Consider the following 144,179-nt stretch of genomic DNA (forward strand, 5'->3'; position numbering starts at 1 on the left):
GTTCATGGTACTGGGTCATTGGGTAAAATGTACTTTCCACTTGGAAAGTCAAATGCCACTCAGAATTCTAAATAGTGGAGGGGAAAAATAATGACATAGAAAGTAAGAGCTTGCCGGTAACAAAATACTTCAAAGAAATAAAGGTTAGATCCAAAAATCAAAGATGCATTCTTTTGTTCAGTCAATATTTAATTGCTTAACTTGTGCTGGACCCTGTAGGGGATATATAGAGAAAGGATTTATTTTTTTTAACTTTTTAAAGATTTTATTTATTTATTCATAAGAGACACAGAGAGGCAGAGACATAGGCAGAGGGAGAAGCAGGCGCCCCACTGGGAGCCCGATGCAGGACTCAATCCCGGGATACTGGGATCATGACCTGAGCCGAAGGCAGATGCTCAACCACTGAGCCACCCAGGTGCCCCAGAGAGTGTATTTAAAAGTTACAGTCACAACTAATAATTTCTTTTTCCTTCTATAGAATTGAACTCACTCAACTTAGGAACTGACATTGCTTCTTAGTAGCTAGAAGGTAGGTGTGATGGTTTAATTTTCAATCCAGTTTAATGTCCTAAATCTAACTTAGTCACTTCTGCTTTATTCTGGCATCTCTAATTCAACTCAGCCTATGGGGAAGGAGCCCTTGGGACATACTGTTTGCATTCATGGGAAGGGACTCTAGTTCTCACAGGCACACCTGAATTTGGCTCCACCTGATCTTAGAGGAAAGGCCTCTGCCTTTACTGGCCATGTTGCAGAAGTGTCTCTGGGTGAGGTATATGTAAGTCTCTTCCAGCATTGCTCATGCACAGCGGGATCCTATCCCTGCTGCCCCTGAGATCTGGGTGTGAGCTTACTAAATCCCCATCTTGGAAGGTCAAGGTATTATTTTCAGTTTGGTATGTAGAAGATAGTTGATCCCACTAATGGAAGTGAAGAGGGATTCTAATGGATTTGAGATGCCCATTGGATAACTGGGCAAGATGCCTGCCAGCCTTCCGAAATGTGGGCCTGAGGTTCTAGAGAAAAACTAGGTATAGGAAATGGACATTGGGGAAGTCATCTGTTCAGTGGCAGGACCTGAAGCCATGAGGTCAAGAAAGGTAACCAGTGAAGTGTCAGCAGCTAGGTGGTTGGGTTGATGATCTGCCAAGCTCCATCGGGAAGGGGCTTGCCTCCCACCTGCAGATTCAGCCTCCACAGACTCTGGATTGCATCTCATCAGGAAGAATGGAAGTGATTTCCCCTGCCAGTACATTGTGCAACCCCCTGTTCTTGCTGGGGTGGCATACTGTTCTATACTGGGGTTCCAGTAATCCATTCTCATTCTCACCTGATGTTGTTCTTCATGGGGAGTAGACACCTAAGTGCCCACGGTGACTGAGAACATGGTATCTATGCTACCTGGGAGCAAATACTATTCTAGTATCTAACGAGACTTCTGAGTCTATCATACATGAAACCGTATTCAAGCTCATATCAGACAAGATGGTAGAGGGGAAGCAAAATGTAAATTTGAGAAGGTTCAAAAACATGGAAGCTGACGTGTAGTTGAGAGGTGAGGAGGAGGAGTTGAAAAGTGAGCTCTGCGGTGGTGGTCCTTCATATGCTTTCTGGGTCTCATGGCCTAGATGCATTTGATTCAGAGATTCTTGCTTAAATCCTGGCCTAATTCCTAATCCTATTGCCTAATTCCTTGAACTCCTCCATGTCTGAGTTTTCCTACAGGGGGGCTAGGATCAAAGGTTTGTGATACCTATCGTGATTTTCTGAATTTTAATTTTTGGATTTTTCTGACAATTGCTACCTGCCAGTTTAGATCCTGATCTTAATCTGTTCTCTATGCCCTCACAGCCCCCACTAATGGCTGCTTGGTTCCATCTGTTGGATTCGCATTGACAGTGCCTTGCCTAGGACTAATCTCTGTTTCTGGGACTTCCTTTGGAATGACTTTCCTAGCACTGTGGGTATCTCTGGTCTTCTGGTGTTTGTTATATGATTTTAGACATAATCTTCTGCCCAAAACCTGGGCACTTATCGGCCCAGGGCACCAATCTTCACTGAGAACTACTATGTGTGCCCATTATCTTTCAAACAGCTTTCAGTATAGATGTATAGTTCTTATTTTGCAGGGCACAAAAAAAAAAAAAAGCATGTTGGGATTCAGAAGCTTGCCCAAGGTCACACAGCTAGGAAGTGGTAGGCCTAGGATTAATTGTCATATTGGATTGGTTCCAAAGCTCATCCACTCTTCACAACTATAGGTGGCTTCCAAAGAGGTGTGGGGAAGTTAGAAGGGTGAACAAGACAGTGTCCAAGAAGAGCAGGCCAGGAGTTTCAGATCTTTATGGTACCTCAGAGGAATGGGCTTGCTAATGACTGGAATGGAGAGGAAGGTCACAAATGTGAAGGAAGTGGGGGGAGATTCCACTCCAGGTTTCAGAGGAGGTATCAGCGTTAACACTTATCACAATGAACAAATTATGCTTGTCAGGATTTATTTATTTTTTTAAGATTTTATTTATTTATTCATGAGAAACAGAGAGAGAGAGAGAGAGAGAGAGAGAGGAGAGAGAGAGAAAGGGAGGGAGGGAGAGACACAGGCAGAGGGAGAAGCAGGCTCCATGCAGGGAGCCCAACGTGGGACTCAATCCTCGGTCTCCAGGATCACACCCTGGGCAGAAAACGGCGCTAAACCGCTGAGCCACCTGAGCTGCCCTAGGATTTAAAATCAAGATGAAATACACTATGTCGGGGCACCTGGGTGGCTCAGTGGTTGAGTGTCTGTCTGCCTTAAGCTCAGGTCATGATTCCAGGATCCTGGAATCCCATATCAAGCTCCCCTGCAGGAAGTCTGCTTCTCTCTCTGCCTATGTCTCTGTTTCTCTCTCTGTGTCTCTCATGAATAAATAAATGAAATCTTAAAAAAAAAGAAATGTACTACATCACCTAGATCCTATGAAAGAATGGTAATTGGAATGATGGTTGCAGATTTCATGTGACCTCTAGACACGATCCTGTTATTTCTGGGAGGTCAAGACACACATGCTGTGTACGTTTGTAGCAGATCTGCCTGCATTATTGGGCCAGTAATCTTGACCACCATCTCCAGGAAGTATGAGCTCAACATTTGTGAGAGAAGCACAAATGTTGCATCTCTGGTTCGCTATGAATAGAAACGGCTCCACTTTGCTAGATGTTCCTGATGTAAACGCATCTTTATTCCAAACTATGGCTTTTTTCCTGCCCTAAGTATATGCAGAATAGCTAACATTCTTCCTTTTCCTTTTAGAAGGTGGATTAGTACCACCTGTCTCAGCTAACATTCATGGGATTGAGCAGGAAAAACAGTATTAGGGGAGGAAAGCTCCTTTGAATGCAGTATTTTAGGATTATTTCTTTGGTTGCCAAACTGCTACCTTTGTATTCAAAGGTGATGAGACATTCTCTGGCTGGGAGACAGACATCCCAGAAAGGTGTCAAGTTAAAAGAGGACTGATGAAAAGATTTGAGCCAGAGCCCTTGGAGGAGGGTAAGCGATTGATTGCAGGCGTTGCTTACACTTGCTTCTTACTGTTACAGTTGAGGGAAGGATTGTGGTCATCACCTTGCTGCCCCATCCCACCCCTTCTTCTGTGGAAAGTATTAACCCGGGCTCCCATTCCAACTGGATCTTTGCCATTCAGCCCAGGCTGCTCAATGGTTTCTCTGTACAGGGTAAAAGGGGGAAGGTGCAGTGTGTGGAGGTTCAAAGGGCTGTCTCTGAGCTGGGAGTCCTGAAATCTGTTCTTGGATTTGGCATTCAACAGGGGTAGCATCATGGACTAGGTATTTAACCTTTGGCTGCCTGCATGGTGCCCTTTTCTAAAATGGAGATAATGGAATTCTCTTGCAGGAACATTGGAAAGATTAATGAGTTAATGTTTTGTGAAGTGCTTTGAGATTCTCAGATGAAAGGTGCTACATAATAATTATAATAACACTTTGTTCTTACATAGTGCTTTTCTTCCAGGGAGCTCAAACTGCTTTACCAAAATTATTTCATTAATCCTCACAGCATCCCTCTATGGCAGGTAGCAATTATGATCCCCTTTTCTCATCTCAGGAATCGGGGACACAAAGAAATAAATAGACATGGCCAAGGTCATCCAGCAGATTATTGGTAAAGTTATTGGCTAAATTGGGGTCTGATTCATTCATTCACACATTGGTTCATTCAGTTACTCATCACCGAACATGTACGCACAGTTATATGCCAGACACTAACTATTTGCAAGGGTAGTATGTGATACAAAGTTAAATAAAAATACATTCTTTGCCACTGAATAGATTGAGTTAATTAATAATAATTAATTATTTTTAAGATTTTATTTATTTCACAGAGAGAGAGAGAGAAAGTGAGCACAAGCAGGAGGGAGCGGCAGACAGAGGGAGAGGGAGAAGCAGGCTCCCTGCTTGAGGGACTCCATCCCAGGACTCTGGGATCATGACCTGAGCTGAAGGCAGACACTCAATTGATTCACCCACCCAGGAGACTCTAAATAATTATTTAAAAAATATAGCAAGCATGTCATACGATGGAGTTTACCAGTGGAGAAAAATAAGTTGAAGAAACATGTCCCAGATAAGAGAATAAAAAAGCATGATAAATTTGGGGAGAGAGACTGCCCCTCCCCCCCCCCCCCCCCCCCCCCCCCGCCGGCCCGGCATGATGGGAGCACAGGGTAATTTGGACAGAAGAGTGGGCTAAGAAATTTGAACTTTATGCACAAGGCAATTGAGAAGCTTTGGAGGTTGTTCAAGTAGAAGGAACGAGGTCAGCTTTATATTTAGAAAATTAGCTCTGGTGGCTGAGTATTAAGAGGTTTGGATGCAAAAGAGACCTGAGTCCAAAGACAAGGAAAACAGCTCCCTGATTCCAAGTCCAGACCAGTTACTTGATCATTCTCAATGGCTTTTAAGCTAGAGCTCCAATGTTGTTTTGAAATTCTGCTCATGGTACTTCAAGAAAACAGCCATAACAGCGCTCTTTCATGGCTAGGATGTTTTCTCATTTCAAGAAGCATACAAATGTCTTAAAAAAATCAAATCATTTAGAATACAGCTTTTCATTGATGGTACAGTGAGCAACTGTCACTCTTCAGCTCTGAAATCCATCAGGCAAAATGCTTAAGTCTACATCAATTACTTATTATAATAGAAAGAGAGTCTTTGTTAGGCTATTTGTTAAGTATCTCTCCAAATTAGATACAAGAGAATGATCTTCAATGCAAAAGAGTATTCATTTGATTTCACATGATAAAGCATTCTGTGATTAGACATATTTATTTTTATTTTTGCCCATCATTATAAGCATACAGTCAATTTTAAGAACAGTTTTTGATCACTTGTATTTTTTTTCTCATCAAATGTCTTTTAAGTGTCTGACAATGAAAATGGTAAAGCCATCTTCCCTTCGTTAGAGGCTCTTAAAAGGGTTTTTTCAGGTATGTATGGATTCAGACCCACAAGCTACCCGTGGGAGAGAAGAGGAAGATCTACTTGATACTTAGCTGCTCTGCTTTGGGTCCCTCTGTTGTCACTCTTCATGAATAGTAGTGAGCTGGGTAAAGTCATACACTCAAAAAATTCCTCAAAATTAAAATCCTGACACATGGCTAGTTAAACTACTCAGAACTGCGGGTACATGCAATAAATGCTTGTTGACTAGCTGGCAATGAGCTCATTCAGAATTAATATATTTCTTCGAGCAACACTTGCTTTGTAATGAAGACATCATATCTGCTCTTAAGTTTAATGAGTATAATCAGTTAGGATAAGCACAGTTACACGGCAGTAACAAACATGTCTAAGTATCATGACTTTAACAATAGAGATTTAATTCTGGCTCAAAGTTCATTGCAGATTTACGTGACTCTCCAGGTGACTGCTCTGAATTTTACCTTCCTATCTGCATGCACTTCAGCGATTGCCAGAGGAGAACAAAAGAAAATCCATTTGCTGGCCAAATAAAGGCTTTTTTAAAAAAAGATTCTTATTTATTTATTCATGAGAGACACAGAGAGAGAGAGAGAGAGAGAAAGAGAGAGAGAAAGAGAGAGAGAGAGAGGCAGAGACACAGGCAGAGGGAGAAGCAGGCTCCATGCAGGGACCCCAAAGTGGGACTCTATCCCGGGTCTCCAGGATCATGCCCTGGGCTGAAGGCAGCGCTGAGCCACCCTGGCTGCCCAAATAAAGGCTTTTATTGAGAAGTTCCACTCTTTCCTTCTATTCCTATTACATTGACTAACGCAAAACACATGACTATGCCTAATTTCAGGGGGACAGGGCATTACGATCCTTTCATGTCCCCAGAAGAGGGGAGCTAAATATCAGGGGACAATTTAACATTTGCCATGGGCTTTTCTGATGGTCTTTGAAAATTACTGTTTTCAGAAAAAATCGTCTTTTTTGATTTAATGAACGGGCACCTTAATATTTGAAAACCAAGTTATTTGTTATTTGTGGCATTCCTGGAAGATTTACTGGTATTATTTTTTAAGATTTTATTTATTTTTTTGAGAGAGAGAGTGAGCAAGCACAAGCAGTGGGGGCAGGGGGCAGCAGGCAGAGTAAGAGGGAGAAGCAGGCTCCTCACTGAGCAAGGAGCCTGATGTGGGCTTGATTCCAGGACCCCAGGATCATGACATGAGCTGAAGGCAGATGCTTAACCGACTGAGCCACCCAGACTTACTGTTATTAATGCCATTGCTTAAATATAACCTACAGTAAAAAATATTGGTTAACTTCTCTCAGCTGATGGTAAAATGTTTGAGGGAAGGGACTAAGTCTGATTTTTCTCTGCATTTCCACAACCTGGAGGGTTGGCTGTCACACTCACCACTAAACATCTTCCTATGCCTTGTGACACGGACAATTTGTACTTCATATACACCTGGAAGAAAATATAGGTAAGCTGAATTTTTTTTCTTTAAGGAGAAGATACATCCCCAATTTTTATCATAGTAGGAAGTGTCCAGAAAATTTCTATAGTTGAACTTCTGATGTGTTTTTTAATTATATGTTAAGGCAAGCTAAAGTATCCAAGAAAACTAAATGATTTCTTTTTTAAAAATATTTTATATATTTATTTGAGAGAGAGAGAGAGAATATGGAGTATGCACCAGCACAAACAGGTGGGAGAGAAAGAAGCAGGCTCACCACTCAGCTGTGAGACATGGGGCTCGATCCCAGAACCTTGAGATCATGTCTGAGCCGAAGGCAGATGCTTAACTGACTGAGCCACCCAGATGCCCCAAAACTAAATAATTTCTTGAAGACATTTTTTATCTTTGGATGGGGTGGGGTGGAATTCATTTGTGCTGGATATAGTGAAGAGGTTACCAGGAAATTCTACTTTCTAAATGAATTCAGGTAATGAAATCAAGGAAACCTTACACTTCAAGTAGAGAGGCTTATTCTAATTCATGATAATTTCAGAATCATTAATAAAACTGTCAATATGTGCTTCTCGTGTTTGTTAAATTTACCTTTAACTGTCTTAAATCCATGAAAAGGCTAAACTATTATAAAAATCTTAAGATGTAGCTGACGTGTTTTCTCCTTGAATTTTATTCCCATATGTCTAGCAATTCCTTCCAATATATTTAAAATAATTTGTCTTCCTCATTGGCAAGGATATGCTTTCTAAGGTTTTCAGTATGTCCATCCCTGTTAGCTACGATCTTTGGTATTTATAATCTGTCTTCATGCATCCATTGCCTCATTCCCATAAGTGTCTGGTCACCCATTGATGTATGTATCTGAATCATTTTAATATAGAAACAGCAAGCTGGGGTGCCTGGGTAGCTCAAGTGGTTAAATGTCTGCCTTCGGCTCAGGATGTGGTCCCCGGGGCCTTGGGATTGAGTCCAGCACTGGGATCCCCACGGGGAGTCTGCTTCTCCCTCTGCCTATGTCTCTGCCTCTCTCTGTGTCTGTCATGAATAAATAAATTTAAAAAAGAAGCAGTAAGTCCCATAGTAACATGATGTGGTTTAGTCTTTGTATGAAGCACAAATAACAGAGTTGGATTTTTTCTTACTATTTTGGATCCTCAGCATCTTCAATTCTTTGGATTCACCTATATCTGTATTTCTATTTATTTATTTATTTATTTATTTATTTATTTATTTATTTATTTATTTATAGAACGAGAGAGAGTGAACACACAAGCCAGAGGGTGGGGACAGAGGGAGAGAATTTTAAGCAGGCTTCACATCTAGCGAGGAGCCCAGTGCAGGACTCCATCTTACAACCATGAGATTATGACCTGAGCTAAAATCAAGAGTCCAAAGGACTGAGCCACCCAGGCACCCCCATCTGCATTTTAGATAAATTTCTTTGGATGTCCTGCTGTTTAGAAGGAGCCGTTCTTCTGGATTCCATGCTAGGTCAATGGGTTCCCTTTCAGTATATCTTGCACCAGAAGGGCCAGAAGACCTGAAATGTAAGCCAACAGTTCAGGTTGTTTTCTTGTTTAAACGGTCCTGTCAAAATGACTGGGTAATGTAGAGTGACCAAGATTGTTGGCATGGGAGTAGATACAGAGATGGAAGAGAGAGTGAATTCAGGAAATCACAGGCATTCAGGGATTCTCACCTGAAGACTGAAAGGTTGTCAGATGCTGCCCCATGAGTCTCCTATGTTAGCAACAACTTAGGCAGTGTCATTTTTAGAGTTGTCTCAACTGTTGTTTGGATGGGAAATGTGAAAGTGCGGGAGATACAGAGGCTAAAGGTCAGGGCTTCTAAGTTGTTCTGTGATTTTTTTTTAAAGATGCATTTATTTGTTTTTCCAAATTAGTGTGTATTGGAAAAGTAGTTTCTGGGTGAAGACCTCCAGGGGCAGTTTAATGAGCATACATATATCTCATGTTTGTGTTACGTTATATTTTATCATCATACACATACATTATGTTCTGCCTTTTTTCACTCCACACTGTTTCATATATTCTGCATGTCGATATTATTCATGCAGAAGTCATTTTTAATAGCTATCTGTGCCGTATTTAGTCAAGCTACTACATTTGAGTTGGCTTGCATCTAAATTTTAGAGTTGGTGATCTTTCTGATTCTAAAGACCGTATAAATTTACATAATGTAATGTAAAGTGTTTACATTGGTGTCTAAATTAGATACCGGCTAAAGGTTGCCCTCTTTTTCTTCCTCTTAATTCCCAATTGGATGCAGCCCCCAAACTTTGAGATTTCTGACTCCCAGTGCTCATCTCCAAGACTATCAATCCCGAGAAGGTGATTTTCATGTAATAATTTTCTGCTCATAGTTTTAACCTCTTTTGGTGCATTTCTATTATTTCTTTGTCCTTACTGGTGGTTGCACCAGCTCCCAGTTTAATATCATTTGCACATTTCATTAATATGTGGCTTACTCCCTCTTCGAGATCCTTAATAAAGATGTTAAATTAGATTGTATCTGACATTGACCCCTGGGGCACTGCAATGCTTTAACGATATCTCGTTTTCCTGTCTGCAGTGTATAGAATTCTTGCAGAATGCACGAGGCATAGCTTCAACCTGGGATAAATCTTCAATTTTAATTCTAAAGCAGAAGTCAAGTCATGTGGTTTGGGATAACTTGACATTGCCAGAGAACATACTTGTAGTTGCTAGGAAGTCATATTTTAGCAATTAAGTACAGGTTTGCCAGAATTATATGTCAGATTGCCAATCTGCTGACAATTACAAGAGATAGTCTCTCTAGCCTGCTTAATACATTTCAGTCAAACTGAGAAGGGTCTTGTTTTTCAAAATGAAACTTGGCTTTTTTTTATTTCCAGGCTAGCAATCACCTTTCGCCAGCTTTTAAACAACATGCTTCTTCTGTGTTTCAAAGCAGTCTTATTAAAGAAATGGTTGTACCAATACACCAACCTAGACAGGCTTCAGGGAAGCATACCAGGTGCCCCACTGAGAATCCGGACATGAAATCAACTTTCAAATTTCAAGAATTTACTGGAAGTTCTTCTTCCAAATTGGAAACATTTATTTTTTTAATAGAGAAGGTATAATACCATACGATCTTCTTAGCACAAAATTTAACTCTCTAGTTGTACTTGGTTTAATTAAAGAAATCTCCATATTTATATCAGATAAAAGTTTTTCAAATAAGTTATAAAACAATATCTTAAAAATTGGGTTGTGTAGCCCAAAATGCCTATAAGGTGAAATTGACTATACTTAAATGGAATGTATTCTTTAATCATATCACCATAAAGCCTGCCAAATCACTCCAAATGATCAAATATTTTAAAAGTCCCATGGTAGACATTCTCATCAACTTCTCTCATTATAGTTTATAGTAAACTTCTTTTGTTTTGCAAAGTTTTGTGATCTCATCTTGGCTATCTATATTATACTTGTCTGCTTGGGCTGCCATAGACTGAGTGGCTTGAATAACAGAAATTCATTTTTCACCGTTCTGGGGCTGGGAAGTCTAAGATCAAGGCACCAGGCAATTTGATTCCTTAGTGAGGACTCTTTTCGTGGCTTATATACAGCTGCCCTCTCATTGTGTCCTCACATGGAGGAGAGACAGAGCAAGCCCTCTTTACTGTCACTCCTTATAATGACATCCTATCATGGGGGCTTCACCTTCATGACCTCATCTAAACCTAATTATTTCCCAAAGGTCCCATCTCCAAATACCATCACATGGGACCTGAGACTTAATATGAATTTGGGGGGTGAGGAGGGAACATACTCAGCCTGTAGTACATATTAAGACAATTCTTTAGCTTCAAACAGAAAAAAAAATGATTGAAAGACAAAACACAACAAGAACTTGAAATTGGCTTTGTAAGTAAAATTTTCATATCCATAAGCGCAACTGAAACAATTCAGCACTGATCACTGCTTAAACGGTGACGGAGGGAAGATGCTCTACTCCTGTGGGGGGTTCATACTTTCAAAGAGTTTTTCAAACATGTTATGATTAATTATGTCTTGGAAAGGACACTTTTCACCCACTTAGCTTATTGCATTTGGAAACGTGAATTCCAGAACATCCAAGAGAAATTCTTTTGTCACCTGCTTCCTCCCTCTTTGTCCCACCTGTACCCCATGAAGAAGGATCACTCACCTCACCTACTTTAAGAAGTAGGTAATGATTCAGGCAGCTTAGACCATAAAACAAGACAGGGTAATCAGGTAGTGTCATGGAATATATCATCCAATCCTGCTTGGTTGGTGGGGTTTTGCTGGTAGAATTTAGATAGCTTCTGAAATTCCTGGCTTCTATTTTGGGTGAATGATTGGATATACAGCATTTTGTTATATTCTCCTGGCCTCTAACAGTTTAGCTGGCAAGAGAAGTGTTTTCTACAAGAGGAATTAGAATCATGTGAGATGTAGGGATGCCTGGGTGGCTTAGTCAGTTAAGCATCCAACTCTTGATTTTGGCTCAGGTCATGATCTCAGGGTCCTGGGATTGAGCCTCATGTCGGGCTCCCCACTCAGTGGGGAGTCTGCTTGTCTCCCTCTCTCTATACTCCTCCCCCACTCTGTCTCTCTCTAAAATAAATCTTTTTTTAAGATTTTATTTATTAGAGAGAGAGAGAGAGAACAGGTAGAGGGAATGGCAGGGAGAGGGAGAGGGAGAAGCTGGCAAGAAGCCCGATGTGGGGCTTGATCTCAGGATCCTGGAATCACGACATGAGCTGAAGGCAGATGCTTAATTGACTGAGCCATCCAGGCACTGTAAAATAAACCTTTTAAGAAAAGAATCATGTGAGATGTATAGTTTGATGCTAAATTATGAAAAACAGAGAAGGGTTCAAGCAGGGAGACGGGAGTTAATGTTCCCAAGGGCCTTGCTTTTGGCTCTTGGCTGCTCTTGTATACTCTTTGCTGGCTTCCAAATCTGCATATTTGTCTAGAGTCCTTTCCCTTGACCTCTACATTGTTTCATCCAACTGCCTACGAAACATTACCACGTGAAAACCCAAGATGACGAGAGGACCCAAACTTGATGGTAGGCTTTTCCTTTTTACTCTGTCCTTTGAGATGGGGCTCACACATTCCTTGGGGGGGCGGGGGTGGTGGTGGTAATTTGGCCTTATATAAGCAAACCAGTCTGTCAGCGACTGAATGTGTCTTCCCTCAAATTCGTATCTTAGAACTCTCACCCCCTCTGTGATAGTATTTGGAGGTGGGGACTTTAGTAAGTAATCAGGGTTAGGTTAGGTCATGAGAGTGGTGCCCCCATGGTGGAGTAATGCGTTTATAAAAAGAGAGACAGAATTTCTCTCTGTCTGTGTCTGTCTTTCTCTTTCTCTGCTGTGTGAAGAAACCATAAGAAGCCAGCCCTCTGCAAGCCAGGAAGAAGATCCTCCACAGAACCTGACCATACTGGCGCTCTGATCTTGGACCTCCAAAACCTCTACAATTGTGAGAAGTAAATAAATGCTCATTGTTTTAGTTGCCGAGTCTGTAGTACCTAGTTAGAGCAGCCCAAACTAAGACACAGTCTGCACGCAGATGTGACTGTAAGTGTTAACAGCTTCTGTCTGTGGCATAATCGTTAGCCAATTAATTTGAAGGCTTTTGGTTAAGTTTATAAGACAAAGTCAAAATCGCTGGTTGTTCTACAGCCACTGAAGAGGTTATGATACTCTGCTGCTCTTTTCAATAAGTCCACTTTGCAAAACTGAAATATTCCTGCTGTGACTTCTTTCTTCTTCCTCTTGGGAGGGAGAGATACCAAGTCTGAATGTTTCCCTCTGGTCCCTAGTAATGGGCAGAGTCTCTATATACTAAGTCCTTGGGAAAGAATGTCCAGAGCTGGTCTCTTATCTGGCATATATAGCCAGAGAACAGAGAGAGCTAAAGAAAAGGCAGCAGAGAGAGGCATTCTTCTACTTTAGTATAAATCATGACAGGCTTTCTTCTTTCAAGCGGTATTTGCCCACTAGTCAGAACCAAGCAGAATATCATAAACCCTATTTGTCTTAGATCTTATGTTTATACTACTTCAATGCTAGAAAACCTACTTATAATAATTATTTAGTATATAATAAAGGAGTTATTCTATGTGGAGCTTATGATGTGGCTGTAATATTCTATTTAATTTGCTTTTTAGAATAGATAGCATTGCTACCATTTAAATACCATTCTAGTCCTTGAACTGAAATGTTTCTAAAATTATGCAAAAAATAACGTTATCTGGTAAATTCTTTAGACACCCAATAGACACACATCAAAGAGAAATCCAATGCTAAAAATAGCTTTTATCTTAGATTTTTCTGGTTTACAAACTACCTAACTTGTATCTTCCCACTTGGCATCAAAATGAGATACCCCTGAAAAATAATGAGAAGGATGGCCTTGATTTTGAGTGTGCGCAGTAGTGGACAGAGACCTCTCATGGGTACAGAAACAAGAGAAATCTACACAGGAAGACACACACCATGAGGATGGGCAAGTGAGTATACCAACCACTGGCTGCCCATCCCTCCTTTGGCAAGGAACTCAATCCTAGGGTCGTTCATAGTTTCTACATTTGTTCAAAGAGGTTTATCACACGTACTTTGTCTACTTCATAGAGTGTCCGTGTTGATCATCTATAAAAGCTGCAAGCCAAGTTGTGTCATTCCCTTTGCATTGAGGCTTTCTCTGAGTCTCTTTATGGCTTCCCATAAGGTCTTTGAGCAAAGTGCATATTCTTATCATGACTTCAAGGCTTTGCATGATCTGGGCCTGTTTCCCTTGCCAGGCTCTTCTCTGACGATTCCCCTTGATTATAACGTCGTTTATGCCCTACTGGACTGGCTTTCTTTTAGAACCTTGAATTCACCTTAACATTCCTCTTGAAGGAAGGACCCCTGACATCCCAAGCTAGGTTGCTGTCCCTTCCCCACATCCCATGCTAGGTCCAGCCCCGTCTGACATCAGGTACTAGGTCCACGCCCCCACGCCCCCCCCCGTCAATATCCTGCACTAGGTAAGGGCCCCCTGATATCCTGTGCTAGGTCAGTGACCCCTGCTGTGTGCTTACAGAGCCCCCATGTCCTTTCTTTCAAGGACTCATGTGAGTCCTAAGTACCTTGATCCTTTATCTAAGTTAAATTGTATTAGTATAAAGTTGATCTTTCCCCCAGACTGTCATCTCCATCAGGGCAGGGTCAATACTCCAGAACCAAGCAGAGCAGCAGCATGGTTTCAAGTGAAGGAAGAAGAGAATGAGGTGATGCTGGTGATAATCAATTTGAAACCTCATGTATGTGAACTGATTAATGTATGTACCCTTTTTGAAAACATCTTTGCAAGTAGAGATGGACCCTGTGGGCCACCTAGAAGACTCTCCCAGGCAATATGTTAAAATTATGGCTCAGTTCTCCACAATTTTGTAATGTTTAATGTAAGTGCCTCAGTGTTCTTTCTATCACCAAGGAAACTCAACAATCACAAGTGCCCCAAATGAAAGATATTTTAATGGAAATGAAATTCAGATAATAAGTACACTTGCTATCCAAGTAGTCACCTTTCTTGTTTTGAAACCAAATGCTTTTGTCCAACTCTGTATTTAACATTTAAAAATAATATTTGCATTTTACATTTCAACAGTAGTTAACATCTAAAGGATTAGAGAGGAATTGTTTTAGCTGATAAGCATTGAATTAAACTTGGAGAAACATTTTTTTTTTATCTGATGACCTTCATCATGGTGAATCTGTCTAGGTTTTAGCATGAATCAAATTTTCAAAGTACTATAGAGAGAGGTAAGAAGATATGGCTTTTTAGCTCTGTAATAATTTTTTGGATTATCAAGACTTATTTAAAACTTCCTTGGCATAAATCAGTTTAAAATTCAGTCTTAATTTTGCCTTTAAAAATGAATATTCAGTAAACCATAAGATTTTAAGGCAGAATAAGATTTGTTTAAATTTATGGATGAAAGTTGACTTTATTAAACTGAAGTTTTCTCACGGCTATCTCATTGGAAAACTGATTTAAAAATAACAGTTTCTATCAAATCTATACATACATATGAAGTTGTTTGTTTGCCTATCATGAAAAAAACAACAACAACAAAGCATTCTGAGCTAGAAGTTCAGAATTATCACTTTTAGAGAATTCAGAGCTCCAGTTCAGTGCAATTCTAGAGGGAAGCCATGAGTTTTACAGACAAGATTTTTTTTTTTCTTAATAGGTGGTCAGTTTGTGCAACAAGTAAAGCAGCACTATTTCAGAGGTAAACAGAGAAGATAAGAAAGAGGGTGTCCATGTATTTTTTTTCCCTTCTGTAAAGTTCAGATCATGCATCATCTCTAATGAGCTTGATAAAGCATAGCAAGGCAAATGTGCCATAATTCATCATGTTTCCCATTTCAAAAGTGACAGGCAACCTAAGGGAAGTCTTTATTTTGTAACAATAAAAGAAGGAGGCAAGATAACCACATTTAAAACAATATCTGCAAAGGAATTCTTACAATCCACATCAAATATAGAAAATTATCTTGTTATATTGGGGATTTGTTCAGTTAATGCTGTACCAAAACTTCCAGTAGTGCCTGTAAGCAAAACATTTGATTTTTATATTTAATCCAAATGTAGGAGAAAAAAATGTCTTTAGAAATCTCTTCAAATTTTGAGGAATAATGTACTTGTATTGTAAGAAACAGAAGCAATGTTTGCAATTGTTAGAAAGGTGCCATGAGCTTTTGTGTTAGTTTGTTAAATGGTCCAACATGAAATATTGAAAGATCCAAGTGAAATCCATTCTGTAAAGGAGTAAAATATACTTATATGTTTTCTGAGGCTGTTTGCTTATTTCTAGAACTGGTTCAACAAAATACCATCTCCAAAAATGCATCTCTTTTTGCTTCAACCATTCCTTTTGGAAATCAGTCATATACATAAACATATATATATATATATATGTTATTTTATATACATATGTATATACACATATATATGTATATATAATAACATAGACCTGAACATCTTAGACCGTGTGCACATAGAGAGAGGGGTTGGTAACCAACTAGGTACACGGCACATAATCAATCATATCTCAAATGCCTCAAGTACTCTGTCTTATCTGCAAGTAAGCAAGGGAGGATGAGATGTGGTTTGGTCCCTATAAGAAAATTAAAAGCTCTGGGATGCCTGGGTGGCTCAGCGGTTGAGCATCTGCCTTTGGCTTAGGGTGTGATCCCAGAGTCCCAGGATCGAGTCCCACATCGGGCTCCCTGCATGGAGCCTGCTTCTCCCTCTGCCTGTGTCACTGCCTCTCTCTGTGTCTCTCATGAATAAATAAATAAAATCTTAAAAAGAAAAAAAAAAAAAGCTCCTACTGAAAAGAAATGCTAATTTTTACTGTGTCTCAACACTACAAACCCACATCTAATCACAAAACCTACCACTTTTTATAATGGCTAAAGAAGGCAATTTGTCTTTATTAAGTTTAAGGATCATGTTTAAGTTACTATCTGCAGAGTAATGAGTAAGTAACAGCCATACTATGCAGGAAAAGTAGCTGTTTTTGTTTAGAACATAAGGAGCATATTTACACAAAGATTTGAAATGCAGAAACACATTTGGTTCTAATTCATTACAATTAGTGAAGACCCTGGATCTTCACGTTCATGTGAAGTGCTGAGGGCCAAGGGCTTTAGGGTTAGGATAGAGACTATCTTCTATATCTTTCTTTGCATATAAGAACACATTACATTTGGTAGATTTAAGGGCAAAAAAGTCTTGTGGGAATTACAGTAATTGATTTTATATGGTATGGATAGATGAGTACTTGCAGAGCAAATTGTGTCACTCTTATTATTCTTATCATTGGTCATTCGCTTAATGGCATTCCAGAGGTAAACAGCTGATCTACTTGCCATTGAATATATAATATATAATATAATATAAAATGCCAAGACTTATTTTAAGCAACCTTTGTTTCTTTTGGGACCCAAGAAGAGCTTAGCTTCTCTCCCCTGCCTTTGAGGTTTTTTTTTTAACCAGAGAGAAAATGATAGATACAATTATCTACCTATATCCGGTCAACTCAAATTGATTTTTATATAATGAAACGAGAAATTGAGTTTTCCCCTCATGAGTTTATTCACCTGCGTTGTTGCCCAAAGGCACGTTACTTTCAGGACTGTGACATCCTCCCTGCTCTCTCAAATAGAAGTTGAAACTCCTTCACTGATTCCTGGTCCTGCCTCTCTCGTTATGTTAAGGTTATTCCATGGGATGAAGATGGAAATGATTCTCTAAAACATGGGCTCTTATTGAGACTGATAGGTCTTACCCAGGGAGATCAAAACTTTCCATTATTATAAAACACCTGCCTGACAAGTTTTTAGTACTTGATTCTAAGAAAGACATTTGGGTAACTGTAGTGTCTATACTTGAATTTGCTATGTATATATTTTTTTGCATGTCTCCTTTCCCTTCTGTTCCCCTTTCCTGCCCAGAGGCTGTTATGTTCTTCCTTTTTGGAAAGGAAACCTTTAAATTTCAACCTCTGGTCATCCTTGGATTATTAAATCTTTCTCCTGATGTCCTAAACAATTTCTTTTCTCTATTGATATTTGTATCTTTGCACAAATGCACATCTGGCCATCCCTTCAGTGAACAAAGTCTGAGCGGTTAATCTTTTACCATTCTTCTTAAAGAATCAGCGATTTCAGCCATTACTTCTTCTTAGCTTTATATTTTGTTCTAAGAGGCTTCTAAACCACGTGGAACTGCAAAGTGGTTTTTGATACACACCTCTAGGTCCCCATAGAACTTGAACTAAAATTTTGCAATTCAGGGTTTCAAAAAGAAGGGAAACAACAGTCTGAGTTTTTCACTCTGTTAAATAACATTAAGATTAAAATTAATTTTAACAAACGTCCAGTGGAAAGGAATCAGTGTTCCTGGAGACAGTAGGCTGAAGGGGACTAGCGCTTTATGTACATCTTTCTTTATGGGGCTAGACTGACACAGGAGACAGGGTCTCCATGATTTCAATAAAGACAAATCAGTACTTTTGGGGACATGTGGGAAGGTTGGAGAGGCTCACTTGACAAGGGTGCAATCCACTAGTTAAAGATGCAGTTATCTGGTCTTTCCCCATATAATCACAGCCACTAGACCTTTCTAAAGTGTTTCTGTCTTTTGTTTCTGGTTAACGCTTTCCCAGCCAGATCTGCCAAAGGGTTATTGTCAGCCAGCCAGAGAAAGCTTGTGTCCCAATAAGGATGTCACTGGTGAGGGCTTGGCCAGGGGGCTCCTCAGCAGCCCTGTTAACTTCATCACTCTCTCTGAGGTGTGGTGTGAATGGAGAACATATGGCCCACCAGTCACTGGAGGGCATGTTTCTTCAACTGAAAGTCAGAGGCCTCTGGGCTGAGACTGGCAAGCTTTGGAACATCAAGTTGAGATTTGGTTGGAAAGGAGCCTGTGTGGTCTATATGGTCCATGCTTGCTGATCTCTGAATTGTTCTTGAGTGGAGCCTTCAAGGTTTTCTGGCTCTAATCCTTGCCTGCTTTGATACCAGCAATAGTAAAAAAGTAGAGAGCAAATCATTGTGGCACATCCAAGGAGAAAATGGAAAAAAAGATGACCAAGTGCTATTTCTGGCTTTAAGACTTGGGGAATTACCAAATATTTGTGCTTCTACTAACTTAGGAGATGCAATTAATGATCTAGCAAAAATATTTCTGTTGTTAATCAGAAGACGAATGATCTGGCAAAAATGTACCATTTCCAGGCCAGGCAATAGAGATCCTTTAAACGAACTCAGGAAGGAAGGGAGCCCAGGCAAGACGTTGTGAAATTAAAAAATTTTTTTTTAATTTTCTTGAGTATTAAAAATTATATTAAAGCTGAATTCATTTAATGTTTCTAGACAAAGCACAGGATAACCAAACATCTTGGCCTTCTTGGGTAGAACTGTGGGTGTGATGGGCAAGTAACTGTTTAAAGATGCTTACAAGAGGTGTTTATTTCAATCAGGACATAAACTTCTCTGAATGCCCTCTTCTTTTCTTCCTGGCTTCCGCTGCTACAATGTTCTACCCAGATGGCTATCAAAAAGTGGGATTCAGGTTTGGGCCTGCTGAGCAAGGGGAATACTTGGTCTCCTCGTTTAAAGCAACTGGATTTTTTGCTCTTCGAATGTAGGAAACCTAATTACACCCTGGTAAATTCTCTTCAGTCTACCAAACACAGAAAAAAAACAGTGACAGAATCTGAAAGGCCAGAAAAGAGAAAAGAGTCCCTAAGACCTAATGAATCCAAACTAAACACCTCTCCACAGAAATGTCAAACATTTCTCTTAGTACAAAACAAGGCTTAAAGAATGCCTTGCTTTTGTCTCTGGCCTAATTCCTTAAGCAGAGAGGGGGATTTTCCTCTGGGAGTGTTATTTCACAAAGAACGAAACAGCAAATAAACAAAAGACTCTCAAAGAGAGAGAGAGTATAAATAAAATTCATGACTCTTTAAAGAGTTTACACTGAAAGAATGTGGGGGATTATTTACAATTAAAGCATAGCCTTTGGAATACAGTTATTATTATATATAAAACAAAGACTAGGAGTTCATTTCATTTTATTCACAGGAAAGTGCACCTGGCTACTCGGAGTTTGGAAAAAAATCATGAAACTTCATTTTTTCAAGATCTTTTGCTTGCTATTTTTGTTGTATGTGTGTGTAAGACTTCTCACATGATTAGCAGAGCATTTTTTAATTTATTTATACTTTCCTTTTTAAAATTGCAGGTGATACATATTGCTATTTATTTTATTTTTTATTTAAATTCAATTTGCCAACATATAGTATAACACCCAGTGCTCATCCCATCTACATGTTGCTATTTGATTAGAAAAAAAAAAAAAAAAAAAAGCAGGTAGAAAGACAAAGTTCCAAGAAAAAGTTCTGTTGTGTATGTGTTTAAAAGGAACTTTCCACATTTTAACACTTTGAAAATGAGCGTTTGTGGTGGCAAAATAGTCTTCAGTTGAACAAAGGAAAAGTTGTAAGCCACTGAGGGAAAAAAAGTTGGAATTAACAGAAAAGTAGGAGAAAGAACAGATTTAGGACTATCTGGTTTCCTGGCAAATCATCCGATAACACAATGGAGTAGTTAATGGCAGAAATGGGGGGAAGGGGCAATACGAAACAAATGCAAGATTTCGTTATTAATGTAATAGGCAGACAGAAATAAATGGTTATTAAGATAAGAAGCAGAGGCTAAAGAAACCACTTGATTATAAATTATAGAGCAATTAGTCCTCTTTTCAAGTGTGTGTGTGTGTATTAGGCATTTGAATTCTAGTTTCAGTGTGACTCAAAAAAAAATTAAAATTAAAAAAAAAAAACACCCCAACCACCGCAGATGATAATGTTAAAAGCCATGAAACGAGGTCCCTATGGACAAATGGTGTTTAAAGGTAGAGTTCTAGTAAAAGTATGGTCTTCTTGAAAGCTTCAGTCATGGGCCTGGGAGATGGGGTGAGGATTTAAGCACTTGCAGAGCTTACAGCAAAGTTTAGATTGAGTCTTATCCTGACGTGCCTGTCTCAGTGAAATATCTGAAACATTTGGCCCCACGAGATTAAAAGAACAGTGCTTATATTTAGCATCTGCTCCCCGCCCCCCCCCCCAACTCCAACTTTGCTACTAATAAAATTCAGCTCTATGGAAAAGAATTTGAATTCCAGCTGGGCAGTTTTCAAAATAAGATGAAAAGTTAAGCAGGCAATTGGTGTGTATTTAGGGCTCAAAACACCTTGCCCCCTAGAAGACTTGAAGGAGTTAATCCCTTCTCAAGATAATCCACTAAAGAGCATCCTTCATTATGATGTTAAAAGCAAGGATCAGTGCTGGGGAGTCTAACAATAGGACAGGAGGCTTTTCAGTCCCAGCCACATTCTTCCTAGGTTAGAAACAGAAACTGCTGTGATTCCAGCAGAAAAATAGAGCAAGACTTTTCTCTTATGTTAAATATTCAGATGGGGGGGGGGGCAGGGGGAACTTACCACATGAACTAAATTTCTCATTGGACAGTTTTCCTCAGAGAATTAATATTTCTGATTATTTTAAAAACTACTCTCATGAGAGGAAAACAATAGTTTTTAACTCAACAGTTACACAGTTTGGGAGCGCTGTTGATTTCATGCAAAAGTGCATTTTTGATGAAATCATACTCGATGACTCCCTGTCTCTCCACTCAGGGCACACATATTCCCTCCCCACTATGATACATTCAATGAACACAAAACTCACCATAAACTTTTACCAAAGATGCAAGCTGAAGTTATTTGGTGAAAATTTGATCCTGCAAGGCATTATGTTTTAAATTAATGGCCAGATTTTATTACTCAAAGAGTCTTATTTTCAATAAGTGAGAAGACAAAGTGTGTTTAGTGTTGGTAAGCAAACAAATCTTAAAAACTCGGTTTAAAAATCTTGATTTTACTCTATTTTAGTATGTTTTATATTCTTGGGAATACAGTTTACTGTTTGTCATTCCTTTCAAAATATTGTGTAGGAGGTAGTTTTAGAATTAAAAAGATTCCTAAAAATCTTTAGTATAAACCCAAATCTCACATAAATCAGGATGGCAAAAGTTGGCTATTCCAGGCTATGTTTTTTTTCCTCCTCTCCTTTTTGTGAAGTGTAAATACATTATTTTGTAAGGTGTATTTGTTTTAAGGAATTCCTCCTTACCAAAATGAAAACAAGATAGGGAAAGATTTTTTAAAAAAATATGTTTGAAGTGGGATCAATTGTAACTCATTAATGTGTGTTTGTGTGTTTTGCCTTCCATGATCCCTTTTGTGTCCCTATGGTATTTTGGGCATCTGAACTCTGCAGATTCTGAGCTGTGGCTGCAGCCCTCAATTGGCAGAAGATGGACAAGCTCAGCTCTGGGAGGATGGGGGGTGACTGAGCATGTGTTGGGAGTGGTAGAAATCATCCGAGCTAGAAGAAAAAGAGGGAAGGAAGAGTTGATGAGATGTGGATTTGGTTGGGTTTAAAAAACCATCTATCTGGAAACATGGGGAAGGCAGAGAGTTTGAAAGGGAGAAAGTATAAATGCTAAATAAAGAGGCCCTTGAAACATGGTCAAAGACCTACTGCGATATAGAGAAATACAGAGAGTTAATATTTCAAACAGGATTTGATTAATATTTTATATCCATGAGAAGCATTATGAAAAAAGGACTTTTGAGGTCATGATTGTAGCACTTATCAATGGTGTGACTTGCTTCTCTTCTCTTATTTATATTCAGTGAGAATACCTATGCCTGCCTGAACTATAGATCAGTATGAAGGTTCTCAGAGATAGCATATCAAAACCTATGTTATCATGATACACTGGTGGTAAAAACAAAAACAGAAACAAAAACCAGATGCCTGAAGTTTGGCAGTCTCCATATGTCCTCTATGTGACTTTTTGGCAGGGCCCCTTTGTGTTCCTAGGTCAGAGTTTGTTCATCTATAAAGTGAGAATGGTACTTACTCAAAGGGTCACTAGGAAGGTACAATGATATGGTCTATAAGCAACCCAGTGCCTGGCTTATAAGTCCTTTTTAAAAATTATTTTATTGGGATCCCTGGGTGGCGCAGCGGTTTGGCGCCTGCCTTTGGCCCAGGGCGCGATCCTGGAGACCCGGGATCGAATCCCACATCAGGCTCCCGGTGCATGGAGCCTGCTTCTCCCTCTGCCTATGTCTCTGCCTCTCTCTCTCTCTCTGTGACTATCATAAATAAATTAAAAAAAATTAAAAAAAAAAAGATTTAAAAAAAAATTATTTTATTTACTTATTCACAAGAGACACACAGAGAGAGGCAGAGACATAGGCAGAGGCAAAAGCAGGCTCTCTGTGGGGAGCCCAATGCAGGACTTGAACAGGATCACGACCTCAGCCGAAGGCAAGGCAGACGCTCAACCACTAAGCCTCCTATAATAAGTCCTTAAGTATAAGTTCAGCCAAAACAACAAAAACAATATATTGCAAAATGTCAAACATACAGAAAATGCATTAGAAAACTTAGACTCTTTCTTTCTTGTAAATATATACTTCCATATTTTAAAGTAATATGCATAGGGTTAATTGAAGCTAATGCAACTAAGATTTTGATCTTACAGCTGAAGTTTTTTTCTTAGCCCATCTACCTGCAGCTGAATTTTATTAAAAAGATGTAAAAAATGAATTAATTAATGTGAACTCATCCCTTTATCATATATTGATTGAGCTGCCATTCATTATGCAAATAAAGTAGGATTTATATAATTTATTTTTATCTATTATTATCTCATTTAATCCTCTTGATGTTTATGTAAAATATTAGTCTCAGTTTTTATTTTAATAGATGAAGAAACAGATTAAAATCTGTCCAAGGGCATCGAGCTGAGGAGTATGTGGCAAAGCAGAATTGAAACGTTAAGGCTCCTGGTCTAGATATCTCCATGGAACACGGAGACAGCATTACAGTCTTCTTTCCCTTGGTTCTCCCAAAGCCCGGAATCCATGAGGTCTCAGGAAATGGTGGGGACCTTGGATCCTCTGCTCTCATTAGCTATTTTGTGAATGGATCCTCCTGGCTTCCACCACAGTCTATGATTGACCCTACTTGTACTGTACTCATTGAAACCACACCTACTACTTCACTGTCTAGAGGAAGACTACTATCCTGATAGAACCAAGGGATGCTCTAAGGATCTAAACATTCTGTATGCACACATGGCATAGGACAGAATGTTCTATAGGTGAATGACCTAGACTTTTGCCTTCAGGAGCAAATGGGGCTGGATTGGAAGAAAGCCTTGATATTACTTAGCCAAACTATGTTCCTGGCAAGCAGGCCAAAGACTGAATTTAAGTATTTTTCACCTGCCTAGAGTACCATGCACTGGATAAGTATTCACTACTACTAACTGAATTGAAGTTATTTGACAAAATAAAAGAAAAAAAAAGTATGGGTTAAGAAATGTTCTTAGGTTAATAAGCGATCTTGAATTCACAGCTTAATCAATAATGATTTGCAGATTCATTATTTCCCAACTTTAAGTTGCTGCTGCTGGCTGCTTAGCTATTTTTAAACCTTTACTAGATACATAAACACTTTCCTCTTTAATGAGAATGAAGCTGGGCAGTCTGTGCTTTATCATTAAATTCCATTTTATTCACAAATGTTTTAGTTTGTTGCTAGCCCATTTAAAAAGTCATTAATTTATTGCCCTTTTCCCTTTTTGTCTAAAAAAAAAAGGTGTGTGTGTGGGAAGTATAATGGAAAGAAGCTCTTATTGTTCAGAAGACAGAACACATTTCCACCTCTTGAACCAATAATTCAAGCTGCTGATTATGGCACTTAAGAGCCAATCTGGGGACAGGTGGACAGCCCTGGCCTATACAAGAATGGACTTTCAGCTGTGGTAACCCTAAATCATTGGTGAAATGGGGAAAATATTGTGCAGGTATTAGAAAAGTGGAACATTGATAAAATTGACCACCTAATATGGTTTTTTGTCATATTCCTTTGATGATTGCATGTTTTTGTACATGCATTTGATTTTAATTATTTTTTTTAAGATTTTGTTTATTTATTTATGAGAGACACAGAGAGAGGCAGAGACATAGGCAGAGGGAGAAGCAGACTTCCTGTGGGGACCTTGCTGGGGTACTTGATCCCAGGACACCTGGGATCATGACCTGAGCCAAGGGCAGATGCCCAATCACTGAGCCACTCAGGTGCCTGATTTTGATTATTTTATTTAACTTTTTTTTTTTTTATTGCTGAAGTGTAGTTGACATATAATGTTATATTAGTTTCAGGTGTATGACATCATGATTTAACAATTCTATACAATAAGCAATGTTCATTTTAAATGCATTTTTGAAGGAGATTAATAGAAATATTTTTCAAGTACCATTTATTACCAATAATAGAATCTTTCTATCCCATAATGTCTACTGTTCACATCTATGTTGTGAGGCAAACATAAAGTTAAAAGGCAGCAAGAGTCCTATTTTAAGATTTTTTTATTTTCTAAAAAAATAAATAAGGTAGTTGGTTTATATACACATTGGCAATGTACCAATTAAGATGTTTTAAATTCAATTAAATTTCAAATTATGAAAGCCACAAGGGGCAGCACAAGGATTCTTTTTAACATTTAACAAATGTAAATATTTTTTGATAACTACAGAAATAATCCAAACCAGATCACTTTAAAAAATAATAATTAAAAACAAGATTACTTAAAATGAACTTTTTTTCTATAACTTTGCAGAGCTGAATTTAATATCTCCTATTGTGGCCAGAAATACCTTTTCTATGTAACTACACCTTACCAACATTTCTCAGACCCGCAGTGAGAGGCAGACTTAAGACAGTTCCCAGTCATCCTTGCTTGCTGGTAGTCACACTGTTGCATAATCCCTTCCCCTTGAGTATGGGCCTGTGTCTTATTTCTAACCAATAAGGATAGAATAAAGGTAATGGAATATCTTTTCTGTGATTATATTATGTAATATGATAACTTCTGTCTTGCAAGCCAACTCTTCCTTGCTGGCTTTGATGAAGCAAAGTGTCAGGCTGGATAGATCTTTGTGGCAAAAACAGCTGAGAACAGCTTTTGGCCAACAGCCAGGTAGGAACTAAATCTTTCATCCGAACAACCCAAAAGAAATTGGACTATGCTAACTGACAACCACATAAGTGATCTTTTGAAGTTACTCCTTCCCAATCGAACCTTCAGATGAGATGAATTTTTAGATAATGTGAGATCAAGATGCCAACATCTCAATTGCAGGCTTGTAAGATTTCCTGAAGTAGAGGACTTGGCTAAGCTGTGTCCAGATTTGTAATCCACAGATAAGAGATAGTAAATATGTATTTAAATACATATTTAACTGCTAAATTTGTGGACATTGGTTATGCAGCAATGGGTAACAAATGCAGTCAGACACACCAAATAGACACTATTTGGTTGTTGAAATAGTGTAAGCTTAAGGTGCGCAGCATATTGATTTGATCTATTTTGCAAAAATGATTACCACCATAGTGTTAGCTAACACCTGTGCTACATCACATAATTAATATTTCTTTTTTGTGGTGAGAACATTTAAGGTTTACCATCTTAGCAACTTTCAACTATACTATACAGTATTATTAACTATAATCACTATACTAAATAGTAGATTCCCATAACTTATTTATCCTATAGCTGGAAACTGGTACGCTTTGGCCAACATGCCCATTTTCTACCATTCCCAAGCCCCTGGCAACCATCATTTAAGTATGATTCTATGCATTTGACTTTTTTTAGATTCCACATTTAAACGATATCATACAGTATTTGTCCTTATCTGTCTGACTCATTTCACTTAGCATAACCTCCTCAAGAACCTCTCATGTTGTTGGAAATATCAAGACTTCTTCTTTGAATGTCTTGGCTATTATGAATAATGCTGCAATGAAGATGAGAGTGCATCCCTTCAAATCACTGTTAAATAATGGAAAGCCCAAATATGTATGATCTTTTATATAAATTAACCTATGTACACATATGGTTACTCCATTGATTCATTAATATTTGCTTTCAGTGATGCTCATGCCATCTTGTTCACAATGTTTATCTAGATGGTGAGCAAAACTAGTTAAGCAAATTGGCTACTGCACCAAGGAATACATATAGTTTTAGGAACTATACATATACTTTAAAAATACATGCTATTCAACAAGCCACATAAATGCTGCCCTTTGTAAAGTATCAACTGGTAATCATTGCTTTTGGCTCTAAGGCACATTGATTTAAAAAGTCTGGGAAATGAGTGCATACACTTGAAAAAAACTTCATGACTTTTTCTTTAATCTTCACTTTTACTTTGTTTTCTAGAAGAGTTTCATGTGACCTGTGCCAACATAAGGTATATTCAGAGCCCCTGGCTTTCTGGTTGGCAGAAACAAACATACATGCTGCCAACACAATAGTATATTCACTCCTTTATGAAGTTGAAAGACTCATAGGAAATGGACATGATTAGAAATTACATCATAAAGTAATTATCAAAACATGGTTCACCTTATTAATATTCCATGTATCTCATGATCTAGCTGAGATGGCCTGTGTTTCTTGATCACACCACCCTCCCTCTCTGAGAGTGGGCCACACTTGCCCCCAGTATCTTCTGTGTATTCTTTAGTATCATGGAAGGGCTCAAACACTCCAGCAGAGAAATACTGTTGTGTTTCCCAGGAAAGCCACTTGCATCAGACCACTGGTCACCAGTGAAGGCTTGCCACAGGGCCATCTCACCAACAATTCCATTATACATTCCTGGTCGTGAACAGAATATTTTACCGAAGAGAAGCATCCAGGACACGATGTCTGCACAATAAAGGCTTTCCCCCACTAGCTTCAGAAGTGAGTGACAAGAATTTTATTAGTCAAGGAGAAGTCTATTGAAGCAATGCAACAGTGATTTTATTGCTGCCTAAGTGGGAAGCTTTACTGTGGATGTATTTGTTTGCTTTTAATCATTCTGTGGTACTCAGATGGGTGATATAGAAACGTAAAGATAATGTTTTTGAAAGGTTTATGCTGTTGCTTAAAAACATAAAGGAATAAAACTTAATTAACGAAAATAAGTTTTACTGTTGTGTAGCCTGTCTTGGAAAGCTTGAGGATAAAACGAGATTTTCTTATTAATTATTAATACCAATCATTAGTCATTATATCCTTTAATCTGGAAGGGAAAACAAGAAACCTGACATCCATCACAAACAATTGCTTTTGTTCATGCAAATTTTTATGGAGAAGGTGTATCATGGATTATGAAGGCTGTCTTGTCCTATCTGAATATGTCCTATTACTGCATTTTTGGACAGCAAAGTATCTTCTTGTCTTCAGAATCCCATTGCACAGCCCAGGGAGTCTTGTCCTTTTAAGCACCAAGTGACCAATTGCTTCCCCTACCCCAAATCCACAATACTTGTTAATCAACAACTTTTGAGGCATCTAATTTTATTCCAATTATCTCTCAAAGTCTTCCCAGTGTCTCTTTGGTACCCAGCATACGTATCATTTCAAGTTTCAGTTCTCAAGTCTGATAAAACTAATAAACCCACACTGCCAGAGGTGGCACATTAAGCTGGTAAAATGGTTTTCATCTTAATTGGATATGAGCACTGTTATCGCTAATAACCCCAGGATACTTCTAATTGGACTCTCTCTCTCTCTCTCTCTTTTTATTTTTGAAACAGTAATCGCATTGACCAGCCTAATTTCTTCAGCCCCCACTCTTTGAATCCAAATTTTAAAATGCACCATAGAAATATTATAATTTCAGGAGGTTATTTCAGTATGATTTCTTTGTATTAGGCCAAGAAAAGGTAAACACTTTTGTAAAAAATAAATGGTTTTCTTTTAAGTTTTCAGAAACAAGAAATTGTAGTAAGACTCTGCTATTGGCATTGCAATAATGTCTTTAATGCCGTTTAGTTAGCTGCCAGCTTCACCTAAGGACACTAAATTCTCAATTTTGAGTCATTTTTAAAAGATAATGGTTTCCTCTGTTGAATTATTTATTGTAAGTTTAGCATAAGTTATAGATCAGGGAAAAAAACCACTATTTTAGAAGTTATCACATGCACAAATGTTACACTTTCGTTTCATCTGGATTTTGCACATATATGAAAATTATAGAATTCTAGTCAACAATTTAGTTAAGAGAAAAAAGATGTGCCAAGACTTCTTCCACAGGTAGCTGTAGTTTGGTTGCTGGTAAGCACACACTGAGTGATAGTAACAGCTCCACTATTCCAAGATACCAACTCTAAAGTAAATTTCAACATGCAAAATCAACCCCAATTTTTCTTTGTACGATTCTTTTTAGATTTGGCAGGCACATACTTGGCACCAAAAGAATAAGAAAATAAGTAAAAGTCTTAAGAGGGGTTAAAGGAATGAACAAAAAAAAAATTTCAGATTTCACAAACCAGAAAATTTTGTCTTCAGTAAGTATAAAATGAACACTGCATATGTTTTAATTGTTGAAAAACGTCATGTGAGCTTTTCACTGGCAGAAATAATTCATTTTTAATGGACATAATAATTTTTCTTGAGCAATATATATTTTATCAGCTGAGTGTGGGCCTTTATAATTATTATTACTATTCCTTTATAATTAAAAGCCTTTATGTAGATATCATTAAATAATTATAGATGTGCAAAAGAAATGCTTACCATTTTTCCAAACCATAAAATGAAGATTGGTAAAAGTATTCATTAATTTATATTTACATTTCTGGCAATTAAATTAGCAATACCTGGAGCACAGATGAAGGTGGGTAAAACAGATTTCATAGAATCTATTCCAATATCAAAACTATAGTGATATCACATATGCCTTTTATGTTGACTTACAAAATTATGCATCATTGTGACTATGAAGGATATTCAAATGGACAGTTGTATGTGTGTGTGTGTTTTGTGTGTGTAATATATGTGTATGTCTCATATGTAGGAGTGATATGTATATTATGTACACATATGTCTGTGCTTATATATATGTGGCATAAAAGGTGTATACAGAAAAAAGGATATGCATATTGTATAAAGCAAACATATATACACGCACACATATGCATATGATGGTGATGATAATGATGATGATGATTTTATAGCTGGCAAACATTTTAGTTCCTTTGAGACTCATTCTTGATTTCCTTCAGTTTGAAAGAACAAAATTACATAATTTATCCATGAGAGTTTTGAAACAGTGAAACATATCCAAGTCCCAACTTAAGAGAGGGCACTCCTCCACTTTTCTTGAAGGAAGGCGATAGAGAACCAACTCTCCTGCCCTATTTCTTCCTCTCACAGCGTGGCCTCAGAGGGACTTGCTTACCCTCTATTCATCAGTCAACCAGAATTTACGGAGTGCTGGGGGTCATACTGTAAGACACCCTGCGGGTATCTATGGAAAATAGGCGGATGGTGGATGTGTGAGACATGGGTGCTCTCTCTTTCATATATATATGAAATATATATATATATATACACACACATACACACACATACACACTTTCATATATATATATGTATTCACACACACACACACACACACACATATATATGAGATAATACATGATTTATAAAAGAGAGGAGAGAGAGTGAGAACAGGGCAGAAAAGGCAGCGGGAGAGGGAGACTGAGAATCTTAAGTAGGCTCCATGCCCAGTCCAGAGCCCGACATGGGGCTTGATCTCACAACCCCAAGATCATTACCTGAGCTGAAATCAGAAGTGGGACACTTAACCAATTGAGCCACCCAGGTGCCCTGACATGGGTTTTCTTCTTGATGAACACATCATATGGTTGTAGAGACATTATCCATATATTAAAAAATATGATTGAAATGTAAGTGGAATATGGTTTTATGCATCATCAAAACTACTCATATCTAAAACTTTGGCCAAAAACTCTTTATCAGGAAGGTAAAAGAAAAACCTGAAGCTATATGTAGTCTTGCTTTGGGTATATGCTCTTATACATGTTTCATATGCATTACTCTAATGAAATATTAGTGCATTAAGCAGACAAAAATTGTAATAAAAGGAATGAGACAAAGTCAATATTCATAAGAGTTCTAATATTCCTTCACTCTTCACTTCATGGGGCCATTTACCTACTCTAATACAACTGATATAGATAATACATGGTTTTTTGGTGCTCAGTGTAGGTTAGGTCATTATGTTCCACTTCATTGGTATGGTAGGTAAGGGTAAGTCCATGCTGATGGAAGAGAGAGGAACACAGAAAGCATTTCCATATCAGGGGTAAATTCCATCTCCTACCATAACTGCAGGGTCTACCATTCCTTAAGGTAAAATGACTTTCATTTTCACAGAGCTTTTTCATCATCTATACACCAAAGAGTTTCCTCCCAAGATATCAGAACCTACTATCTCCCACCTTTTTCCTTACTAACATTCCAGTGCCTTGTCTTCTATTTCTGCTCTTTCTTCCATTTGAAGAGTTTCCTTTACAACCTATCAAAGGTGCTAGGTTTAGCCTCCCTCCTAAAATCCCAGTTTATGGTCTGAAAAAGTCAAGTAACTTGCCCAAGATCAAACAGATTGTGAAGAGTGGGGTACCGTTGTTGCCTCTACTGTTGGTATTATGTTTAATTTAGAATCAATGTGACGATATGCAGAGTATTCATTCAACAGGCCAGCTGCTGTAGGACAGGTATTGTCCTGGGCTGTGGGGACACCTTGGTTAATAAGATGGGCTAGGATCCTGTAGAATAAACCTCATAGTCTAAAGGGGAAGGATGTGAAATAAACATGCATACATTAAAAAAAAAGAACAAGCCCAGACAGTGGTAAGAGTTTGGTATTTCAAAAAGAAAAAAGTCTTGAGTGGTAAGATAGATATTTGCAGGGAGGTAGGGTATATTGTTTAGATAGCCAGAAAGGTATCTCTGAGGATGTGGTATTGGAGCTAAAACCTAGATTATATAAAAGAGCTAGTATGAAACCATGAAGACATTCCAAGTAGAGGTAACAGCAGGTTCTAGGAATGGAAGGTGGAAGTAAACTTGTTGTGTCTGAAGAACATAGAAACAATTATGGTAGAAGTATCATAGTGAAAATGAGATGAGGTAGGAATCTGGTAGGACCAGATACACCAGAATAAAGTTTGGATTTCATGGTAAGCACAATAAGAAGTTGAAGGAGATTTTTAAACTGGGGAATGACATGGTCTTATTTACATTGCTTAAAGGACACTCAGATTGCTATGTGGAGAATGGATTCTAGAATAATGGAAGTAGCAACAAGGAGATCAGTTAGGAGACAGCAATGGGAGTGTTATGGACCAAGATTACAGCAATAGAGTTAGAAGGAAGTAGTGATGGAAATAGAAGGATTCTTTGGTGGGCTTAATGTTGGCAGCATGGGAAAGAAAAAAATAAAAAATACATGAATCTGGAGCTAGAGTCATATATTAAGTATACTGAGTGTGCTGCCATGTACTAAGAAGAGCAAGAATGGAAGTCTGAGGTGTGGGGAAACCATGAGATCTGATTTGGCCACATTAAGTTTAAGGTATATATTTAAGATCTAAGTAAAGATGTTCAGTAGGCTGTTGGATTCATGAGTCTGGAGCTCATTGGAGAGGCAAAGTCTAGAGATCGAGCTTTGTGAGTCAAGAATAGATAGATGGTGTTTAAAGCCAAGAAATGGAATAAGAGGGGCACGTGCATGGCTCAGTTGGTTAAGTGTCTGCCTTTGACTCAGGTCACGACCCCATAGTCCTGGGATCAAGCCCTGCATCCTGCCCCCTCCTCAATGGGGAGCTTGTTTTTCCTTCTCCCTCTCCTACTCACCTTGCTTGTACTCTCTCTCTCTGTCAAATAAATAAACAAACAAACAAACAAACAAAATCTTAAAAAAAGAGAAATGGAATGAGACCATCAAGCATGAATGAAAATATACAGTCAGAGAAGAGGTGAGAGTCAGGGTTATTTCAAGAGGATCTAGAGTAGGGGGCTGAGAAGGAGTGGCCAGTATGGTATACTTTTGTGCTGCTGTTTTTTTTTTTTAATTTTATGTATTTATTCATGAGAGACACAGAGAGAGAGAGGCAGAGACACAAGCAGAGGGAGCAGGCTCCCTGCTAGGAGCCTGATGTGGGACTATATCCCAGGACTCTGGAATCACGACCTGAGCCAAATGCAGACGCTCAGCCTTTGAGACACCCAGGTGCCCCTGCTTAAGCATACGATGGAATAACTCTAACATAGATTTGGGGATATAAAAATAATTAGGATTCAACTACCTATTGGCAAAGAAAGATAGAATCATAAACGTTTGCAGTATGGTTGAGTAGCTTGCTTTCTTTCCCTTTCTTCTTTACACCTGCAATACTGTAGCTTACTGCCTGATGTCTTAGCAAAGATGACTCCAAAAAGGGCATTGATTGCCTAGTCCAACTGTTTCTTTTTTCCAGATTCTACCATGATTAGATTGCATCCACCTAAAGACGTGTGGGATGAGTAACTTGGAAATTTTGGAGAGACTGTGAAGACACGTAATGTTCTTAGGGGGAGGAGGAAGGAAGCTGCAGCAGATCAGCTAGGTGGAGGAAAGGCTGTGGTGAGAGGGGAAAGGGCCCTGGGAAGAGGAGTCCAAGTTGAGTCCAACTTGAATTTTCTTCCCAGTTTCCCAAAATAGCTTATAACTCTTCCTGCCTCCCATTTTGTCTTCTTGTGTTCTACTTTCCTCTATTGGACATTAATTGAACTAAATATAGCCCAACCGTATATTATGTTTACGGTGCAGGTAATGTAGACTCTCCAGTGGTTTCTACAAGACTCTGTATGTAAAACAGGAGTGAAAACCCAAAATGCCTCATCTGGACAGGCAAATAAATAAATGGTAATAGCCACCGTCGATAGCACACCTACTATGGGCCAGAAACATTTTGATGTTATTTCCATATATTATTTCATTTCATTCTCCCAAAAGCAATGAAATAGCTCTGGTGAGGCAAACCCAAGAGCGTTTGCACCTCTGGAGGAGAAGCCATGCCTCTATCTACTATTTCCATGTGAATAAGGGGATCCTGACTTGGTGCATTATCTATAATTTTAAAAGATGGAATCTCTAGATTTAAAAAATATTGGATATATATATTGGATATATATGTATATATACAAGCCTCATGTATAAGTGTGTATATATATACATATATTAGATATGCATATTGTTTTATACATATGTGTGTTGTATCATAGACACATATTTCATATGTACACTTTAGTTTATATGTACATTTTATTTTATATGTATACTTCATTTTACATATCATATCATATCATATCATATCATATCATACCCTGTGACAGCCAAACAAGACACATTTGTGAACTGCTTCTGAACTCTGGGCAACCTCTAGGGCATAAGTTGTACAGTCTGCTCATGGTTGGGAAGAATAGCGTTAGAGTTGGGGGAGTTGTTGTATGACAGGGCATCTGGCTCTTCATTTCCTTGTTCCATGAGGTCCTGGATTGACATAGAAGCCAGTGCTACGCTGCCAGCTGAATAATGCTCTGCTGGGCTTCAGCTGTGTATCTCTTGGGTTTATTGCAATATTAGGGGCTCAATGCTGTTAAAACTGAACCCAAGGCTGAGTCTGCTCCCTGGGAAATGGGGGCCATACAATGCTCTTCTGTACTTCCAATTCCCATGGGAGCACTGACACTGTTCAAGAACTGATTATTTACATAACGTCCAGAAGCCTCGCTATCTATGCATTTATTCACACAAGGTATAAATGCTTGATAAGAATACAAATGGGTATCCTTCCAGGGGACATTTTCAGCTTGACAGGGATTGGTGCTTTCCAGCAGCTTTTAAAAAATATTCTTCCAAGCCCCAGACTGCTGTAGAGGGAGGATGAGGACCCATCCTTCTTCCGCCCAGCATCCTTCCATAAGCCACCCTGGCTGTTTATTTTTGCTATATCTGAGGCTCTGAATAATATTTCCTTTGAAGGGGGGGGTTCTTTGGCACCAAGAAAAATTATCTGAAAAATGAAATCCTAATGCTAAAGTTTTAAGCATCAATTATTTTTAATCTCAACTTCCTGTGAAAGTTGTGGGTTTTTTTCTACTCAGGAATAAATCCTAGAAAAATAAGATGAGAAGAGTTAGAGTAGCCACATTTTTTTTTCTTTTCCCAGGCATAGAACTATATGATCCAAACTTCTCAGCTGGAACTCTGGGATGGTAAGCCTCCCTCTAAACTACTAACACGATGCACATACTGTTTTCCTGGCAGGTTGCTTTCGTGCCCATCTGCTCGGGAGCACCATGCCAACTGAATGGGGCCACGTAGGAGAGCCAGAGGGGCTGGGAGCAAGGCCCGAGTCAGTGCTAGGATCCCGCTCGGGGAGCAGACCCTGAGTAAGGGCACATGCTGATTACAAGAGATCACATTTGTTGATAAAGGTTGATGGAGATCGATCAGCAAATCCCTGGATCCTGTGCGCTCATTCCCCCATTCATCTCCCTTCTGGGAATGGGCAGGATGCATACCATATAGATCTGGCTGCCTGGGGGTGCCAGAGACGTCCCGTTTGCCTATCCTTTTTGAAAAGGAACAACTGGTTCTTTTTCTTTCCTATTTGCAATGTGGGGAAACCATTTCAGCCAGTTCCATAGCAAATCTCTTTACTTTGCAATTGGATCTTGGTGTATTATCAGGTGAGGTCAGGTGTCATAAAGCTCAAGAGAAACAAGTAGATGCTTGAATAATTCTTAGACCTCCCTTTGTGTTTTCTCTTTTTGTCTCTTCTTTTTTCCTCCCTTCCCTTTTTGTTGGTTTCCGTTGAGTTCATTTTATGGAAATCTGAGAGCCCGTGACCTCAGTCAAAAGCCGCCACTCTCCTAAAGGGGGTGGCTGTGGCTACACAGACCTGTCGGGTGAATGGTTATTAACACTCTGGGAAGCTGGCACATGCACACGGATATCCACCCATGTGGCCATGTAAAATATGTGCATGCAAGCTCATGCTCTCCCACAGCTCTTCAGAGCATATTATATGCTATAGTGCAAGGGCCACTTTAATTATCTGCTTCTGACTCCCCATGAATATCATTAATTGAAAAATACCCCACTGCATTTATTAAGTACACCATGTGGCTTCATTGAAAAATGTGAGGTTTCTTAGGCATTTCAAAATGTAGGGAAAATTGCAGGTTTCCACTGCTTCTTTTGGGAATTCCTAAGAGTATGGGGTCCCCAGTTTGGGGGCCACTGTTATAAATGATGCTGTACTGGATAAGAAATCCAGAGATTTGGAGTCTGGTAGATCCGCAGCTGAGGGCCAGTGCCCAGAGTCTTTCTTTTCTCCTCTGTAAAGTGAAGTACAGGTGCAGTTCTAGTTGAGGCCCATGGTTTTGCCTCTCCTGGATCTGAGCCCTGGGGGACAGGTGGGCACGTATCTACATATCCTGGGGCCATCTCTAGCTCCCTCTCCAGCCAGAGCTTCTTCTGCTATGAAGTGTATAGTTCTTTTCCCCATTCCATGTGTGCAGACCAGCAGAAGAGCCCTGGAAGATGCTGAAAGAGGTCCCAGGGGTGTGTAGGAGGGAACTGAAGGCCAGAAATTAGATCTTCTGCTTGGGAAGCATGGACGGCATGCACATTTCTGCCTAGAAGAGCTCTCAGTGATTAAATGCCTCTAAAACTGACTACATCAAAGACAAATCAGGGTGTGGGGCTGTGTTTTGGGTGTACCATACCTGTTATCACTACTTAAGTATTTCTTCAAACATGGTATTGAGTCCAAGAGTCTACTTAATTATTATTAAACTAAAAACATGTTACATTCCAGAGATATTTTGGAAACAATAGATTTGGATATTTACTGGTGGCTTCCATCATTTCAACAAACTTGTATTTAGGGAGCAGCTGGTGTCTGCAAGCCTAAACTATAAAACTGGTGTTTAGAGATGAAGCTGATAATTCTCTCACTCATTTACAAGATTACACTTAGGGGAAAGATTTCACCTGAGCATGTCTCATGCCAGAAGCCAGAGCAATGCACAAATTTGGTAAAATCTGTGACATAGGGACACCTGGATGGCTCAGTGGTTGAGCATCTGCCTTTGGCTCAGGTCATGATCCCAAGGTTCTGGGATCAAGTCCCGCATTGGGCTCCCTGCGGGGAGCCGGCTTCCCCCTCTCTCTGTGTCTGCCTTTCACTGTGTGTCTCTCATGAGTAAACAAATAAAATCTTAAAAAAAAAAAGTCTGTGACATATATACCACATACCTAATGTATGGGGTCATTTTTGTCTGGGGTAGCAATAAACAACCATTGAATGGGTGTGTACATGGTGAAGATCTGATTGCAGATGATAAGTTTGTGTATACTTTAAGAATGACATTGGTGATACAGGTCATGATAAAAAAAACAACCCAATTTAAATCTAGTGGGAAAACATCTTCCAAAAGTAAGAAGTAAATTCTTAACCAGCTGGATCACTTCTACTGGAATCAACAGAATGAATCCCACAGGTCTTTTTCAAACTCCAAATTCTATGATTCTATGTAGACCAAATTAAGAAAATGTTAAATTGGATATGGAGCAGTGGTATAATCCTTGCTAGGAGGGAATCAGTTTGGCCTTAAGATACAACGTTTCATGTTCAATTCATGTCTTGAAGAAGAAGTTCTAATTTGAATTACTTAAAATAAGGAGTGTAGTTTTATTGCTATCATAGGTGAATCCAGTACTCAAAGAAACGTTTACATGAAGAGCAACACCTCTCTAATCCTATCCTGGATGGACATGAACCAGATGCACGACAGGCTGGTGACCCTTAGCCTTTGATGGTGTGAGGTGAGGTGGAGAGGGAGGGAGGATTTGCTCCAGGCTGTATGCCCCATGACAGTCCTGATCATAAGCCCTGTTGGCATAACTGCCACAGTACAGTATCGAAGGTTAGAGATGGACAACCCCGGCTTTAAACTCTGATCATCTGTGTGTCATTTTAACCACTCACTCCATTTCTTCAAATTTGTTTCTTTCCTTCTAAGTAGGTAATTAAAACTTTCTGTGGGATTAAATGAGATGATATGTGTCAAGTGTCTGACACAGTGTTTGAAAAACATGCTAATATCTTTATTGTCATCTGTTTATTTTCCTTACTGATCTTGAGACTAAATGAAAAGTTAATTCGAGCACTTTACCAAAAAAAGTCCCTGCATGAACTCAACGTATCACTGGTGATAGAATTATTTTTCCTTCTCAGATTAAAACGTTTTCAAAACACCAATGAGAGGAGACACAATCTGTAAAGACTTGAAACCTTAAGTTTTTATTTTTGGCATGTCTTGGACCTGCTTACATTCTCTGTTTTTTTTTTTTAATACATTATGAGCATTAGGGAATTGGAAAAAGGATTAACAGCCTATATATATATATATATATATATATATATATATATATATATATAGGCTTTATAAATCCACTTAGCTTCAGAATGACTTTCTGGGGCAACTGGCCTTTCCAAAATAAATTTGCACACTGCGTCCTTATAAAAAAATTGGAATTTGGTGAGGCCAAAGAATTTGGGCCGTATCAGCTTGTCATTCCAAATTTTAAAATATTTAGTCTTACTTCAAGATAAATAGCAACAACTGAACTCAAGCCATGAAGAAAAATAAACATACAACTTCTTGAAAATGCACAAATAACCAGATGGTTTAAAAAATGTTATCAGAACTGTCTTAACTGCTAACAAGGTCTAAATGAAACCATGGCCATAGATAATGTTTGTTTCTTGCCTGGTGACTGTCCTGACAGGGGGCTGTCTAGTCGGGGGGTTGATAAAGCTTAGCATTCACAGGAATTGGGAGCCATGGATGAAGAGACTCCAGCTGTCTGCCAACCAGAACCTGGTCGATCTTTGGCAAAGTGGTTGACAGCTCCTACTTTGAGACAGTTGGGAAGGCTTGGGGAGAAGGTAAGATTTGAACTGAATCTTAGAGAATGATAGGACAGGATTATCCTGTCCCCCTCCAGAGGTAGTAATATTCCTTCCTTCTTCCTCTACACCTTCTCCACAGCACCACATGCTTAGAGGTGTGAACGCAGGAACCCTTGGATGATCATGGCAGACGAATGATCACAGGAAAAGTCAGTCTGACCTCTGAAATCACTGACTTTGTTGTTGTACAAAACCAGTGTTGAAGGGGGAGCCTGAGACTGAGAATGATTTCCTGGGGTGATCTTGTCTTCCTCAGGTTACCTGATCAAGCATAGGGCTCTGAATTTAAATCTGTTGCCACCTGTTACCTATGGCCCTTGGAGCCATGTGCCTGCTGCTCTTTGACAGGCATCTTTTGCATTTATAAAATAAGTATATAAAAATTGGATTATTGTGAGACTAGGTGATTTATTATTATAATAATTATTGTTATTTTCTTAAGCCTGCAGTCAGCCAAGTACATTGCCCTGATAGGTAGTTTTATTTATGTGCTAATATTTACTTTGCGTCTAGTTTCTTAATGAACTCAACTAAAATCACAAGTGCCACAGACCTATGTTGTATGATACCCTATTAAATCTAGGGCACTTTTTTCGAGTCAAAAATGCTTATTTTTAAAAAATATCAGGAACCTCTGTTACCAGAGTTTAATTGGATAATCACTTCAAGGAATATCTGGGGCTGTTTTGTTTACAGGAAACAGGTTTAAGAGAATGCTTTTAAGGACATATTTCTTAGCAGTTTGATATACCCAGAGTTTTCCATATTAAGATTTATTCTCTCTAAAAGCATTAATAAGTATAGAATTAAACCATAGAGTAATAAGTTAAATGACTGCTTTGAAAGATCTGACAATATTTTTTAAAATCCAAATTTCTAATAATATCCTGTTGCTTTAAAACTCATAATACTTTTGAGTTATAATAATCAAACTAGAACTAAAATTCCATTATAGGGGAAAGGAGAGAAAATGGAATTTTAGTTCTAACCACAAGTAATGATATCTCAAAGAGGAATCATAGTACACAAAACAAAAATTTTTAAAAACAGTCTGAGTTATAGTCAGAGTGGCCAAAATTGTGGAAAAATAAAAATCTCCATCTCATGGCTGTTTTGACGTATTTTCTCCCACTGATAACACCAATATGAAAGAATTGACTGGATATGTCTGATATCATACAGACAATTAGTTAACTTAACAGAATACCTACTTGCCTTAGATCTATGGGTACCTTGGGTTAAGCAAACAAAACTTAATCTAAAATACGAAGAACCAGATAATACCTATGCCTTTCCCCCTTTTTAATACCCAAGGTGGTGGTTGTAATAATTGTTGTAGTTATTTTCATTGACAAATGAGATTTTTCTGGTAACTGATCCAGTTCCCTTACTTCAAAGCAGAACACATGGCAAAATGGAGAGGGTCATATTTCCCATTCCCGGAAACCAAAGTGGTTGGCACAGAGGTGAGCAGGTGGCCCAAGCCGAGCCTATCAGAATTATTTACTGGGGTGTATTTTACTACAACTAGCAAAGAATACAATTCTTCCTTTTTAGATTTATAAATGTGACACTGTGAGTCAGGATGTGCAATAAAGAACTAACCTTTGCCTACAGAAAGGTTGGACCATTGCCCTCAGCTCGACGGAGGTAATCTCTAAACCCTTGGAGTGTCCTGCCTGATAAAAGTGTCATTGTTTACTGAAGGGTCTTGAGCCAGGCCAGATATTCTATGCTAACAGTGTAATTTTTGGTGGAAGGCCTTGGGTCCTGTGGTACCAAATCAGGTTCTAGAGGGGCTAGAGACTAAGGTTATTCATGTGGGTAATCAACCTACCTACATGGCCAACTCCTAATAAAAACTCAGGATAACAAAGCTTGGGTGAGCTTTCCTGGTTGATAGTATTCTATACTTGTTGCCACATATTGTTACTGAGAGTAGTACGTGCTATCCACGTAATTCCACCGGGAGAGAACAACTGGAAGCTCCATGCCTAGTATGTGTTGGGTCCTGTCCTATGAGCCTCTTCCTTTTATTGATTTTAATCTATATCCTTTCTCTGTGATAAATTATAACCATGAGTATAATGACTTTTCTCAGTCTTGTGAGTCCTACTAGTGAATTATGGAACCCGAGAGTGGTCTTGGGGAACCTCTTGGACATTATACAGGACATTTGTGTTCTCCACTACTGGAGAAAGTTCTCTGCTATACTGGTGAAAGGCTCAGAGAGAGCAGCAGGGATTAGAAATATGATAGATGAATGGAAGAGATGAGAATGAGAGAAAATAATATTGATGTATCTGGTTCTAATCCTTGGAGGATCTTTCAAGGTACCTTACTCATTTAGTTAGTTCTTTCAATCTGTGGATTACCCCAGTATATTTCCAGTAATCCAGTCTCACACTTTCTCACTTTCCCTCAAATAGTTGTATACTGCATTCCTGAAAGTTTTGAAATTACTGTATCATTTTCCAATTTCAGTTATATTTAACTAAAAAGATGTCATTTCCCACCCTCAGAGAACTGGGTGTGATTAGTAGTAAAATCCAAACAAGATAAAACCTTGTAAATATTTTTGGACTTGTCAACAAAGTTATTGAAAAATATACTATTTCAAGTAAATTAATCTAGAAATGTGGACATTACCTCGATAGGCCACTTGAACCACCAACTGGGTTATTTCTGAGCTGCTGTTAGAATAAGAGATTTGAAACCAGAACTTAGTTGCAGAGCTTTTGTGAGAATTTTCTAAAATATAATTTTCTGCATTTGGATGCTCTCAGCATTGCTTTTGTGAAACAAGAGATAGAATTTCATCTCTCTAGGGATCTAAAGCAAAACATTAGTGATGATGTTCAAAAGAGACTATTCTAAACCTAAAGAGACTGTTTTCATAGAAAATGTTACACATTCTTCCACTACTAAATCCCAAATATTAGCTCACAGAAGAGCAATTAGCAAGTATGTCATCTATAAAAAGTATGAACATTTAGACATTTATATTGTTACTATTTATCATTCTATTGATAGAGAATGGACCACATTCATTACATGCCTGATCCCAGTCCAGGAATGATAATTGAATTTCCACAAGTATTATCAGAATTCCTTGAGCTTTTTGGAAACAAAAGGAACTTTCTTAATTTGGTAAATTTATCGACAAACACGTAAAACAAAAATCATGTTTGTTGCGAAAGTATCAGGAATATTCCCTTCTAAGTGCAGAATAAGACAATGAGGTTCCTTATTACTATCTCTAGGTTCTAGACAGCACGTTATACAAGTAAAAGAAATGTGAACCATATTATCGGAATGAAAAATTATTATGATTAGAGACAGCTTAATTTTTTGATAGTGTAAAAGAATTTTAGAAATTTGACAGATACAAGGTCAAAATTTAAACATCAATACATATAATTAATTGTGTGGTTAAATCCCAGCATGGTCAATCAGAAAATACAATCTTTCAAGGATTCCATGCTCAATATCCACCACGTATCTAAGAATAAATCTAAGAAAAGAAATGGATGATCTACGTGGAAATTATTGTTCAATGGTATTGAAAAGACACAAGAAAGACTTATATAAATGGAGATATATTCATAGATAAGATTTATTTTCCTAAAGAGATCGATTATCCCAAAACTAATCTAAAATTTTCATTAATATCTCAACTTTTTTTTTTTTTCCCCACAGAGCTAGTCAGTTCATATGGAACTAGTTCGTGCACCTTAAAGAGTCAAGACTCAAAATAGCTCAGGTGATTTTGAAGAGAAAGAATAATAAGCAGCACACATCCAGTAAGGGATGTAATTATTTTAAAGTTATCACATTCAAAATAGTGTTCTAGTGGTATGACAAATATCACTGAAACAGACCCACATACACATTGGGGAGTGGGTAAGAGGTGGTTTTGAACACCAATAAGGAAAGAATAGGCTTTCTTGTGAAAGGAAACATATCGATATACATATACAGAAATAAACTTCAAACATTAAAATCAGGAAGCAAAGCTTTAAAATTCTTACACAAAAATGAAAGAGTATATATTTACGATGTCATGAGAGGAAATAATTTTTTAAACACGGAAAGTGCAAATCGTAAAAAAGATTAACAAATTTGATTAGATTAAATTCAGATTCTTCCCTTTGTTTATGGACACCTCATAATATTTTTAAAACCCTACATTCTGGGGCGGCCCCGGTGGCTCACCGGTTTAGCGCCACCTTCAGCCCAGGGTGTGATCCTGGAGATCCAGGACTGAGTCCCACATCGGGCTCCCTGCATGGAGCCTGCTTCTCCCTCTGCCTCTGTCTCTGCCTCTCTCTGTGTGTCTCTCGTGAATAAATAAATAAAATCTTAAAAAAAAAAACCTACATTCTGAGATTATAGATGTTAATACTTATAATTCCTATAATGACATATTAAAAAGTCTTCCAAATGAATCAAAGATAAGTAGTTCCCTAGAAAAATGAGCAAAGAATATGAAAGTTAATCATAAGATAGGAAACCTGAATCAACAAGAAAGAAACATTGGGCAAAAATGCACCCCTTCCCCTTGCTTTGTGATGAGGGGAATATAGATAAAATGACAAAGACAGACTGTTTCAAACTCAACGGATTGGCATAAAAGGAAAAAAAAATCAGATAACACCGAATACTGGAGAAAAGGTGAGGAAAAGAGAGTTTTCATATAATGTTGTAGGGGCTGTAAATTAGAACAAATACTGTGGAGCGTAATTTTGTAACATGTAATGAAGCAGAAGACCCTCAATCACTGGGACCAGCAATAATGCCACTTCTTGATGTATCATGTTAGAGAAAGTGGTACCCGTTTCACCATAGCTTATGACATCGAATACCTGGAAACAACTTGACCATATGTCAACAGAGGAATTCGTGAACACAGTTTATTCCCATAAGAAATCCTATATAAAAGTTAAAATTAATGAAGTAGATATCCCAGTAGTTCATTCATTGTCTATATTCTCCATTCTTCCACCACTGGCCCCCTTCTGCAGGGATTTTTTATTGTCCCTCTCTCCAGAACATTCTTTTCCCCAGGTACCCTATGGGTCATTCCTGTGCTTTACTTGGTTTTCTGCTCTCATGTTACCTCCTTGGGAAGACCTTGTATGAACACGCTATAGAACATCGCATCTCCCCGACTTGTATCATCCTTTGATCTATATTTGCATCAAGGGTTTCTCTTTGTCCTACAAAATGGATTTTGTTCCTAGTAGGGCAAATGACAGCAGGTAAGTATTTGTTCAAGCAATACATAGGTACCTGCATACATTTAGATGTTTATGGGCCCCTTCACATGATTTTAAATGCTCCCTCACATTCATATTTCCCTGTGGAACAGACAGGTAGATCTTCCTATTGCAAACCCTCTCCCAGAGCACTTGATGAGCAGAAGAATGAGAGCTAAAAGGGCAGCATGTGAAACCCTCCAGCCTCCTCTCTCCCTTGCAGCTTGTTCTCTTGTGACCTTGCACGAAGCTGCTGTCCATGTGGACAAGTGACCCATCCAAGAATAAGACTGTATCCAGTTGGGGAAGAGCTGACTGTCTCCTTCTCTAAGGGTCCCTGAAGAAGACACGCATGGGAGCTTGAGCAAGAGAAAAAAACCCTGTGCTCAGATCCCAGTGAATTTGCCTGCTTCTCCTTGAACTTTTTGCAATATCATCTATGTTGGAAATGATCACTTAAAGCCACAGTCTAGCATAATGTTTACATCCCGAGGGTTGGAATTGGAGTCATTAAGTCTTGCAGACAACAAGGTAATGTTCAACTACCGCTCTTCTAGGAGGGGGTGTCATTTAGCACACTGCAGGGTGCTGATGCGAGCTGCATCCTGGGAACCTGAAAGCTTTGGTACCTCTTTGTTGACCTAGGGTTCACCTTGTCTTTTTTGGAGTAGCCTGGCAATGTGATCTGCTCATTTTCTTACGTTAAATAGCTAGATTTTCTTTGAATTACTTGCATTAGTGGAAAGAATAATAGGCTCTGGGAGAAGATAGACCAGGGTATGTGCTGTAGCCATATTACTTCCTAGCCATATGACGTTGGGCAAGTTGTTTAATTTCTCTTGATCTTCTTTCCCTTTCTTCACCTAAATTATGGAGTTATAAAATGTCTCCTGCCTCTGGGTTTTGGGAGCTGATACAATGAAACAGTAGATGTAAGGTATCATGCTGGTGCAACCTGGACAGGCAAAAAGCATACTTTCTGGCACAGCTTGCATCTCACTTCTCTCTGTGGACATATTAATTCTCCTTAGTACAAATCACAGGTGATTACATTTAAATGAAAGTTCTCTTCCATAAGCCCAGAGCTGTGAGGATTCTGTTTTTCCCCAGTTGACTGAGTGAGGTAGAGGGCAAAGGAAAGTAAGTGATGTTAATACCTGACACCACTCATGTCCTCATGGCGATCTCCTTGTAACCAGATAACTTCCTTCTAGCTGCACGTGTGACTAAATTTACGTAGTCAGTGAAGAAGTAAGACCAAGATGAGATGGGAGGAGAGCCTGCCTCTAGATATTGAATATCCCTGCCTGTGAGAGTCTTAAACAAAAATTAAAAACCTAAGTCTTCATTTTAAGGGATTTTACCACAGCCAATGCTCGGAATCATACTGATATACCTCCATTAAACATCAACCAACCTAGAAACCACTAATCCCAAATGATTGTCTAACAACTAAATGAAAGAAACCAGATGAAGATCGCTTCATTTTGATGAAGAAATCTACTGTAATTAAACATTAATTTGAAGTAAAGAGGAGCGAGTCTTACCCCCCCACTTCCCCATTTTTCAGTCTCTGTATAAATAATGATCATTCTTTCCTCTACTCATCAGCTGGTTGGGTTCCTCTGCTTGGTGACTTGCCAATGTTGTGGGGCTTGGTGTAGCGGAACCCGGGTTCTAGTCATGGCTCTAACACTCGGTAGATGTGTGACATCACCTACCTTTATTCTGCTGTTTAGGAAACTGAGCCCCGGGGAAGTTAATGCCGTCCTTGCCAAGGTCTTGAGGGATTCAACTAGATAATTTCTGAAAAACATCTGGGATATAGGAGGTGCTAAGTAAATAAGATTTGCTATAGTGACTGTAACTCATGCTCGCCTCTGCTCAGGAAAGAGAATCTCAGGAAAAGCTTGAGGAGGCCTGTCACCCTCTACCTCTCTATTTGTGTTGAAGAAGCTAAGTAGGATAACCAGCCTAATTCTGGTATACTATGTCAAGAACTGGAAATGCCCACAGGTCAAAAGATTTTAGTAACATATTGTTTTTTAAAAACATTCTAGATGGGCACTTGGATATAGCTGTAGCTTGGTCAACAGGTTGGTTAACTTGCTGAATGCCCCAATCTATACTCCTGGTTACTGCCTTCTCTCAGTCTTCTGACTTTCAACTTGTTCTATTCCATTGCCAACCTTACATATGCAGAATGCCCTCCCTAGTTTTCAGCCAATTCAAGTTCCTTATCTGCAGATATTGAAGTTGAACCTTCTCAAGATGGTTTTGCATGGTTTAATCATCATTCCTGCACACACCCTCTTCTAACCTTTGTATAATCTTGGACTAGAACAGTGATTCTCTAGCAAAATAACCCCCAGGGGACATTTGGCAATATCTGAGGACAGTTCTGGTAGTCACAACTGAGTGAAAGCAACGCTAATGGCATCTAGCAGAAGAGGCCAGGGATATTGCTAAACATACAACATGCACAGGACTGCCCTCCGGAACAAAGACTTAGCCAGCTTAAAATGTTCAAAGCCCTGAGATTGAGAAACTCTGAGGTTGGGTGACTACAGATTTTTTTAATCTAAACTGGACATTCTGGGAAGTGAATGATGGTGCTCTTAACAATGAAGCTTACATAGCAGGTGTAACCTGGGACAGGTTATTGCAGGCATATGGGATCTGTGGGATCTGAGTTTGTTTTCTTTTGGACTGGGGAGGTACTGTTTATAAGTATAATTTTAATTTGCTTTCTTGACTTGCTTTTGGGCGTTTTTCACCAGTTAGACTCTGGAGATAGGAGGTGCAGACTCCGTATCTTTCTCTTTTCCTTCTAGGACATTATACAGACTACCTACTTGATAAACCTTCTTGACTGACTGTGCTTATTTGTAATCTCTGTTCACAATTGGGTCCTTGACAAAACCTACTATAAACTTCTCAACCAGCAATTATATTATACATCAAAAGTGTGGGTGAAATGATGGAGAAGAATTCAACAAATAGCATTGCTCATAATGTAGAGAAGATTCTACCTTCTATAATATGTAATTTGATGAAATATGCTAAGCAAGGTACAATCCCTATAATTGGTACTCATTTAAATTACTCATGTTTACTGTAAATGTTTTTACTGTAAAAAATGTGTTTCTATTGAATTAGATAAAATTTTATTATTGAAAGCATGGTTAAACAATTAAAATGAACAAAGATTCCCTAAATCCTGCTCAGGATAGAGTAGATATATAATAACTATTAGTTCTATTTGCCTTCCATTACATGTAACACTTCAACTATCACTTTAAGCCATTGAAATTGTTTTATACATTTTTAAAGTATTGATTCTAGGTGATTTTTAACATTACTGAAGATGGTTAAAATTGATTGGTATAGGGGCACCTGGGTGGCTCAGTTGATTAAGTGTCTGCCTTCCGCTCAGGTCCTGGGATCGAGGCCTGAGTGGGTCTCCCCTTCTCAGATGCTTGGCCCTCCTCTTTGCCCACTCCCTGCCCCTTGAGTGTGCATGCATGCTGGTGCTTTCTCTCTCTCTCTCTCAAACAAAAAATCTTTTAAAAAGTTGGTTGGTATATTAGTTTTGCAGGGCTCTGTAACAAATCACCACAGAATGGGTGGCTTAAGTGATAGAAATGATAGTCTTAGATTAAGACTTAAATGATAGAAAGTTATAGTCTCACAGCTCTGGAGGCTAGAAGTCCAAAATCAAGGTATTGGCAGCTCTGGTTCCCTTTGAGGGCCATGAGGAAGGATTGGTTCTAGGCTCCTCTCCTTGGCCCTTGGGAGACATCTTCTTCCCTCTATATGTATTTCTGTGCTTTAATTTCTTTTTTCTTTATTATTTTTAAAAAAGATTTTATTTATTTATTCATGAGAGACACAGACAGAGAGGCAGAGACACAGGCAGAGGGAGAGGCAGGCTTTTTGCGGGTAGCCCAATGTGGGACTCAATCCCAGGACCCTGGGATCACGACCTGAGCTGAAGACAGAGGCTCAAACACTGGCGACCCAGGAGTCCCTTAATTTCCCTTTTATACAAGGATACCAGTTATACTGGATTAGGGCCCATTCTGAAGAACTCATTTTAACTTGATTATCTCTGTAAAGACCCTGTCCCCAAATAAGGTCTCATTCTGAGGTACCGGGCATTAGGACTCCAACATATTCATTTAGGGAGTACACTTCTACCCATCACAGCTAATTAAAGAAATGACATAAAGAGATTATGAGCTACATTTAAATTTTATACAAAGGGTAATTTCTTAGTACCTTAGAATAAAGAGAACATTGTGGAGTCACTATAGTTTGGAAATATGAGTGATAAACCTCATGTTATTGTAGGCCCCTGGAAAATACATTATTGTGGTTCATCCTTAAAGATACGGAAAAGAACTTTCCTGAGGAAATCATATAGATAAAAATGTTAACATCTTTCTACCGGGCATCTCAAAATACTTTGCCTGTCTTTTAATTCCACGCCCCCCTCCCCCTCTGAAAATCACCTTGGGTTGGCTATGGAACGTCCCATAGGTGAGAAAACTGAGATGAGTGGAAATTAGATCATTTGTTTCACATCGTCTTCCCTTTCTAAGAGCAGAAATAAATTTGTTCTCTGCATTTGCTTTATTAGAGGTATGTCTGCTTGACTAGTTAGAGCATGAAAAAGATTATGGGATTCCAAGACTGTTGATCTTTAAATGGATTGTATTCATGAAATAATCAGGGTGGGGGCGGGTCTAGAGGGAAGCCCAGGGATCTACCAGGATGGGATCTCAGCCAGGTGAGGGCTTTAGCTTCCTCGGAGCAGATCGCTGATGTCTGCCATTTCATTAGGACAGTAAGAGGAAATTTAAAGACATGTGCCTCTTTTTGCATAAATGTTTGTATATTATACATAGTGCATATATACATTAAATATACAGTCCTTAAATCTCCTCCTCCAACCCTGATGTAGATACATATGATATGGGAATATATCATACAGACATATTATAAAATATGTGTAATATTTTGTATCCCTCTCTCTAACAAGAATGGTGGTCAGGGAGCTGGCTGCCAGCCCCCATCCTACCACTCAACTTGCTAGTGGACTTAAGGCAAGCCTCTTAGCTTCCTGAGCACCTGTTTTCTCAGCTGTAAGATCAGAATATCAGCTTGGGTTCCGGGCAAGGTCCCCTACAGCATTACAGTCTGAACGGGGATGCGGGGCGGGGGGAGATTGTTCCAAGTATTAAAAAGCAATTCTCCTGCGGCTACCCCTCATGCTGAATGGACCCCCACAAAGAACAGTAACTGGGTAACATTGTCCGTACCCTGTCGGCTGGTGGGCGGGGGGCGGGGGGGGGCGTCAGTGTTTCTCAAACAAAACGAAGAGTTCTCCGAGGCACCCAGAGCGCTGACCTCCTCACCTTGCGCACCAGCCGTCTCTGCCCTTCGGCGCCCCTCCCCCAGCACCCTCCCCGCCCCCGCCCCCGCCCCCACCCCCACCCCCGCCTCCTGGGACTGTCAACGGCCCCCGCGGAGGGCTGGCGGCCGCGGCCCCGGGGCTGACGCAGTGCACTCGCGAGTCGGAGAGCGAAAACCTCTGCACCCGGGGTTGCCTTTTGCGAACAGTTTCCGCGATTGTTAAATGCAGGGAAGTTACACGGAGCGGGGTCGAGGACCGGGCTGTTTAAACAGAGGGCCCTTTATCTGCCTCACCCCCTACGGCAGGGCGGCCTCCGCCAGTTATCAGAGTGTCATTAACGGGACAGCTGCTGGTAAACAAGGACGATGTCGACACCAGCGCCTCCGTCAACAGGAATTTAACTTTAATCTGTCCCCTGCTTAAAGAAACACCTCTCTCTCTCTCTCTCTCTCTCTCTCTCTCTCTCTCTCTCTCTCTCCCTCTCTCTCGGTACCGCGCATCATTAATTTATCTCCGTCAACGTCCCGATAGGAGGCTGGCATTGACTTAGGAAAAAACCCGCTGGGAGAGAAAATTAATAAGGTGCTAGGGACATTCACCTTAGGTCAATTCGAGGGGACACGGAGGGAAAGCGAAGTTGCTCAGGAGTTCCCGGCGTGGCTGGAAACCGATCCTACATATTTATAAAGGTGAACCTGGAGGGCTGCCAAGCGCCTGCATTTAAGTGATTAACAAATGTTTCTCTTTAAGTGGACACCTCTTGTTCTAAATATATTTGACAAGAATGCAGAGAGTCATCCGGAGGGCGCCGAGGGCACCCAGCTCGGGCCTCGCCTGGCGCGGCGAGCGGGATCGCAGACCCGGCCCGCGCCGCTCCCGGCCCCCGGCTCCGGGCTCCCGGCCCCCGGCTCCCCGCTCCCCGCTCCCGGCTCCCCGCTCCGCGCTCCCCGCTCCCCGCTCTCCGCTCGGTGCCAGCCCGGTTCGCGGCGCCGGTGGGCAGGCTGCCAGCGCCAGAGGCTCCCCGCTGTTTAACGACAATGGATTTACTGCTTCTCTGCATATTGGTGTTATTTTGTATAAACAAGGTTAACAGTCCTTTTAAATTAAATGCACCACCTGGTGACTGAATGGGTGACCTTGCCAGCGCCTTCACCTGGCTCGGAGAAGCCCAGGATCTCGCTCCCGGTTTCAACCTGTAGCTCGGGATGGGATCGCCTTCCCTTCTTGTTGCCAGAAGAGGGGGAGCAGTCCGCTGCTCGGGTGCTGCGACCCCACCTGGGGCGGCCGGCACCCGCGGAGGTACAGCGCGCGCCGGGCAGGTAAGCCCTGCTCCGAGCACCGTGCGGGCGGCGCCTGCAGGTGGGCTCCGGGCCGTGCTCCGGGGTCCGCGCGGCTGCCGCCAGCACCACGGCCCCGGGACCAACCCGGTCGGGCGGCCGGGGTCACAGCAGAGTGACAGACGGCCCCGTGGGCCCTGCCAAGGCTGCCTCTAAAATGCAGATCTCCAGAGGGGGCCAAGCCGTGGAAAAGGTTCTTTGTGTTTCACTCTAGCGTGGTATTGATCTAATATAGGCCTCGGCACTTTCTCCACCCTCCAGGAATTTGAACACCTGGACAAATTCTCCCGGCTTTACGTGTGAGCAAATTTAATGGTGTAAACAAACTCAGCGGGAAGCCCCCTTTGATATGGGAAGGCGGTGGTGCCGAGCTGAAAGGCTTGAAAGGCTCGGCCTGGGAACGTCCACTGCACGTGGACGGCTCAGGAGTTGTGCAGGAAAATGCAGACGGCGAGACCGGTTTTGAAGCATCTAGAAACTCCATCCAGAAATTGCAAGCAGAAGACACTATAGTTACTCATTTCATGAGAGGCACTTCCTCACCCCCTCCTTACTATTTGCCCCCCCCCCCCCCCACACACACACCCAAATAGGGCGGAATTATTCTGGAGTATTTGCGTTCCATCTTAGCCTAAATTCTAGACCGGTTTGGCAGGCCTATTGCTGTGCAAAGAAGGAAATCAGATCCGGAGAGGTGCGGTGACTTCCCCAGGGTCACCTGATCCAGAATCCAAGTCCCCAGGCCTGGAAGTCCAATGCAGTTTTTGCTGTGTTCCCACGGAGTCTCTGCTTCTTCTACTCAGAATGTAGGTGTGAGCCAGAGTCCTTGGAAGTTTGTTTTTGTTCTTAGCAATATAGAAGGAACCGGTTTAAATAGCTTCTCCGTCAGATTTTCTTAGCAGTTCAAATTCGAATGAAGGAAATCTCTCGCATTAGACAGAGTAAAGTAATTCCAGTAAGGGGTATAATTTTAATTGTTAGAATTCTGACAATTTTAAGTAAATTTTATTAAGAAGAAGTCTGAATACAGATTTATTAATACCTTTCTATGCTTGAGGTAAAATGTGTCTTCTTCCAGAGTTTCGCTAGAGTACATGCTATGTGTATTTGGTGGGGGACAGGGTGGATAAAACAACCTAACATTACTAAAATGCATTGTCCATACTCAGGAAGAGTTGTAGTCTGTTTCTAATGGCATTAAATATTTAGTGTGGACATCCAAGGTGCTAGGTTTCCGGGGGCACAGAAATGAACAAGGCACAATCAGGAGCTTGATTAGTTATGGAAAGAGGGAGGGAGGGAATGTATATATAAGAAATCTCTGTGTGCCTGTGTGGGGACGTGCACAGAGCAGAAGGCTCTTAACTCTGGGCATAAACTTCACAGAACCAGGAGTGCTTCCCCCTAGGCGACTTCATGCGTATCATTGTGAAACAAGTCAGAATAGGGAAGATATTTACCTTAGCGATTACCTATAGTGATTACTGTTTGCCAGACTTTCTCCTCAATACGTGGCCTAATCCTCATAACAGCCCCACCAAGCCTGAACTGTGAGATGTGGAAAAATTCAGTAATTTGGCCAAAGTTTCACAAGGAAGGAATTCAAAACCAAGCAGTCTAGTTTGAGCCCACACCATTCTGCTGCCCCTCTGTGATTCCACAGGCATTGTATTGACATAGCCATCTATTCCTTTCTTCCTTTCAAATAATTTATTTTCTAGGAACTAGTTATCACAGTGGAACACGTACTTAAAAATTAACTCATTGGGAGACAGTGCTGTGAGCTTTTTATACCATCCTCTTGTTATCTTCTCTCCCCTAATACCCTAAAATAGGTATTTCCTCATTTCACAGTTAAGGAAACTAGATCTTCCATCATCATTATGATCAGCAGCATCATCAAATCATCTTCATCACATTAAATAAACTTACTGAAACTAAATTTAAAGAGTACTTGGAGGGATCAGATTTTCTGGGACAGGAAAAACTTTGAATATTCTTCTCCACTGAAAGGCCGAATTCCCAGACTTTTCATTTAGAAATATAAGGTGCCAGAGACTGTCATGGTAGATTTTCAGGATAATTTGAAGGTTTTCTAGGTAGTTTGGTGGAGACAGGTGATTTGGAGACCCTACTCTTCCGCCATCTTTCCATGTCAGTCAGAGACTGTCATGGTAAACACCCAGCAAACAGGACATGCCTGTGAAGACATGATGTCTTTATAGCAGAAGGGGGTTTTGCAGAAATATTAGAGCAAAAATCGTGAGAGGGAATGACCGTTGAGAACTGAGGTTGTCAGGAATGTAAGAGGTAATTTCTAGCTAATCCTAAAGTAGGTTTCTGTTACCTTGTAGAAGCTGCCCTCAGAATATGAGACAAATTGCTTCATGATAAAATATTTCTTTTTGGTAGATTATTCAATACTGTGACTTCCATCCTCCACTTTGCCCTACTGATGGAAACAGGGCCCTGTTACTCCCCCTCACCCCCAACCCCTAGTAAATATACCTTGGGTCAGAAGAGCAGACCACTTCTCTGAACCTCAAACCAGGTTAGAAAATGAAGAAGCATTGCCTGGTTCATGTTTGGTTTTGTTTCAGTGCTTCTAAGTCAGACCTACCTATCTTCCAATTATGAAAACATAATATGTAATAATAAAGAAAATTGGGAAAATTATAAAGAAGAAGAGAAACTCACTGAAAATTCCAGTTTTGAAAATACGTTGGCATTTTGTTCTTCCAGTCTTTTTTCACCTGAATTTTGCGAAGAAAAATTAGGAAATTAGGATCACTGTCATGTGGTTTTGGATGCTACTTTATTTACTTCATAAACATGTTCCACTATGAAATGTTCTTTAAAAGTTTATATATATATTTTATGTATATATATACACATATATACACACACATATACACATATTGAGCCCACACCATAAAATATGTATAAATATATATTTAAATATATATATATTTTTAGGAAAACTGATATAAATAATATATATAATATATTTTTTTTCCTAAAACTGAAAATTATGCTGGATTGTCCTCTATATTCTACTCTGAAACTTCCTTTGTATCATATGTCGCTTCCTTTAAGGTTAGAGTTCTGCCTTTTGGATGTTAACAGGGAGGAAAAAAAAAATACAACACAGTGGAGATGCTAGCACTTAACCCACGGTAGTTTGGAATTTCTCTAAGGGAATTTAGAAATTCTAGTTTGTCAAATACCTAGTCTCATTTATAGTTTTCAAAAGCAAAGGCTAGAAACAGCAGAAGGTTGCTATAAAAACACTTCCACCAGAATTTATAAACTCTGGAGTAATAAGCTATCAAGTGGTACCTTTATGGCCCCAAAGAGACATTATGAATTTCTAAGGCATCTAACTTTGTCTTGCTTCATGGTTAAATGAATTTGCATTGCTACTTTAAATCGAAGTAATGTTTGACAGTGTTCAATATAACTTCTTTCAGATTGGGAGAAAAAGGAATCATCACATGTTGTCAGAGCACTTGAATCACCTCCTACTACTTGCTAATCTATACTGGACTCAAGCTCCTCCTGTGGCAGACCCACCTGTTATGCCACCTCTCTGTCTGGACCACAGCGTGCTGGATGCTACCACTGAGTCGGGTATCCCAAACTACCTTTCTGTATCCCTTTGAATCAGCTGTGGTTGGGTTCTCTCGGCTCCTGCTTGTCCTTGATCAAAGCTATTATACACTTCACCTCTTCAGATCTGGCCTGAATGCCTTGCTCTTGAATACAAATAACATTTGAGTGGGAAGCTTTTCTACTCAACTACGGACATAGTTGAACAGATTTTGCTTTAATGAAATGAAGTAGAGCCTGAATTTATCTGGAAATGTGTGGAATCAGCAGAGAGTAGTAAACACAACTCTAGGGAAGTGGAAAACCATTGTGTACAATTTCGTGTTTTTCACTCCCAGTGGGCATTGGGGCATTATTGTAAAGAACCACGTTTTCAAACCTGCCAGTAACAGAACAGATCTGTAATCATTGCAGATGAGGCTTCCGCTGGGAAAATCGAAGCCCTCTTTTCCTTTTTTTTTTTTGCCAACTAGAGAAACTCTTCACAGATCCAAGCTTCTATTTTCTGACTCTCGTGCCATAATGGGAGATGTTAGATGTCTTTCCCATAGGATGGCCTCAGAGCTTTCACTGGGAAGTCAAAGAGTTTCTATGGGGGCTCATTGTGGTGGAGGCATAAAATGACAGTTCACTAGAGAAACAATCTCAACCAAAGGGGAAGTATATGCATTCTACCCATTTGTCTTTCCTCTGTGCTTATTGTTGCAAACACTAGAATCCACTCTAGTTTGTTTAGGCAGAAAAGGTATTTAATAAAGGAAATTGGTAGCTCATAGAATCACTGTGTGTGTGGCAGGGGGTAGGGGGTGGGCTGCAGAAACAGATTCTAAATTTTCAGAAACATATCCCGTATGGGGCCACAAGACTGCAGCATGAGCAGACCATTGTCATTGCTCCTTCATGAGCAGAGGACTCTTAGAACTTTTGCATTGCTGCTGTGGCCTGCACTGATGGATGTCAAACCTGTACTGGGAACCCACTTTTGCAACCCAAAGCTGGAGGCTTGTCGCCACACATACACAGAAAATGGAAGCTCCACCAGGAGTTTGAACCAAATTTTCATAGCACCATGGGTGTTGCAAGGGAGGCTGGGAATTGGAATGCTGATTTATACAGAGGAGCGTAGGGAGGGCGGGGGTAATAGTACAGATTCTCTGGTTTTGTGCTCAGCATACACATTTATTCAGCAGGAAGATGTTTTCCCACTTCTAGACATGAGCTTGCAACCTTGCAAAGTGGTTGCATACCTGGGCTTCAGAATCATCACACATGGATTCAAATCCTGGCTCTGCCTGCTGCTCTCTGAGTGACTCTAAGAAGTCACTTCCTTCTCTTTCTTTCTTACTTGTGCCAGCTTCCTTATCTGCAAAATACACTTATACCATGTACCTTAGAGGTATGTGACAAGAATTTAAGTGGATATATATGTAAACCCTCAATATAGTTTTTTTTTATAATGCAGTGAACATTCAATAACTGGTGGTTGTCATTCCAGTTACGAGTAAGAAGGCTGCAGGTATATGGTGTGAAAAGGGGGAAAAACACTTATTACCAGAAATCATTTATCAGTAATAATAATAATGAAACTAATCCCTCTAGGAACAACCAGCCTCTATCCGAGCCATCCAAGTTCATCTTAATGTGTCTTATATTTCAGTTCACATAAGGAATCATAGGGCCATGGCTGAACAATGGGAAAATGTGAGGTCAGATGCTTCCTTAACTATTTCCAAAATAAACAGTTACAGGAAGCTCACTCCCCTCTGCATTAAAGCTTGGGGTGGAGGAGGGTGGCTACGGAGGAGGCTCTGTTCCTCTGAGTTCTCTATGGGAGATGTGGGAGCAGATCAATACGTAGCTAAGTGTTTTAGCTGCAGTTTTATTGTGTTTGACAGCGATGACAATGTAGTATGCACTGAATAAAATGACTAATGCACACATCTCTCCCTCTCATACACACTGCTTCTATTTTTCCCTTGACCCTCCTGAGTGCAAGCCAGTCATACAAAAAGCATGCAGAGTGGGAGTTGAGATCCGCCAGGGCCAAAATTATCCAGGAATTCCAGATTTCCAGAGTCACAGAGGGGAACTTAACTAGCCAAAGGAGAAAGAACAAAAAAGACTGCATGTTCGGTAGTTAATAGTCAGATCAACTGGGAACGGCCTGCTTGGCCACAGAGTTACATTTCTGGATCATCAAGCCATGTCTCTTTCCCATGGTGTAGGCGGTACTCGTTGGGGGAAGGAGGCAGAAGGAAAAATAAGCAAGCATATCTAAGTCTACTGTAAATTTATATCATAAAAGGCAAAACTTTTTTAATGCTTTTACTCAAGCCACTGTTCGAAATCATATTTAGATGCCACCCTGCTCCCCCTCTTAGCTGATATCCAGATGTTTCCACTTGCATTTGAGGCCCGGCAGGCAGCATCCAGATGTTTTGAGGGGGCAGAGGAAGTTCTTGAATTTGTGGCAAATTCGAGAGGTGAAGATTCATTGGCTCATGTAATGTTAAATCTTCCTACAACCGGTATTTGGAGCCGAGCTGTTTGCCCACTTTCCCAGTGCTGTGTGCGGTCATTTCACTGGGGTGTGACTGGGATTGTGCGCAGAAGATTCCAAAATATCTACCACACATTGGATCAGCCCGATACAACTCCTTCTGTTCTTTTAAAGGTTATTTAGGCCAAACCATCAGCCCAAACTGCCATCCCATCTCTGTATTCCTCTCTGAAGATTTGCTCTGGAATCATGGCGCTCCTGTATTAGAAACCTTCCAGTTTTAGAAACCTTCCAGTTCTCATCTTACTAGAAACAACAAATCTTTACCAAGCAAATCTTCTTCTTCCTCTTCTTCTTCTTCTTCTTCTTCTTCTTCTTCTTCTTCTTCTTCTTCTTCTTCTTCTTCTTCTTCTTCTTCTTCTTCTTCTTCTTCTTCTTCTTCTTCTTCTTCTTCTTCTTCTTCTTCTCCTTCTTCTCCTTCTTCTCCTTCTTCTCCTTCTTCTTTCTTCTTCTCCTTCTTCTTCTTCTTCTTTTCTTCTTCTTCTTTTCTTCTTCTTCTTCTTCTTCTTCTTCTTCTTCTTCTTCTTCTTCTTCTCCTTCTCCTTCTCCTTCTCCTTCTTTTCTTCTTCTCCTTCTCCTTCTTCTTCTTTCTTTTCTTTTCCCAAGCAAATCTTCTCAGTGGCCTCCTAATCTTTTTTTCTGCTTATCTGTGATTAAGTTTTATTTCATCTTTCTGCCACAACCCCACCCCCACCCTCCTGCCTTGTTCACTCTGTCCCAGCCAGACTGTTCTATTACTCAGATACTCTTTGCACACTCCTGCCTGGCTGAGTGGGTGGATGAGTGGGCAGTGTTTGCCTCTGTTGTTCCCTTTGTCCAAAATATTCTTTTCCAGATGTCTATGGCCCTGACACATTACATTCAGGTCTCTGCCCAAGGGTTCAGCTCTTTGGAAGAAACTTCCATTTCCATGCTGGGTGGAATATCAGTGTCCTCCACCACTTCCTGGTTTTCTTTGCTCCCACTCACTGTTTTGCATTACTGCCTGGCATAACAAGTAATTATTTGCTTAATTGATCCTGTCTGTCCTTCTCTACTAGAATCTGAACTCCGAGTGGACGAGGTTTACGTCTGCTTTGTTTCCTGCTGCCTATCAATGGCCTAGAACTCTACTTCGCACAAGTTGGGCCCATTATTAACAAAGTGATGGTTATGCTTGCGTTTTTCTGCAGTCTATGAAAGATTTGCTCATGCTCTCTGTACATCAGTGGGACTCTTGTCCTCTTCCACTCACAATGGTTATTTTCCTGAAGAATTAGGTGAGAAATGGAGTGAGATGGCTATTTCCCAAGGTTTGCAGAGCAAACAATCAATGGTCAGGGGGGAATTAAGGGCTTTGCCTTTTGGCTGCTGCTTTGGAAAGAGTCACTACCTAAATAAATAAATAAATAAATAAATAAATAAACAAACAAATAAATAAACAAATAAAAACAATCCTGGTGATCTCATGCACTGCATAGCGACTATAGTTAATACTACCGTATTACATAAATGAAAGTTACTAAGAAAGTAGATCTTTTAAAAGTTCTTATCACGAGAAAAGAAATTGTCATTATATTTAGTGACGGATGTTGACTAGACTTATTGTGGTGATCATTTTGAAATATGAATCATTATGTTATACACCTGAAACTAATATAATGTTATATGTCAATTATATTTCAAAAAAACTGAGTAATAGAAACACTACATCTCCATTGTCTGGGGTGATCCGTTGAGGTAATTTTTTCAAGACTTGAGCTGGCAAGGAAGCATGAAAACATTTCTGTTCCTGCCCCAAGTCCATTCATTCGTTTGCCCTCCTGGGACCTACCCTGGAAATTTCTCATTAAAGTGTTGTATTTTTACCTGTAAATATAATATGATCTTTTCCTGAAATTTAATTTTAAATACATGACAAACTTGAATGCCTTTCCTTATTTCGCCTTCTTTTATTGGTCATGGTCTATAGGAATCTTCTGCACTTTGTACTTGGTGATTGCACTCTGAGGTTGCCTCCAGGCTGATTCCTCATGGCTCTGCTTTGCCATTAAGTCACCAAAACCTCAAGGTGAGATCCCAGTCAATATTTGTGAGCCAAGTGAATGATCATTTGGGCCTCCATTTTAAAGCACAGTAGTGTGAAGTTGCTAAAACTTCCAGCCCTCCATGTAGAGATGGCAACGCACTGCTCTGCTACCATTCAGAATTTCTTAAAAGTTATTAGCACACTTTTTTTTTTTTTTAAATTCATGAGAGACACAGGCAGAAGGAGAAGCAGGTTCCATGCAGGGAGTCTTACATGGGATTCAATCCCGGGACCCCAGGATCATGCCCTGGGCTGAAGGTGGCTCTAAGCCGCTGAGCCACCTGGGCTGCCCCAAGGACACATTTTTGAAGACTGTGATGGTTTTTGTGTGGGACGAATAACAAAGATAAGAAGGTGGATGTATTTCCTAAAATGAACCATTGAATTTCAATTTTGAAATTCTCTTTGTCAAAATGGTTTTCTTCTCAATGAGTTCCATCTTTCTATGCGGAAAAAAAAAAAAAGCAGGGATCTGGCAAATAAAATAAAATATGTAAGGTGTTCTAAAGAAACACAGGGAAACTGAGTATTAGCTATGGATAAGCTTACTCGTTATGCTCTGAGTGTTGACGTAAATTCCTCCTGATTATATTAAGGTTAAAGAAGGGCAGTTTAGACTTGCAGTAGGTTCTGCAATCTTTGACACAGAAACACCCTGACTCAACACCTTCTTATGTCAGAGATGCACATTTGACAATTGCCCTTCAAGAACAGAGAAAATCCTAGCAAGTAACTGTCCTTGGTTGAATGATGCCTGGAGAAAAGAAAAAAAAAAAATCAAATCTCCTTTTGATTTCAGCAAAATTTAATTCCCCAAGTTAAGCAGAGAAAATAAAGATATGTAATTGGGAGTCCAAGGCCACTCACAGTTTTCTGCTGAACATTACCTCTGCATCTGCTCAGATTTCTTGTGTTCTAGCATTTGAATAGTTCAGTGTTCACCTCTTTTTATATTTGGACCTTGACGACACAAATGGAGATACTATGGAGTCTATTAAAATAGGACAGATAATGCACGGTTTATTATTCATAATTTTAAAAAAATCTATATACTTTTGCTATCAAAAATTATACTGGAACTTAAAACCTGCGACCTCTTCCACGAAATGGTCTTGGATGATGCTGCCATTTGCTGAATGGTGCTTTTTTGTAAATCAGTTGCAAAAAAAAAATCTCTTGATGGAATTTCAAAGATCTCTTTTGTAGAAACACTGGGGTCTTGTAATTGCTTGAGTACAACTATCCAGTCTGAGAGGATGACCTTTCACCTCCTACCCAAAAAAGAGCACTCTGGAGAGAAGGGTGCCATAATCTGGGTTTAAGTCTTCTTACTAACATGTTGAGAGCCTGTTTCTTGCACCACACACAAACAGTGGCAAGAAAGCCCAGTTTCAACATTAACTTTAGCACTTCCCTGTATTGCTCTTGAGAAAATCTACTCCTTACAATGATGAGAGGATCTTATCCCATGCCTCCCCTCATCAGGTGGAGATGTGAGCACACGGAGCCTCATAATCAGTCTGTAGGAAACTCTCCAGAGGTAGAAAGGACAGAAGAGATTAGAAGTCATGGAGGCTGGCAAGTTCAAGTGTGGTTCTAGAGGGGCAGTATTAATCATCCATAATTCATTTGCAGCACGCTGGGGAAAAGGCTGAATCCTGGGTCCTGGTGTGGGACACCAAGCGGACTGCTTCTCAACAAACAACACGGAACAAAGACATTTTACCACCTGTTGGAGGAACTTTTAAAGCAACGAATGGAGTCACCTTAAAATGTTAGGTTCACATTGGGAGACATGTCCTCAGACTTAAAGGAAAAGGTAGTGCGTGGTTTTGCAAGAATAATTGGGGAATGGCAATTCATACTATAGAGTAACACTGCATCTTACATTTTCTTTTTCCAGGACAGTCAACAGAGAAAAATGTTCTGGTACTTTGGCTAATGTTTTCTATCTATAAAAACTTAAAAATAACTCTAAGAATCCCCACAGTTTTGTTCATTTGAGGAGCTCACTTTTATTTTTCCACATAAAGTAAGGTTCTCAGTGTGGAGTACTGGCTAGTAAAAACTCTTCCATATCATTGGGCTCAAAGTTTTGTTGGCATTTCCACATGGGCAGCAGAGAACTTTCAGTTCTGCTTTTCCTCAGAGCTTCGGGGTATGAGTTGTATGAGTAAACTTGGCCTTCTCTGCCTTAATTACTGTTTCTAATGAGGCTCAAGGTCAGTGGCTTCAGGCTTCCTATCTATGCCCAATTCCATGAGGGCTACCATGTTTTGATCTATGTTACATATTGGGCTTTCATAAAGGTTTTCTTTTTTCTTTTTTCAAATCGCTGTAACATACATATAACACTAACTTTACCATTAGTGACATTTATTGCCATTAGTGACAGTGTTGGATAATCATCAGGAGGAGGACATTTTAATCACCCAAAGGGAAATCCCATTCCCATTAAGCAATTACTTCCCATCTCCCTTCAGCCCCTAAACCTGAGCAACCACTCCTCTGTTTTGTCTGGATTTTTTTACTCAATTTTTATTTCATATAAATGAAATTATACAGTTTGTAGCTTTTTGAGTCTGGCCTTTTTCACATATTATGATGTTTTTAAGGCTTATTCATGTTGTAGTATGTATTAGAATGTCATTCTTTTTTATGGCCAAATAATATTCCATTGTATGGATGCGCCTCATTTTGTGTATCCACTCAACAGTTGATGGATATTTGTGATGTTTCCACCTTTTGGCTATAATGAACTGTGGTGCTATGAATATTTGTATACATGTTTTTGTTTGAACATCTGTTTTCAATTCTTTTGGATATATACCTAAGGGTGGGGTTGCCAGGTCATATGGTAATTCTCTGTTTAACTGAAGAACCACCAAACTGCTTTCATGGTGCTTATACCCTTTTATATTCCTGCCAGCAATGTGTGAAGGTTCTGATTGCTTCACATTTCTGCCAGCACTTGTTATTGTCTATCTTTTTGATTCCCATCCTCGCACGTGTGAAGTAGCATCTCATCATGGTTGTGAGTTACAGTTCTCTAATGGTTATTGATGTTGAACATCTTTTCAATGCTTCTTGGCCATTTGTATATCTGTATAAAAGCTTTCTTTTTGAGAAAGTGCTTTACAGCTTCAGAAAAAGACATTGAAAATTACATGGAAATGTACCGATTTTTCTAGCTCAGCCTGGCCCCTTTGAGAGACTGCCACTGGCCCTGAAACAAATCGTTCTACCTGCTGGTGCCCTGCCATGTCTCTTGACTTTTGTAGCTAAGATTTGTGTTCTCTCCTCTTCCCTCTGTTAAATCCTTTAGTACTTCTTCCATCACAAACTTGATCTGTAGCTCTGCTCCTTATATTTATCCTGACAGAGGAGTAACAGCACGTGCTCTAGAGTCCAACTGTGAGAGTTAAAAATCTCGTCAACTCCACTTACAAGCTTTGGGACCCAGAGGGAATTTATTCTCTGTGTCTCAGTTTTCTCTACTTTAGAGTATCTGTGTACATAGTACCTGCCTTATAGATTTGTTGTATTAAAGAAGGTAATGTCTATAAATTACTTTGCCTAGTGCTTAAATGCTCAATAAAAAGTACTTTAAAAACATCACACCTCTCTCTCTGCATTCTAGTTTCCTTGGACTGACAACCTTGTAATCCCTCCTAGGTCCCCTGATGAGGCCTGGTTAATATGGCTTTCTAGTGTCTTTAAGATACTATAGTTAGGACCATCTTTAAAAGCATTGGGACTCAATGCACAATACTAAAAATCATGAATTAGCAACTTGATTTAAAATATGTTATTCTGCAGTTCATTTCTCGGAATATAATATGTTTATCTCTGGGCAAGATACTTAATAGCATCATCTACATTTTACTGAGTGCCAAATCTGTGCCAGGCTGTGTACTACTAGATGCTTATGTATATTGCTAATCCTAATACTGATCCTGAAAACTGATGTTACTGTAGTCCCACCTTATCCATGAGAGACACATTCCAAGATCCCACTGGATACCTGAAACAATGAGTAGTCCTGAACCCTATACACATTTTTTCCCTATACAGACATACCCATGACAAAGTTTAATTTATAAATTAGGCACTGTCGTAAGAGATTAACAACAATAACTAATAATAAAAACGATCAATTAGAACAATATTGTAACAAGAGTTATGTGAATGTGGTCTTTCTCTCTTAAAATATCTACTGTGCTATACTCACCCTTCTTGTGGTGATGTGAAATGATAAAATTCCTACATGATCAGATGAAGTGAAAAGAATGATGGAGGCATTGTGACACAGCATGAGGCTACTGTTGACCTTCTGATTATACGTCAGAAAGAGGATCATCTGCTTCTGGATTGCTGTTGACCGCAGGTAAGTGAAACCCCTGATAAGGAAGGACTACTGTGTCATCTCTTTTTTACAACTGAGCCTAAACGGAGGTTCAGAGAGGTTAAGTAACTGACCCAAGGTCTCAAGATAGGTTCATAAATAGCAAGGATAGAATTTAACACCAGGACCACCTGACCCCAACGTTTTTGCTCTTTGCTTGTCACCACTCCTGATATTAGAGTGAATTGCTAATTTAGGTGCTGCCGGGAATGCTTGATACTTAAACAGAAAACTCTGAAGCTTCCAGGACCAATGAATACTGACAATATGGCATCCTGACAGTAACTCTTGAGCAACTTCGTTCTCTTTGCATCCTCCCCATTCTGCTTTCCAGGCATTCTTGCTTCCTCTTCTTTCTTTCTACCAGGGAACAGATGATGAAACAGAATAATAAAAATGAGAAGCAAGTTCTGCTTTACGTATGGAGGTAGAAATTGGGCATGTGTCATCTATTGGACAAGTTTGGAAATGATTCTCCAAGAATTAAGAGCGATTGCCTGAATAAACAGAACCTGAAGAATTAAGAGTTTGTATACATTTGTATCTGGTTCCTGAAAAACTACAATATAAAGCAAAGGTCCTGCAAGTTTGTTAATGAAAAGAAGGATGTTGTGTGGGATGAGGAATTCACATTTACGATACTTAATGCAAAGCCAATTGTAATGTGAAATTAAGACAAATTCAGCCTTAAGTCATTCAGATAATTAGATAAATAGAATTTATATTTAATCAGACCTAATTAGCATGTTTTTGCATAATGATTTTTAAAAAAGTAAAGAAATCTATTGTCTACATTCTTTCCATATGGGCCTGGGTAGTAAAATAAAATTTCATCTCAGGTGCAACTCATCTGCTACAACCTCCCAAATAATTATTTCTATATTCCTTGTTTGATAGAAACAAACAATGTCACCCTCAGACCTTTGTGGGTAGCAGTTGAGACAGCCTTCCAGTCACCTGGGCCTGAACTCCAAGCTGATCCCTCCCCGACTTGGAATGTGTTTGCCTTACTATCTTCCCTTTTGACTTCTTCCTTTGTTGCGTTTGCTTATTTACTACAACTGTTATGTTATCTGGGTATATTGCAGCTATAATTCATGTTAACTTTTTTTTTTCAACTTTAATAGAGTAAAATAAAAAATGTAGTGTAATAGACACTGTGATAAATTCTGCACAGAGTACTTGAGCTCTGGATATCTCCGACGAGTTAGGTTTCCCATGGTAGTTAGAAAGCTGGATTTGAATCCTATCCAGAAAGAATAATTGAGTTGAATCACTTCATTTCTTGAATTTCTTAGGCCATGCCATGGTATACTCCTGGAAATAAGCAAATATTGGAGAATTCTATATGTTCCAGATGTGTCGATTGGTAACTACTCCTATTTAAAATGGCCAATTGAACCCAAGTTTGGAGAAACAACAGAGATGATTCCCAGACTTAAGCAATGTTTTAGACTGTGAAAGACAGATAATAATAATACAAATTTTGAATTTAAGTCTTTGAATGAAACAAAGTAATTTGAAACTTTAATATATTAAATTTAAGATTTAAATTTATGTTTATATTTTAATATTAAACAATTAAAATTTAATAAAAAATGAACAATGTCAAGGTTTGGGCAGGATAGTAGTGCCCTGTGTCACCATCACGTGCATCCTTGCCCTGCTCTTTTCCAACAATGTCAGAAGTGTAGTTGAGGGGCACCTGAGTGGCTCAATGATTGACCATCTGCCTTTGCCTCAGGTCATGATCCCAGAGTCCTGGGATCCCTCTGGGGAGCCTGCTTCTCCCTCTGCCTATGTCTCTGCCTCTCTCTTTCTGTGTATCTCTCATGAATAAATAAATAAAATCTTAAAAAAAAAAGAAGAAATGTAGTTGATAGTAACATTATTAGAACTTTTCCTTTTGTAAGTTTCCTTGATCTTGGAAGGCCCATCTGGATGTTCACAGGAGTTTGCTTATCTGCAGATGAGCATACTTCTAGGCGCAGCTGCCATGGAAGAGCCACCAGGATCATGGGCCATCACTGGATCACCCTTTGGCTGGAGTGCTAATAAATAGGCACAAGGCAGCAGGGAGCCAGCAAAACTTTGCTTGAAATGTTGCAGTGAAGTATAATCATTTATACTCTGACTTAATAGGACTTTTAGTCGGTCTAAGAGTTGACTATAGGTCCCTGTTAGAAGATGTCAAAAACAGCTTTTCACACGTACTTGTGCAAGAAAACAAATTCATCGTCACAAAGAGCGGTAGTGATTACAAAGGACCAAGCAGACTGTAATTTACACAGCTGACTAGTTTTGATTGAAAAATGGAAATTTCAACAGAATGTTGAGAAAGAAATTTCAAATATTGTTCCCCATTCCTTCTAAACATAGATTTAAGCTCCAAAGTCTATGCATGTGTACGTCTACACAATGTACATCACTTATCCACTTCGAGCCCAGAGCCATGTGGGTGGATCTGGCAAGTGCAAAGGAAGATTCTCCAAGAAGAAATCACAACGCAACAGCAAATCAACCTTCTTTGTGTCTTTTTCAATTTTTCTTTGTTTGATGACACAAATTTTAAGTTGTTCCTGGTAGCAGCTCCTGAATTCATTTGCTAAAAAGAGCCAGGGGATTCGAGAAAAAGCAGCTATTAACAACACCCGAACACTTGCAGGAGAAAACAATGCCCGGTACCCCAACGGGGTTGTCATTTTTTCAAAATGTGAAGTTGTGTTTGATTTTATGTCATCAAGTTTTTATCTGAGAACAGTGCGAAGTGAGAAGTATTGCTTCTAGAGAAGGAGGAAGGTAACCTGTAGTTGAAAAAAATGCCACATCGAGTCATGCTTAGGAGAACCACTGTGTTTGCTAACTACCAGGAATCAGTTTCTGTTTCTGAACGATGCATGGCTTGACGTGTTGCTGAATTCAAAAGATTGGAGTCCAGACACAAGGTGCTTAATTTCTTTAGGTCCTATCTGTCTCCATACATCCTGCATTGCCAGCTATAGTGGTATGTGTGCAGGAGAATGTCTATGGAATAGAATATGTGGACAAAACGAAGAAGAGAGCAAAATAAAATACTCACATTTGGAAAAGTCAATAAGAATTAAACCTCTTTGTACTATTTGTCTAGCAACCTTGCATATAGAACAGGAGAAAGATAAGCAGCCAAGCAATTGAAAATAGAATCCACATTCTTTTTTTCCCTTTAGGAAAACGGGCTGGGGATGCCACATACGTTCTCCATCCTGAAATGGACATATTTCTTTCTCAGGTCGAATTAAGTTAAACTTTTAAAAATATTACATTTGGCACTGTAGGATTCAGTGTTTCCCTTGTGTGTGTGTTTTTTTCCCCCAAAGATTAATATTTTCCCTGCCAACCTCTGAATTCAAATGGATGTTCTCATGGCTTTGGAGCTTCTGTTTGCATCATTAGCCAGAATCCCTCTTAAAATGGGCGAATTAATTTGGAAGAATTAGGTTAACAAGTCATATCTGAAGTGCACTGGTTTACATTGTGGTTTGTGGTGAGTTTATGGAGGTTTTGCAAGAAAACTCCAAGTGCTGAAAGCAAACCTTTCTCAGACCGTAGGGCCTTTATGTACTAAGCACAGAATTTCCTTTTGTGGTCTGAGGTGATGTGGCTTTGGATAATAAATATCTGTAAAAAGATTTCCTGAGGTTGACTGCAAGGCATCATTGACACTTGAAGTAGTTGATTGCACGGCTCTCCACAATGGAATCTGAAGCCTTTTAAACATATAGATACATATGTTTAAATGTTTAATATATAATATATATTAAAGTGACATCACTTCATAATCATGCCCTAATATACAATAATCATCTAATCCCCTATTAGTTCTAATACTCCACATTGCTTTTTGGTTTGTGAGCCAAGAAATCATGCATCATTATTTTTGTATTTCTTTCTTTATGCTTTTATTATCTTGTGTCTCCAACTTTTAGACAAGGAAAATACAACCTCATGGCTCTTCAGTTATCAGAGTCTGGTTAAGGAGTTCAAGAAAGAAACACACACACACCCCACACACAGAAACCCACAGCATGATCACGTTAACTGTTGAAACTGGTTTCCATTAATGTGTAATCAAGAAGCAGGCAGACCATTTGAAAAATAAAATGAAAGACCTGTCTCCCTCCCTCTATTGCTCTTTCTGACCACTCCTCACCCTCCCACACCCCCACACCCTCCCCCCCCCCAACTTTGCCAACCTGTTTGTCAAACTTGGCTTATCAGAGAATAAATTCTCTTTTTGTCAAAGACCCGGTAACTAATCAGAAGAGGTGGTTTTTTTGTAATGAGGTAAAATATTCCAAAAGCTTAAGGCTCCCATTGCTGTTGACCTTTAAGGCATGTCGCAGCAAAAAAGTTAATTCACTTTGCACATGTTGCAGAGCAACAGGTGGTAGACAACCACGGGGGCTGCCTGCATTCCTCCGTTTGCAAACTCCTGGCCCCTGGTATTCTGGGATTTACACTACCTCCCCCAGGTCCTGACTGACAAGCTAATCGGTGTGCTGGGAAGCGCTGAGCTATTGATTGCACTGTAACAGAACACCACCCCGTCAATGAAACTGCAATGAAATGCTTCAGCGCCGAAGAAAGGAAGGCCATTGGACTGTAGGGCAACTGGAAGAAATTTGCTTGTAGGTAGTGCGGCAGAAATGAAAAGGCTCTCAGGAGCAGGGCCTTGAAAAGCCAGGTTATTAAAAAAGCCACAAAGCTGGAGTCTGGCTGAGTAGAGAAAAATAGTTATGGCTCAGCTAGGCGTATCTAAAAGGAGAAGGGAGGAGGGGGTTTCAAAATTGCGTTAATCTCTCGAGTGCTTAATTTCTTTTCTTTTATGGCAGCTTGTAGTATAGCAACAAGTATTCAAGCAGTTAATAATTTTAAACAGTTTAGCTTTCCTTAGGCAATATATCTTTAGCCTTAATTAAAATTTTATTTTAGTCGGAAAAATATTAAAATGACATTATGATCCATCCTCTATGATGGGAAATATATGATGGTATGAATATTTTATTATACAAACTATTATTAAGCAGCTGCTGACATATTCTCTCCTGAGTTCCACTTCAGTTGTTTAGAATGCATTCACTATTTCTTAATAATGCCCCATCAGCTTCCTCCTGAAATATTGGAAAGTGCCATATTAATTAGAAGCAAAGACCAAATGCTTATGATTTTTTAATACATCGAGAGGAGATGCATAAGGCTGATCTAGGTGTTGGAGCATTGGATAATTTATTAAGAAGGTTGGACTTTTGACAGGAATAGTATTTGTATAACCCCAGGTATTTATCATAAGCCACTGCACAAATTGAACCTGGCCATCTTGGTTACATATTTTACACTGGAGGAAGAAAAAAAGAAGACATCTTACACCGTCATCAAAGCCAAAGAAGAAATACGGAAGCTAGAACTGATTTGTTTGTAACCTTTATAACCTTTTACCTACCTGTTATCAAGGTGTGTGTGTGTGTGTGTGTGTGTGTGTGAGGGGGTAGGTATTTAAAGAGCTAAGCAGTTGGGTTTCATCATTATATGGAATTTTAATGATAAAACAAATCCCTGGAAATCACCTCTAATCTTGCGAACTAGGATGAAAGTAACCATCAATTTTCATCTGTATTTCTGTCTTTCATCTCTGCATTCAGTGCCTACCACCATGGCATTGAAGTGCTCCTTCAAACTAATTAGATTAATTTCAATTTCCATTGTGTGTTAGAAGGACACACTTATCATCTCCCTCCCTCCTGAATCCAATGACTGATTGGATAGTGACAGGTTGATAAAATCCTCCTCCTGCCAAGATGAAGGAAGGCCTGGATTGAGGGCATCACGAAGGATTCATTTTGGAAGCTGGGGTTGTTTATTGTGCTTGTGACTTTGAGGATGGAGTCCTTCAGTCTTTGCCATCTTTGCTCTGCGAAGAACTGGCTGCACTGTGCCTTCTAAATATAACTAGAGCATGCATGTGTCAGTGGGTGACAAGGCACAAGAATAGGAGTAGAGCAGACATGCATGTGTGTTGATGGAAGGAAATGGGGCATACGGAGAAAGGAACAGTGAACCCAGAGTGAGAAGGTGTGGGTTTAAGTTCCAGTTTTGCCATGAACCAGCTGTGCACCTTGAGAGATTTACTTACCCTCAAAGGGACCCAATTTTATGATCTATAAAATGGAGAGGGAGGATTTATTCAATTAATATTTATTGAACACCTACCATATAACATGAACTCTGGTAGATTCTGAGGATTCAAAAGTGAGCACAGAGTGGTGGCACATGCCCTTCACAGGGCTCTGAGTCAACTGGGAGAAAAAGACATTAATCAAATGCCAACACTGATGCAGCAACATTGCAACAGCCAGAAATAGATGGCAATCTGAGTGCCTGAGGGGGAAATCTGACCCCTCAGGGAGGAAGTTAAGTCTTGAACAGAGATGCGATGAAATATTGTAGAGCCAACAGAATGTGCAGGGGAGACAGGGAGCGCACATAAGATTGGAAGATGCACAGCAAGGGAACAAGGGTGGCGAGATAAGGCTGCAGCAGTAGGTATATGGCAAGAGGGTAGGGTAGGGTCAGATCTGAGTTTGAAAAAAAATTGTGGGATTTTGGAGAAGACCAAGAATGGAGAAGACCATATCAAGGAGGTAGGTAGTTATTATAGTTGACCAGTCAAGCCTTGATGACCCTGCCCCTCCCTTCTTCCCTTTTTCCCCTGCTTGGCGATTGCCAGGAGGTGAGGGGTGCAACTCAACACCTCCCCTTTCTGCCACAGAGGAGTAGGGTTGGGCAGACCAGCCTCTCACTCCCAACCCCTGTGAAGCCCCCACCTTGCTTTGTCCAGACACGTGTATCTCGCAGATTTTCTAAGGACCACAAAACAAAACAACAACAAAAAACCCCATAAAACAACAAAAACAAAAAAATACACAAAAAAACTATTAAAAAAGGAATTAAAAACTTTCAGAGAATTACTATTTACTTTATTAACTTACGGATTTATTATATAAATATAAATTCACCTAGCAACATATCCTCGCCGCCTCTTGCTCATAATGAAGACATAGCTGATTTGCTGCCCTCCCGCCAGCCCCTTACTGATTTCTCTCTGTTGTCTGTCATTGGGCATGGGTCTCTGGGGACCCTCCTGAGGTGGAGGGTGGGCTGCTGGCCTGGCTGCCTGTTAGTTGATGGGTTTTGCTCCCTTCCCCTCCCCCCCTTTTTTGAGTTTATTCTGATTGATTATTTTTTTTTTATCAGTTTCTGGATAAACCACCCTTCTGGGGACAGGATAATAAAACATGTAATATTAAAAAAAAAAGCTTTTTTTTTTTTGTCCTCACCAGATGGACAGCATGAAGAGAAATTTAAGGGACACCATTGGAAGCACGTGGTGATGAGTCAGGCTTAAAATTTAATGAGAGCATGCCCTCCAGAATGGGCCTTCAGATAGAAATGATCCATGGCAAAATCATTGGTAAACTGAGAGCATTGCAAAAGGACCAGATTTGTGGGAGATGATCATGGATTTGGTTCAGGACACAAGAGTTTGAGGGGGAATTTGATTCATCTAAGAGGATGGTAAGATGACCCCTAAAATCTCTGTCACCTGTAGATTTCTATGATGCTCTGAGATGGATTTGTTAACAGAGGAGTGCATCCTGGATCCCATTTGGACAGTGGCAGGAGGCAATGGAAATGCCATCAGCTTTTCTCACAGAAGGGGCCCCAAATTCAAGTTGGCTGTTTCCTAGCTGAATAACATTAATTTATCTCAACTTCGATTTCTTGTTATCAATTTAGGCAATGCCATCCCTTTCAAGGTTGAAATGAGCATTTAGAGATATAGTAGGCACCATTTCTAGCTTGGTACCAGACACAAAGAAGGCTAGACTTTTTATCTATCTATCTATCTATCTATCTATCTATCTATCTATCTATCTACCTACCTACCTATCGGGGCTAGACTTTTTTTTAAAACCCCATCCAAGGTTTGTTGTGATGAGGTATTCATCCATATTGTCCTGTGTCAAAAAAAATCCCCATATATTATTCCAGACTCAAGGCCCTATATATAAAATCCACTTGATAAATGATTATTTGAAGGTAATGGTAACTATTGTTTTAAGGCCCAGCTGCACTTAATCCAAGGCTATTCCGCTGGATGCATGGTGCTCCATGGAGTCAAGTTACATTACAAGCTTCCCCAGAGAAAATTCTTGGGTTGAATTCAGTCTGATGAAACTTCTTTTTTGGCAATAGCACACAAGTAAGCTATGTTTTCCCAGGGGTGCTTAGGAAAGGTAGTTTCTGGCAGCTGGCTGTGGTGCCACACATATCCCTACTATATAAGAAGATACATCCCCGAGCAAATGGGACAGATTGCCAGTGCTCTAGGAAGAAACTTGCCTCTGTCCTTGTGTATGTATATGTGTGTGTGTGTGTGTGTGTGTGTGTGTGTGAACATTCAAAATCTTGGCACCTTTATTATGACTTAAATATCACCCAGAGTCCACTTCACAAGCACTATTTTAGTGACCTAATTAAATTTCTTGTAGCCATGTCCACCCTGACCTGGAGACAGAGAGGTGACCTGCGACAGACGGACAATGAAGCCAAGACTGAGACTTCACTTTTAAACTTCCCTTCAGAAAAAAAAAAAAAAAAAAAATGCGAGGGAATTTTCAGAGGTTTAAGGATTCCTGGAAACTGCTTTCCCTACCATCACTCAAGGCTGAGCTGATTATTTCAGCACTTTGAAAAGCTTTTTGACTTTTTACTCTAATATGGAGGGTAAAAAGGCTCTGTCCTTTGTAAACTCAACTTATTCCCCCAAACACTCTGAGTCGCCTACATTTCAGTTCTTACTTGTTATTATATCCAAATGTCACACGTGCTTCGTTCATTTAAAAAGAAACCCGGCTTATAAGGAAACTCTATTTTCTTTCACACGCTTAAAAACTTATTAGCTATCTATCCCTTTTCTTCTCTCCAAATTTACTTACTTGTTAGCAAATTGGATTAGTTTCATCAATTAAAAGGGCTGTGGTCATGGACACAAAGCTAACGATTGTTATAGACATTCGCTTACCATTGCAAAATGTACAAGGTTTCTGCAAAGGATTTTTAAAAATCGGGAGGAATTAATTTGGATGATACATGTTAACTCTTGCTTACAGGGCTTGAAGTCTAACCTTGGGGCATCCACCTTTGGATAGGTTAGCCACTTAAAATATTTGAAATTTTGCGGGATGATAGAGAATGGTGCCAGTTTTGTGAAGCAGGGAATGCATTTCCCTGTCAATTTAGCAACTTCTTATTGAACACTCAAATGGTCAATATGCTGCTGGATCTATCAAGATGACCCAATCCTGCCTTCAGAGAGTTTTGCATTCCCCCCCATGCTTTCCAGTGAGGTCAGAATGTGTTTAACGTGAATAATTGGCAGTTGAAAATATGCCAGTTTCATTCATGTGGAAAAATTAAATTTGATATTGAATTGAAGTTCTTTAATGCATACAAATATGGTTTTCTATATTTTTAAATAATGTTGTCATGCCTATTACAGCCAATGGATGATTTTCTGTATTACTGGAAAACAGAGAAAGAGTGAATAAGTAACTTTGCTAGCCAATCATTTCAACACACTTTCCCGCCAGAACTTTTGAGGAGTTCAACTGGTCTCCAATTTCTACTTTTACCTGCCTGAAGAGGTGCTAATAAAATTGTGGCCATGATCAGCAGGAAGGCAGAGGGGAACCGAGGAAAATAAGGACCCACTGAGAATTATTCCCTGAATCATAATGGGACATACAAACATTGGCTGAGAAAGAAATGGAATCTGGCTGCTGAGCCAACAAAGCCTTTTGAGGATTCTGTTTTGATGGAGAAGTGAGGACTTATGTCAACATTTGGAATTCTGCACTACTTGGGGAATAAATCCACCCTTCCAAGTGCTATATATGTGTTCTATCAGCACCAGCAAGAAAAAAAGAAGAAATATTTGATAAGACTCACGTTCACTATAGTTACAAACTTTTCCCACTGGAATTTACCCTAGCCTTTTTGCTACAACTGCCACTTTCTTGGCTTCCTAAAACACAACTCCTGCCCAGTCTCTTGCTTCTTGATTTACGTCATTTTTTTTTTCTACAGACTTCACTCACCTTGAATATTTATTTGTTCTCACAAGTGCCCTTCTGTTCTCCTTCTGGAAGTGGTCACCTCTTCTCACTGGTTCTAGCAATTGCTCACCACTGAGGACTGTCTCTGAGGATTTATTTCATTTTCCTATCTCTGTATATCCTTCTCTCTCATGACAAGCTTCCGTTATTTCTCTGTGTCTTTTAAAATTTTGGGGTTTATTCACCCTCAGTTCAAGGTATCCACAGAGATGAATTTGAATTGCTGGATCTCAATCATGAACCATTACGTGACTCAATTAACTGTGGCAGGTGGAAAGTATATGACAGACATGTATGCAGGAGAGCCATTCCTGGTAGTGGAAGAGATCCCTGAATGCACAAACATTCATCCTAACGTGTATGTTAGAAAGTTGGCCTTCTTGCCTACGTTCTTGGCTTAAAATACCCCAGAGTGGAACTGACCATCCATGTGCCTCCAAGGCAAATATCTCTACCTTTTCCATTCCTACAAAGGGAAAAAACAAAACCATCATGAATATTTTTATCATCATTTCAGTTCTCTAAATTCAACATCTCAGATATTCGTAACCCATCTTGGTTCATAGTCCCTTGTTGTCACTTAGCCACTACATGCCAAAATTGTTGTAAAATGTCACATAGAGTGACAGCCCCACCCCCATTTGGACCACTACTTGATTTCAGCCTGTTTTCACCTCTTCTCTGCACGATCACATGTATTTCCCAGCTGCCTTTTCCTTTTACCATATTCCCCTCCATTTAGGGGAGGGGAGAGATTGAATGTTTGTTAGAGACTGAATGTTTGCATGCTCCCAGAATTCACATGTTGGAGCCATAATCCCTAACGTGATGTTGTTAGGAGGTGAGGCCTTTGGAAGGTGATTAGGTTGAGTTGGAGCCATCAGGGTGGAGTTTTCGTCATGGGATTAGTACCCTAATAATAAGAAGAGATATCAGAGCTTGCTCACTCACTCTCTGCCATGAGAAAGTGGCCATCTGCAGGCAAGGAACAGAGCTCTCTCCCCAGGAACTTGGACTTCACAGCCTCCAGAACTGTCAGAAATAAATGTCTATTGTATAAGCCCCCAAACCTCCACCCCATTTTGTCATCTTTTGTTACAATAACCCATGCTGAAGAAGACATTATTTTTTCAAAATAACTGGCAAAAATTCTATTACCATATGACAGTGGAGATTTGGGGATTTACTTTTGTGGTACATTGCGTTAAATTCACCTCACTTACTCTGAGATCTAAGCCATTCTTCCATAATCTGGTCTTCTGACTTCAGCTCTGTCAGAAAGATTCCTTCACTTAGAGGCTCGGCCTCGTCACTGCCCTCATGTCACCATGGATGTCTAGATTCTGCTAAGTTGAATCATTTGTGTGGAACTATTTCCCTAATGAACATGTTTTCCAGCATTATGGGCTACATTTATGGTGTTAAGGAAAAAGTGTTTTAGCTTTTGGTAAAATAGTATCTTTGTCTCTAGTTTACTGTGCTTTCCATTAAAGTGAAAGTAATCAGCTAAGTTCACTTCGTGTCCAATACTTTGCTTCAAAATGGCTGCATTCTAGCTTCTCTCTCTAGAAGCCCAGCATGAGGTTGCCTCTGAAATCAACCAGATCATCAGTATCCCCCTTTGGAGGCAACAAGTCTTTCATGATTACGTGTGAGAAGCTAAAGGAGGGTGGAACTTAAATAGACCAGAACCCTTGAAATTTTCCAGAAAGATGCCAGAGGCCCTGCACTAAATCAAGTTGTCTGCACACAATGGAGAAACGTGGGGACATTCACTTTGGGATGAAAATCAACTTAATTTATTTAAAGCCAATTCAACATCAATTATTCACCATTAATGATGAATGCTGACTCAACTGTTTTTTTTTTCCTTTACAAAGAACTATTTGAGGTCTCCTTCATTTTTTTTTTTTATTGGAGTTCAATTTGCCAAAATATAGCATATCACCCAGTGCTCATCCCGTCAAGTGCCCCCCTCAGTGTCAGTCACCCAGTCACCCCAACCTCCTGCCCACCTCCCTTTCAACTATCGCTTGTCGAGGTCTCCTTCAAATAGAGCCATGAGTCCTTGGCTTACTGTATGCTTTAGATGAACTGTGATATCAGGCCTGGCATGGTCCATAGCAGCTGCTAATGCAATGCATGCCTATCATTTGCTGTTGACAGGCATTAATAAAAACCTAATTTGAGGAAATTATGAAAAACCTACTCATTATGCAATCTGGTTTATGTTTTGGCATGTGGCAATCATTGGCTTGATAGCCCAAAACCCCCTCATTTCCAGAACTTTATGGCCTGTGTTTCAATTGCAGACCAGCCAAAGCCCTTCACTTCTCCCATGTGTGTTTGATCTTTTAATTGGCTCAAGACGTGGCCACAGGTTTGCTTTATGATGCTGCAGGCCTCAGCCTGAGCTGAGGTGTGATGGACACAGGAATCCAGCACTGCCATTAGAGATCGTACTTGGCTATTACAAGAAACTTAATTCTGACCTGTCTATCAAGTGCATTCACCCCAACTGCATCCACTTTTAACTTGTTCCTTATGGCCTCTGTGGAGTTTCTAGTGGCATCAGTAGAAAAAATTGTCTGAATTTGGGAGAATGGTCCCGTTAGTTTCTATTCTGCACAAGTACACAGTGACCTTTGCATGACTTGCAGGTACTCTGCCCTTCACTGTATAGCTAATGAATAATCTTTAAAACACTTGATTTTTTTTCAATTAAAAGAGACTTTCCTATTAATGGTACCCTGTCAAATTTGGTGAAGATAGGACGATGTTAAGTCAGAAAGGGTTAAGGAAACTTCAGAATAATCTGGCTTTAGATTCTGGGCTTCCTGCTTTCTAAAGTTGTTTTTTTTTTAAATATTAAACTTTAAAGAAAATAGTTGGCAATTTTGCATCTTCAATGAACAACTGGTTCCTCTCACTGGCCTCTGACTGATGTCATCATAAATGTTCCCAGATAAACAGTGATAGCCAATTGTAGCCTTAAGCTAGTCAAACAGAAATGTTCTAGACAAAGGCTGTCCTGTTTTATCTGCCTTATCTTTTTCTGACTTACCAAATGCTGCCCTAGTCCTTCCTTTCTCCCTCTCCCCCTCCCGCCCTCCTTCTTCCTCCCCTCCTCCTCCTGTCTCCCCTTCTTCTCCTGCCTTCCCTCCTCCTCTCCTTCTTCTCTTTCCTCCTTCCCCTCCTCCCTCTTTCTTCCCTCTCTCCCTCTCTCCCTTCCTCCCCTTATCCTCCTTCCTCTCTCCCCTCCTTCCTTCCTCCATGCCTCTCTCCTTCCCCTCCATTTCCCTTCCATCCTCTGCTACTGCCTCTTTTCCTTTTTTGGTATCTGATTCTGATCGCTCTTCCTTTGTTATATACACTGACTTCTGTTTCAATTAGAAGTTCTTAAGTATCAATTGAAGTCTGAAAACAGCTAAATTGAACAGAGAAAGAAGATATTTCTCTGCAAATACCACACAATAATGATTTGCTTATTCCTTCAATTCATTGGGAGGAAGTTCAGTCTAAATCGAAATCCTGGAATAAATGAAACACACAGTAGAGTCAAAAACAGCAGTATTCCTATTCTTCTATTTCTTCAAGTTCCACTACTGGAGATTTGTTCCTAAGACTTTGTTTCTTTTAAAACAGGAGGCATTACAACTCCTCTGGGAGGTAATGTTTTCAGAACTTACTTTATCACAGATTATTGAACATATACCATAGAATATTAGGGTCAAGAAAGCGGGCATTATCCCAATAGACTATTTCATTTTTTAAAAATCAACTTTATATAGGTCTAATTTACAAATGTATTAATTTTAAATGTCCAGTTTGATGCATTGTGATTAGTATATCCAACATTTCAATCATCCCCTAAAGTTCTCTCAGTATCCTTCCTAGAATTTTCTGTAAGTGGTATTATAGAGTGTGTGTTCTTTCATGTCTGGCATCTCTGACTCCTCGTAATGTTTTGAGATTCATTCCTGCTATTCATTTGTCAGTAGTTCTTTCTTCCTTATTGCTGAGCAGTATTTCATTATATGGGTAATGGTATTATCTATCTATGCATTTACTTGTTGATGGGCATCCGTGTTGTCTTTAGCTATCATGCACAGAGTGCCATGGACATTCCTATACAAGTCTTTGTGTGCAACATGTTTGCATTTCTTTTGGGTAAATAGCTAGCATAGCATTGGAATTACAGGGTCATATATTAGCAAGAATATGTTTACTTTCATAGGCAACTGCCATTTCTTTTCCAAAGTGCTCTTTTTCACACCAGATCTTGTTGCTCCATATGTTTGCAAACACTTGCTATTGTCGATCTTTTAAAATTCTAACTATTCTTGTATGTGAATAGTGGATCTCATTGTGATTTTAATTTGCATTTACTGGATGACAACTGCTCTTGAACATCTTCTCATTTTTATTATTACTCAGGTGCTTTCATGACGTATTTGTTCAAATCACTGTTCATTTTCAAGCTGGGTTGTCTTTTCATTAATAAGTCATAAGAGTTTTTTTTTAATGAATGCTGGATACATAGCAAATATTTTCTCCAAGTATCTAATAGCATAAATTCTCATCATTACTTCCAAAAACTCTGTGATTTTCAACTGTCTATTCCTTCAAATGTATTCTGTAATGAATTTGTTAAGTTTAGAAACAATTTACTTTGAACTTTTAATTAGAAATGATTAAATTTCATGTAAATAATTAAATGAACTTCAAAGAAGCAAAACAAATTTATATTTTCCTTTCTTCCAGTCCTATGACTGGAAGTCCAGTATGACTTCCCATTTATTTAACTCATATTTTAAACAATGTTTTAGGTTCTTAACAGTCACATAATATTTTTGTTAATGCTTAAGGACTTTAATATTTATTATAATGGAACGCAGATTTTCCCACAGTAGTGTCTAACTGTATTTCCAGCCCAGCTATTTTGCAGGAAAGTTGCTCATCTTTGATATTTATTACATTATCTGGGACAGATCATCTTTGAATAACCACCTTCGAATCTTCGTTCAACTCAGATGCTTTCATGACACATTTGTTCAAATCACTGTCCATTTTCAAGCTGGATTGTCTTTTAATTTTATTTTTTCATCAGGCAAAGCCCCTTACAGGGCTGGACAATTCATCAAAGGAGTTACCTCCACGTGTTGACTGAATGATCCAGATTGAATTTATCTTGGGATACCTTTATATTAGAAAACAAACAAACATGTTTTCACAATTGCTTTAGCCAGGGAAGGAGGTATTGCAGAATGGAGTATTGGCAAGAAAATACTTTGGCCTAAAATGGACATAGATCCCTGCTCACGTTTCATTGGTTGGCACTCGTCAAATGGCTACGATTACCTATAAGGTGGTTAGGAAGCTGGGCACTCAGAAGTAGAGGGCAATGGGATATTTGTAAACAATGGTAAGTTCTCCATATTTATTTTGTTGACCCAATTCTTTTATTAAGTGTAAGGGTATTTTATGGAACTTTTGGCAGTTTCCTAGTGGTTGTTTACATTATCTTTAAATAATTGTATTGCTTCCTTCTAAAATAATGTGGAATTGGTGAAAACTTTCAAAGTGATTTAAATTAACAGTAGTGATATACCTACTATAAATGTGAGCCTATGTATTTGGCACAGAAAACTGGAGATAGAAAGAAACTTCAAAACATAATAAAAATAACTTGCATTAAAAAAAACTGATTTCCCAAGTGATTTTTCAAAGCCTATTGCAGTAATCACATAGTTTCCCTTCCTTGATCAATTGGCCTTAGGAATATGAGTATGTTGTTCTATATTAAACAATAAACTTATATTCATAGACTAAACCACTCGTGATTTTTCTTTGGCTGTGGTGATACATTTGATTTAATGGGATTTTATATAATATTTTTTCTTAATAATTAAGATGAACTTGGAGCTTTCTTTTAGTGTTATCTTTGTTACTCTTCAAGGTATTAGGAATTATTGCCTTTAAAAATGAATTGAAAAACATTTCATCTTTTTACATGCTTTAAAAAAAGCATGTATGGGAAAAATTAAAAAGAAATGCATCTATAAAATTATATAGACATCTTACTTGGAGGTTAATCACTGGAATTTTTGTGGTTTCTTCTTTTATCTTGTGTCTGTTCATGTTGCACACACATACAAAACTTCTTGAATTGATTTTGATGATTTATACTCCAGAAAAGTTTCTAATCTTTTTATATTTTCAAAGTATCAAGATTTTCTGTATTATTTAATGTTTTCATTAAAGAAACTTTTGTATTTAAGTTTTTGTACTTACTTTTTCTTATTGTAACGAGACTTGACAATTGTTAGTACATCCCCCTCAAATACCAATTCTTGCATTTATTTTTCAGTTCCACTTAGTTTTGTTATTCTAGTTTATTGGTGTATTACCTTAGACTTTTTAGTCTTTTTCTACTACTTTCTTTGGTTTTCATTGTGTTGTTCTCTTTCTAACTTCTTGATTTAACTTCATATTTTTTCCTAATTAGTGTTTGCATCTACAAATTTGCTTCTAAATATCTTAGACTATATTTATAACCTGATGTTATTTAATAGTCATATATGTATTATTGTCTAACAAGCTTGTAATTTTTTCTTTCCTATTTGAGATTCCCTAGTGGGTAGGATACATAGGCTTTCCAATCATTTTGTTATGATGCAATCTTTGTTATTAATATCTAGCTTAAAACTGTGTGAGTTGAAGATGAGACACACACAGTTTCTACTTACTAAGATTTTCTTTGAAGTCTAAAAGTTGAACAATTATTATTTTTTTAAAATGTATTTATTTATTTGAGACAGAGAGAGTGAGTGGGAAGAGGGGCAGAGGGAGAGAGAGAGAGAGAGAGAGACAATCCCAAGCAGACTCCCTGCTAAGTGCAGAGCCTGATTCAGGGCTCCATCCCACGGCCCATGAGATGATAACATGAGCCGAAACTAAGGGTTGGATGTCCAACTGACTGAACAACCCAGGCACCCCACTTGCACAATTAGGGTAAAGCAGCAATCCCCATATTTTAGGGTGCATAAGAATCCTTGAAGCATTTATGGACATGCATGTAGCTAGATTCTCTCTGGAGATTATGATTCATTAGGACTGAAGGATTTCACTCTTCAGTAATAGTTGATACTGGTACAACTATGTTCAGAGAAATGCAATTCTAAATGATGTAGTGACATTTGAATAAAATCCTTATTGTCCATTTTTTTGGGGGGGGCAAAGTTTCATATTCCATAATGGGTTTTATTTATGTTTTTCCAAATTATTAGAAATGACTTCAGATATTATTAGGAAAATGGGATTTTAACAAAAGTTAAGTGTTTACAAGATCACCGAAAGTGCTTAAGGAATGGGACTCAGGTGGACTTTTCAGAACAGCTCCCAGAATACCAAAGAATGGGACCAGCAGGGAAGCTACTATTTCTGAGGCCACTGTTTCAGCTATAACTGCCTCTTGACACTCAGGAAGATGGAGACAATGGAAACTAGGACACGGCTACCATCACACTTCAGCTTCTGTGGTCTCGTTTACAGATAGAAACAACCAAAAAGGAGTCAAAGATCTGACAAATGTCTTCCTTCGGCCTTCCAAATCCTGTATGAGTGCATCTAAGTGACAGGACGAATCCACATCTAGAACTGAAAAGGAGCCTGAAGGTTATAGCTTTTAGCTTTCTAGTCCTTCTAGCTACTAGAAGTACTATGGGGTGGAATTTGAAAGCATCTATGTACAGGTAGAAACAATATGTTTTAGAGATGTGGCAGTGACCTGAAAGTAGGAAGACAGACTATGGGAGACTAGAAAGAGAAATCCATGCTATGCTATATGACATATATAGTTTATGATAAAGAGGGGTGAATTATAGATGCCCTCAAGATTTTTATATGCATGGCCACAAGGCTGGAGCTGCCACTGAACAAGATACAGAAGTCAAAGAGCAGTGATGTGTGTGTGTGTGTGTGTGTGTGTGTGTGTGTGTAAAGGGACATAAGTTGAAGCAGGTAATAAACATTATGTTATAAATTCTGAATTGAGGTTAACATGGAACTTTTCAGAGAATATCTAGTATCTAACGGACTATCTGAGCTTATCTGAAAATGAACTATAGAAGTTGGAGAGAGAAGCAGTTTATGTATTTAGCATATAGGAAATATCATATCCCATACTGAAGCTCTCAGAATAAATACAGAGGAAAATTTAAATATATACAGTATCTCAAGGTTAAGAAAACAGGAATATATGAAAACTGTTTTAGAAAGATATGTATCAGGGGAAAAAAATCACTCACTGTGTTGGGACTTAGAAGACGTAGATTGAAGCTCTGGATCTGTTTTTATGTGGCATGTTACTTGAGCAAGTAATTTAATCTTAAGAAACTTGCTTTGTTCTCTCTGCAATATGATGTGTCAGTTAGCTATTGATGTATAACAAAGATCTTTAAAAATGTATTGGCTTGAAATAATAAACATTTATTTTGTATTTTTTGTGGGTCTGCAGGTCAGCTAGGTGATTCTTCTAGATGAGGCTGGGATTACTCATGTGTATGTTGTCAGTTGTAGTTTGGGGATGTTGCTGTGCTACTTTTGCCAGGCTCTCTCACATGTATGTGAAGTGATTAATTGCAGTCTCATTTAGGATGGTCTTGTTTACGACAATTGGCATCTCCTCGATATGGGAACAAGCATTGAGCTTGTTTTCTTGGCAAATAAAAGTTTTAAGAGAAAGAATGGAAGTGTGCAAAGCTTCCTTAAGACTAGTTTTGGAGCTACAACTATGTTATTTTTTATGGTATCTAAGTCACAAGGCTAGCCAAAATTCAAGAATTTAAGCAAAATGCCTTGAAAAATAGTTAACAAAATACAAATTTAGTCATTGTATCTAGGGGGAGGGATTATGGGTATTTAAAATTGTTTCCTTTTTTTTTTTTTTTTTTTAGATTTTACTTATTTATTTATGAGAGACACAGAGAGAGAGAGGCAGAGACGTAGGCAGAGGGAGAAGCAGGCTCCCTGCGGAGACCTGACGCAGGGGACTCAATCCCCGGACCCTGGGATCACAACTTGAGCCAAAGGCAGATGCTCAACCACAGAGCCACTCAGGCACCTCCAAATTTTTTCCTTTTTTGCTAATGATTTATAAATTTTGTACCTCTAACTTAACTATTATCATCAGAAAGAGTATGCCTTAAAACATTCATTTTTGGCAAATATACTTACTAGTATACAATAAAACATCAATTCATTTGTAGCCTGAATATCAACTGTGGTGATCCTCTAGTTTGAGACTTTGGCAAAAAGAACCCCAACACCCTTTCCTAAAATTATATATGACATGTGTATACATTGACTTTTCGTGCAATGTCTATGTATTCCCAGGAGATTAGTTTCTTTTGATTCAACACCCACAGAACACCAGATCTCAGCCACTGTGGGTACTACTCCACACATAGGACCCCAGTCTCTTTTCCTTGCTTTTTTTTTTCACAAGCGGTGTTAACAGAAGGCTTTCAGGAATGCACAGACTTTACTGAGGGTTTGGGGGTGATCAAGGTGATGTGAGAAATCACTTCACAGCATCACACAGAAAACAACTGAAATTATTAGATGAAATTGTCACTGAAGTTCCTCCTGCCATCCTGCCCTGCCCTAGCCCTGGCCTTGTTCCCTATGGGATGTCCCCTTGCTGCTGCATTGCTTGAATTGTCCTCCTTCTGTAGGCTCTTTTACATCTTCATCCTCGACATGCTGCTCCTAATCCTAAAAATTCTTGGTATTTTTTCTTATCTATTGGTTTTGTCAGTTCTCTTGTTTTCTGCCTCCTTCCTATCATGCCTTTAGGAGGATTCACTCTTTTAGCACAAAGCATTTCAAACAAAATACTTTGTTTTAAATATAACCAAATGAGGCAATTCATTCTAGAAAGAAGTATCTGGTATTATTTCACAGAGAGAGGAAATAGCTGAAGTCATCGTGGTTTAAAATTGTATCAAAATCTTCTACACATATCTGCATTTATTCATCAAATATGTTTACGCTTCTACTATCTTCCAGGCCCTGTGGTCAGCCCTGGACACCTGAAAGTGAGTGCACTCCTGTCCTTACCGAGCTCATCTTCTATTACCACCTCATTTTTCTAAAGTTGTCATGAGAATCTTTCCTCAGAGTTTTTATAAATTACTTAAAAAAAAAAGAAAAGTATATATATCAATCTCCATAGGATATTGGGACCTAGTAGTGGAGGAACCTGAAATCAAAGCAGAAAACAACAGTGACAAATGTTCGCGAAGGCTGTTGGTGAAGAAAATGATTCATTATTTAGCAACCAAGAGTTTCTAGCTGCTTTTACTACTGACCAGCAACGTATTAGAAGTCAGGATGGTCCAGAAGGTGCCTAACACATATTTCCCTGACTTCAAACATCTCTCTGCCAACCACGCAAGGTAGAATGCATGTGCAGGAAACAATCAGAGAACATTTGAATAGCTAAATACTCAGCGACGACTGCGATTTCAATGGCCATATTGATAAGGAGAAGCCCATGTGGATTGAAACGTCTCAAAGAAATTTTGCAGAAGAAACAAATCCTGGTACATTTGAGCAATATCAAAAGCATTCTGGTCTACCCTACATTGGACTTAAAATTGGGTCAACTTGTGAATGAATAAGTTGGGCCATATTTATGTCTTAAAGTTAGACTGGAAAAAGAAAAAAAAAAAAAAAAAAAAAAAAGTTAGACTGGCCATCCCTAAATCATACAGAAACTGTTTATTTTATTCTTGCTTCTAGTATATACCAGTCACTTCTATCTTTATCTTCGCTCAACGCTCTATCTCTAAATGCCTAAGAGAAAACACCTAATTGTAATTTGTTACAAAGATTTTAACAAGTTAATGAAAAATCTACAAATTCTTTTATGAGAGACAGTCAACTTTCAAGAGGGAAAGAGGTTGGGGGTGGTGGTGGAATTCAATAGCCCATTCAGTGCTGAAATGTGAACACTAAGGCCACTCTTTGGATAAATTCAAGCCAGATTTGGCCTGCAGCTCTTGCTGGGCAGTTCCCAGATGAGAGCAGGCCTTCAGCCTGTGCTGAAGAAGCGCGGAATAATGCCTCTTTGAATTAGTTTCAAAATAGTGCTGCAATGCAGACTGACAACTTCTGATGCCAAATTGCAAGAAGCACACATAATAGCAGTCTGTTAAAGAACCCAAAGTACCACTAAAGGATATAGTTATTAATATAAATTATAAACTTAAAAGGAAACCAAAATAAACTGGCATCAGATTACTAACCTAACCGTGAGGTATCAGAATTTTTATCAAGTATCTATGAAATTAAAAATATTGAGATAGTAAAATAATTGCCTTATAACTTACAATTACATATGGCTTTCCTATACAAAATTTAAATAAATATTGTCCGTTTGCCACCAAATGAAGTAGATTCCACAAAATGCACGCACTCTGTTATGTGTAGCAAAGTAGATCTTGGCAGAGTTGAATGCAACTTTTAGGATTACAGTGATCTCTGAGCAGATCAGGACAGTGAGTGGCATGCCAAAATTAGAATTTTTACTGAAGAACAAATTTCAATCCAGTCCTACTAAGAATAGGTATGGGATCAAGTCATTTATGCAGTTGAGTTGTCTAGTCGACAAACCAGCAGATAAAGACATTGTAGGAATAAGAGAAAAACAGCCAGACTGTGGTTTAAGGCTATGTAACTAATAATCCCGTGCTAGTCCTTTGCCTTGCAGTACACAACACCCAAATGAATGCATGCTTCACTCCCACAACAAACGTTAAGTGTCTGCACAAATGCTCCTGTCAGAGACCATCTCTTGCCATCTTTATCCAGTTTGCTAGGGCTGCTATAATATTGTACCCCAGACTGGGGTGACTTAACAGAAATAGTTCTGGAAGCTTAGAAGTCCAAGAGGTTATTTTTTTGCTGAGTTCTCTCCCCTTGGCTTGCAAGTGGCCATCTTCTCTGTTTTCCCTTTGTCTTTCCCCTGTGAGTCTGTGTCCTGATTTCCTCTTCTTCTAATGACACAAGTCATATTGTATTAGGGGCTGCCCTGATGAACTCATTTTAACTTCAATGACCCTACCTCCAAATATAGTCAGTCATGTTCCGAGCTACCAGGGGTTAGGACTTCAACATAGGAGTTTTGGAGGGACACATTTCAATCCGTAAAGTTCTCTCTCCATCTCTGCCTTATTCTTTCTCACACATTTACCATCATCTCAAAGTACATATGCACTGGTTTAATTATCTGTTTCCTCCACCAGAATATAAGACCCCTGAGGGCAGGGTTGCCTTGGCTGCCAGAGCCCTGTTACCGTTTCGGGATGGAGACCATTGTCTGGCTCATGAAGGGCACTCACATATTTGTTGAATGAATGGCTTTAGGTGCTCCAACAAGAAATGTTAGCAAATGTAGCTATGTGTCAAAGTCTTGGGACATATTTCTTGGAATTGTCAAAGGCCTCTTTTAAAGCCAGGAACCTGCACCACCCCTAAGTAAAGTTTTACAATCTGTGGTCAAAATGTTGGTGAAAGCTTGCCAAATATATTTCCTGGGGCAGGACTATCGTATTTTACTGGATGTATATCTTTTTTTTTTTTTAAGGATTAAATGATTTTAGAAAGAAAACGATGATTAGATGGGCTTTCAAAAATGTTCTAAAAAAGGGAAGCAAAAAAATGCCTTGACACTTCTTTTAAAATGTCATTTTTCCTGAAACCCCAACATCTGGGTACCATGGGCCTACTTTCTGTCATCGGTTAAATGACTTTCTGTATATCCTTCCCAGGCTTCTCTTGTAATGAGTTTTGGCATGTGGGAATTAATTTCATTTCCCTTTTCACACTTAAAATAAAAAAAAAAAAATTTAAAAGCAAAGGAAACAAAACATGCCCAGACTTGCTTTTTGTAAATCTGTAGTTCTTCCAGATTTTCCATGAAGAACTCCTCTACTATTTTTATGGAGAACTTAATCATAGAAAACAATATAGGAATTAGAGACCTTGCCAGAGAAGAGGGGCAAACTAGACATTTTAAAAGCCTGCTTTTACCCCAGGAGATTTTCTCTTAGGAGGTGGTTCTTGAACTTGAGTGTGTTAGATTCCCATAGATCTGGTGTTTACTACCAACATTTTTGAATCAGTAGGTAAAGGGATAGGCCTGAGAACTTGCAATCCTAACAACTTCTTGGGAGATGCTAGTAATTGTCTGGGGTCCCTACTTTAAGAACTCATCACTAAGAGATCAGAATGGCCTTAGCTTTGTGGCAGTTGACTTTATGAACAAATTTTCCAAAAGGCCAAGGTGATTCTGATAGGGGGCCGAAAGATTAAGGTTGAGGGTAAATACCAACTCACAGTTTCTCACTCTCTACCCCGCCAGTATTTTCAGAGTGCTGGCTATTTAGAAAGAAGTCCTATTAGGCCACACTATTCTCACAGCTACTTACATTGGGGGAAAAAGTATGAAACTAGATAGATATTTAGTCAACAACAACAAAAAATGCATTATAACTCAGTTCTCTTATGATGAACACTTCCCCTATAACTACTTTAAAGTCTGAACAAATAATATAAGTTTATTGAAAAAATTAGAATAATAGAGTGAATTTCTCTCCCGGCCCCTCACTTGTTGTCAATTTATGCTTGAACATCATCCCTCCACACTACTTTGTTCTTGTTTCTCTTGAAAGGTTTTGACATTTAGGGGTATTTTCCAAAATAGAGAAAATGAAATCTGACTCTTCTGAATCAGTTTGGTTTCATTACAAAATTAGGTATTGGTGGGGGACAAAGGTAATGATGCTGTTGTGATGCTCTAGTGGTCTTGGCCTCTTTATCTGGAGACAGGATGAGTGGCACATTTGCAAGCTAATGAATGATCCAGGGCCCTCATCTAAGACTTGGGAGAGGCTCGAACAATGTTCATATGGTCATAAGCTTTTGCAAAATTCGCAAAACTAATATATTTTTGTATTTTTTCCCAAGTCCCTTCCTTCTAATCCTAAATTATAGATACTTTGGGATCCATCTAGATAAAATTCTGGCCCGTCCTACAGAAAAAATAAATTTGAAGGGTAAAGAACTGCAACACCTTTCCCTATAAATTTTTTTTTTAAGTTCCTTTGATTTTATTAAGGAAAACAAAATGAAACAAAAACAGGAAGCACTTTTGTGGGAAGGCATTTTACTTTCTCGTAATTTATCCTTAATAGATCTATTGGTATCTATTGAGAGATCAACTTAATGAAGTTATTTGTGTCTGTTAGCTTTTAATTTAATAATTCAAGGCTACTAGCAAATTCACAGATCAAAGGTTTAAGCCTTAATTGGTCACTTGCCTTTGCATTTGAAAGGCTGCTTCATCATTTAAAGGTAGTTACATTCCGGTTGTTAATATAAATTTCATGGCTTTTTACTTTGATTTCTGTTCAAATGTATTTTTCAGGTATCCCCATTTGCTCTCAGTCAGCAGAGTCTTTGGATCCAATGACATTGGTCCTGATAGTAATTAGCATATTGTTAACTGCTCTAAACCTCAGAGTTTCATCTGTGAATAGAGAGGCAAAGAATCCTACCTTCCTCCCACTACTTAACTCCCAATCTGGGATTAAGTGAAACAAGTACATTAAACACAATGTCTAGCAAATGCTGGGATCTTCAAAAATACCAGTTGACTCTGCAGAAGGGAATAGAAGACCAGAAGCTATTCAGACAACTTTGATTTTGAAATAGAAGGCCAAATATATTGTCTCCCATTGTTTTCTGAATCAAGAAAAATGCAGGCATGTTGTTTTGCTTTCACACAAACAACGGCACCCAGGTATAAACTACCAAGTTGCTAATAATGCAAATCTGGTAGACATGCCTATGCTTGTCAAATTTTTAAAAATCAAACAGTAGCATATCACTAATGCCAAAAATGAAACTAATAGTCTCATGAATGGAGGCAAGTCTATGTAGTTGATGATCTAATAGTCACAGCTAAATTGGTCCTTCTGGTTCTTTTATCAATAGGCACAGATTATTATCTGACCCTTTTGAGTGTAAGGATTAGTAACAATAAACTACGGGTAAAAATAATCTTGTTGACTCTAGTATATACTATTGTTATATATTGCTATTTTCTTTAGTATTTATCCACCACTTTATACTTTAGCACAGAACTCGTAGATATTAACCAGATTTACAGCTGTCAAGAAAAATAAGATTAAGTTTTCAGCTTCCCATGAAGCAAGTGTGGTCATGTGACAAACTTCTGGCCAATGAGATGAAAGTAGAAGTGATATATACAACTTCCAAGGAATGTATTTAAAGCAGGGACTGGGGGCTTTCTGGTTAAAATGAAGACATCATGGATAAAATTGGAGCCACCATCTTGGAAAGTGGGTGACTTCTAGAATAGAAGTCATGTATGCAAAAGGAAAATGATAGAAACAGTGAATTCCTCTGAACTTTGTGGAGAAAGGCCACCATAGCTGTTCTGATTTGCCTAAAACGAGATAGCAATTTCTTATATTCACCACTGTTATTTGGAATTTTGCTGTTATGCACAATGAAACCCAACCTTAATATATTAATCTTATTGCAGAAGTGTTTGGAAGTCAAATAAGGACATGGCATTACAGGGACCTCCTTCTTACTCTTAGGAAACTGTGAATTTCTTGAAAAGGTGTATTTCTTTCAAATGTTAGTTGGTCATTGTTTAGAATACAGACCAATAGTTACGAAGACAGGACAATTCTACATCATCTGTGCCTTAATTTTTACTGAAAGTTTATATGAAGACTAGAATATATATGAACAATATATATATATGTATATATATATATATATATATAAGGGTTTATGAGATAAAATTATAACGTTAATAAAAATAGAATATAATCCTAAAATTCTTATATTTACAATCATAGGCACCTTTGTAAGCCACCCTGGAGTCCTTTAGAAGATAGTATAGATGCAAATTCTTATTGATGCTAACCAGATTGTCCCTGGAAATGTTCTTCACTGATATGAAAGCTGTGCTTTTGTCCATGTGCTGATGGAGACTTTGCAGCCAATAGTACCAGCAAAGCTTCCTCTCTTGCCTGTTTAGCCCTTGTCTTTCTTTTGATCAGATGGTACCAATTTAGATATCAGCTTTGTGCAGGGGGTACCAGGCACTGGCCAGAGGACAAACCGAGACCACCAGTTCGTCCCATGCAAACTATTCAACAGCTAACAGATAACCTTTGGTGTTCACAGCTCAGGAAAATATCTTTACCAAAAACGTTCAAAGTCAATGAACCATTTATGTCTTGGGATGTACACACTCACACACACACACACACACACACACACACACACTGTATGTTTTAAGGAAATGAGGACAAGAGAACTGATTTATTCTGAAACTTTAAATCTTTGATTAAAGGCATTCATGGGATGCCTGGGTGGCTCAGTGGTTGAGCGTCTGCCTTTGGCTCAGGTCATGATCCCAGGGTCCTGGGATCAAGTCCTGCATCAGGGTCCCTGTGGGGAGCCTGCTTCTCCCTCTGCCTATGTCTCTGCCTCTCTCTGTGTGTCTCTCATGAATAAATAAATAAAATCTTTTAAAAAATAAAGGCATTCACATGTTAAATATACAAAGTAGTCATTTTACTGCATGAGCTAAAAGCGTGTATGCAACCACGATACGATGTTATGAATACATTTCACATGGATGTCAACTGGCTGGGCCTAGGTAAAGGCAGTATGAAGCAAAATAAAGAGAAATCAAATTTCTAATCTAAAATTGGAAGGATAACGTAAGCAGGAAGATGCAGGAAACAACAATAACGAAAAACAGAAGAAAGAAAAGAAAAAAAAAGAAAGGGAGTCAGTTAAGTGGAATTTAAGTTGTCAGGCTACACTGTAGAACTCCATTACCATATCTTTCTCTTTTTTTTTTTAATAGTATTCTCTGAAAAGCACTAGATGTAATAAAGTCAATTTAAAATTTGTTCTCCCAATCTTTTGCATCTGTAATTTTCCCATTAAACGTAAATGCCCATGAGGCAAGCTATTTGCATTACATTGCATTTGCAGTCTTTAAAACAAACTATAAATCCCCTCCTTGTTTCATGTGATTGATGCCGTGTGTATAAATACCACTATAAACCTCAAAGGGGGCTAACAGGGACGGTAAATTAAAGTTTTCAAGTCTGGCAGCATCTCAGCACTCCAGCCCTTGATCTGAAGCAGTGTTGTTAACCCCCGCCTCATTGCCCTCCTGAACTCACCTTTTTTTTTTTTTTTTTTCCTTCTTTCCCGCTCTACCCCCCATCCTGATTTCCTTGGGAAACACCTTCCCGGCCAGGCAAGTCACGCCAGGGCAGGGAGAGGCAGTTAATTAAATCGAGGCTGTGGCAGCTTGCTGAAGAGAGAGAGAGGGCCCTCACTTGCAGCCCTACCAAGTATGGGAGATCAAGAATCTTGGGGCCCCTTCCCGGTGTAAACAACGATCAGCCGCAGAGATAGTGAGTGATTAACTGGCCAAACCCCTGTGTGTAGCTGCTCTCATGGTGACTGTCTTCTACTCGGCAGACCCCATCAGGGGTAGAAGGAGGCATGTTGGCAGAGAAAGGATGCAGGCAAAAAGGAGGAAAGAAAGGTTTCTAACCATATTTTTCAATCTCAGTTTGATTAAATCGCCTTTCTCTCCTCATTCTCTTATCTTTCACTTTGATATTCTATAACTGGTAAAATCATTTCAATTAAAATTTAAAGCTGGACAAGGAAGATCTTTACATATCAAGGAGGGGTTACTTGAAATATAAAGCTAAGGCGTCTCTGGAACTTCAGAGGATCCCTAGTTTCTGTAATTAATTGGTGGATACATCTGGTCAATTCCTTCCTGTCTGGGTCTTCCTGCAGTAGAACTGAATCTGGGGAAAACTCAAAATGGCCATCTTGAAAAAATTGTAAATGTGGACTCACTGACTCCATTCACCTCCCATCTCAGTGTGTGGTGATTCTTCTCTCACCCTGTGACAGTAAATTCTTCGACCTACCTCATGTGATCACTCCCAAAAAAAATCGCACCAAGGCTAATTGGTTCAGAGCACACTGGGGTTTTGCATCGTTATCTCAGGTGCTCCCCATAATTTTTTTGCATTTTCCCCAGAATAAAAGGAACATAATTGTAAAATCCCATATCAATTTTTTTTCTAGCTGTATGTTTCATATACGACTTCAAAATAGGAATGTAAATTAGTAGAACCTCACAGCTCATATATGCCAAATTCTTAAGGGAATGGTAAATCTTCAAGGATGAGTAAATTATTCCTCCAGAAGGGAAAGAGAAAACACAGAGGGAAAGCAATTGGGAGGGGGGGAGGAAAGAAAGAGGAAGAGAAAGGAAGGCAATGAGACAAGGAAGCTAATTAATTAATTTAGGCTATTAATCTAGACCAAATGTCCTTTGACGATCTCAGAATCAGTGGTGTATCCCAAGTGAATATTGACAGGGACATTGAAATATATTTGGAAAAGAATACTTATGTGGCTTGTTCATTTCTTCTATGATCTTATAGTAATCTAGGTGGAAGAATCCACGAAATATCAATACTGTAAGGTAAAGCTGTCCAGGATAGATTTCTGGAGACCACTTTGGTCTTTTTTCTTCTGAACGACATAGTTGCCCATTCATGGAATCTGCTCATTCTGTTGCTCAGACATCCTCTCCAAGAAGGTAGCTTGTGGCAATCTGTGCATTCTCCTGGTTGTGCTTCTGCAAGTCTGCAGTTGTAACAAAAGTGAAGATGTCCACTGACTTGGCTAAAGATGCAAATTTTACTAACATTTCTGCAAATGATTCACTGAACTCATGTATAGCCAAGTCAAGGCATGCTGGGAAAGTGGTAGGAAACCACTATTTATTGAGTCTCCACTATGTGCCTGCCACCCTATTTGGTGATTCACATTTTATTAACCTCTGTAATAATCTCACAAGGCAGTCTTGTTTTTCTTTGTTAATAATGTGGAGAAAATAATGTCAAAAAAACTTGTTCAAGGTCTCCAAAATGATAAGTGGCAGTCTTTTGGGGGATTGCTTTTTTTTTTTTTTTTTTTAATTTCCTTCAACGTTTTCATGGAGCCTGTTCAGAAATGCAAAATGTGAAATTCTTCCTTAATGCAGATCCTAGGGACACAGATATAGACACCAGTATTTTCCAGTAAACCACTGGGTCCCTGTGATTTTTGAAGCTATATCATACAAAAGTTTGAAGTCTAGTAGCTCTGGTCATCTTGTCACTGCTTCATGTTTCTGCTGTTGGAAATAAACAGAATAAGGAAACTAAACTCTGTGTATATGTGTCTGTGTCTGTGTGTGTATATGCATTTATTGGTATAGAAAGACCAAGAAACAGAATGGCATAGTAAAAAAGAGACAGAGAAAAAGGTATGTTTTGGAATGGGTGGAATTTGGCATAACAATTAGAAACAAGGAAAGCTAAAGGCAATATTTTAAACTTGTCTTCTCCTGCCTTCCCTTCCCCCTCCCAATTGCTCTTCCTCTGTTTCTCTCATTTCCCTTATGGAGGAATAATTTACTCATCCTTGAAGACTTGCCATTTCCCCCAAGAATTTTGCACATGTGAGTTATGAGGTTCTATTAATTCATATTCCTATTTTGAAGTCATACATGAAACATACGAGTAGAAAAAAATTGACACATGATGTTATGATCACATTCTTTTTATTTTGGAAGAAATAAAAAAAAATTACAGGAAATATTTGAGTTGCCCCAGTGCACTCTGAATCAATTACCCTTAAAGTAATTTTTGAAAACCATCACATGAGCTTATTTTCAAGATCATATGATAGCCCCCTTTCTAAAAATAGACATTACCTCTCTGTATCTATCTGGTCTTCAACACAGATACCCCATCAAGATTCTCCATTCCAGAATTTTTCTTGTTGTTTTCATTCCCAACTTATAGATCAAAACTTATCCATCTTGTAACCCCTCCCTTGAAGGGACTATTCTAGGCTAGGTATAGTGATAAACTGATTGTCACTCTAGTGCTATTGAAAAATAATACTTTTGCATGTGCGTCTATCTGATCAGGAAAATTAAAAGCCTTAAATCAAAGGAAGGAGTATTGGTGGAAAGCACCTAGTCTACATTTAATTTCCTTCAAATTACAATTCAATATTTCCAGCAATAAAAGGATGTAGAGGTAAGTGTGATCTTGAAGGAAATAGGAGCATCGTCCTGTGAGTAAGCTGAAAGTACATTTGCTTACTGCCTGAGGGCTCCTCCTTTCTATGATTCTCTGTCCTGGAGAACCAGCAAAAATTTCTAGCTGTAAGTGAGAATCTGAGCTGAATTTTTGGTGACTTTAAATGTTCATCTCAGATACTGGGAATTGATGTTTTCATGTCTATTGATGATTGCTTCACTTTCATTATATCAAACACATAAAAGGGTGATTATCTTTAAAGAGAACACAAAGTTGAATAAGGTACAACTTATTGTACCCTTAAAGAGGGTGTAGTCTATTACTATTTAATATGAAATAAAATGTGATAGTGCATTGCAAGTGATACAAAATGTGATGTGAATTCTGATGCAAGAGAGACATTTGTGTCATAGAATCATATCCCTTGTTCTTAAAAGGTACCGAGAACAGGAAGGTTTTGTCCTTGACTTCAAGAATTTTCTCTTATTTGAGGAAACTGAGTATAGAAGTAAAGTTGAAATGTAGAAATATTTATCGGGGAACATAAAACAAATTATTATTGATATCCAATGGCAGGGACCGAAGCCTAGTTCACAGGGAAATTATGAGTGCCTGTAGCATGTCTTCTGTTGTGTCATTGTAAGAAATTGATGTGGAGAATCATATCATTGAAGATACATTTGTTTCAGCAAATATTAATTTTTCTTCGATACCATAGGCATTTGTTGAGTGGGTCATGTACCAAAGTGTGGAGAGGAGATGGAGTAGAATTGGGGCCAGGGCACAGTTGAGAGTGTTTCAGGAAAGGGAGGTTTTGTTTCAGACAAAGGAGAAGATTGGATTGGAGCAAGGTGAGTTTTTCTGGGTAGGGGAAGACTATCGGTATAGAAACCACTAAATGAAGGATAGAAGATGGTAAACTGGTTAACATGGCCAAAAAATATGGTACCTGACAAAGAACAGAGAGGTGTGAGGAGTCAGAGGGTGTGGCTGTTCCCATTTCAAGCCACAGGTTAGCTGTCAATGGGAAGGTCCTGATGATCACTATGGTGACTCATATCTCTAGGCCAAGTGGGGATTGCAGAAAGTGAGAGGAGAGTGCATGGTTGGTCTCTACCTGGACTGAAGCTCAAACCACACCTTAATGTTTACAGGTAGAAATGAAGGTCCAGTGTTGCCAGACCTGAATTTTCAAGAAAAACTTAAAAATCACTATTCTTATTTGAACTCCCAATTTTTCTTTTTTTTTTAAGTTTTTATTTATTTATGATAGTCGCACAGAGAGAGAGAGAGAGAGACAGAGACAGAGAGAGAGACAGAGACATAGGCAGAGGGAGAAGCAGGCTCCATGCACCGGGAGCCCGACGTGGGATTCGATCCCTGGTCTCCAGGATCGCGCCCTGGGCCAAAGGCAGGCGCCAAACCGCTGTGCCACCCAGGGATCCCTGAACTCCCAATTTTTAAATGTCAGCCACTAATGTAAATATCAGGTCCTTCCTTATAGATGCATTAAGGAAAAGAAGAAATCTATCCCAATCCTTGTTGGTGACATTAGAGAGATCTAATTTAATTTGGTTTTATTTAAATGTATGTATGTATGTATTTTTTGATCTGGCAATACAAAATGATTGTGCGAAATCTTTGCTGCTATTGTGGGGAACGTGAACAAAATTCTTATTTTTCCACTTTTAAAACTGTCCAAGTTGTTTGGTCTATTTCATCACTAATTACCTTTAAGGGAAGGACATGTTACACATTAGAAATAAATTGCCAAATAATGTACACAAAATAAACTTGTAGTTTTGATTCTGGCATGGTTCTGAATTCTTGGGCTTTTTTTTCAATCCTGAATATATGTATACTCAATGCAATATATATATATATATTTATCCCTATTTTATCATCTGTGGTAAAACACATTCCTCTGTTTTATTTTTCCCTGTTATGCAAAACCAGGAAAATATTGTTAACAAAATTACAAGCCCAGAATCTTCATATGAGTCATAAAGTCAAACCTATAACAGTTCTATCACAAGACTATCACAGTTAAAGCTCATACCAAAAAACAGAGTCGCAGCTGATTCTGTTGAGTAGCAGGACATTACAGAACTGAAATCCGGCTTTTATTTCAGCTAAACATACATGCTCTTATACCTTTGGGACTCTGAAAACACAGGCTTTGCACTGACCAATACCAAACACATCCTCCTTTGATATTATAAAGGCTCACATCTTTTCTGGTCATTACTGTTTTTCAGGAATTAATTGATTGTTAGGGTTTAACCAGAGAAGCCAGAGAAAGAGCAGGTGCTTCTACCTGGCTATCACGGAGGCAGTAATAATCATAATAATGGCTTGCTGCATTAAGATATGTGGCACCAAGTACCCATTTCAGCCCAAACAGATTGCAAATACATCCCTCCTCTTCAATCACCCCATTAATTTGGAAATGCTTAGATCTAAAATTCAGCATAGGAATCTACAGATCCTACCAATTAGAATAAGCCACCTTGTCCTACTAAAACTGCCACAGTGCTATTTGGTTTAACAGATAATGATAATTTAACTTTGAAATAACCTTGTCATTGTAAAAAGAATTAAAATTATAACTCTTCCACAATCTTGGTGTGCAGTTTTCTATAGACTGTGGTGTGCCAAATTTCAAGTAATATTCCTCTGTCGCCCCATATCCCCAGGTCCTGGATAAAAATGAAATGTGCATTTCATAAGAAGATCCCAGTGAGCAGTAATAAGAAAAAGTATTCAATCATAGTCAATTGGTTAAAGCTTTGGGGATGGGCTTGAGCCACCATCTTCTTTTTTCATAAGGACGCGAATAAAAAAAAAAAAACTAAAATATATCTGAACCTCCCACCAGATCCAGCTGGCTAGGGAAATAGATGGAGTTATATCAGTAGTAATATGAAGATAATTTCCAATGGATTATTTTAGAATTAGTGGAGGCATCATCAATCACCTCAGCTATAATAAACAAAATTTCTAGTCAATGTAATATAAGTTCTTTTAAGCATAACCTGAGGTCATATCAAAATATATACCTCATGCCATTGTCTCCCCCTGCAAATAAAAAAAGGGAGAGAGGAAGTGTATTTCTTCCTTTAAATTTATGAAAAACCTGGCAACACTAAGCTTTTGCGGTATCAGGATTTCTATTTTCGAAGTTGTCAATAAAACTGAAAACAGAGATTGCTCAAAGGATATTTTATTTCTTAAAAAGTAAGAGAAATAGATAACTATATATTTCTAAGTTTTTAGATACGCCTTTGAATTTACTTTTTTTTTTGGAGAGTGAAAGCATTTTGTTAATAAGAAATTCTATTTTGCTAGATAGATGTACATAAGTTAGTCTTCAAAAACAATAAATAATCCTCAAGTTGGTCAAACGTATTTTCACATTTCCCTTTGTCTACACAAAAGTGAAACATGTTCCAAAATTTTGAAATCTAGGAAGCAAAACCCAGACTGCCCAAGCAGATGTGTTTTTGTGAAAATCTAGAATAAAGCTTTCTTTTTACCTACCAGGAAACCTTTTCTACAGCCAATATTATAACTGGTGTATTATGCCACTCCAAAACAGTTGGGAACTTTCATTCATTCTGATTCACTGCAAAAGGAATTTCACTCTGTCTTAGCTCATTATAAGCAGATGCTACTGTATATATTGGAAAAAGAAATCAGTGGCACCGGGAAAGTCCAACATAAAAAAAAAAAAAAAAGGCTTAAAACAATAGTTGTTTAGAGATACCTCCATGGATCCCAGTGCTCCGGAACCTTCTCCTGGGTTGTGAACAATCGAAGATTTATTCGAGCTCTCTGCACACTGGGAAATGAAGACCCAGAAGCTCATTATCATGTCTATTAAAAAGCAGAAACTGGGGTACATCTAAGAAAAGATGTATTACTTTTTAAACCGCACTGCAAACTGCAGACCAATGGGGACTTGAACTATATAAAAATACTCTCAGTAGTAGGGGAGCGAGAAGGGGGTGGGGCACAGATTCACTCCCCCAAACAGCAGGAAAATACCATGCCACTGAGTTCCATTGTTGTCATGGCCTTGGAAAAATGGTTCTATCAGATTTTTTCCTGAAAAGGGATTTTTGAAGTCAGATTTTTGGTTTGGTCAGGGGACGAGATATAGCTACTCAAATCACTTAGGGAACTATGCTCTAGAGGAGGTGAGGGAGGGTTTGATTATCAGTGACCAGTTAAATTCTAGTTAACCCCAATTATAAACCTTCACCTTTGCTAATTGGATTAATTTGTCAGCAGGCAATATACTTATAGAGTCTAGTGGAGCCAACTTTGTGCCACTTGATTGTGAGATAAAAATCATTATTGTGGCATGGTTTATTTCTTAAGAATGGGTCTGCTAAGGTAGAACAAAGTTGAATTTTACTATAAAGCTGGAAGACCCATTTATTATAGCTGTTCTCTGAAAAAATATGCCCAGTAAGCAAATTCTCTCTCAATTAAAAGCTTTCCAAACTGAGGGTTTAATGAAACCTTAATTAAAGTCAATGGAAAAGTCTTGTTCAGAAAAAAAAAAAAAAAAAAAAACATAAAGGTACTCCAATGTGTCCTTTTATTTCCCTCTTGACAGATCCAAGAATACTGTTTCTGACTTTTCAAATTTTTGTGTGTGTATGTTTTGTCTACAGAAAGACACAAACCAGAAAAACCTGTTGCGTTTATACAGTCATCTCATCCCTGAAAGACAAGCAGTGTCTACGTTCTCATTAAAATGGCAAAAGATGTTCCTACACTGTTTCCAACGGCTCACAAATACTGAGAGCAAAATTTGCCAGTACAATTTGTTGGACTCAATTTTAATAACGAAAATATAATTTTAGGTTTCTAATTCTGTTAGAAAATCTGTGAATGGGTCCCGTCTGAGTAAAATAGAACAACAGTGTCAATCATGCGGATTTCCCCCGTGATGAAAATAAAATCTTTCAAAGTGTTCCAAGTTAGAGTGAACAGAGAATCTGTTATACTTGAAAATATGTTAATAAGGCTTAAAAATATTGTGTTTTAGAATTGGCTAAAGGGCAAATAGCTATCGTCAGCATCGTCTGTCTTTTGGGTGAAAAAAGTACCCAAATGCCTAAAGAGACACAAGGCTACTAGTGTTGGGTAGGACATGCTTCCAGTACAAAAGAAATACTGTGGCATTTTTCTGTTTTTATCTATTTCACAAAGGGAGGTAGGAGAAATTAGGTATTTGGTAGATATTCTGAGGGAATATAGATTGTATTTAACAAGTCAATCTTTATTTTCTTCTTTTGTAATAAGAGTGTTAAGAATAGATTCTTCCCCTTTATAGACAAAGCAATTTATAGGAAGGAGACAGTAAAAAATGATGGAATTATAGAAATTAATGCGCTTTCTGTGTATATATGCATGTGTGTGTGTGTGTGTGTGTGTGTGTGTGTGTGTGTGAGAGAGAGAGAGAGAGAGAGAAGAGAGAAATCTACCTAGGACCAGGGCATTGACTGTACCTTCTCTATAACCCGATCCAGACCTTGTCATCACCTGTTGACAACAGAGAAGAAAGAAAGCCAAGCGTTGGGATCAGGGCACAATAATGCCTGTTGACAATAAATTATCAAATCAATAATCATGTTTAGCCAATCCCTTTGTGTAAAACTGTTATTATGATTCTAGTGCCAGCTGTCTGAAACTTTAATTTAAGTGCTGGCTTGAGGCTAGACATTTGGAATGCTAGTTTAGAATGTTTTATAGCCCAAGCAATATGTTTTACTAACCTCAAATACTGTGATGATGGTTTAAATGGTGACTATAATTTGTACATGGGGGGCTCCGGGGTGAGTTTTGCTTTCCCAGGCAAATGTCTGCTGCATCAACAATTCAGGCATTTCTGGGCTAGCTGGAGCAGCTAATCCCAAGGAGTCCTTGGAGATGCATCTACCTGCCTGAAGGTGAGCACCACAGGTGGTTCACTTTTGGAAGTTCCTTCACATTGTTGCAACCTGGAAGCTCCTCAGAACAGAAATGTTTGGTTGAAAGCACCATGCTGGAGAAGACGTGATTTAGCGACTGGTGGGCCAGTACTACTCTCTTGACCCTAGTTCTTGAGTAAGAAGGCAAAACCAGATCCTGACAACCAGATTCAGGTTGTCAGGAGCACATATTCACTTTTCCTTAGTAATCAATTGGCGATGTGTTGGCATATGAAGAATATAGACTTTTACTTTAAACATGGTAGCCTCTAGGAAAACATCATTTATAAGAATTTTTGCAATCGTTCTTATCATGCATAGTTGTGGACTATGAATTTTGGAAAGAAGATGGCAATTTAAGATAAGTGACAGCTTATCGCTTTATATTGGAATACTATTAGGATAGTTCTTAATAACATTATTTTCTCACATAATTTACAAAGCATATTATATCCATTATCTCAAGATTATAGTAGTATCTTTGTCATGATAAAATCTCATGTGACAGTGGAGGAATCAGACATTTAGAGAGGCTTTATGATCAGCTTGGTCATATATCTTCAAAGGCCAAGGTTCAAAGCTGGGTGCTCTGAGTCAACAGGTAACACATGCAACTTGCAGATTCTTGCAATTCCTTTTGATTCACTGAATCATCAAAAGCTCTAATCCATAATCAAATTACCATCAAATTACTTTTTACAAACTTTGTCTTCCATTTATTGGCACTAGAACAACCAGCAAATATAAGCTCCAAACTCAATGTCTAGGTTTGCAGAAAATTTTTTTCCAACCAAAGATCCCTTATTACCTAGTAGTTCTTCTGAGCATATGATAGGTACTTAATAAATCTTGGGAATAACTTGACACCTGGAATACAAACCACATTGTCTCTTTTTCCACTATAGTAACAGTCTAATTTAAGTTCTAGAAATGTCTCCTGAAGTTCTAGAGATAAAATCGGCTAGTGGAGACAGGTGGGAAAACATACCAAAGCTGTGACAAATATCTACTGAATAAATATTCCTCTGACAACAGTCTTTTTTAAGCTGATTGACTCAGACAATAGCAATTGCCTCATAAATTATCCTAATATTAAGAGTTGCATTTATGTGCATTGGTCATATGTATGGTCAGATGCATTTCTGGAAAAAAATGTGATCATGTGTAAGTTACTCCTAGCACAGTTCCTGGCTCAGAGGACAGGCAGGATATTAAATTTACTAATCAACATCAATACATTTCTTTTTACTGGAACCGGGGAGGCTTACCTCTTGAAGGAATACCAGAGGAAATGTTATATAAAGCAATAACTCTGCTCTCTCTTCAACATATTTGTTTTGTAATTCCTGATGTGTACATATGCATTTATTGTGAGCTGCATTTGAAATCACTATGCCGAGTAACAAATGCTCTACTTAACTGGCATCTGCAATGCAACTTTTCAATTAATGTATATTTTTTTACAGAGACAAAGGCAGCATTTATACAATATAGGTGATATTTACAACATTAATGAGTCTGTGAATTTTTTTTTAAGAAACTAGGCAGAAGGGACATATATAAAAAGCTCCACAAGCGTTATCTGTCTGACTAGAATGAATGAGCTGGGTCAGAGTTGTTGATCAATAGATAGTCCAACCAGAAGATGTTTCACTGGAATGTTTCATTGTTGAGAAGATCAGGCTTGAATGTGTCCAATGTTCCCATCTTTGGAGAGCAGTGTGCAGTGATGCCTATGATGATGAAATTGGACTCAAACTGAGTCAATTCAGTGAGTTACTGGGTTATTTACATTGGTGCTCAGTTTCCACACAATCACATGGACCAGTCATTTGGCAACAAAAAGTGAATATTAACACAGTGTAATATTTGAGTGTTGAAATTTGGGAAGAAATTGACATGACCTTATTTTTTGCTGTGTCTAATGTTTTCAATTGACTGTCATGCAACGACCAATGTTGGTGATATAAAAGAATGTTCATTCTATTTACCATTAGATGGTAAGATCATGAGTGATTTTGCTTTTATTTTTTAAGTACTTATGTATTTTCCATTAAGACTAGTTTAATTTTCTTCTACTGCAATAATATCTTTCTACTTGTCTCCATATCCAGCCACCAAGTTTTGCCTTTTTAAAAAGATTTTATTTATTTATTCATGACACACACACACACACACACACACACTTCGAAAGGCAGAGACATAGAGGGAGAAGCAGGCTCCCAGCAAGGAGCCTGATGTGGGACTCTATTCCGGGTCCTAGGATCATGCCCTGAGCCAAAGGCAGATTCTCAACAACTGAGCCACCCAGGCGTCCTAAGTTTTGCCTTTAAAATGACTCAAGTATCCAGCCCTCATGTTTCATTTCCAAGCATCTATGCTGGCCTAGATCTTCATGCGAATATTTTGACTACTGCAGAGGTCAAGTGAAAAGCCTGAATTCTACTCCTTTCTCTATGATCCTTAAATACCAGTATATTCTTTTTATCAGTTATTCTCCTGTTCATTCTTTTGCAAGCCACTTTTTTCACCAACCTTTTAAATAGAATAGACTTTATGCATCCATTTGTTTGTTCATTTACTCACTCTTTCAATAAATAGCCTGTGATTATCAACTACAATGTAAAGAGAGTAGGCACTACATAAACTGCAAATAACAAGTTTATGACTTGTGCCCTCATGAGGTTTGAAATCTAGTTCAAGAGATAAGACACATGAAAACAGCATTAATGGAATCAGATTGCCTGAGGTGGAATCCAGGCTCCCTAATTCATCAGCTGAATCTTTGGGTCAGTTACTTAACCCAGCTGTGCTTCAGTTTCCACATCAGTAAAGTAGGGTGAATGATATTCCTTATGTGAAGGGATTCTTGTAAGGATGACATGAGGCAGGACACACAAAGTCTTAAAGCATCCTGGTTCAGCAAAAGCACTCAAAACATGTTATATTGAGTGGTTAGGGGAGTTTGTAGAATACAAAAATTTTGAACCAATCACAAGAAAGAAAAAAAAAAAAAACAAGAAGGAAGAATAAGTTGAGACTTTTTAAATCTAATAGAGAAGAGAAACCCTTTCCACAGGGAGGTGTTTATAGGAATCACATGGCCAAAGTGGTATTGGAGCTTTGGCTGGAGGGATCTATGGGAATGTGATGCACAGATGGAGGTATGCAAGGTCTGGACTGGGACAGTACAATATCCTGAGGAGTACTCTTCACTCATCATGCCAGGCCACGTCCCTGTGACTGTCCTCACACTACTTCCTATTATATTTCCTCATCTGACTTGGGCTGAGCTTTCTAGGGAGGCCTTCCTTGAGCAGAAAACATTCAGATGCTGTTATGAGGGATTACCTGCTAAATGCTCCTCCTTTACTGACCTCCTTATGTTATTACATTGCTCTGAAAGAATACACCTATGAAATTCTCCTTTGACTCTAAGTTTCTTGAGGTCAAGCCCCCTTTCTTGGCAGATCTAGACCCACTCTACTGGCTGGCAAAACATAGACACTCAAAAAATGCACATTGATCTAAAGAGCATCACAGGTAATCTGAGTATCCAAAGGAAATGGTGAATGTAAAGTCGTGTAACCTGGTTTATAGTGCGAGATTGCCAATATGGTTCTGTGCAGAACCAGCTCATTCACGTTGGAGTGAGAATGGATCTTGGAATCACACCATGAACTCCTTTGAAACTTTAAGAGAAAACCATTTACCATCAGTGGATGGGATTTCTTATGTGTTTTTCACCTGAGGGTGTCATCTAATTTTAGTGTCAGGAAATTTCTCCTACTGGAGGAATATTCCAAGTTTGACCAAATTCAATTGGCCTTGAATGGGACCCAAAAGCTCTAAACATGGCGGCAGAAAGCAGGTTTCTGGGAACCTTCCTCTCTAGGCAAAGAAAACAATAAAAGTCATGACACATAAGGGTGCAAGGGCCACACATGAACTCTTTGTCTCCCTGCCTCTTTGACTATGTTAGACGCTTGAGACACAAAGCGACTATTTTTTAAAAATAATTTTCACTCAGAAATACACACACACACACACACATCTCAAAAGGATAAAAAATTGTTTTGGAAAAAAATGCCATTTCCATTATATTTTAGAACCAAATAAAGTTCAAGTACATTTTTCACACTTACCTTACTTTCATATAATGCATTAAATAAGTCACTTAATGCCTCTCAAACAGAGTCAGAAATTGCATTCTGTAACTGAGGTCAAAATCTCACTGAAGAGTCGTGATTTTTGGATTGATTTATATCATTTCTTTATTCACTTCTTCTTCATTTATTTCTTTTCTTCCTTGACCCAGAGAAGAGGCCACCAACTAACAAAAGACCCAATGCCATTGAAACTCTGGGCGAATAATACTGACCCACATTAGCAAGTTGAGAACCCTATCTTATTCTACACTGTAGAGTACAAAATTATAGAATAAAAAATAAAGAGGTTATCTGTCACACAATTTGTCTTCTCTTGCAATGCAGATTAAATGGTTATAACTTCGCCGGACTCCAATCTACTTGACATCTGTCAAAAGGCTGGGGTCATCTTTCTTCCATTAGCAAGGGTCTCCATTTCAACAATCCCCTCCATACCCATATTCATGTCAGATACAATTGTCTACTTCTTGTCAATCTTCCCTGTTAATGGGATCAACAAGTGCTGAAACCAGTCATCTTTCTCTTCTGTATGTTGCAAAGAGAAAATGCTGGTTCTTTTCAGGGACACAAGAGCAAAGAGTGAAAGGGAAAGATAGCTCCTGGGCTCCTTATCATCTAATGTTCTCTTTTATCTATTTTCCAATGCAGAACCTTCCCATTATGCCAACCTATAAGATGCAGGATTGCTTTTCAACTAGAAATGCTGCCAGTGACCCAATTCCAAAGGCTCCATTTGTGGGCATGATTGATCTCTTCCCAAATCATTATGGTAGACAGTGAAGCTTTCAAATGTGCAAAATGAAGCTAGGCACTAAAGAAACATAGTTTGTCTTTGGAAATGACGGGTAGATTTTTGCTTCCAGTTTTAATGCAAAGAAGCATCCAATTATGATATACTTGACCCATTATCCTAGTCTCAGCCACTAAGCAGATCCATGAACTCAAAACATGTTAGTGGTAGATCCCCAAATGATGTATTTGTGGTAGATTTCAAAATGTTTTGGAGAAGGGATGAAAACATAGGTTCTTAATCCATACTTCTGACCACTTCAAATTATTACTGATTGTGATCAATCCTGGATTCTTTCAGAGGAGACAGGAGTTGGCTTTTTACATAAACCAATTGTCCCACCCCTTGGTATGTGGGATCAAGCTCTTGAGTTTATTTTAGATCATCTATCCAAAATGCAGTTTTGAATCTCAGAATCTTGTTGGATAGTTACAAAATCAATAGCATACAACAAAGGGGGATAGTTAGAATAGGAAAACCACATGTCTAGGATGCATTCTGAGACAAAAGGCCAACCTTTAACCAGTAAAGCCCCGTGAGGACTTCTAACCCAGATGATCACTCACTAAATCATGCTTGCACTTTTTCTGAATACTCTGTGCTTTTTTTTTTTTAAACATAAAAGCTAAGTTCAAGTGGGAGAAGAACCCTTCTCTAAGCAGCTCCAGGGATTAAATGTACAATTTAAGCACCATATAGGGTTTATACATTTGTTTGGACCGTCATTCCTATGTGTTTTTACTTGCATTTCTATCTTTAATCCATAGAATCAGTGATAAAAAAATGAATGAAACATCTCAGTGGAAGCAAACACAACATGACTAAGGAATGTAATGTTTTTACCCCATTGGCATAGGAAAGTAACCTTGATATTGACATGATTTATATTAAGTATGATGTTTATTTATTATTATATATTGCTAAATATGACATATATATTCTGTATGCATATTATGTATTATTTATGTATGTATACAATACACATACATTTTATGCATATCAATACAACATACATGTACTATACTATATACATGTATGATGTACATGTACTATATACTAGATGCATGAACTATATTATATACATATGCTATATGTTCTAAACTATGTATGTTCATTTCATATGCTATGCATCACTTTTTAAAAGCATATGTTAATAGTATGTTTAATAAAATATTTAATATGTTTAATAACATTTAAATATAAATGCTATATAATCTAGATTTTATAAAATAGGTATCTTTAGTTAGGCATACTTCAGATACCCAATGGCTGTCTGACACTGGGCAAAAGTTTGTTTTGGCGATGGATTGCTCAGTGCTTTGAGAGGTCCATTTCCATAAGCCAAGATCCTGACCCTCCCCGCCCCCTCAGTCCAAACACATAACTCTATTTTAAAATTATTCTGCCACTTTTGCTAAATTGAGTTTGTGAACTGCCAAATCACTGAGTCATGCCCCCTCCTTCTCCTCTTAAGTCTGTGCCAAGTTCTGTTTCTGAGGCAAAGCAGAAATAAACACCTTTCACTAGTACTTCACTCTTGTGGTAAAATATGAGGACACCCTCTCTCAGTATCTGCAGAGCAGACTCTGAAAACATCCCTTTCTGGATTTTCTGCTTTTCTCATTCTATTTTCTCCCAGAATCTGTTTGCAAAACATTTTATGGAATTGGCAAGTTATTTGCACTGCTTTTGCATCGCAGTCTGACTAATTCAATTGCAATTATTTGTAAACTGCCGCCATAACTCTTCCTTGGCTAATGTCTGCAAACTGTTTACTAAACAATAAACTTAATCATGCATTCATTGTTGCAAATGTCTCCAAATGGCTTCAGAGTAGAGCTGACTTGACATTTTTGCCTATTTGCAAAGCCATGAAGGATGTTTTCTGAATAGACAGTAAGTTTTATAACATTTAGTCATTCTATTTCCTACACCTCTTCTGATCTATTGCAGATGGGGATGGCCTTTTATGGAACAGCCAATATGCTGTGCTGTTAGTGGTAGATCCAAAGCAAACTGGGCTGGAGTTTGGCAGCAGTGAATGAAGGGACAGTGTGGCAGCATGATATAGGCAATAGTTATGTTTTATAAATATTACATGAATATCACTTATCATATTAGTGAAGTTATTGTTATATTTAAGACCCTGTATGAGACTCTTTCAGGAATAGAGGTTATAAAGACAGCGGCTCTGCCCCTGAGGATCTGGCTGCATGTGAAGACAAGAGAAAGAGGAAAGATCAAATCAATGTCTCATTTACAAACCTAGAGATCTAACAGACTCATAGTGCTGTTAATCAGTGGACAAGTCAAGATGAGGAACTGATTGGGGAGAAAGATGATAAATATGGCTCAAAATATCCTGATTTGACCCAGCCACCGCATATTTGGCAGACTAGTTTGTCAAAAATGTTTACTTAGTAAGTAGTTTGGAATGGAGAATGAAAAAGCAGGAAAGGTCTGGTTGTAGACACTGGCATTGGGGACATTGGTCATAGGGGTATGGCTGACTTTTGGGAAGGAAAGGGCAGACTTTTGTGGGGAGGGTGCTTTTTGTGACCAGTGGGAAGACAGAAACTTAATGAAAACCTTAAAAAATGATGGAAAGAGGTCCCAGTTGTAATATGGTCATGGAAATGAGGGGAACATTTTAAGAAATCTGGGGTGTGTACTGGCCTGTGGCAGAATTGCTGAGGACAATGAGAAATGCAAGCTGAATCTGAGATGGAGAAGAAACAGAAGATTCCATTGAAAATTCTGGAAACTAGGATGAAAGGTATCAGTGAAGCTGCTGTGAATATCAGGAGCCTCCCAACCACTGGAGAAGTTTAGCTGTGAAAAGGCTGAGTAATAAGCTAGTAAAATGTCTTCATTTTGCTCATTCTCTCTCTTCACAGGTCATTTCACCTAAACTGTTAGTACATCTTCCATCAACTCCACTCTCTGCTTATGAAGTTGCCCATCAAATCAATGGGAAAAAAATAGAAACAATCAGAGGACAATTTCCACACATTTTACCTTGTGTCTGTATCCACGGAGTCAATCTACTTTTCCTCCTGTTACCACGAATAATTGGTCTAAACCCTTTGGTCAAGCCAACCTCTTGGGTACTACAACCCATCCCCTCCGTTCTATTCCGGAATATTGCTATAACGATTTCCTCCTCTCCTGCACCACCCGTTTTGCCTTATTTCTACAGGATGCTCTAATTTCTCATATCTTGAAAATACCCTCCCATGACTCCACATCTTTCTCTAGGTTCTACTCCATTTCTCTGCCTATACTTGCTGCCTCTTCCCTCTCTCTCTCTTGATTTCAGGAAAATCAGTATCTCACACCTCACTTCTTCACTGAAACAGCTCTTATTAAGGGCAACAGTGACCTCCACATGGCTTAATTCATGAGTCAATTTGTAGTTCTCATTCAATTACTCCCCACTCTTAAAAGTTGTGCTTCTTTTGGCTTTCAGAACACCACTTTCTTTTGGTTCTCTTCCCACATCCCCGGAAACTACTTCGATTTTGTTGCTAGTACCTCCTCACTCTCCTGACTTGGAGACATTAGAACAGCTCAGGGACTGTTCTTTCGACTTCTTTGCCATCTCTCTCTATCTTGCCTTTCTATGTGATCCCTTTCTATGTAATCATGGTCTTTGTAGAGTTTTGCTTTTTAAGCGTCATTAGTGAGGTACAGTTTTCATATTTTATCTATCAGTGTATTAATAATTTGAAATACAGCTAAAGTGCAATATTCATAATCTGTTTCAGAATATAAATTAGAATTCTTAAGTACTGTTTTTATAACCAAGAGAAGGTCATTAAAAATGGATTTTAGAAATTTACTCCTGGGTACCCTTGCTAAAAATGTGTGCTAGGAGGACTAGTGGATTCATACCTATAAACATTCTTTTAAGAACTTATGTGTATATATACAGAAAGAAAAAGTCCATAGCTATATAAACAATAATTATCCAGAAAAAAAATTCCAAAAGCCAAGGTAAAAAAGAACTGTATACACTGGGAATCACTAATTTCCCTATTCCTGGAGAGCCTGGTTTTCCACTTAATGCAATTTATGCCAAACCTGCAAACAAACAGGAAGATGAGGTGATGAGGGCCTACTTACAGCAGCTGAGACAAGAGACTGGACTGAGACTTTGTGAGAAAGTTTTTGACCCTCAGAATGATAAGCCAAGCAAGTGGTGGACTTGCTTTGTGAAGAGACAGTTCATGAACAAGAGTCTTTCAGGACCTGGACAGTGAAAGGAGCCTGGGCAGACACTTTCCACAGCCGTGGGCAGCGTTTTACAGCAAGATGTACACAATTCTTTGCCTTTATTTGATAAAGTTTTATACAGAAGAAAAAAAAATCATATCCCCAGCCTGGACGTCTACCCTCAATTCCAGGTACCATGTATCTACTTGTCATATCCACTTAGATATTCAAATGGTGTCTCATACTCAACATTCCTAGTACCAAATTCATGATTCCCCACTAACCACCAATCTCCCAGGTCTGCTTCTTCTCCAGTCTTCCCTTAGCAAATAACTTCATGCTTCCAGTTTCCCACATGAAAACAATGCAGATATTTGTCTCCTTTTTTATTCTCACATCTCCAAAGCTGTCCATCAACAAATGCTGTCAACTCTCTGTTTGAAATATATCTAGCATTTCATCACTTCTTGCCACATTATTGCTACCATCTTGGTCTAAGTCATTATCATTTCTCGCCTAGACTATTACAGTTGGCTTCTACCTAGTCTCTCCACTTCCACTCCTTTCTATCCAGAGTCTCTTCTCAGTGGAACAGCCAGAGTGATTCTTTAAAAATATTGTTTGTGCCAGCCCTCTGCTCAGAGGCCGCTAGTGGCTTTCCAGACCTCACCAAAAGTAGAAGCCAAAGTCCTTTGAACCACTTCAAGACTCTGCCAGATCTGGGCCCTGGCCATTCTTTTGACTTCATCTTCTTCTTCAGTACCTTCAGTTCACTTTACAATGGCTACACAGGCCTCTTACCTATTCTTTTAACAAAGAAAAGATCTCAGGACCTTTGCATGTTCTGTTTCCCACTACTGGAATATTCTTCCCCTAAAGTCTACATAAGCTCCTTGCTTCATTAAGTCTTGCTCCAATGCCACCTTATTATGAGGCCTTTCCTATACAACATAATAGTGCCCACCTTCAGAACTCCCTATCCCTTACCCTGCTTCATTGCCTTCTGTATCACCCTCTGATCTACTGCATTTATTTGTTTGTATATTTATTGCTTTCACTCAATTGCATGAAAGAACTATGAAAACTGGAACTGCATCTTCATTGTCATCTTCATCACTGTCTTTTATTGCCACCACTTAGAAAAGCACTCAGCACGTGGTTCATATGTAATAAATATTTGAATGAGTAAAATTCAACTAAATACAAGGTCAATGGTGCCTAGCACACTACCTAGAAGGTCATAGTGGTTTAATAAACATCTATTAAATAAGTGAATGAATCAGTTTCCAGGACTGCGGAGGCATGGACCCACTCATAGGCAGAAAGCAAGATCCAGTTGGGGAAAGATATTATGAAGCAATTAATTGAATAACATGTAAATATATCATTGCCAAGTAAGCCCTGGGACTAGGCACAGCAGGATATTTCACACCATCTGCAATGAGATGGGATGTTGACCGAGTGACCCTCCTAGGGTAGGATTGGGTTTCTCAGGACCAGCTGATGAGAGGAATTCCCAGATCAGGGCTCATCCAGAAGCCAAACCTAGGAAATTCATCAAATTTAGAAGATGGAATGGGTCACCAGAAGCAAAGATTCAGACTCAGATGAAGGAAGAACCATGGCTAGTATTCCATTCTTGGGGAAGTGGCATTTGAATCAAGCATGGAGGAGACAGGGTGGTGGATTACCTTCAAAGAAACAAATGAGCAATACATGGAGAGTTTTGATACAATGGAGATAGTATTCTAGGCCTAAAACCCAGGCTCCGGTTTGGCATTAAGGTACAGAGAAATACACAGCATGACTGTATCATGTGTTCCAGCTTGAAATCCTATTCATTCAGTCCCAGACACAAACCTTTACCCGATATAACCTACTCCGACCCAGTATGGGTGTCTGACTGTAAGAGATAAGGCAGTCTGTAAAAACTGCAAAGCCAGAGTCCCGATTGGCCAGTTCTGCAAAGGCCTCATCTGGGAAACCCATCGTTTGGTTTCCCAAGCCGTTCCACTGGAATCAGGTATTTTCCTCTTGTAAAACCAGCCACAAAATACAACTTATAAAAAGCCCAAACCACTCCGCCAGTCCAGCCAGAAAGCACAACTCCTCTCAGCTTTCTAAGAATGCCTGCCATGTAATGAAAAACACATCACCCAGCTTCCACACGCACGCACGCGCGCTCCAGTTGGACGGGGAGCTGGCACTTCCTCCTGCCAGAGCATCCCTCCCCCTGCCCCGTGACAGCGCATCCTCGCCCCGCCACCACAGCCACAACTGGAACACACCCCTCAGTCTTCCCTGCTCCCCCAGTTGGGGTGCCAATGTCCGCTCTTAAACTGTTAAAAGTGAATAATCAAAGGCCATTGAAAAAAGGGGACACTTACTTGAATCAATGTCTTCTTGAGGCTTTTGAAAGGTGCAGCAGGCATAAAATTTAATATTGATTTTGGGGCACATTCCATTCCCCCTTTCAGAGTCATTTCAGGATGACAAATAATTTGTTTTGATCCATACAGGGCACTTCTGCCTACCGGCCACACATGAGTCCCCGGCCCTCTGAGTGAGGCTCAGCTGGCTTTTTTCTGGCCACTTCTGTCAATTGGTTCTCCCCTCCTTAAATTTCTTGGTTCCTGCCGTCCCCTTCTGCTTGCTCCTCTTAGCTCCTGTTCTAATTTCAACTGTCATTTCCCCCGCTCTCCCGAGTGCTCTGAGCTCCTGTTCTAATTTTTCATGTCTTCTCCCAGTGCTGCCCTCCTTTCTGTCTCTCTGACCCTCTCCTTCTTGCCTTCTCTTTTTCTCTGACTCCTACTCTTCCATGTCCCATCGGAGGCTTTGCCTCAGGTTTCACTTCGGCTTCAGTATTCTGCATACTGTTTCACGCAGCCAATAATAGGATGTCCGATCTGCTCTGCATAAATCCCAGACTCACAAGAGTAAAATAGGATTTTTCCCCACGTCCTTCTAAGCCCACATTTGAATCTCATCTCCCCTCAATATTTCCTACCGCTTCCTTCCCTTCCAGATTCTACCTGCAGTTGGAATAATCTCAGGAAATCTGTTTTTAAATGCCTTGGTTGATATGAACAAAATATAGGGAGCTGGTCTGAGAACTCTCATTGCCATACAATTCTGGTCCAATTTAATTTTCTAAAGAAGTTTAAGTGACTTTCCAGTGATTAGCCAGGTTAGGTTGAGCCAAGATCTGCTGGGACCCCATCATTCCTTCCAACAATGCTTAACCGGATAAGGAAGTTACAGCCACGTTTTGTAAGTGATGTTTCTCGGGGGTCTTTCTCTCCTCTCCGTTGCAGATAGAAACAACCACACTCTTGTTCATTATACTCAGAGCGATTTGTATTATTCGCAAACTGCTTCACCAAGTGTGTATATTGGCAAACAATCTGGGTGGAATTTTGAATTTTGAACACACTGGTCTGGCCCAGAATGAAAGAAATGTTCAACAAATGTGGTGTGGGGATATGGAAAGGAATTCCTACTTGCCTTGAATTTCCATGCTCCTTAAGACAGGGAAGGTAGTGGATTCAGTCTACATGTTGGTTCTGAAGGGCAAAGAGCTCCTCCTGTAAAATTTTCCCAGCTTGGGGCATTTGAATCATCCCATACTAAAGAATGCATCCATGCCCATAAGAAAGGTTACAGAGACTGTATCAGGACACACTTTGATTTCTAGGTCATTGTCTGGAGGCAAGGGCATCTTTTAGACTTACATAGAATTTTCCCATCACTGCTTGGCAAATGAAAATAACGTAGTCAACCACCTGGTGGTTTCCAGGAGACTATTTTCATTTTATGTAGTTGACCGGTTCTGTTGGCAAACCTCATCTGAAACATAACATTTTACATTTGAAATATATTCATATATAGAGAAGGAGAAAATTTGAATCGAACAGGTCAGAGTTTAAAACTGTACATACCACATCTTATTCTTTCAAGAAGTCATTGACAATCTTTCTGGAACTAATTTTGAAGTGCTTTCAGAAGTTACAAATGACACAATTTTCTTGGCTCTGTATTATTGCTACTATCTTTACAGATGGTAAATGAAAGTTTGGGGTTATGACATTCAACCCACACTGACTCAGTAAACTTTCTGAGTGTCCACTTTGTACCCAGTGCCGTGATGAGGGGCATAGGGGTCACAAAGATGAATAAGCCCAAGTTCCTTCTCTGGAGGTGCTTCCAGCTAAAGGTCATGTCAAGGGTCAACCAAAAAGCCTTAACCTCATCTGAAAATCTTAATCCCAAATACTCTTCTTCACACAATAACCCTAGCGTTAAACCTCTCTGGGGCATCTGACTTCTTAAAAAAAAAAAAAAAAAAGACCATAAAACACAGGAAGAAAGGGCTCTACATATGTTATGTTTTTCACTCGCTACTTACAAAATTGACAGACTATATACGAACTTCTCAAATACTGGTGGAGAACAAAATAAAGATGCCATGCACATTTAGTGCCATGTATGTTTCTGAAGCTTCCCCTGCTTTTAATTAAATAATTTTCCTTTTTTAACAATCTCCAGGTTTTTTTTTTCCTCATGAGAGAGAATGAGCTGAAAAACAAAAACATGGGGGAGGGGGAAGACCCATAGCTCTGTTGAGAAGCAGGAAGTTATGTGAAACCTTGTTTGCCCTTTGTGCTGCGAAGCAGTTTGCCGAAGAGCTGTAACCCTGCACTTTGCTACACAAACCACCTACAGAAGTGGCGGAGGTCAGCGTGGGAAAAGAAGGGGCGCCCCGGGCCCAGAGTGACAACACAGGTCAGGGCTCCAGGCATCTCAGGACGAAAAGTAAAACCATTGAGACTGTTTTGAGTAGTTCAGAGCTGCTGGCTTTCTTTCTGACTCTTTCTCCTCCTCCTTTTTTTTTGGTTAAATTCCGAATCGTTAGGAATCTATTAAACATGCTGATCCATTTGAACACCATCTAGGGACCTCCACTGACTCCAAATTAAACCCATCTCCTGTTTTGCTGCCACAGAATGGTTCAGAGGTTGTGTTCTCTCCACTGTTGTCTGTGAGGATGAGAAGGAAGGAGGGACTTCTCTATAGAATAGGAGGGCACGGGCTGCCCTCTGCCATAGTTGCAGGGTGTCCTAGTGATGCCACAGGGACCTGGGGTCGCCCAAGGAGGCCATGGGGCTGGACTCCAGCAGTGTCTTCTCTTTTCTGTTACATAAATTGGGGTTAAATGTATTGTATGCTGGAATAAAGGGCTCTGGCAAAAAACAAAATTTGAAAATGATCGAAAGAGGAAATATTTACCGTTAGGCCCTCAACTATTCAGTTAATCAAAGGTGTTTTGTGTGTGTGTGTGTGTGTGTGTGTGTGTATGTTTTAATTATTCTTGTTGCCTGTGCTTTTCCTTTCATTTCTTGATCCCTGCTGCCTTTTTTAATTCATTCTATGTATTTGGGTACAAGACAGAAATGTCTTTATAGCTTCCACACGTACTATAGCTTCCACACATATAGTTTCCACATGTACTATAACAGAGAGTTCTGTGTTGGGGCCCAAATGACTCCATGGGCTTTCTGAAATTTCTGTTTCTTTGTAGTATAGGGGTGTATTTATGTTTTTAGGCTAGCAAGATATTTAATTTTCAGGCCAAAATGTCATTTTGTACTTCCCAGGATTGCGTTGGAGCAGGAGATTTCATACTCAGGTATGTAGCAGTATCTTCTGGAGGGATAATAAGCTTGGCATGGCTGGCCTCAAGTCCCCTCACTCCCAGGAGTTACAAATTCAGCAAATTGAGGGAAGCCCGAGAATGTACATTTTTAATACATTTCCCAGGGATGATAGATCTGTGACTGGAAACAATTATTTCCTTGTTTACTCTGTTCTCTCTCAGGTGAGCATATGTAGCCTGCAGTACAAGAACCACAAGTGTCTGGAAAGCTCTTTCAGGTTCACTGTCCTGTATCGCTGTGCTCTACCTCTCTGTATTGCTTCTCAAAGGCCGTGTGCTGTGGATTCCGAAGGAAGAGGTGGAAGGATGGTCAAGATCATGTGGCTTCTTGTGATGGAGACAGACATGGTCTGCACTGCAGTGCTGGGGTTTGGAAATGCAAGAGTGGGACTCCACTTGGTAGGATTCTGCTGAGAGCTCTCTTCCTGGTTTATAGACACACAGCAGTCTCCTTGATCTGTCCTCATGGGGCATCTGTTCAGGCTCTTGTGTTTTCAGCGCCTCGGGGGGGCACTTCATGCACACCATCTCAGGAAGAATAGCAGATGGATGTCAGTGTATCTGTCCCACCAACAATGATGCAATCATGTCAATGTTTGTGAATCAAGTAGCCTTGCTCAGCCATGGTATTATCACCTGAAACTATATTTCTCACACTGCCTTTTTCATGAGATTGTTGTGAGGTCACATAAGGCTTCCAGGGAAAGAGAATTTTGGCCTAACAGAGCAGTTCACTGAGTGTGATCCCTGCTTGAGCAGCATCAGTATAACCCACCATCATCTGCCAGTCAGAGAGCCTCACTTTGAGCACTACTGACTCAGAATAAAATTTCTCAAACTTTGCCTGGCGCACTTGTTAAGTAGACCAGTTTCCAGGGCTTTTCCCAGGAAATTTTGATTCAGAAAACTGGAATAAAACCTGGGAATCAGAAAAAAAGAAAAAACCTGGGAATTAGTATTCTTATTTCATTTAAAAAAAAAAGCATTAAAAAAAAAAAAACAAGTGTTCCAGGTGAAACTTAATTTCTGGGGAATTTATTTTGTCTGTAGTATCAATTGAACACATCTTTGCAGGTTGTTTGCTGAGTTAGGTCACCGGTGGTTGATCTTCTCCATATGTCTATATATCTGATTTAAGGTCAAGAAAGAAAGGAAAGTTGTCTGAATCAGTTTAGCTCTTGGAGAGTCAAGAAGAGGTAGCAATTTCTTGGGTGTGGTATGTGGATAAGGAGGACAGGCAGTCAGAAAAGAGAGGCATATAAGAAAGCCCAAGTACTGTGAGCTTGAGAAATAGCAATTGTTTTGAAAAGGCCATAGATGTTCTAGCTCCATCCATACTACATGGTATCATGACTATCTGTTTGGCCAACAGTTTCCCCACAAGGTTTTGAGCTTCTTTGGAAGGGCAGAGACTGAGTCTTAGCCCCTTACCCCAGTATATGGTGTTCTCATCCAGGCCCATGAGTGAATGCATGGTGGGCAAGAGGGCAAGAGGACAGGCAGGAAGGATTAAGTTTGGTGCCAGTTTATAGAAGATTATAAAAGAACTAAATGCCATGGTAAATAGTTTGTACCTAAAAAATACTGTGACACTTAGAAAGTTAGTTGAATGGAGGGAATGCTGCAACCCAATATGTGTTGTAAAAATCCACCTGGGTGAAGACATAGCAGGTAGACTGAGCAGAGTGTAGAGGTCAAAGCCAGAGAATCCCATAGGAGGCCAATGCAATGGACCTTGGAAAGAGATGTATCTGGAACAGAAAGAGGGCTTCCTTATGACAACAGAGAGGGCTGAAGAAGATGGCTGAAGTAGACAAGGCAAGACTCACCCCACCGCAGTGGAGGTGAAAGGAACAGTTAATGGCAGCTTGAGCTTCCAATTCACATCCCTTGGGGAGAGGAGGGTGTGTGGTTAATTAAAAACTAAAGAACACACTGAGTGTTATATGCAACTGATGAATTATTGAAAACTACTCTGAAAGTAATGGTGTACTACATGTTGGCAAATTGAATTTAAATTAAAAAAATTAAAAAAAATTAAATACAAACCGTGTGGCGTAAGACGATGAATTTTGTTTTCAATTGGAATACCCATGGAACATCCAGGCCCATTGGAAACAGGTTAGCAGCTCAGGAAAATGGTAGATATGAGACCATTAGCATTTAAATGTGGATGCTTTAAGTGTGGATGGGTTCACCTAGTTTTTGTTTATTTTTGTCAGCTTGCTTTTATCTACCCTCTCCCCACTCCTGTCCATAGGTAAAAAATGCTATTAGGAGAGTAGATGGGACAGATAAAAGTTGGTGAAGTAAATCAAGAAAATTGTGGAAGCAAACACTCATAATATGTTCTTTGGCTGATTCACCTATTTCTGCATTCAACCTTACTGACTTTCTACATGGGTGAAGCTAGTCTTTATTGTAGTGTCATAAACATAGAAATTTTTGAAAAAAAGAATTTCACAAAATGACACCGAGAAATTGACAGTTGGACGATTGTAGTCATTCCTTCTTTCCTCAGACATATTCTAGGCATTTAGATATCACATGCCAGACACTGGTTTTGGCCCCGGATACTGCCATGAACAGGACAGCACCTGTGCTTATAGAGTTTATGTTCTTTCAGGGGAGACTTTGGTCTACCCAGTATACATGTTTAGGAGTTCTTTGTAATATAACTAGAATATTTCATGCTGCCATTCACAAATCCATTTAACAGAAAGGGGAGTATGATGTGCCATGGAGGGTATTTTATTATGTACAATCAGTCTTTTCCCTCTGATGTTGATGGAGGGATTCCATTCTTTCCACTTCAGTCAAGATGAATCTCATCTATCTATCATGGGATTCACAGAAAGACCTGTGAACGGTTTGTGTGACAGCCTCAGAAGGAGATATTCATTCTTGCTTTTGGTCTCCAGAAGTCACAGTGTTGGGCCAAGCTTGGAAACAGAAGCAATTGTGCTGCTTTAACCAACCTTACATTCATCTCTGGGTGAATGCACTTTTATCCTTCTAATCATCATGTTAACCATCTGTGGAAAGGCATAAATTTCAGATTCCAGAAGTCTGATGAATCAACTAGAACATAATTAAACTTAACCAAATCTCTCTTCTTTCCTCTGGAGTGCTCAGCATACTGCATAATAAGGTCATGGCTAGGAAAGTACATTTTGAGTAACTGTAAGTGTGAGGGTAGGCTGAATCCACTGGACTTGGAAAGCACTGTAGACCAGCACGGGTTTAACTCACAACTCTACCACCTACTAAATGTGTGGTCTTGGAGGTTGATTCACTTCTCTGAGTTTAATGTCCTCCATAGCATGATTATGGCAGGATCAATCTTGGAGTGTTGTTGCAAAGGCTAAATGAAATTGCATATATAGATTTGGAAACATTGGAGTGTCTGCACATTTCACAACTCACAACCTTCCCTGACAAATACTGCCAAACTACATGAATGAGCCTGGAGTGGCTGTATTGTGGTTATAAGGTCCTGTCTCCCCACTCACCATGGACTGGAGAAGTGTGCCTCTGTCCTAAACCAGACTGAGTAGATGATCTCTTCCCATATTTGGCACTTGCCATTGAGAGATACAGAAACTGAGAATTGCTGAACTGAATTCTAGCAACATCAGAGCCTAGAAGGTCAGTGGATTCCTGCTGTCTGGATCTCTGGGCTCCCTGATTCTTCTCTTCCTGGATATCACTTCTACCTTAAATTTCATGAGATACCCCATTGTTCTTTCAATAGATCTCATCTTCAGCTGGAGTTCGATTCTGATTACTCACCTCTAAAATAAACTCTTAAGAGTGTCTCCCATTGAACACTTGAAGTTCTTTCAAATTTGCTTCTTCTAGTCTCAAAGGTTGTACCCCCATCTATTAGTTGCTAAGCTGGACCTCTTGGCATCTTTCTAAAAACTCTCTTCATCATATCTAGTTCTGTTCTGAAACCACATTGACATTATTTTTTCCCAAAAATATATTTTTTCCAAACCCTTCATTTCAGTGACTATCTCTCACCTGGTCTCATCTCTCTCAAGATAGTTTTCTCCATTTCTACTCCAGCCTTCCTTCAGTTCCTTCTCCAACAAAGTGATAGGGAGAGAGATTCTTCCAAAAGTGGATCCTATAAACTGGATCATGCAACTCCTCTGCTGAAATCCTTTCCATGGCCTCCTATTGAACTTGGAATAAAATCTCATCTCTATCTCCCACTGCTCTACATCTGTCCATCATTCCAGCTCTATCTCTTACTTCTCTTGACCATAGTCCCTGCTCCTTGGTGCCCTCCTTGTTTTGGTTTCTCAAAAGTTATAGATCATCCTACTCTGAGGTCTTTGCATGTGTGATTTCCTCTTTTGATTCTTTTCTTTCAAATGACTCATTAAATCCCTTTACCTACCTAATACCCTTACCTACTTTTACCTGCAAGATTTTCCCTGACCCTCAACATCTGAAGTTGATTTCCTGATAATACATGTTCTTTATAACCAATGGAAAAGAGACTCCAGGCATCTATAGTAATAGGTGTGTTTACCTCTTCTCTCCCATGTCACTGTATGCTACATGAAGATAGGGAGTATGCAGACTTCATTTCCCACCTATCTCCAGTGATATAGGATGTTAACATAGGATACCTAGATGGCTGCCATGACATCATGAAGGTGATCATAGGAATGAGCAATGCTGCTTAAGCCAAGGCAAGGCAAGGTAAGTGGGCATCACTCAGCAGGTCAATTAACTTGAAATCAAAGAATCATCGCCATAAAGCACTTGAGCACTTTCAGATGAAAACTCCACTTCTCTCTCTAACTGCAGAGTTGTCCTAGGCAGGCAATGCAAAAGGATAGAAATAAACCAAGGTCGATGAAAATGCTATTACATTCAGAGGGGATATTTTCCATTCGTTTTAAAATTAAAGTCTCATGCAAGCAGCAGAAAAATACACCACAGATTCTTTAGCTTGATTGTTTCAACTTTTAATAGTAAAGTCAATATGTGCCTCCAACTAACTGCTGGGGATTGTTCTGTGATTGCCAGGTTGTTTTATGTATGTGAAGCAACAAAACAATATAAGGTGACAAACAAAAGATGGAAAAATATATAAAAGGGGAAAAAAAGTTGGCTGTGTGCTACCTCAGGCTTTAAAACTCTTCTTATACACTTCACCGCGAAGTCTATTAAAGCAAAATATAGTGGAAATACAATGTACTGCAATGAATGTCTTCAAACTAGCAATTTAGCGCAAAAGCTGAGGGCAGTTCTTATGCACCGACTTTTAATACCAAGACGATTTGTGGTCTCACAAAGTTCCTGCCTTAGGCAAAAGTTGTGCTGGTTCTAATAGGCCTAGTTTGTTGGCTGTCAGAATAATGGAGAATTTGGTAGTGGAGGGGCTGGATGCTGTAAACAGTGAAGATAATTAGAAGGTCTGCTGGGAGGATTGTGAAGCTGGTTTATATTCGGTAGCAGGGGAAACGGTTTGTTAGGAGACTGGGGTGTGACACAGTGTAGTCTGGGTTCCGGAAGGTTTATTGGGGGGGGGGGGGAATTCTGTGGGTCAACAGACAGGCTGCTATTGTTTTGTGATTATAATGCTACTGTTACTCCTACTACTATTAAGTTAATCATAATAATATTATTATTGGGGCATCTGGGTGACTCAGTCGGTTAAGCATCCAACTCTTGGTATCGGCTCAGGTCATAATCTCAGAATCCTGGGATAGAGCCCTGCCTCTGGCTCTGCGGGGGACTCAGTGGGGAGTCCATTTGTCTCCTTCTCCCTCTGCTCCTCCCTTGCTTGTGCTCTCTCTCTCAAATAAATAAATACATTTTGTAAAAAATAATAACAATATTATCGAACAGCTACTATGTACTTGGCCCTGCTCATCCAGTTCTTCTGTAATCCCATTTTACAGAGAAGAAAATCAAGGCTCAGAAGGTAGGAGCTTTCTTCAGTGTCAGACACAAGCAAGGAGTAGAGTTTGCAATCATGTAGAAACCACATTTTTCATACCATCTCGGGCAGTCTTCCTGTGATGCAGGGTTGATACTGCCAATCAGTGTTTTCAAGGATCCTCTGCATTCAATGAGGATCCTATGCATGCATGTCTAGTTGAACTTTGCAATAATTGTAGAGCTAGTTGGCTTCCCAGACGGGGGCTGGCATCCAGCGTGAGGTCTCCCATGACTAATTATTAATCATAGTTCAAGGGATGAAGTTTGCAAGGGATTTGTTTTATTTTATGTAAACTAGAGTGGGATCTAGATCGTCCTTTATCAAAAGCTGTTTTTTACTCCTTAGGACCAAGTTTGTTTTCCTGCCTGGGAGGACCAGGTGCCCACAGCATTGCAACCTTCAGATGGGACCCCCCCCGCCCCCCCGCCTCCACTTGGTCACCTTGCCAGGTGAATCACAGGCAAGGAGGGTAAGAAATTCCAAAGGTGATTTCTCATGAGGTGACAATTCTGCGGTCACTGTGGTTTTGACTTTCACCCTACTTCTAAATTTAAGCACATAAGACAAGTTATCTGCCTGATACGGGGGACAAGGACTAGAATCAGTGGCAACCTTTCCCTGAGGGAGCTCAGTTACACACTTGGACTGATTCTGTTTTTCATAACAAATAAATAGTAATTACCATTTTTCAGGACGTTGTGGAATGCTCTCATTCTCCCTCATGAAAGCTGTAACAAAACTGTGGAATTGATAGGCAATGAGCAAGTGATGTTATCATGTGCAGAGAGACCAAAGAGTCTGGGATTACTCAGACTGGGAAGGGGGAAGTTGAGAGATGGCATTATTATAAGTGTATAAAATACTGAAGGGTGTGATTGAGGACTTGTTTACCAAACATTGGATCATTCGAATAAAATGGCTTCATCAAGAGACCTTCCTACATTACTCCCTTCCAGGCAAAATCAGCTTTCCTCCCCCTTACTTTGCATTCATGCTCATGACAATTTGTTCCACTGTTGCATTGGTCTTTTACTGAGTAGTTTAGAAGTAGCAGATGGGATAAGAGGATGTGGATTCTAGCCTGGGCTCCACCACTGTTCCCAGTATACTCCCCAGGCTCAGTTTGCTCATCTCCAAAATGGGAATCTAAGTCTTACCAAAAAAAAAGTCTTTCTGAAGGTCAAATGGGAGAGGGTTTAATATACAAGTGCTTCATAGTCCATAAGGGGGTTTTTATGGGGCAACTTTGTGCCTCTCATTGCGTGATTGATTGATTTTATTTTTATTTTTAAAACATTTTATTTATTTATTCATGAGAGACACAGAGAGAGAGGCAGAGACATAGGCGGAAAGAAAAGCAGCCCCATGCAGGGAGCCCGATGTAGGACTCCATCCTGGGACCCGGTATCACTCCCTGGGCCTAAGGCAGACACTCAACCACTGAGCCAGCCAGGTGCCCCTTATTGTGTGATTTAGCTCTGCTTTTTACTTGAGTTGTTGCTGAAAGAAACAGCTTGACAGACTGACAAGTTTATTGTAGCCCGTCAGCCCTCCCCATAGCTTCTCTGGGTCTCTGTCTCTCTAGCTTTCTGGACCAGAGCTTCTCCGATGCTATGCTGGGGCCATGTGTAAACTCATCAGAACGACCCATGAAGAAACTGTTGAACGATGGGGTATAAGAGCCAGAAAAAAAAAAAAAAAAAAAAGATACTTTATGCTATACTCAGATGAAAAATTCTGAGATCCATTCTAAGTGCTCCTTGGAAGGCCCTAGACAGATTGAGCCCTGGTGCCCAGGGCAGTGACTGGCTAGGCATGTTCCCCTGTGTGGTCTTCTCAAGTAGGGGCTGTTGGTGGGGTAGAGAAGCCATGCCTCAGACTCTGCTTTCCAGGGGACACCAGGGTAAGGCAAGACTGTACAACAGTGTGTAGCCATGCCTCTCCAGCCTTCTATATGTTAGAATCTGAGAAAATCACAATGATATTATCCAGATCAAGAATAATCATAAAACTATGTGGCTCATCTGTGCACAATAAAGTTCAAGTGAGATTCAGAATCTGGTTCTGGAGCTCTGCTGCTCCAGGTGTTTCTCTCAGGCAGCAAGGAAAACACACTGAATATTCTTACCAGCCTTTGATTTGCACTCCTGGGATTGGGAAACTGATTGTGTAGAAGCACTTGGCTCCAATATGCTTCCATATAACTGATTTTTTCAAATCCATTGCTACTATATTGGCCAAGCATCCATCCACCCTCACCTGGACAATAGGCATAGTTACCTAATATGCTCCTCGCATTTAGCTTCCACCTTTCCAACTATAATTGCAGATCTTTTAAAATTCCAAACAAATCCTCACATCATGTTACTCCCTTACATAATACTCTTCTGGTTCCCATTCCATTCAGAATGGAATCTAAAATTCTTGTCACAAATGCCTCTTTGCTGCCTTGGGTCCTTTGCTCCTGTAATTTCCTTGACAGGGCTCTTCTTCCACTGATTCCTTCTCTGTTAAATGTCATATCTGCAAAGAGATATTCCCTCACTATTCTACTTTGGAGAATTTTCCCTTTCCCATCTGCCATCACTTATTCTCTATCACAGGGGTTAGTAAGCTTTTTCACTAAGAGGTAGTAGAACAGATAGTGAACATGGCAAGTTCTATGGGCCATGAAGTATCTGCGGCAAGTAAACTCCATGGTGTTAAGGTTACAGTAGTTGTAGGCAAAACTTAAGTGATTGGGAGTGGTTGTGTTCCAATAAAATTTTATTTACAAAAAACAGGCAGTGAGTAGGCTGGATTTGGCCCTGAGGGCCAGAGTTGACTGACCCCAGCACTATTGCTTAGCCTTTTTAGAGTTCTTGGTGGCATTTATTGCAATTTAAAAATCATTCTGTGCTCCACTAACTAGTTTGTTGTTTGTCCTCCCCAGCTGACTGTAAATTGGCTAAAGAAGGAACCATGTCCCTTTTGCTTATCACTATGCTCTTGCTGCCTTGAAGGGTTGCTAGCACATAATAGTTTCTAAATACATATTTGTAAATAAAAAAACAATGAAATATGCCTCTCTTGTTATATCTCAATTCCACATCTTATATATTTATAATTTCCTTCACAGCACTGATCTCAATTTTCGATTTTTAAAATTGATCTATTTTTGAAAGCTCCATGAGCACAGAAACTATGTTCAATTTAATTAATTGATACATACTTTGGTACCTAACGTAGTGCTTGGCCCATAAACATCCAAATAAGTAGGATGAATAGATAGATAAACAAATTTAGATTATTCCCATGGGTAAAAGGAAGCACTGACGTTCCCTTTTGATAAATGTTTAAAGAATATATCAGGGCAGCTGGGTGGCACAGTTGGTTAAGCTGACCCATTCTTATTTTTGGCCCAGGTTGTGATCTCAGTGTTGTGAGATCGAGCCCTGCATTGGGATCAGTGATCAGCGTGGAGTTTGCTTGGGTTTTTCTCTCTCTATGCCTCTGTCCTTCTCCCCATTCCTCTCTCTGTCTCTCTCTGAAATAAATATTTTAAAAAATAAAATAAAATAAAAACCGTATCAGTGTGAGAATGCATGCATGAATGAATAAATGTGTCTCTTGGTTCTGCTTCGCTATAATTAAACATTTCTAAAAAATTCTCCAAATTAATAAATCTAAGGTATCCTATGAGGAAAAAAAGAAATCTAGTTACTTGCCATTGTCTGGATCAGACTCTTTAACCACTTACAGATTTGGTAAGCAGACACATTTTCAGGCTTAATCCAGGCTGTTTCTTAATAAATGCAAATTCTCCTGAAGGGTTGATCCCAAGGCCACAGGTATTGGATCCACATGAAGGCTCAGTGTGACACATGAGGACATTTCCTCTTTGCCTTTTGGTTTTATCATTGTCTGCTGCTGAGAAATAATTCTGTTGACTCGTGGACATATCCATGTTTCTGTCTCCCTGGAAGAGCTCAAAACTGATTTTAAGGAATGCAAAACTGGAAAAAGACATAATGCATCATAATCCAGATGAAAAAAATAATAAACCATGAATAGTGTGACAATGACACATCCCAGTTTGCATGGGGCAAGCATTGTTTTCATCATTTTTTTTTTCCTGGAGTCATTATTAATAGTGTCTCTTTTTCTTCTCCAAAGTGCCTGATTTGGACAATAAATTATCTTGTCATTGGAAACATAAGGAATAAGTTACCTTTCTTTCCTAAGGACAAGCTGAACATGTTCTGGGTGCCTAGCAAGTCATTGGAGTGGAGCTTGAGAACATCAGGCTGTCTTCCCTGGCTGTTATGGATAATTCCTGTTCATGACATCTATGGAAGTTTTGGCAGGAATTACAGAGATGGTTTCAGCAAAGCAAATTTAAATACCTGATTTAACTTCAAGTCAGGTCTCTGGCCCTCCAGTAAATGGTGGAAGCCCGATATTTGCAGGTCTGAAATGAAAGACCCAAATTCTTGGAAATTCTGGATGCCCTTGACTATGTCTTCACAGAGGTAACCTATTGTTACATTGGGAGGAAGTTCTTTATCTCCTGATTTTTTTTTTTTTTTAGCAGCCTTTAGGAGACTCAGGCAGGGGAGCCTGTGTGGCTCAGTTAGTTAAGCATCTGCCTTTTGCACAGGTCATGATCCTGAGGTCCTAGGATCAAGCCCCATGTCAAGCTCCCTGTTCAATGGGGAGCCAGCTTCTCTTGCTCTTTCTGTCCATCCCCTGCTTGTGCTCCTTTGCTCTTGCTCTTTCTCTTTCTCTCAGATAAATAAATAAAATCTTTTTTTTTTTTTTAAAGTAGATTTAGGCATCAACTCCTACTGTCCAGTGAGTGAGGAATTACAGACATTGATGCCAAGGGTAGCAGTTAGAACATTGACTCTGTAATGGGCTTCAAATCTTGCCTCAAAAATTCATAGTCTCTGTTGTCCTGAGCTTCTCCATGCCTTCATTTCCTTGCCTGCAAAATGGGGACAGTTACAGTCCCACTCTCCTAGGACTCAATAATTTTACTACACACAGGAAATTTTTGCCATCACATGGAATTGTGTATAGTATCTATGATATACATCCTCTTATTGACATGTTTATTTTTTTTTGACATGTTTACCCTGAAGTTCATGCAAAAGTTTCAATTTCCTTAACATTTGCCTGATTGTATGATGTCCCCAAATATTTTGCAATTTTTGTGCCTCTGTGAACCCAGGGCACAATAAAATGAATTAAATTAATTAGAGCAGGTAATTATTCTAGCTAACCATCATCTTGCATAATGCATCAATTCAACACTGCTCCTTTGTTCCAAAAAATCCAGTTTGACTGACACATAAGAGTAAAGTAATATAAGGTTCATTTCTATTTAATAGCATCTGATTGTACTCTCATGGTAAGTCAGATAATTAAGTAATTCCTCTGTAATTATTAGTATTAATTTTATATATCCTTTCTGGTTACCAGAATTATTATTCCTTCTGTAAGAGTGGCAATTATTGTTAATTTAATTCCATATTCTACATTGACTCCTGGTAAATGATTCCGAATCTTAAAACTATTGTGTTTGTTTAGGCCCTAAAAACATGCACTCATATAACTTTTCCATTTCTTAGCTCATTTAATTTGTGATTTAGTTAGGTAGTTTTACAAAGTTAATTTGGTCATATCTGAAATCTCAACATTGTTGTTATTTGCTCTGTAATACACAATTCATGAACAACAATTATTTTTTCATTGTCCTAGAATCATTTGTTTGTTACTTTGGGGAGGATTATTGGGATTCTTAGGATATACCTTGCATGATGCTTTTCACTTTACAAATATGAGGTCTGAGGAGGTTTGGTGACCAGCCCAGGCTTGTTACCCAACCCAACTGATATTCTTCTTTTAATTTTCTTCTACTCTTCCCTTCACTTAAAAGTGCTGCTTTGCTTTCTCAAACCTCATTCATTATCTTTAGCCTTATTATCCTTCATCCTTCAAACTGAATATGGACAGTCCTCAGCTGTAAGTCATGGGCAGTCCCCAGCTATAGGAGAAAGGAGTGGGTTCTAGAAAGTGTTGGTTTGAATCTGGGGCAGCTCCCGAGGGTTCTTGGGTAGGTGAAGAGTGGAGGTGAGTGGGAAGTGACAGGAAGGGGCATGATGATTTGTAAAGAGGGACTGCTCTGTGTTCTGGAGAGAAGGATAGGGAAAGTGAATTGATTCCTTCAGAAATGACCTGAAAGCAACAGTCTAGAATGCAGAGTGAGAGCCACAGGTGAGCAGGTGACTTAGTTGTTCTATCCAAACACTCAACGTAATTCCCTCCAGTTCCATCCATGTCAGTGTAAAAGGTGGGTATTCATCCTTTCTGATGGCTGAGTAATATTCCGTTGCATATATATACCACATCTTCTTTATCCGTTCATCTGTTGAAGGGCATCATGGCTCCTTCCACAGTTAAGACTTAGTAACTTCTTAATAAATAGTTTTGAGTGAATCTCTTGTTTATTGGCACACAGTTCAGGGAAGGGAAAAGGTACAGAAACAAAAAGACCATGGCATAAAGACCATAGAAGTCATTTGGCTGGAAAATAAGTGGTCCAGGTTGGTAGAAGATCTCCCCTTTACAAAGTCATTCAGGGACTCAGGCTCCACCCATGGGGCCTTGTTAGCTTGAAACTTGGGTCACAATCCTTCTTCAGTCCAGCTTACAGGAAGGGCATGGAAGCATGAGGGAAACAATGACCCAAGGCCCTGGTGAGGAAAATGGCATACATCACTTCTTCTCAGGTTCCTTCTGCTTTGAGTCAGTCTTATGACTACATCTCAATGCAAAGAAGGTGAGGAAGTGCCTTTATCCATATGTCCAGGAGATAGAGGAGGACAGATTTGGGAAGGCAATTAGCAATCTCCACCCAGTTGACTTCCTAACTTTCTTTGGAGCCTTATCACTGCCCTCCCTCACCAGATCCCATCAGGCATCATGGCTATGAGATTTCAATGTTGTGCGTTGAGAAATATCATTCTACCTGCAAATGTATCAGCTGTTTATACCAACCAATCTTCTGTCTTTGCTTTTTCTCCTTTTCCTTTTAAAAATTACCATAAATTTTCCTACTTAAACTGTCAGGCTTTATTTTTCTTTCTGTATGAGGAAAAATTTCCTGTACGTTAATTTCGTCTTATTTCTTTGTTTAATTAGACAACCTCTATTTGGCATAACCCAGGCCTGATTTAAATTTCTTTTTTTCCTTGTCTATTGTCTGTCTTATGGCATTTTCCAGGAACTGTACTAATTTAGGGGATCTTTTATCTCGATCAGCCTCATCAAGCATAGAAGGTAATTTCTTTTTCTAGAAGTGTTTGTGAAAACTCTTTTGTACGGCTACTTCTTCTTATGGGTTGTTCTTTTGTACTTCTTACTCAATGCCATTGCTGTTAGATCTTATAAGAATACTCTGAACAGCGATGCTGGTTTAGGACACTTGGTGCCTGGCTCTTTGAAACAGCTGAATTTTAAAGAATTCTGGGTAGCACCTGAAGGATCCCTGTTTCCCCTTTACATTCCTAGGTAAGAATGTACTTTCATTTTTATGCATTTATATATGTATATTATGCTGATGTATATTATATATATTATATATAAGAGGCTCACTTGACAAAGGGCAGCCTTGAGGGTCTCTACTCCTCTGCTTCAAATCTTATGGCATATCCACCCCATTGGAACATTAGATCTGTTTGTTTTTTTGTTTGTTTGTTTTGCACTTCTATCTACATTGGAACATATACTTCCTGGAATTTCTTTTTATTTTTTTATTTTTAAAAATATTTCATTTAAATTCCATTTACCAACATATGGTATAACACCCAGTGCTCATCCCATCACATGCCCTTCTTAGTGCTCATCACCCAGTTATCCCATCCCCTCATCCACCTCCCCTTTTGCAACCCTTTGTTTCCCAGAATTAGGAATCTCTCATGGTTTGTCTTCCTCTCTAATCTGTCCCATTCAGTTTCCCCCCTTCCTTTAGGGTCCCTTTCACTATTTTTTATATTCCATATGCGTGAAACCATATAATTGTCTTTCTCTGATTGACTTATTTCCCCCAGCATAATGCCCTCTAGTTCCATCCATGTTGAAGCAAATGGTGGGTATTTATCCTTTCTGATGGCTGAGTAATATATATACAATGGACTATTACTCAACCTCCTGGAATTTCTATCCTATACATCATTTTGGGCAAACTTTTCCATTCTCATGGCTTCTAAAGCTAGACTACAATCCCTGTGTCTCCCCTACACTCATGACCGCACTGTCCAGGGTCATGTAAATTCACCACTTGTTTACCTGCAGCAGGTTAACATGGTATGTGCCCCCACTGACTGCTTCTTTTCTCAAGCAGCCAAGACAGAACCCTGGAGTCTCCTCAGTTCACCCCCGCCTCCCCGCCAAGAGTCTCACCCCAAGTCCATCAGTGTGTCTTATAGGACTGATGGGGGTGCAAAACCAGGCATCAGTGACCCCTGCGGTCAGATTTCAGCTGCCACTTGCTGGAACAAAGATTTTAGCCTCTTTCACTGACCTCTCTGGCACTGGTCTTATGAGCTTTGCATCTGCCTCCGCGTGGGGGTCAAAAGGGCCTAAGACGGAGAACTGGCCATACCATAGTCAAGATAGAAAATTAAGGAGCCCTGTGCTGAAGGACACGTCTGAGCCCAATCGCACAACATTGGAGGTCCATCTCACTCCAAGCTTACTTTTTCCCTTCAGAGTAAGTTTCCAGTTTCATCCATCTTGGCATTTAACAGGAGCACCAGTGGCCAGAAGTGACACTTCTGCCATCTGTAGTATTTTCTGTGTGGCTAATGTCTCTTTTAGATATCCCTGCTTCAACCTCCCTTACCAGACACACCGACACACACACATACACACACATACACACACACACACAGGCTACCCCACGCATGCTTCTCTGGGCTTCCTGTGTGTACCTCTATCTTCTCATTAATCACTTATGATTATAACAATTTATTCTTCTATCTTCTCCTGCTTCTTTGAGAAAGCAAGCTCCTTGAGGACAAGCAGTATGTCTTACTTTCAAATGTCTCCTGCCCCTTACACAGGGTTATTTTTGTTATATGATTGGTTTGTAAGCTCCCACATGTTAGGGAACACACATGTTTCTTTGTGGGACCCCTGCACTGCCAGAGCCTGGTGTCATGCCAGATGAGTGCTTCTTGAGAAATGCTTGAACGGGGAGAATTGCCCCAGCCTCTCTGGCCTCCCTGGCCTCCCGGGCCTCCTTCACAAAAGGGCTATACTGGCTCTCCAAGACCAGCTCCACTTGCAGGGAAATTATCCTCTAATCACTTTGCCTCAGACAGGCACTGCTCAGCACCTGAATGGCTCTGGCTATCATGAGTCAATTGTCATTCTGGCAACGCTGGAGGATTTTTGGAAACACTTTCAGAACTTGGGAGCAGTGAGAAGCAGACAGTGCGTGATTGCATTGGGACTCAGGAGCATACCTCAGCTCCCTGGCCATGGCCGAGCGCCAGGTTTCAGGGCTAGTGAAGATAGAACAGCCTTTTGAAGTGCTGCAGATTTAAAACAGGGAATCAGTTAACATCTCCCTGAGCAGCCAGTAGTGGGAACAAGGAGCGTGTTTGATAATGGAGCGATGCTGAGAGAATGGCCGAGCCTGCGCCTCCCTTGTGATAGAGCATGCTGCAAAGCAGAAATTAAAATAAGACGACTGGGGAGTGGCAAAGCCATCTTTGGTAAAAGAGTAGCAGGCAGGCGAAGGGGTGTTTTGTATCAAGAAATCAGGCGTGAGCTTGGAGGGCCTTGCAAGCCTGGTGCTGGCATTTCCCGGTTGGTATTTGTCATGGACCTCAGATTGCTTATCAGAGTCCTGATGCCAAGTGCCTCTCAGTCCTGGTGATGGATCTGGGGGGAGCTCTAAGCAGGTGGGGTTGGCTGGGGGAGGGGAGGATGAGTACCTCCTTGCCTGTGCACTTCCCTTCCTTTTATGCTCTCTATTCATGGATGTCAGTATTATTCACGATTATGGGTGATATCATTCATGATACAGGAGCAGGGGAAGATGGCAAGGACTTCAAGTTTAATTCAAGACCAAGGTTAAATCCAGTTCTGTCTCTTATGTGCCACAGTAGGGGCATCACTTGACTTGTTGGAACTTTAATGACACAATATATTAAATAGAGGGAAAATCATACTGAACTCATAGGATCATGAGAAGGATAAAAAATATACTATGAATGCACCCAACTCCAGTCAAGTTTGTTTGTTATGAATCTAAACATCTGATAATCTGTGTGCAGAGTGCTTAGAGATTCTTAGCCGTCTTTCCAGGCTTCTTTTTATCTGAAATATAGACACATTTACAAAATTGCTGCCATGTGCCCATGATTCACAACCACAAAGTTCCTATCAAGTGTTTTCATATCAGCCCAAGAAAATCAGATCCAATGCCACCATTTTATTGAAAATAAAACCTCAAGCTTGTAGTGTGGCCCAAGGAGCAATTAAAATGCTGGGAATGGCGCTTGGATCTATTAGTTGTTGGCTATCGGAAATATCAATGAGGGCGCCTGGGTGGCTCAGTCAGTTAAGCATCTGCCTTGGGCTCAGGGCCTGTTCTCAGGATTCTGGGATTGAGCCCTGCATCCGGCTCCCTGCTCAGTGGGGAGCCTGCTTTGCCCTCCTCCTCTACCCCTTCCTCCCACCCCTGCTTATGCTCCCTCTCTTGTTCTATCTCAAAGAAATAAAATATTAAAAAGAAACTATTAATGAGCATTAGTGTATAATTCAAAACCATGTTCCTCATTTTGGCAGGAGAATTTTATAAAACCTGCAAACAGGTATTTCATTACCATGTTGCACTGGCCTGAGATGCTGCTGACTATGTTAGCTGCTTAAGTGAATGCTGAGCTGAAAGTAACCAGCTTTTTTTTAAGAATATAGCAATTCCGCCACGAGTCCAAGTGTCACTACCCAGACTGAAATTAAAGATCAAGTGACTAATTGCAATGGGTACTGGTGGGACAGTCAAAGCTTAGACATATCATGCTATCATGATTCACAGGACTTTACCGGAAACGTCCCCAGATTGTCACCAACAAGACTCAAGACTCTTACAAACCAGTGGAATACCAGACTAATGAATTTCCCGTTTCCATAATACAGTTGTACTGAATGTACTGTGTGCTCTTTGTCATCTAATTTCAGTTGAATTACTTATTACAATCTACTCAAAATGTGTTTATGACAGAGAATCATTATAGGAATAACTTCTTTTCCTCTTCAGCTTGCCTTTTTCTCTCCTTTTTCTCTGTCCCTACTTTGAAATGTGCTTCCCTTTGCTAAATATGTCAAATGAGCTGAACAACCCAAATTTCTTACCTGTTTGTTTTATCATCTCCTCAATCTCTTTCCTTTACCGATCCTTTTATCAAGAAAAGTAACTCTTTTTCTTCAAGAGTTTTCCAAGTGGTTGACTTATAAAGTTTTAAGGACTTTACCTGAAATTACCTACCCCAGAACTAGTTCTTGAAGATTTTCGATACCAGGCATCTTCCTAGGCAACTGGCATCAAGAAATATAAACTGTGAGAGTTCCTACTCACAAAGAAATAAAATATACAATGTAAAAAATTTAAAAATGTGCTTTACACATTTCAGTATGGATTCATTCATTCAATACTTTCTCAACTATTTCTTTAATTTTTAATAGTGTTTAAAAATAGTTAAAGGCACATAAGAATTTGCAAAAATAGCACAGAGTTCCCATGTACCAGCTTCCCCAATAAAACATCATACATATTCATAACAGATTTCCAAAACCAGGGAATTGACATGGGCACAATACTACTTACTATACAATACTATTTACTATTGACAATTTTTAAGTGTTTTGAGGCTCAAAAAAAAAAGTGTTTTAAGGACAAGCTTTTCAATGGGGGAGGGCGGGGATTTTGTCACCCAGGGACATTTGGCAATGTCCAGAGACATTTTTGGTTGTCACAGCATTTTGGTTGGGGATAATGTAGTAGTGCTGGCATTTACTGAGTAGAGGCTAACTATACTTCTCAACATCCTACTGTACAGAGGATGGCCCCCACAACAGAGAATTACCTAGCCCTGAATGACAATAGTGCCAAGATTGGGAAACCCTACTTTAGATTAATATAGATCTCATAGCAAATGCTTTTCACTTTACCTTCCCAGTATAATTTATTTATTTTTTAAAAGATTCTATTTATTTATTTGAGACAGAGAGAGAGTGAGTGAGCATAAGCAGTGTGGGGACAGAGGGAGAGGGAGAAGCAGACTCTCTGCTGAGCAGGGAGCCAGATGCAGGCTGTCCCAGGACCCTGAGATCATGACCTGAGCTGAAGGCAGATGCTTAATGATTGGGCCACCCAGGTCCTTCTTCTCAGAGTAATTTAAAGCAGAGAATTCAAACTCTAATATCTATAGGGCAAGCTGGGTAATGATCAAGAAGACAGACCAGAGGAGATTGTAGAGAACTGGGGAGCACATGCCCTGTTCAAAAGAAACAGCTACTGATCAACTCATGTGGAAGTTCGCCATGTGAAAGCAGAGGCCAACTTTGCTGGTCATCAGATTTTTTCCTTAGAAGGCAAACTTTTGGGTTTTGAAATATATGCTCCTAATTTGAATTTTCAAAAAAAAATCCAGAGAAACACTATGTGAGGATGCAGAGGGCAATATTACCACCAAGGCATGATGCAGTTAAGATTAAAGTTAAAGTTATAGGTTAGGTTTGAGGTTAAGTTCAGTTAAGGCTCGAGGTCACTGATTATCTGTGTGCTTTCTCAAAGTAGCCAGTTTCTTAGCCTCAGTTTCTCCGAGAGTAAAATGGAAATAGTATACACTTCATAGGATTATTTTGAGAATTACATAAAGTGTGTGAAAAGCTGAGTATTCTGCTTTGGATTACACAGGTATTTAATAGGTGTGCCATAATAAGACAAAGATGTCAGATCTTTTTTCCTCAAGCATCTTCTTCCCTGATCCTTGCTAATGAGTCACTGACACCTTGCACCAAGCTGAGCCCTTCTCAGAGAGGAGCAGCTGATAGCTTATAATTACAACAGAACTACCATTTGCGGGACACTTTATTGACTGTACCATGAATATGGCTCCTTCCTTCAGAACAGGATCTCCTGATGCTCATTTATTTTTTTATTATTTTTTTAAATAACAAATTTATTTTTTATTGGTGTTCAATTTGCCAACATACAGAATAACATCCAGTGCTCACCCCGTCAAGTGCCCCCCTTGGTGCCCACTACCCAGTCACCCCCACCCCCTGCCCTCCTCCCCTTCTACCACCCCTAGTTCGTTTCCCAGAGTTAGGAGTCTTCCATGTTCTGTCTCCCTTTCTGACATTTCCTACCCATTTCTTCTCCCTTCCCCTCTCTTCCCTTTCACTATTATTTATATTCCCCAAATGAATGAGACCATATAATGTTTGTCCTTCTCTGATTCACTTATTTCACTCAGCATAATACCCTCCAGTTCCATCCATGTCGAAGCAAATGGTGGGTATTTGTCGTTTCTAATGGCTGAGTAATATTCCATTGTACACATAGACCACATCTTCTTTATCCATTCCTGATGCTCATTTAGATGAACACCCCATTCTTCTTCAACTTTGTTGAAAAGTACATTTGACTCAGTGCAAGCATCACTAATTTAACCATTTTGATTGAATTGGACAGAAGTGGAAGGGACTAGACTATGCCAAAACTCTGCTGAATTCATAGGTGTATTCACTTAAAATGAATGTGCAGGCCTATTTCACTAGTGGATCCCTTGGGTCACAGTTACATCCCCAAGCATTGCATCTTTTTTTTTGCTTTACTCCAGAGGTGAACTGTTTGTGCTCCCCTGGGTATTCCAACTTAACTCAATATTCCCTGGGCTTATATTTTGTTGACTCAAGTGTGGCATAGCTGCTATCATTAGCCACATCTACTCTGCTCTATTTTCCACAAGTCAGACTTAGAAACATAGGATTATTGCCTATCATCCAGACCCTGAGGGGATTTCTGACCCACATTGTCTTGGAATAACCAGGCTCTGGGAATTGGGGATGATTTTAGAGCCAAAGATATAATCTGTGCCAAATGATGCCAGTGAGTTTAGGCAATCCATGTAGATTATTTTCAAGTTTTCTTCAAACGTCAAATTGGACTTACTCTTTGGTAAATAACTAGACACCTATAATAAAGTAAGTTCTCTAAAAGGGCCTGAGTGGGGAGAGTGGTGATCATTGAGAATTAATATGCTCACAAGTAGGAGGCATGTGTTATTCACAACGGATACACAGTTTAAGACACTTGGATGAAAAAAAAAGCTCCCCATATTTCTTAATCCTTCATCATAATAGCTTTCTCACTTTAAGTGAACTTGGAGATTGTACTAATAAGGATAGGCTTATTATTAATAAGGCATACTATGGTAACAAAGAATCAACAATCTAGGTGACTTAAAAGCGATGAGGACAATTCTGTCCCATGCTTCATGCCCAAGGAACATTGGTAGGAGGGGGAGGTGCTTTTCTTATCATACCCTAGGGGCCCTACAGTGATGCTCTAACATCTGATGACAGTATCATCTTAATACGAGTCTTCAGGGTTCATGGTGGCAGGGGATGTATATTTGGAGAATCACACACTGCCTTTCAGAGGCTTCCTACTCAGAAGTGATACACTTTGGCACACCTTTTGTTGACCAAAGCAATCACATGGTGCATGTGACATCTAGAGAAAGAGGAGAGCCAGAAACCTTGGTGAGCTCTAGCACTGTCTGCTATAGTAGATCTCAATATAGTAGCTCTGTATTAGAGATCTTTTTTCCAATATAATAGATCTCAATAACAAGAACTGCCCTATGTATCATGGATGGAAGAGAAAATAAGATGCAAAGAGAAAGCTCTTCAAAAGCTATATCCATATATATACATATATAAAAATTTATAAACATTATATATTATTATATATAACATATATAAATAAAAATATTTTATATGTCATATGTAAACACATATTTTATATGTCATATGTAACACATATGTTAAATCTGATATATTTATATATATAGTGGTCCATGAGTCAGTAAGTTTGGGAAATGGTCTGTAATCTATCACTCAAAATTTATAGTGCACATTGCTTATTTACTCCGAAAAGTAAGGTAGCAAGCAAATTTAACCTCTTTAATACTGTTTTTTTAGACAGCTTTTTTTAAAAAAGATTTTATTTATTTATTCATGAGAGACACACAGAGAGAGGCAGAAACATAGACAGAGGGAGAAGCAGGTGTCCTTTGGGGAGCCTGATGCGGGACACAATCCTAGGACCCCAGGATCACGCTCTGAGACGAAGGCAGACGCTCAACCACTGAGCTTCCCAGGGTCCTGAGAAGCTTTATTAAGGTATAATTTATGTAATATAACATTCACTAATTTTAAACAAACAACTCAGTGATTTTTGGCCGATTTACAAAGTTGTGCAGAGACCATCACAATCCACTTTTAGAACATTTCCGTCACCCCAAAATGTTCCTTATGCCTGTTTTTTTTTTATTATTTATTTATTTATTTATTTATTTATTTATTTATTTATTTATTTTAATTTATGATAGTCACAGAGAGAGAGAGAGGCGCAGAGACACAGGCAGAGGGAGAAGCAGGCTCCATGCACCGGGAGCCCGACGTGGGACTCGATCCCGGGTCTCCAGGATCGCGCTCTGGGCCAAAGGCTGGCGCCAAACCGCTGTGCCACCCAGGGATCCCCTTTTTTAAAAATTTTTATGCCTGTTTGTGATTAGTCAATACCTGCTCCCACCCATAGAGGCAGACAACCAATAATCTATTTTGTCTTTATAAATTCGCCCCTTCTGAACACTTAAAAGAAATTATATAATAGGTAGACTTTTTGTGTGTGTTTGATTTATTTCACTTAGCATAATGAGATTCAGTAACATTGCTTCATGTATCAGTAGTTGCTTTCTTTTATTCCTAAATAGTATTCAACTGTATAAATATTTTCTTTATCCATTCATCAACTAATGAAGTTTCTACTTTCTCCACATCCTCACCAAAAGTTGACATTGTCTGTCTTTTATTATCATCCTGATGGGTGAGAGGTAGTAGTATCTCATTGTGATTTTAATTTGCTTTTTCCCGACAACTAATGGTGTTGATCAAGTTTTCGTATGCCTGTTAGCGATTCATATATTTCTTTAGTGAAATGTCTATTTATAAGTGTTGGTTTTGTTTCTTTAAATATTTAATAGAATTCAGCAGCAAAACTTTTTCTACCCAAAATCTTTTTGTGTAAAATTTTTAATTACTAATTTAATTTCTTTCTAGGTCTATTTAGTTTTTCTATTTCACATGGAAATAGTTTTGGGAACTTTTGTCCATATAGGAATTTATTTCATGTCCATTTAAGTTGTCCAATTTTTTGCATAAGTTTTAATAGCAAACCCTTTAATCTTTTTAACTTTCATAAAGTTGGTAGTGATGCCTCTGCTTTTATTCCTGATTTTTGATGATTTGTGTTTTTCTTGTTTTCCTTTTTAGTCTAATAAAAATTTGTCACTTTTGTTGATCTTTTCAGATAACAACTTTGTTTTTCTTATTTTTATTTTTGTTTTCTATCTAACTGATTCATAATTTAAGCTCTATTATTTCCCTTCCTTCTATTGATTTTGACTTTGGGATGATAGTCTTTTTCTAATTTTTTTTTATAATGTAACCTTATGTATTGATTTGCAATCTTTCTTCATTTCTAGTATAGGCATATTTGGATATATTGTTTTCATTTTAAAGCATTCAAAATATTTTCTAATTTTCTTTGTGATTTATTCTTTGAGCCATAATTTTTTTTAAAATTGTGTGTTTCCAAATATTTGGGGGTTCTTCAAATGTCTTTCTATTGTTAACTTTTATTTGAATCCCACTATTGTCAGAGAATATATTTTGTGAGATTTGAATCCATTTAAATTATTGAGACTTGTTTTATGTTTAGCATATATTCTACTTTGGTGAATGTTCCAACATGGAATATAAATATAATGCATATTCTACTAACTGGATGTGTTGTTCAACAGATATCAATGAGGTCAAGTTAGCTGGTAGTGTTGCTCAATTCTTGTGTATCTTTAATGATTTTTGGTCCAATTGTTCTAGAGCAGCTCAGAGTACACTGCTACTGAGAGTATAGTAATGAAATCTCCAACTGTTACTATTGAAATTGTCTATCTCCTTTCCGTTATGCTTGTCTTTGCTTCATCTATTTTGGGACCCTAGTTAGGCGCATGAATGTTTATAATTTTTACATCTTCTTGATGAATTGACCATACTGATCATTAGGAAATTCTCCTCTTTTTCACATTTTTTTAAACCTTAAAGTGTATTTTGTCTGATATTGTGTTGTCTGGAATTGCCATTCTAAATCTCTTATGGTTACAGTTTGCATGATATATGTTTGCAACCTCTTACTTTCATTCTGTTTGCGTTTTTGAACTTCAAATATGTGTCTTTAAGACATATAGTTTGATCTTGAGGCTAATCCAGTGTGACCATGTCTGACTTGTACTAGACTGTTTAACTCATTTATACTTAATATAATTATTTATATGGTTGAATTTACATCTGACATTTGTTATGTTTTCTGTAAGTGTCTTATATGTGATTAGTCACCTTTTCTCTTGCTATATTTGAGATTCTCTTTGTCTTTAAACTTACAATGATATGTCTGTGTAGGCATCTCTGTATTCATCTTATGCTTGCAGTTTGTTGAGCTATTTGGATGGGTACATTAATGTTATTCATCAAACTGAGGAAGGTTTTTTTTTAATAGACTTTATTTTTAGGGTAGAAATATTGAATAGAAAGTATAGAGTTTCCATATACTTTTTCCCCTTACATACTGTCACTATCCCACCCCATAGTGGTACATTGCTGCAACGGATAAACATACACGGCCATGTGTCATTATCAGCTAAATTCCACAATTTACATTATAAGTTTACTCATGGTGTTACACATTTTAAGGCTTTTGACAAGTATCTAATGACATTTATTCACTATTATAGTATCATATAGAAAATTTCATTGCCTTAAAAATCCTCTGTGCTCTGTCTATTCACCAAATTTGGAAAGTTTTTGCCCATAATTTCTTTAATTTTTTCTTTCTGTTTCTCAGTAATTTCTCATTCTGAGATTTCCATTAACTATATGTTAATATGCTTTATGATGTCCCAGAGGTCTCTGCGGCTTTGTTAATTTTTCTTCATTCTTTGTTCTTTGGAGTAAATAATTCCTATTCATCCATCTTTCATTTCACTGATCTTTTTATTTTTCAGACCAATCTGCTATTGAACATTTTTAGTAAATTTTTAATTTTAGTTATTGCAACTTCTCAACTATAGAATTTGCATTTCTGTTCTCCCTCCCCCATATATATTCATATGCCTCAAAATATATATTATGAATGTATTAATATATGTGTTTAACATGTATAATGTATATATGTATCTTTCAGGAATATTTTTTCTGTTTATTGATACTTCTTTTCCGATAAGTCCTTGTTGTCATACTTTCCTTTCATTTTTTAAGTGTAATTTTCTTTTTAATTATTTAAACATACTTTAAGTAATTATTTTGAAACCTTTGTTTGCTAAGGTTAACATCTGGGTCTCCTCAGAGAGTCTTTATTTTTTTATTTTTTATTTTTTTCATAGAGTCTTTATTGACTGCAGTCCTCACAAATGGGCCACGGTTGATGTTTTCTCGCATGTCTTATACATTTTTGTAGAAAACTGGGCTTGTTGGATAATGTATTTTAGCAACTCTGGATTCTGAGCCTCCCCCACCCACACTCTCATTGCTATTTTTTTGTTGAGTCATTTGAAAGGGAAGAATTCTGTAGATTCCATTTTCCAAACAGTGTGTGGCTGCTGATGGCTCTAAATTTCTTTCTTTCTTTCTTTCTTTCTTTCTTTCTTTCTTTCTTTCTTTCTTTCTTTCTTTCTTTCTTTCTTTCTTTCTTTTAGATTTTATTCATTTATTCATGTGAGACAGAGAAAGAGAAGGAGAGACCATAGGCAGAATGAGAAGCAGGCCCATCATGGGGAGCCCGATGTGGGACTCGATACCAGGACCTGGAATCACGCCCTGAGCTGAAGGCAGATGCTCAACAGCTAAGCCACCCAGGCATCCCTCTTTTTTTAATCTTGTTTTTATTTTTAACCTTTTACTTACGGAGGTTGTCCTGAGTCCATAAATTGGTCTTGATTTTGATGATCAGCTCAGCCAGCAATTGGCCATAGGTTGCTCTCAAACACTTCAAGCTCTTAAGTGTTCTACTGTTTGCCAATGGATCTGAATGTGGAGTTAGAAATTTCACTCAAAGTTCAGTTAATTTAAAAGTCTTTTTTTGGGACACCTGAGTGGCACAGTCAGTTGGGCATCCAACTCTTGGTTTTGGCTCAGGTGGTGATCTCATAGTGGTGGGATTGAGCCCCACATCAGGCTCCATGGTCAGAATGGAGTCTTGAATTTCTGTCTCCTTCTCCTTCTGCCTCTCCCCACAGAACTCTCTCTCTCTCTCTCTCTCTCTGGAATAAATAAATAAATGTTAAAAAAAAATATATATATATATATATATATTAGAGGAAGACTAGGAGTATGTCTATTTATTTGGGGGAAATAATATTTCACCGTTGTCAACAGATTTGAAAACTAGGATATGCTTAAGCATAGAGTCACCATTTTGATGCCAGGGAAAGCACCCCATAGCTACGACATGTCAATTCATGTACAGATCATGGATAGAAACATACTCCTTGTAAATTTTCTGTTTCTGCATAAAAAGTTTATCCTCCTCACTTAAGACAATCTTATATTGTCTGGTAAGAGTATGCAGTTTCTTCCATAGATCTTTGTTCTCTAAACGATTTTTGTGTAGTTTTTCAGCCATCTGTGTTATTTTTTGTAAGAGTTCATCTTTTTCAAAACCAAATGAATCTTTCAGTTTTTCTTTGGTACTTATAAAAATTGTATTTTATCCTCCAGTATCTTACAGGATTTCTTCAATTCTTCAACTTCTTTATATATACCTATATATAAATTAATTAAAAAGTCTTCTTTGTCTTTTATTTTCCATGTCTTTCTTATGCATGCACAAGACTTACATTCAGCCAAAGATATGGTGGTAGTTGGGGCCCTCTCTGGTTTTCTTTGAGAGTATGTGCAATCTTGAGCAGGTGTATGGCCTTCTAGATGGCCAGGGTTATGAGAGGACCTCTCAAGACTTACAATGCCTATCTTGTTTTCCAAATCTAACAGGTAAATTTCTGATTCACAGCTTTTAGCTTTCCCCAACCAGAATGTGATATCAATCCATGTGCAACACTGGTCACCTCCCTTGATTTGCCACTGAAATCTCTCCTCGTGGAATTTTTCCATATTTCACTCCACATCAGTTCTCTTTGTCAATGAAGCTGTTGGTTCACATGACCTATCCTACACTGAGAGATTCATGGAGCCCACAGACTATGTGGAAGAGATCCAAGCAGCCTCAGGTGAAAACAGCTCTTCTCTGAATTTTAGTAATTTTTCATTAATAAGGCATCCCTGGGTGGCTCACCGGTTTAGCACCTGCCTTCAGCCCAGGGCCTGATCCTGGAGACCTGGTTTTGAGTCCCACATCGGGCTTCCTGCATGGAGCCTGCTTCTCTCTCTGCCTGTGTCTCTGCCTCTCTCGTGAATAAATAAATAAAATCTTAAAAAAAATTTTTTCATTAATAAATCCTTCTCAGTTTGCTAGCTGCCTTTGGTTGATTTCCAAAATATATGATAATTTTGGACAATATTGTCCAGTTTTTCAATTTTTTAGGAAGAGGGTCTGCTGGACTTTTCACTCAGTCATTCTGAACTCTCATCTCTTTATTGCTATTTTAATCAACATTTCCAAGACTTACTTGCCAGTAGTACTCTATTTATGCAACACCTGGTAGCAGTTGGTGAATGTAGCAGTTATTGCAGATACTTTGGGAGACACTGGCATACATGAAATGGGCAGAGATTATTTCAGTCTAAAATGCTTTATGCAGAGTCTGCCAATTGTACCTCAACCCATGGTTGTCAACACTTTGAGTGATGGGGAGGAGCAGGGAGTAAAGTGAAGTGTTCTAAATCAGATGGCAAACTGTAGACTGGGGACAGTTGGGTTGTTTAAGCTGTACCAAATCTCCAGTATTTATTTAGGAAATGGCTGCTAGAAATCCAGATTCAGAGTTTTTTCTTTTAAAAAAAAATCTCATAGTCCTATGCCATTCTTACAAAGCAAAAATAAGTTACTAGTAAACATATAAAGCCATTCCATTGCTCACTGACTAAACACACTTAATTTGTTAACTATCTGGACCCACAAGTCATCTGAATTTATGGCATCATCTTCCAGTAGTCAGATTAATGAAAGTTATTTCTTCATGTTCTGGTATCTCTGTTCATGCCTTAAGTTCACTTGTGGCAGGATACTAGCTTCTGGCTTCTTACTCAGAGTCCAAACTATAGTGGTCACATTCTCAAATTTGATTTTCATCAAGACCAATGGTTTGAGTGTGCAAGATGGTTGGTCACTGTTAATGGTATTATCTGTAAAGCAAGGTAGAGTCTTCTGGCTTTCATGTTGTTAAACCACCTAATTTTTTTTTTTTTTTAGCTTTGGGCTCTGACATGGATAGGTACATATACTTGGATGAATTTAAGTTGCAATCAAGCAAACTTGTAAATGAATACAATGAGTTGGAGAAGGAGCCATGAGCTAATGTAGGCAACATTATCTCTGACAAGTGTCTAAGCAGTCAGGAAACCCTTTTGAAGGGATAAGATTTCAGGAATAATTTTTTGAGTTAGGAGGGAAAGCTTAGAAGGATAAAGGAGGTAGAGGGCAAAAGGCAAACAGTAGAACTTGAAAGAAGGCATAATAGTGGTAAATAAGTAAGAGAACCAAAAAGTTACTGAGAGAATAGTCATAACAAAAGTCAATGGAATGGGCATCAAGGAAAAGAAATGCTAGTTTTTAAACATTTTCTCAAATTCTTTCTGATGAGTGTTTGCAGCCTACTAATCTCCATGCACATTTATGGGGATCCCTTTCCACTTATCATCCACACTCTTCTGTACCCCAGGGTCTTCCACAGACCCTCCTTCCTAATTCTCCTTTTGAGACTCTGGAGAATTCCAGAGCTTTGGAGCTGTTAGGAAAGGTGTCTGGCTCTCACTGGATCCACTGATTTCCCATTTTTTTTTTTTCTTCATGAGTCCCTCATTCACTTACTTTTTAGTTACTTAGCAGAAATGAAATCATTTCTTTCCCCAGGTTGACTGTAGAGTTGAATATAAGACTTTCATGCCTTACAAAGTCACCGTTACCGTGCTGAAATCAATATTAATCATATACGGCTTGATACTGTAATTGAATAGTTTTTACACAGATGATATTAACTGATAAAATATGGCATCCTCATGAGAAAACATTACCTTGAAATATTAGCGTTATGATATGTTAATTTCTTTGGAGGATATGACTACAGATATATGAGCAGAGGTAAATTTTCCAGCACTTCGGCTGACAAATTCCATGTCAACATAACTCTCAAGAATTTGTATTACTACTTGGCGATGACTTATATGATGATGTATAACAACTTAAGGGGTTTTAAAATGCAGTATTTTGACTAATGTGATTTGGTAAATAGCATTTGTGATTAGTTCCTTTTCTTTTTCTCCCCCCAATTTCTGTACTACTGACAAAAGCCTGTAATAATAATAAAAATCACCTCTCCAAATGGAAAATGCCCCACTCCATCACCAACAGTTTCTGGGAACGCTCCAAGTTCTGTGCAGAACAGAGATCTGGGAGCCCTGCAAAGTCAGATACACACTGTACTCATTGTCACATTAACGCCTCTCATTTCTATCTGGGTGTTTGGCCTCAAATTCTAGTTTCTAAGAACTTTTGCCATGGTGATTCATTCTACATAAACCATATGACACTGAGAGAGGCTCTGAGCCTGTGAGCTGTCTTTCTGAGGAGAAACTTAGGGTGAGTCCGTCATTCTGACACAGGAGGTGTGAACCTGTCCTTAGAGAGCTTGGGTCAGGAATGGTGCCTACACTTCTTAGAATTTGGCATAGTTTCACAGATTCTGTCACTTTGAGAGACAAGTGAAGCAGAAATGGTGGCCATTTGTAGCCATTTAATTTGCCCCACTTAAAAAAAAAGTCCCAGAATTCCCTTCTCCTGGGAATTGAGAATAGGAGTGACCACTTGATATTTTCCTTGATACCTACCATCTCTTCTCAAAGGAGGCCAGTGCCCATTTCCTACTCATCTGCTGGCCCATGTCATTTGGAAGCCATTAGCTCTCTACTAAGACTTCTCTCATAGAAATCTCTCCTCTTTTTCTGTTTCTCTGCATTAGCTTGGCTCCCTGATGTCTTCTCAAGAACAGCACAGGCCAAGTAGAACAAGGCCACCTTTTGTAGTTAACACAAAGTTGTCTCTAGACAATGAACACCTGTTTACTCTCCTG

Source organism: Canis lupus, chromosome 3 (genome assembly GCF_003254725.2).
Source record: "Canis lupus dingo isolate Sandy chromosome 3, ASM325472v2, whole genome shotgun sequence".
NCBI classification, from domain to species: domain Eukaryota; kingdom Metazoa; phylum Chordata; class Mammalia; order Carnivora; family Canidae; genus Canis; species Canis lupus.